Consider the following 132,650-nt stretch of genomic DNA (forward strand, 5'->3'; position numbering starts at 1 on the left):
CTGGATGCAGTTCTTCACACACCAAGATACTATCACCAGGAGCTGTGGGACTGACGGCTATACCATGTCATCAAAGCAAAAAAGTTTGCTTGTGGTTTAAGGGGAAACCATATAGGTTCATGGAAGAGAACAAACACTGTCATTAAAATCATTAACACCACCTTGGGCTGAGGATGTCCCTGAGCTGCAAATTCTTGGCATCTAGGAAATTTTTAGGGGAAGCATCTCTAACTGCACGTTCTGTTCTTGTACTTTTCCCAAGAAATCTGCTTTTGCACAATGTCCCTTCTGGACATGAGCCCAATTTGAAAATCTAAACAGAAAATTGGGAAAATTGGGTGTTATTTGTCCAAGATGAAATGGTATGTTGGGCCAGACAGGAAGATTGGTGAGACTGAAGTCCAAAATGAAGCATGCAGTGCCAAAAATGAGGGGTCAGCAGAGCTTTAGCTTCTGTATGATTCCTGAAACCAGAGAGGATAGCAGAGTCAAGGTAGTCCTTGTGAACAGAGGAGAGTAGAGGAGAGATCATTCAGTCCTACTTGAGGAGTTTTCACTCTTAGTAAGACCCACCAAACCCAACCTTCATTTCATAGAATTTCTACCATCTGCACAGGGGTACAGGGTTATGCATCAGAGCTTTGGCAAAGGCAGTCCATGGAAGGTCTGATCTTTCCAGGGACCTAGGGAAAGGCCAGCAGTTTAGAAGAGCCTTAAATAGGTGTCTGAGATTCATGGAAAAAAAGCTATTGATCATAATAAATATACAGGCAGCCCATGTAGAGTTGCTGGGCTCCAACAGCAGAATCTGAGGATGCCAATAAAGAAAAATCTGAGCCACCACCTGTTCAGACTGAGTCCTCCACTGTGAGCTCTGAGCTGATGTGAGCTGAACCTGACAAGAAACATCCCAAAATTAGTTCTGAAGTCTTCAGTTTGGTCCCTTTCTCAGTTCCGCCAGATATATACACAACTCCTAAGAGGTGCTTGGCTCCTATGGCACATATGGACAAGTCACTTAACATACAACTCATCAGACAGGTGCACTTTGATAGGCTGAGTCAGGCTTAGGAAAATAAATTCTGAGGAGTGCAGCCAAGCATGGAGCATCCTGCTCTTTCCCGATCTTCAACCATGTTCCAAGTGTGGGACAGAGTCCTAGCTCCTATTTGAACCCACACAGCTTAATAAACACTCTCAAAAGTTGTGTTTTGAATCTCTGGGTTGGCTTTAAACCACAGTTTCCTGGCCACATTGTGTGGGCTAGTAGCTAAATGCACCAAACTTTATTTGCAGTCCCTCAAAAAGAAAGCTTAACTATAATGCCTACGTTTACAGCCTAGATACTTAAAACTAAGCACAGTGAATACCAAATGTGAGTTTTACTCTAATTCTGGAGAACAAACTGCTAGGACTGTTCTGTGCCACCATCTCTCTTGCTATGCTACCATCCGTCTCCTTGCCAGCAGGTGGTACTGTGCCTCCAGGAATGACACAAGGAGCAATACCTCCTTTGGAAGGGCTCTTTCAGGAGGAATCTTTCCAGATTCTTGCTATTTTACTCTGCCTTCTCTATACACCTTATCATACTTGGAGTTCTCGATGCAGATTTTGATGAGTTTAGCATGTAGGCTCTTGTTCATCGCTGGCAAAAATGCATAGACAACTGTGGAGAGTATGTTGAAAACCAGTATTTTGTAGCTGAGTTTTTACTCTATCAAATAGTGCTGTTGTGCTCTTTGTAGCTGTTGTAGTTTCCATGGAAATAAATAGGAGGCATACGTTTGGAGTGAGCTATGCCAAATGAGACACATGAGCTTCTGCTTGCAGAGGGTTCTCCACTCACAAGAGAGTTAGCTCAGATTCTGCTATCTCTCTCTAGCCCCTGGAGCAGCTCAAACCCTAATCCGAACCCTAACCCTAATCCCTAACCTTAATCTCTAACCCGAACCCATAACACTAACCCTAACCCTAATCCTAATCCCTAACACCTAACCTTAACCCTAACCCTAACCCTAGCCCTAAACCTAAACCTAAACCCTAACCCTAACCCTAACCCTAACCCTAACCCTAGCCCTAAACCTAAACCTAAACCCTAACCCTAACCCTGACACTAACCCTAATTCTAGTCCCTAACCCCTAATCCTAATCCATAACACTAACCCTAAAACTAATCCTAGTCCCTAACCCTAACCCCAAATTAACCCCTAGCCTATCCCCCTAACTCTAATGCCTAACCCTTAACCTTAACCCTAATCCCTAACTCTAACCCTAACCCATAACACTAACCCTAACCATACCCTAACCCTAAACCTAAACCTAAACCTAAAACTAAACCTAAGCCTGACTAACCCTAACCCTAACCCAACCCTAACCCTAAACCTGAACCTAAATCTAAGCCTAAGTCTAAACCTAAACCTGAACCTAAACCTAAGCCTAAGCCTAAACCTAAGACTGACTCTAACCCTAACCCTAATCCCTAACCCTAACTCTAACCCTAACCCTAGCCACTAACCTTAATCCCTAACACTAATCCCTAACCCTAGCCACTAACCTTAACCCCTAACCCTAATCCCTAACCCTAACACCAAACCATAACACTAACCCTAACCCTAATCCTAGTCCCTAACCTCTAACCCTAACCCCCTAACCATAATGCCTAACCCTTAACCTTAACCCTAAACTTAATCATAACCTTAACCCTAACCCTAACCCTAACCCTATATGTGTTTTTCCAGAGTATTTGTCCCCTTGCATCCTCACAACTGGAGCATTTACATCCTGAGCACTGCTGGGTACCTAAGGCTTTGGGGAAGAAGTTTTCAGGGGTTTAATCTGGTACCTGTGCTGAAAAAGCAAGACCAGGGAAACATGACAAACTGCTCAATGCCTCAATTCACACCATGAAAGCACATTCCACTTTTTAATGCTACTGTGAGGTGTGGCAGGTCCACTGGATGGCACTGTGTCCTATGCTCCCACATTCTCCTGAGGGCCTGAGAAACCTTCTCTGCCTGGGACTGGGAATTCTGTAGGGTGGGGGGTATAGAGAGAACTATACCGGCTAGGTGCACAAAGTCTGGAAGTTATCATCTATTCTGCCCAGTAGGCTCATGGACAGCACTAAGAAACCAAGGAAGATTACAAAAGTTTTGCATGTCCAAGGAACAGAGGAGGGAACAAGAGTTGTAGCTACCCACAGCATGACAAAGGCAGGCTAAAACTTATCTTCGAACACTTGTCCAAATAATTCCCAATGGCTCCAGCTGCTCTTCACTTAATAACTTCCCTTCATTCAGGGTATGTTCCTCTTTGGTAGAGGTGTTCATCAGTGGGAATGAACAGATGACCAGACCTCACTCCATGAGTTATACTGTGATTCATAGAATCAGAGTCATAGAATGGTTTGGATTGGAAGGAACGCTAAAGTCTATTCAGTTCCAATCTGATTGCCATGGGCCGGTTGTCCTCGACCATATCACATTGCCCAGGGCCTCATCCAACATCTTAGATGCTGGTAGGGAGATTAGAGCCCAGATTTGCTCACTACTCTGTATCCCCAGTCATACCTATTTCATGGCTCACCATGATATTTCCAGCACTGAAGGTCCAAGGTGTGGATAGAAGAGCTGGATACCTCTGTCAACTCATGGAAAATCTGGGCTCTGCTGACCCAGCTGAGTCCAGTTGGAGAGGAGATGACAGTTGCGAGTAGAGATACACTCTGCTCCACTTCTGTACTACCACTGTCAGAGGCTCACTTCTCCTGCTGGCACCTTGGTCTTCCCTTTGCCTTTTTGTCCTTCGCATATGGTGTCCAATGATCACAAGTAGGAATTCTAGTAGCATATTAAACTATGAACTGGAATTCATAGAATCATGGAATCATTACATTTAGAGAAGACCTCCAAGATCAAGTCCAGCCTCAACCTATCCCCACCACACCCACTCATAGAATCATTACAGTTGGAGAAGACCTCTAAGATCATGAAGTTCAACTGTCCACCTACCACAAATATTGCCCACTAAACCATGTCCCCAAGTGCCCATCTCTAAACAAGTTGGAGTCAAGGGCACAACCTGAGTGCTGCAACACAACTCTAGGGTTTGCATTTATGACTACCACTGGAGAAATTGGAGAAGTCAGCACAGCACTCAGTCAAGAAAAAATCACTCAATCAAGATAGTTTCATCCCATTACTTTCCAGCATTTGGTCAGCCAGACCCACAGGTCAACCAGAAAAGGTCTCCCCTCAATAAACAAGCAAGAAAACAGCCTGCAGCTCCCCTGGAAAAGGCTCTCCTTGCTTGAGGAGGCAGATTGATGTGACGACAGCAGGCGTGAGCTGTTTATCAGCCCCGAGCACGTAACATTTTCATAACTACAGAGGAAACAGGGGCGGTGCATGGCAGCCGCGGAAGAATGGGCTGAAAGAGATAGCAGGCTGCCCTCCGGGGAGGGGTCCCCAGGGCAAAGGGTGCACAACTTGTCCTAGATTTTTTTTTTTGCCTGAGATCTGAATGTATAATTGCAGGAGGAGACAAGGGGGAAAATGAGCTGAAGACTCGTAACTGCAGAGGCCGGTCCCTGTGAGCAAAGGGCCACATGTCTCCTTTTATCGCCAGCCATAATTCCCTCTTTGGCTGAAAGGCGGCTGTGAAAAGAGCAGGACTGGTTCAAACTTCCTTGGGGTCTCCGTGGCAACGAGCCCTGCAGGAGCCTTTTCTTCCTTTCCCCCCTTTCCTCTTTTGTTGTTGTTGTTGTGTCATTAAAACTTCCCTTGCCAAAGGCCCGGATTGAATCCCTACGAGGCACTGCTCCAGGCTCCTGCCTGCCTCCAGCCAGCTGCCCTCGCCTCACTCATTCTCCAGTACAGCCCTGAAAATCCCAAAGCCATCCCAAAGCCATCCCAAAGCCAGCCCCAACCCAGCCCCAACCCAGCCCCAACCCAGCTCCAACCCAGCCCCAACCCAGCAAGGCCCAAGGGCAGCCCCAGCCCAGCAAATCTCAAAGGCAGCCCCAGCCCAACAAAGCCCAAAGCCAGACTGATCCTAGCAAAGCCTTAAGTCAGCCCTAGCCCAGGAAGACCCCAAGCCATCCCAAAGCCAGACTCAAACCACCCAGCAAGGACAAAGCCATCCCAAAGCCTGCATCAGCTCAACAAATCCCAAACTCAGCCCCAGCCCAGCAAAGCCCAAAACCATCCCAAAGCCACCCCAAAGCCTGCACCAGTCAAGCAACACCCAAAGCCATCTTAAAGCCATCCTAAAGCCATCCCCAGCCCAAGAAGGCACAAATACACCCTGAAGTCAGCTCTCAGCTCGGCTTCCCTTTAGGGCATTTGTTCTAGCCCTCCTCAAACTACCTGCTAATTCGTCTTCTGGAAGTATGGTCCAAACTACTTATAGGAACAAGCAAAAATGGTGGCTCTCTGGTCTTTCAGGCCTACCATTACCCTATAGCATGGCTGACCCATTGGCCCAGGAGAACACGTAACGTTCACACAAATGCACATGGCTCCTTTTACTTCAGTGGCACAAGAACTTGCTGCATCACCGGGCCTCATGATTTCCATGACTTTTAGAAAGTCAGCCTGCAGCAAAAATACCTGCTCTCATTTTTTGCTATGTATTCTCCAGCCTCCAGGATATTGCCAGGTTGCAATCCAGGGGAAGAAAGAAGGCAGAGGAATGAGTCCATTCCCTTTGCTCTCCATCCCTTCACCCATCCCTGTGATTCATTCCTCCAGATGTCAGGGTAGACAGAGCCATCTTCAAACAAGCCCAAGACCTGTGGTGTAGTTTCTTCATATGCTCAGCTAGCCCAATTAGTCAGATTTACTGCCATTGGGAAAGGCACCTCTGCCTCTCCTGCAGAGCACGGCTGGCCTTGTGTTTTACACTTTATGTGTTTATAAAGTGTAAAACTGCTCTACACAGTATAATTTCAGAGACACAACATGCACTGTCCATGCAGTGCTTTTTGTAGCAGACTTGCTACCCAGAAAGTTCTGGATTTAACCTTGAGGCTCCTTTCTCATCAGCAAAACCACACATACCTATGACCATTGATCTACAGCAAACCTATTCCCCAGAAAGCTCTGGGACTTACCTTGAGGTCACCAAGACAGCACATACCTATGGCCACTGATCTACATATGCTCTTTCAGCCTCTGCCATCTATCCTTGCTCACACAGCCCTCTGTGTAGACCACTTACACTCCACCATTCTATTCCAGCCTCCCCTGTATCCTGAGCTTCAAAATGATGAAAAATTACAATGCGCAAGAGGTCATCCTGAGATGCTTCTTTTCAGGTGAAGTCTGAACAGAACCCTACAAGTTATCTGGAAATACATGTTCCGATTACCAACCGATGGGACAAGTGTCCTCCCCTTCCAGGCAAAGATCTCCCCTTTAAGAATAGAGTTGACTTGAACAGAAGAATAGAAAGTTAATAGAGAAGAGTTTAAAGCTTTATCACACAAACTCCCTCCTTTTATGCCCATTGCTTAAGCTGTGTCCCCACATTATGGGCCAATGCTATTTCAGGAAAAAATTATGTTAAAGACAGCCTTTATGGCCTTGTATTTACCAAAGACTGAGATAGGTTTCAGTGCTGGCTCTCTCTGCTCTAAGTTATCATTGTCTCTAAAAGAATACATGGCTTAGGGCTTCATGACATGATGAGAAAGACTAAACCACAGGCAGAACCATCTGTCATTCTTTCTATCCCTCAGATACAAGGACTAAAATACCAGTTTTGCTCATATGTTTAGTAACAGCAGTACTATTAATAAGAAAAAATATTTTTATTATCAAGTCTGTGATTCATTGCTGTTCCTTAATGTTCTAGCTCAGGTCTGCACAAACAGAGGGTGAGATGCTTCCTTCCCGAAGGAACTAATAGGAAACGGCTGGAACTAATTGTTTCTCAAGTTTTACAAGCAATAAATACAGGCACAGATAAGGAACCTGAGCAGTCAAAATCATACAAGTTGTCACTGGCAAAGCCAAGAGAAAACTCAACTGTCTTGAGTCTGGGTATGACCACAGCTACTACAGGTACCAGTGTTTTGAAAATGCAATCTCTTGTCTTTTAAACAAACTAACTAAAGAAAACAAAGCAAAAGCCAATGCAGAAATCCCAGCCCTTTGGCCATGAGACCTTCTGAGATATCTCGGCAAAAGTTTGGTACAAAAATGCTCATAGCATTATCTGGAAGACAGAAAATGTCAATTGAGTGATGCAGGATTTCAATAACATGGGTTATGAAGAGTTTGTGAAAAGAAGGAAAGTAGGGGTAGGTGCATGCAATGTCAAAATAATGGAGCGTGTCTCCATATCACTGGTGATGGAGCATGTTGAGAACATACAGGGAAATATGAAAAGATGCCCCTGTCCAAAGAACAGAAGTGATCTAATATCTGCGGACATCCTTCTTTAGATCACTCTGCCCAGGTGTTAATACGAGTTGCTGTCTCTAGGTTAGGTAAGGACACACTGTCTTGGTGTGTCCAGCTGAAATTAACTGAGTTATGGAAAACCACAGGGAGAAGAGGAAGACAGTTTGTTAGAGGCAGGGAACATAAAGGAGCCCCACTCACCAAGCAAACTGAGAAAAGTTAATATTACCAGTCATAAGTTAGCAGCAAACACTGCCCTCAGAAATACAGAGGATTTGAGTAGTTTAAAACAGAAGGGACTTAGATGGCTTATTCATACTTTGGGGAAGGATTTCTTCATCTCTTTACATTCTTTACAATAATGATTTACTTTAGGACTGATGGCTAGAGCCATCAAAAAAACAGTTTCTTGTTTTACCTCCAGTTAAATACTAGGACCAAAATTTAGGTCTTCAAAACAATGAATTCAGATGTTTCTGAGACTTGAAACCTCTGACGACCCCATTGGTACTGAGGAACCCACCTTCTCACTTTCAGTTTCTGGCCATGCCCGGAGTTGCCTGAATGTGCAATTCAATATTTAGTGCCCAAGAGCTCATATGCAAGTCAAGCCCTCTGGTGCCATTGCTTAGTGCTGCACCATGGATGACAGGTCTTGCATGTCCTCTGACTTCCCCAACACAATGCCTGAATCCCCTCCATCAGCAGCAACCCCACATCGTCCATCTCTTGCTGTGTGCTTTTAGTCAGCCTCTTTGCCCCACGTTGGCTGTGCAATAAATCCACCCAGGGCAGCTGAGCTGCACCTGGAAAAGCTTTAGTTCCTAGGATCAGGGTGTTGAAACACATGGTGAGTACCAATCCAGGAGATTCCACAGTCCCGTCACCTTTGTTTCTTATTTTGTTCAGTATATTCTGGAAGAAAAAGGAAAAGAATCTAAAAGGACAAAAAGTGACAAAAGTTAGAGCACCATCCTAGGTTATGACTTCATGGATGCATGGTATGAATGAAGACATCATTGAAAACCATCACTGTTTTTCTCATTTTTTCTGCTCATTGGATGACCTCTGTCCAATGCACAACTTTCTGGAGTAAACAGCAAATAAAGTCTCGAGGTTTGCGGTCTTGAATCACTTTTCTACATTTGGTAATATGTAGGTATAACGATTTCATGACTTGATATTTTCTTGATTTATAAATTGTAGTGTCAAGAAATGGATAAAGAGCACTTCTTGTCATTCTTGATGAAAAGAAATATCCCACCAAGACCTTGATGATGGGGAGATCCTCCTTCTCTGTTGTCTGACTGTCCACACGCTCCAACCAATCATTCAATTCAGATGAAATTCAATTCAGATTGAATTTCTGCAGTATTTTGGATCCTCCCCCACTCCATCCTATGGGATGCCAATGACCTGTAGTATCACCTGAGATATCAAGCTTCCATCTCCCTTTTTTTGACATTTTAATGGCTGCAGTACATTCATGCATTACTTTCAATCATAATTTTGTCTATGGAGCTCCAAAACATTGGCCAGACCAGGCTCTTGCTTCAGATCCAAAAACTTAGACAGTAGATTATACCTGTGCCACCAAATTCCCATTTGAAAATCACTGCTTAATTAAACTGAAGTGTTTGAATTCAGTAAAACATGGCTGGAGTTGGGTAAGAAATTTGCTGGGACAGATTATAGCTAAAATCTATAACTTTCAAAACTAGGAGATGCATTGGGCTGCCCAAGATCTTGGACTTCTGCTACAACAATTACCCTGCACCAAATTGCCATCACCTCGTCCCTGCATGATTATAAACTGGGCAGATCCATTGCCTCCAATGGAGCTGTGGTAGCTGAGAATTCTATAATTTCAATTCAGGATATTCTAAGATTCCAAGGTTCTATTATTCCAACTCAGGATACTCTTTGATTTCATAATTCTATGACTCCAATTCAGGATATTCTATGATTCCATAATTCTATGATTCCATGATTCTCCGATACCAGTTCTATGACTCCACGATTCTACAATTCATCCTTCTGCATTCATAGACGCATTTCACAAGAAAAGGAATAGTGGGACATCTTCCCACTCTTGACATGATATGGAATTTTTCCTCTCAAAGAAATCCAGGCTGCCACTGCCTCCTTCCTCCACCCATCCCATCCCACAGTGGGCACTGCAAAATTCATTTAAAGTTTACAGTCAGTTTTGTCCATATGGCTCAGAACAATGCATGGATAAAAGAGGATTATTTTGCTTCCTTGGTGCTCCTGCAAGGGTTAATGCTCACATCCGTCTAAAGAATAAGTTGTCTATCTCACCCCCACCATGAAATTAAGTGCAATCACGGCCGCCCTCCATCCTTACCTTGCAACGTCTTGGCCAGAAGTCTGTGCATCCTGAGTTTCTTGGGGGGGAAAAGAAGAAAAAAAACAAGGAAAAAAAGAAAAAAAGAAAAAAAAAAGGAAAAACCCACCACCAATCCCACTGCTTCTTGCAAAGATGGTTTGTCGGTGGGAGCGAGGAACAAAGTTGTGGGGTGGAGGGGGAGGAGAAGATGATTGACAGCGCTGAGCGGAGACTCATCCCTCACCTTGGGCCATGCGGTCTGATTGGCTGCCGGCTGACATCCCCGAGCCCTGCACTTTTTAATAGACGCTTTGGGATGATCTACGGGGAAAAGGCTTGGAGAGGTGTGTTTCTGACAAGCCACAAAGTCATCCGCACTTCAAGGGACTTTGTTTCACTCTTTTTTTTTTTTAATTTTTTTTTTTTTTTCTGGAAGGGGGGTGTTCTTCATTCTGACACTTAATGTTTTGCTGAAAACTTCGCGGCGATTTTCCCCTTGCACCAGCGTGGACTGATGGATTACCACCTGCTTGGATTAATTTTGTCTTTTCTCTTCAATGGCACAAAGGTCTTAGCGGGTTACCCCATTTGGTGGTAAGATTCCTTCCCCCCTTCCCTCTTTCTGTGATCGATTAATGAATTAATTAATTATTAGCTATGAGATCTGTGTGCATGCATGTTTCTTTTCACCCTGAGCTGGCCATGATTGCATGTTCAATTCTAAGCTTAATTTCTCCAGATTCGCCTGATAATTAATGAAAAGTTTGGGGATGATTTTTAAAGGGTAATGCCTACATTTCCCCTTGCACAAATGGAGTCTTCCCCACCACTCTTAATTTCTCCATTTTCGTCACTGTAGCGATAGGCATTTGTTTGAGATGTTAAAGGATGTGTTTTTATTTTCTTGTGCAATAGGAATTTTGGCTGTTGCATGGCTGTTTCACAGCTATTTCCTTCCTTTCCAATAATCCTTCAAAAAAAAATTAATTCTATTTTCTTTTTGGCCACTGCAGTTTTTTGGACTTCTTTCTCTTCTTTTGTTGCATTCTGTTCTGTGAATTTAGTCCAGCAAATGATCTGAGAACGCAAATGGCACCTGAGAAAATGTTCGTTAGCAAAATTCCTCCAAGATGGGTTTTGTTCTTTCTAATTATGGAAATGTCACTTATTTTCATGTACTAACAATAATAATAATAAAAGAATAGGTTATGTCTTATAATAAATAACCTGAGTTACTTATTTTAAAAATAAATATAACAATATAAATAAATATATTTGCAAAAACAAGCAGTTAAAAACCGAAAAGAAACAGAGAATAAAACATTTGAGGTCATTTAAACAAGCAGTTGCATAACAGAATATTTCAGTTAATTTCCCTCTTTATCATGTAGGATTTCTCACTGGAATATATCTCATTAAGTTTCTGTGTGTGCCAGGTGGAGGCTTTAGACCTAATGATCCACACAGCAAAGAGGGAGAGGTTGGAATTGGTGCTACAGAGATCATTGGGTTATTTCTGTCTTTTTCCAGAAAAGTCCCTTTTTTTTAATTTCTGAAGGAGATCGTTTCAGTGCCAACATGGAGATGGCAAGAAGTAGGTGGGAGTGAACTTGGAAATGGACTGCCATGTCTGGGAGTATTTAGGGATGTGGACGGAAAGCCGATGTTTAAAATAATCTGCTTATTGAGAATGAAAATACGCAGTTCCCAAAGAGAAAGACCAAGAGTACAATGAGAATGCTCAGGAAGCATTTAACAGCTCTGCAGGTTCATGAAATGGCTAAATCACAGCATGTTTTCCCAAAGAATGAAACGCCCCGGAACTGCGCGGGGCAACGGGCTTCTCCGAGTGAGGAACCCAAATCTCCTGGACAAAAAGGTCTGATTTTTTCTGTGAAAATATCACCATTAGAAAAATGTCTCTCCCTGTTTTCATGAGAAGATGGTGCAGAAAGGTGCCTGCCCCATGTCCTTGCCTTGCTACAAATCCCTGAAGTTCAACCCAAATGAACAATGCAGAGGACACGTAAGATGGACAGAAATACTTGGGGCATGGCAAGCAGAGTCTATGGAAAAGGATCAGATCAAACAAGATATCTGCACTATTTTGTTCAACACATTTGCATCTTGCATTTTTCTCAGCAATTGCGGCTTTATCCAAAGTGCCAGAGCATCTCCACTGCTCTAAAATGAGAGACCCGCAGGGTCGAAGGGCAGGGGATGGGCTCTGTGATATGTCATCTTCCCAGTCCATTGGTCTTTAGGCAGCTTCTGGCAGTGAGCCTGATTCGAAGGGCTCAGCACAGCCCAAGACACGGGCAGGAAGCAAAGATGGAGCACAGCATCAGCTCCGTGCCCTGCACTGGGCTCCTACACCCATCCAGGTTGAGTGGGACAGGAGATGGATGGAGCTACCTGTGCTGTTTGGCCATAGGACCAACTCTTCTTCACCTAACCCTAATACTACTAAAGTGAAAGGAACAAATGGGGCAAATAGGGGAAAAATTGTCTATATGCTACCTGTGGGAGTGCTGGCATAGAATCATAGGATCGTTTGAGTTGGAAGGGACCCTTAAAGGTCATCTAGTCCAACTCCCCTGCAATAAACAGGGGATATGCTTCCTCAGACATGTGTGCAACGTTTATGCTGTCCACATTACTACTTCTGCAGGAGAGATGGAGGAGATGGAGAGATGTGGAGAGGCTGTGGAGACACAGCACTGCTGCTCTTCCTACACCATCAGGTGGAAGAAAAGTGTGCAGCAAGGCCATAGTTGGGATGCACAGCCTTGGGTCATGCCAACAGACCTCTTAGGTGACTCTTAGGAGCTCTTTGAGGCCTAAGAAGACAACTCCAGTAAAAAACACTGAATGCTCTCCTCTTCCATCAGCATTATACTCCTTTGAATGGGGAAAGCACACTTGAAAACCTCTGGCAGGGGTCTATCCAGGGGAAAGGGGCCACATTCAGAGCCACAGGTGGAAGCAGGAGGTAAAGAATTCAGCCCCAGTTCTCTCGTGGCTCCTGAGGACACAATGTCAATAGAGCACTGCCCATAACTGTGACTCACATAACGCATACATCTGCCCCGTATTTTTTCATCTCTAAGCAGGTGGAAGAATGGCCCATTGTATGTTATTAAATTTAATTCCATCCTTTTCAAGAGAATCTGGAGGCCTTGGCAGCTCTCTGAGGTTCCCAGTGGCATTGGCAGCTAGGAATTTAAAAACATGTCCTCACTCATCCCACTGTATCTTCCTCCTTAGGAAAAGCACTTATGTGAAAACCATTTGAATGCAGGTGCAGTTTGAGGTGACATGTAACTTGTCTTCTTTAGCTTTCAGTGTCTCATTTGTCTTTAACTGTAAGTTGACTGCTTTCCATTTGAATCATTCATTAAAAGCACTATTTGATGAAGTTAAGTACCTGCCTAAGGGAACCTGTGCAACAGAATGGGAAATTCAGGGGTGACTTCAGAGGTACCACTAGCACAGGGCTCATTTAGTCTGGCCACAAGGATACAGAGGGTCCAACAGCAGCCTGTGGCTCAGCTTGAGCCTGGTTTGGAATGCAGTGGGTTGGCATTTGTTCTGTGAGCACACTTTTACTCTCAGTTTTCTAAAGAAAATGGCTCTAAACAGAGCTGGAAATGGAAATTGCAACCACTGTAGCTCCGAAGAATTGTAAATCACTTCTGAAAATACTACAATGAATAAATTGCCATGGCATTTACCTCTCAGGAGGGTAGGATCCAGCTGGATGCAAATCACCAAAGAATTGCTGCTGATGGAAAGATGTTGCCTCTGTATAGAAGTAGAAGTAGACCACCAACTAATCTACCTTAAGTCTGATCTTGAGAAGGATGATACCAGACCTTCAAAGGTCCCTTCCAACTCAGTCAATTCTTTGACTCTATGATCTGACCTCTCTCTGTCTGTAGACACAGCCAAACAGTTCATACCATCTAAACACCTATTTTCCAATGGCTGTTTCAGGGATGAGGTAAATCTGATGTGAATCAGCCCCTGCGTGTGTGCGTAACCCCATTCATTACCTGTGATTTTCCTAAAGGGTCTGAAACAGGAAGGATTTGGCTGCATAATTGACATACCCCATATATAGATAGTTACAGTCTATGTTCCTTAAATCACTCGAAGTTTAATTTTAGACTTCTGCTGGTAGATGTGATTCTATTTTTTTTTTTTTTTTTTTCTGATTTGGTCTAAAGTTTATTTTGTGTCTACAAATACATGTGGCTTAATATTACTCAAATTTTGAGGTAACGTTGCAGTAATATGGATGCAATAAAAAGCATCTGATATGGGGTATTGGGGTGTATTACTTCAGGTTGTTTCCTGGAATTTTTCAGGTTAATGGATTGTTGGTGCAGTTGCTTTGCCACCTCTGAAACCATGAAAGAACTCCGATTTGCTCAGCAAATTTTCCATGATAAAAGAACCAAAGTCTTTCCTTTCTTTCCTGGGTTTCCTCATTTGCTAACTTGTCTTTTTTCAGTCCTCTGAACCTTTCTGGTTCTAATTAATCTTACAAATGTAACTGAGTCTCACTGGCACCTTTCCCACTACTTGGACCTTTTATTTTTGAGCAAGAGATGCTTTCTCTGAGCCACTGAGCATCGCTTTGGCTCAGGCACTGGCAATTTTCCCAACAAATAGATCTCTCACATTTAGAACAGAAGGGTTAATAATAGCTGATAAACTCAATTTTTTGTCCTGATCCCATTTCTGTGTCTCACAGCTATCCAGTTTTCCTGGATCTACTACAGATTTTCCATACCTCAGCTGTGCAGTTCCCTTATCTCTGTTTTCCACTTGAATTCCTTCCCTAGATTGTTGATGTTTTCAACAGTTTGGTTGTTCCTTTTATTGTCCTTGTTAGATTTCCAATCATATATTTAATTTCCAATAGATTGTTGCACTGTGTGCCCTCTGACCTCATTGTCTTTGGTAATAAACAGATTAATAGGTTTTACTCAAATACATGGGATTTATGTTTAACAAGTTGTTTATGCAGTACACTGAGTCTTTACATGGATGGCGGTCTCATACCATGATGCCAGCCATTACTCAACCTTTGAAATCTTGTACCAAGGTATAAGACTGAGGTAGACATGACATTGCCTTGGTGGTATCCCCCACCGTACCACTCATACTAACATACTTAACTGCACTGTAATAATTACTTTTATGTAGTCCAGTCCATGTCACCTGGCTCAAAGTTGTATAGCTACATCCTTAACAAGCATCCGCTGTGTTATGGTCTGGTGGTTTTGGTTTTATATCTTTGGTGTCCAGCTCTGCCTGTTTTTAGTTATGACTCCCATTTAGAATCATAGAACATTAAGGTTGGAAATACTACTACAATCACCAAGCCCAACCTCAACCCATCCCCACCATGCCCAGCCTTCTCTTTGAGTCACACCAGGCTCCAGGATTCTCATTAATAAGCCAACATCCTGGTTCTACCTGGCATTACATATTGTACCACCTAATAGGAAGTCCCTATCCCTCCACCCAGTTTCCCAGGGTGTTTTAAACTCAGTTAATCTCAATATACCCAATAGTAGCCAGAAAGAATGCCAGATCCACGGTGATTAAAGACATTTCAGGGTGAAATTTCTGAGCAACAATCAGTCTGTTAAAAATAGATACAATTTTTTCAGTTTAAGGACACCTAATCTGCACAGAATTGATATAGGTTAGGCATTTTATTACAACTGTCTTAGAAGTGGACATTTCTGGGACATGGTTTAGTGGGTAATATTGGTGGTAGGTGGAATCTTGGACTTGGTGATATTAAAGGTCTCTTCCAACCTTAATGGTTCTATGATTCTCTGATGCTATTATGAACGGTTCTTGCAGTTGGTAGCCTGGTGCTCAATGATTGACATGTAGATAGTTCAACATATACAAGCTCTGCACCTTTCTGCTTGGTCGCTTGACCAGATTTCTATGGACATGCTGGTTGATTAGCAATGGAAGAGGAGATCAGGAGATCTTTTCTCAAAATAGAAAACATTGAGAATGTCACTATTTCCACCCACTACTACATCCCAAGGTCTGTTTGCAGTCTGATCACTGTGTTCTCCAAAAATGGAATACAAAATGAGAAAATCCTAGAGACAAGCCAACAGGAACAAGCAACCAGAAGCGCTGAATTGCTTCAGATAAGGAGACAATATTTACCTTGGATTTTTAGCTTGTGGAAATTCAGTTATGAGTGAGTGCAATACAGATCTTGAATGATGATGGGGGTGTGCCTAAGAAAAGAAGCTCAGGATCGAAGAACCTAAGATTGCCAATGAGATTATCAGGATGAAGCTCGAATTTTCACCACCATAAAACATCAGCACTAATACTAGATCTGGTTTCCAGAAGATTCATCTATTTTTATTCCCTGTTGCATCTGGCATAAAACACTTTAATATCCAGTTCATCCAGATGCACCAGAGCTCAGTGTCTCATTCTCAGCAGCATCCATTCTAGATCACACCCCAAAGTGTGGCACAGATGGGTGGATGCAGTCATTCCAATAGATGCATTAAAATACATGTTCTTGTAGCATCCAAACATCGGGCAAACGATTTTTGATAGCTTCAGTGCCTCACAGTGGGTGATTTCCAGACATTAGGCACTAAATACTTAATGGTTCACCATTGCCAAGGGCACTTCAAAGCGTCACCCAACTGGAGGGCCCTACCAGCACCCGGCCATGGAGAGGGAGTGCATCTCAGAGGAATTTCAGTATCTCGCTCTGCAGTGCTGAAAATATCGCTGTGTTTATTGAGGTCACAGCCTGGAAGACCCGATTTGCATATGCAAATCATATGCATTTATGCAAATTCATGGGTGAATCATATTATCGCGGCCCCTGCAGAATACATTCTCTCCCATGGCGAATCACTTGATTGTGTTTTCTAAATGGAGGGTGACATGGCTTTGAGCAGGCATTGCTGAACATAACATTTACATCTGATACACGGGGCATAAAGGAGCCCAGTGCCTGGACACGCACCCTCGTCAGCAACTTTATTCAGGCTGCATCGTTAGGAAGAGTAGCAGAGCCCAACTCCCAGCCCTGCCCCCAGCTCCAACCCTTCTGGCTAGCAAATAACTCAGAAACGAACCTTGGGAGATGCCAAGACAAAGAGGTGGAGGCAGATGCCAAATCACTTTCAAGTCCATGACAGAGCCCTGAGTCACCCAAAGTAGAGCAGCTCTCCTGAAATGGGCTCATCTCACAAAAGTGCTGTTGCTGCAGCAACACTAATCCACAGGGCAGTCAGCAGAGATAATGCGAGGGATGCAACAGCGGATTCGTCTGCTTCACACCATGCTCAGACGGGAGGAAATTATAGGAATCTGGAGAGATCTTCTTGCTCTGTTTTGAAGCTCTTTGTTGTGGCAACTCCTCCAGCAAAGGCTTCTGACATTAGAAGGAAGGTTTGCACAGCAAAGGGCTCAGATCTGACCCTACTCCCTGCACCCTGGGCAATCTCATGGGCTGAGTTATATGACTATTTGCCCAAATTCCCTGCCCAGGACAGAGGAGGGATTGCTCACACAAGACCACTTGAGACCCTTTGTTCCAACTGGCCCATGCACCATGTCCATGCACTCAGGTCCTGCCCCTGATTCCTTGGTAGAAACACCAAGAATGACAGATGTGGAGGTCAGGATCAAGCAGAAAGAGACTGGCTTCAAGGGAGTAGACAATATGGAGACTGCAAAGAGGATTGACAGTAGCAAAGGACAGGGTTGTTCCTTCAAAAGAGGCAATTCCAGGGATAGGAGGACTGAGTGTGGCTGAGTGAAGTGTGTGCAAAGGGAAGACAACTGTGAAATGAGAGATTCCCTCACTAAACAGATTTTAGGGCTGGATTTTCAACAGGTAATGTCAGGCGATAAAAGCCAGGACAGGTGTTAAAAAAACATGTTTGCTGGATGTTAGGAAAAACTTCTCTGAAAGAGTTGTCGGGCACTGGCATAAGCTACCCAGAGTGGTATACAGTCACCATCCCTGAAGGTGTTCAAGAACTGCAGAGATGTGGCACTGAGGGACATGGTCAGTGGGCATGGTGGGGGTGGGTTGAGGTTGGACTTGGTGATCTTGGAGGTCTTCTCCAGCCTTCATGATTCTATGGTTCTATGATTCTGTGAGGATGATTTAGTTCAATTTGTAAATGTGAGATTTGGCCTCAACAATTTCCATCTCAGTATGGATAGTTCCAGACTGGGGAGAACATGGAGAGGAGAAAGGAGAAATGGGAGATGGTGATGAGCGCAACCCTCCTGCCCAAATCAGGGTCAGATAGAGTGCATTGTCTGGGACCCTGTCCAGTTGGGTTATTGCTATCACTTACCTGCCCACACAGAACTGCATAAAGGCAGAGCTGAACACTCAGCTGTTGGACTCATTCATCTCCATCTATGGTGTCACAGTCAAATTCTTCCTGAGCAATGAGAAATGAATAGTACAGACCACGACATTCAAGGATTCCAAAACAGCTTTTCTGAACAGCTTTGTAAATAGTGGGCAGGGTTCTGGCTGTATGGGTAAGGTGCATTTTCCTGTGCTAGCTTGCATGAGAAAAGCCTCTTTGGCTTCAAACCACTCTTCATGTTTTGTGGACAACATTTGCGGAAATCATGAGTGAGTAAAAGCCATGTGTAGGCACAACTTAAAGCCAGGTGTCTGACTACATGTCCAGACTGTGCTCCAGAGAATCTCATCCAGAAGCAAACAGGTAAAGTGGGTCAGTGGATCATGTTCTAAAAGTGAATAATTTTCTATTTGTTACAAAGGGAGCCTGAGTGACTAGCTGAGATGGAGATGTCTGTAATAGACTTCTTGCCCACCACTATACACCATGATGCAAAGCTGCTTACTGTTGAGTCAACACCCTATCCATCCTATTGTATGGACTATCTCAACCCAGAAATGGGACTTTCACTGGCTTTTTCTGAGCCTCACGTGGTTCCCATCAGCACAAAAAATCATAGAATCATTATGGTTGGAAGGACCACTAAGACCATCCAGTCCAACCATCAACCTATCACTCCCGTACCATTTCTCAGCCTGCTGAGAATATTCTTTTGAATTTGATGTTGGTAAATCCATGTTGGCAGTTCCCAGTTATATTCTTGTCTGTGATGTGTTTGGACATGGCTTGAAGAGGATTTTCTCCATAATCTTCTACATCCTGTGCTGTAGTTTTCCAAAAATAACTACGGAAGCTGGTGTACCAGTTCTGTTCCAAGTTTTCAAGATCTAGTGTTGATCACGTTCAAGAACACCCAACGGGTAGACCCTGGGATATCTACAACTCAGATTTCTACAGTATTCTGAGGGTGAGCAGAAAGCATTTCCAAACATAAACATTGGTTAACCTAGAGAAATCTTCAATAGTACCTATTCAAAATCCTTAGGAACATGGGCAGCATACATGGAATGACATGGTATTTTCAAGGATGTCCAATATGGAACATAAAAGGAGATTAAGAAAGGGATTATATTTACATTATTTAAATTATTCTGAGATTCAGGTTTATCATTAGCATGGTTGGAATAAATGATCTTAGTGGTCTTTTCCAACCTTAATATTCTGTTATTCCATGAGTGGTCATGGTGGGGATAGGTTGATGGTAGGAACTGATGATCTTGGAGGTCTTTTCTAACCTTAATGATTATGTGATTAGGAAACACATCTCCCTGAGAAGATCACTTTCATCCAACCTTGGTACTTCTTGCTTTTCCACTTGCCAATTTGCTCCACATTCTCCTCTCTCCTTATGGCATTCCAGTGTCCAGGAATACATATTTTCTGTCTCTAAGAAGAATTACTGGGCAAAAAAAATCCACAGGAAACAAATGAACTTTCCTCAGTTTAAATTTAAGGGAAACACTTCAGCCTCCCATACCATCAGCATGCATTGGGAGGATTTTCAGCATGGTCATTTCTCCATCCCCTGCATTATGGGTGCTGAGGTTCATACGTGGTCTGTAGTTATCATATTATTTCCAATCACTGAGCTGACTTTTAACCCAGAGGGCAGAAAAAAAATTCTCTTGGCAACCACTGAATTTGATCTTTTTACCCTAAGAGTGAGAAATTCATTCATACTGGCTCAAACAGAAAAGCATAGACTGGATTTGAAGACACCCAGTGTTAGAGAATCTGCAGCAAGCGTTGGACATCTGTCTTTTTCTTCGACACTCGTGCCTTTGCCTTTTGCAGCTCTGAATTCCCACTCACCGCCCATTGTCTCGCCCTCTTCTGCTGCACAGAAAGTCTTAATCTCACCACTCTCCTCATTTTAACTCAATAATCTCTCAGAAGTCTTTCCAATAGACCAATCAAACTGTCAACATAAGCCACTGCCTCAGCTCACTGCTATTGCTCTTTTGTCCCCTCTCCATGTTTAACATCCGATTTACAATAAGGAGGAGGCTTAAAACACTCTACTTTCTGCAGCTTCATGTGCTCTTGACTGGATAAGACAGCACACACTTGGCCAGAACTCAATGATGAGAACAGGAATACAAAACCATCCTTAGGATGGACAGCAGCAAAATCCTGTTGGAATTATTTTAGAGGTATTCATCACCCCATGCTCTCATACAGCTGTTGGGTTATGGGGATTTGCTGCCTCGACAATTCTCCCAACAACTGTGCCAATGGGAAAGGACCTTTTGGGTTCTACACCCCAATCTCCCATTGGGGCAGTGCCATCCCCAGCATCATCCCAGACATTGGGTACAACTGATCCCTACAAGCACCCCACAATGGAGACCTCCATCTTGATGGCAACCTGGCCCAGAGCCACACCTTCCATCAAGCAGAATTTTTCCTAATGTCAATTGAACTTCCAAGAGCTCAGCTCCATCAAATTTACAACTTCATCACATGGAGCTGTAGGTAGTTTTTAGACACCCCTCAGCCTCCTCTCCTCCAGCCCAATTCTGTCCTCCTCTCCTGCTGCACCACATGCTCTCAATCTCTGACCATCACAATCACATCTACTGGGCTCTGCCCACTTTCTGTACATCTCCAGTTCATCTAAAAGGACAGTTTCTGCTCTGGTGTCACCAACACCAAGAAGAGGGGACAGAAATTCCCCTTGATGTGCTGAGTCCAAATTGGGATAGCCCAGGAAGTGATGTGCCTTGTAGGTGTTGAGAGCAGCCATTCATTGGATACAAGCCAGGCACAGAATCATAGAACATTAAGATTGGAAAAGACCTCCAAGATCACCAAGTCCAAATCCAACTTATCCCATCACGTCCACTAACCCAAGACACTCAGTGCCTCTATGACGTCAGATGGCACCACTCTCACACTGGGCTACTTACCATCCCCACAGATTATTTAATGGCCAGCATGTGTGATGCAAGGGAGCAGTACATGTTAAGTGTCAGATGTGCAATAACTGTAGTTATTGTCTGGCATTGCTGCGACCAGCGTGGACTGCGTACTCAAGAACAACTGCAGAAGAAGATGGTCCTGCCCCAGAATTAGGGTCCTATCACCAGGATATTGCTCACAGACACCCAAGTTTGCATCTCCATGGACTCCATCCTGGCTGTTCCTTCTCTGGATTTCCCTTGACATTTTCTAAACCCATTGCAGTTCTTCCTACTCATGACTCCCTGGGATTAAATAATTCATGTAATTCAGACTCTGCAGACTGCTACAGGGCAAGTCTCTTCTTGCCTTCTCTGCTGTCCATCCACTTCTGGTGCTTTGTCTGTATTGCCTGAATTGACCCTTTTAAGTGCATAGATCTGCCTCAAATACAGAAATATTTTTTTTTTTTCTGCTACAATGTTTCCACCAACCCAGCATTTTCAGACCCACCACCCTACTAGCAGTGGGGTAGTATTGCAGCACAAGTCTTGCTGAGCCCTTAGGAAACTGGCTGGAGGACCTATCTCATGGACCTCATGTCTTCTCTCATGGGAGGTTGCCAGCCCCGGGGTTGATGTTGGAATTAAGGTCAAACATCCTACGTTGAGTGCTCTGGACCTGTTTGATGCAGAGCTTTGGAAGGACATTTCCTTCTCCCCTTTCAAACAGATGTGAAGAGGAGAGAATTTAGCAATGCAGCAGTTCAGGTTCAACCCATGTGCCAGCGATGCTCTGGGCTGTCCCTGCATCACTGGAGGACTTCCCAGAAGGCCACATCACTAGGGACCAAGAGGGAATGGAACACCCTGAGCTGTCCCTCTGGGAGAGCTCTCAGATGGTTCTTTCCCTACTTATACCCAACCACAGTGTTGGGAGTGAATCTGGGTGAACATTTGCATTTGTAAGGGTTTAAGAAAAGTTTCTGGACGCTCTACAGAAAAGATCAAAACTCAAGGCACGTCCAGTAGAGATTAAATAGTGGGTGATTTATGAGCAAAGGCATGAGATTCACTTATATTATCCAGGTCACTGGCAAACTGCATTATTCCTTATTCTAATTTTGTTGTCTTTCTGCCTACTCAGTCGAGACCTGGCATTTCACAAGCTAAAATGTGCATATATATTGCATGTTTTTACTTGCAAAAATATCCCTCATGCTGCTGTTGATCTTTAGACAAACCCAAAAATTTGTGTTCACAAAGGGCTGTTGTCAGCAAACTATGAGAATTAAAAAATATTCATATTCTACTTGACATAATATGTTTTAGCACAGCTCTAAACTGGCCAAATCCTGTTCCTTTTAAACACTTCTAGGTCAAATTTCTCACAGTATCATAGATTTTTCCAAACATTGGCCCACATAGAAGATGAGTTTGTTTGGAAAACAGGGGAAAACAGTGGAAAACAGGCGAAAAGAAGGGAAAACAAGGAGGGAAAGAGGGGGATGGAGGAGGAAGAAAGAGAAGAAAAGAGGAGAAGGGAGGGGAAAGAAGGGGAGAAGAGCAGTAAACAGGAAAAAAGAGGGGGAAAGAGGGGAAGGGAAGGGAAAAGAGGGGAAGGGAAGGGAATAAAGGGGAAGAATGTAGGAAGAATGATGCCATTTGGTCTGCACAAAACCATTTCCTCCCAGGGCTCCAAAAGCTCATCCCTGGCCAATGGGAGCCATGGAGGTCAGCTGGATCCTAACTCTGCTAACTCCAGTGCTATTGGAACAAAAGGAGTCACTGGCCTGACAGACAGTGTCGGGACTCCTGAGAGATTTAAGGGATTAAGCAGAGAAAGTAAAAAAGGGATTTCCCATGTGTTTGCCATAGGCACTCATGCTCCTTCTGTTGTGCACCATGCTTGCACACATGCACACAAAAGCCCACCAGGATGTGCCCCTGGCATCTCAGATGCAGATTTGGAACAAGTTTTGTTCCATCTTTGTGTCTCAGGCGCAACACAGGGAATCACCAGCCTGTAGGTCCCAGGAGGTCAGAGCAGAGCTGCAGCACCCCAAGTGCTGGGGGACTTGGGGTGGGTGGGGACAGCTGAGCCCTTTTTCATGGTACTTTCTCCCCCTGCTCTTTTGGGGACACTCATCTGTTTGTTTGACATCTGAAGAAATGACACTGGGAACTGGTTGAGACTTCTAGAGCACTGCTCTTGTGCTGTCTTAGCATTTGAGCTGGGTATCAGGATCACAGATTCATAGAATCATAGAATCATTAAGGTTGGAAAAGACCTCCAAGATCACCAAGTCCAACCACCAACCCATTCCCACCATGCCCACTGACCATGTCCCTCGATGCCAACATCTCCACAGTTCTTGACTAGATCCAGGGATGGTGACTCCACCAGTTTCATGTTCCAATGTCTTTTCTTCCTAAAACCCAACCAGAACCTCCCCTAGCACAACTGACAGCTGATTTCCCACCCCTCACACTGTCCTCTCTCCTTGGCAGGTCCCTTGCTCTTGGCCAGCAGTACAGCTCCCTGGGGTCCCAGCCCATCCTCTGCGGCTCCATCCCCGGCCTCGTCCCCAAGCAGCTCCGCTTCTGCCGCAACTACATTGAGATCATGCCCAGCGTGGCCGAGGGAGTGAAGCTGGGTATCCAGGAGTGCCAGCACCAGTTCCGAGGGCGCCGCTGGAACTGCACCACCATTGATGACAGCCTGGCCATCTTCGGGCCTGTCCTGGACAAAGGTAAACAGCAAAGTCAAGGGCTTGGGGAGCAGGCAGAGCCCTGGCATCTCATCTCCATTTGGCTTTCCAAACACATATTCTTGCTCCTCATCATCATTCCCTACTGAATGTCCATCTTCCTAGGTCCACCAATCAGGTACTCTGGAAACTTGCACAAAAAGGTTGGAAATCCCATCAGCCTTGGCTTTACACTGAGAAAAGTGAGATGTTGGATGCACCTGAAACACCAGACTTGTGTGGTCTGACCACTAGCCGAATGTGGTCTGAAATGAAATGGAGGACTTCGGTGTCAGATTCCACATCTCACATGATGTGCAGTTAGGAAACCAAGACATTAGCACTTCCATAAAACAGAATAATACAGTAGAAAAAACTTCCATCGTATCCCATCCCATCACACCCCATCCCATCCCAACATATTCCATCTCATCATCACCTATCCCATCCCACTTCATCTCATCTCATCCTATTCCATCCCATCACTTTCAATCCCACCCCCTCACATCCCATCTCTTCCCATTCCAGTCCATCCCATCCCATTACAGTGCTAATAGTGACCATAAGATTCGATTCCCTTGTGCTCTGTCAGGATGCAGTTGGGATAACTGCTGCCTTTACAATCAAATAATTTGCCACAAAGCCTTATTAACACTATAACTTGTTGCCTAATAAACACGTGTCCTAAACATCAACACTTACAAGATCAGAAGGTCTTAACTTTCCTTAAAACTATTGTAAAAACTATAAGCACATTATGAAAGAACTATTATAGCACTCAGGCACTGAAAAAATCTCTCACCACCACTTCTGTCATCATTAAAGCACTAAAAAATTTGGATGTGAACTATCCTCCCCTTAATGAGCAAACTGAACTTTGAATTTATGAAGAATATTTTAAGATTCTTTCAGCTGTGGGGACTGGAGCAAAGCCCCGCACACGGACATGTCTCAACATCTCCACGCACTCTGAGCTGACAAAGTAAAATATCACCCGTAGCTCTGAAATCATTCTGACAGATGGAGTAAAATTATTGAGCACATTTGGTGTAGAGTTTTCCTGATCAAACTAGGACATAACAATGGAAATGCTCCCATTGGTGGGCTGCTGAGCACTGACCCATTGAGAGCTCTGCCCAGATCAACCTGGTTTCCATCTATGTGCCACGGCCCTACCCAAAATTCCAGCTCATGGAGGTTTTGTTGTACCTGGTGAGCCTTTCATTTCCTAAGGCCACTGATTAGCTTTCTACAGGTTTTCTTTTTTGCATGTCTTTTTCTACCAAAAAAAAAAGAAAAAAAAAAACCCACAAAACCACACAACACAACCCCAGAATCTGGGGTAAGATCATGTTTTTACAAGCAAATCCTCCAATGTGATTTATACTGCAGGTGTGCAGTCTGGGGCAGCGTTAGGACAAGGAGGAAGGAAAAACTTGCTTTCCCCTCTCCTCCCTCCCTTTTCTTCTTAAAACAAGGTCAGTTTTTATGAAAAGATGATGTCTCTTCCAGCCAAGTCTTAAACCAAAGCCAAGGCTGAGCCAAGAGGAGGTTCAGAGGAGAGCTTATTGCTCCCTACAATACCTCAATGAGGTTGTAGTGAGACAGGGTGCATCTCTTCTTCCAAATAACAAGCAATAGGACAAGAGGAAATGGCCTCAAGTTGAGCAAGGGGAGGTTTAGGCTGGATATGGAGTCCCCATCCCTGGGGGTATTTAAGAGATGTGTAGGGATGTGGTTTACAGGTTAACGGTTGGACTCAATGACTTTGGAGGTCTTGTCCAAAGTTTACAGTTCTATGAATGGGCAAGGTGGTGTTGGGTTGGGATTCAACTTCGTGATCTTAGAGGTCTTTTCCAACCCTAATGATTCTGTGAGTGGACATGATGGGGCTGGGTTGTGTTTGGACTCAATGATCTTGGAGGTCTTGCCCAACCTTTATGATTCTACAATTTAGACCTGGCAGTGCTAAGTGAATGGTCGGACCTGATGACCTTGGAGGCCTTGTCCGGCCTTGATGACTCTATGATTCCATGCCATGAGCAGCAAGGATTGGTGCTTCTCCCTGTCCCCTTGCAGGGCAGTGCTCGCTGTTCCTCTCCAGGTGCCACCAAGGTGTTCCTCAGCCCTGGGGCAGCTCAAGTCCATTTTTGGTGGCACCAACCCCATTGCTCGCTGTGGTGGGGCCAGGTGCAGGAAAGGCAGCTGGGCCTGGGCTGCCTTTGGGGTCCTTGTGCTTGGCTAAGCCCCTGACACGAGCAGTGAAAAGGCAGACCGCACCAAGATAACCCATGGCTTTTCTCAGCCATGACACTCGCAGTCATTTGCATCTAAACAGGGGTGTGTGGGATCAGGGGCCGTCTTGATATAAACTCAACAGCTTAAAGGGAGGGGGAGGGAAAGGAGAGAGGGAGAGAGAAAAATAAGCTTATACCGATGAGAAAGAGCTAAGCTTCCTCCCCTACTGTGAGGCAGGGCGAGCGATACCATCCCAGCACTGCGGTCGTTTCAAATTGCTGCACCATTCACACGCCCTTTAGCCATTCTGATCCGGTGGCGGGGGGCTGGGGAGAGCCATCAATAGGGATTTCCCAGCCCGGCTGGCGGGATTGGAGGGTGACGGCAGGACAGGGGAACATTGCCCCGTTGCTACGAGGTGCTCCTGGGGAATGCCAGTGCTCTGTGCCGTGGGTACGCTGGCCGGCGGAAACATTCTGCATTATGCTGGTAATACAGTGTGACACCGCGGGAACAATGGCAAATTGAGTGTCCCAGCAGGTAACGGGCCCGGCTGGGAGACAGTCGCAGTGGTGCACTGTCAAGATCGCTCTAATCCTCCCTCGCCAGCCCCTCCCCTGGTTCTGGGAACTCTGCTCCCTCATTTCATCTCTGGGAAATTCTCCCGGCTCCTCGCCCAGACCCAAGGGGAGAATTTCCAGGCGATGCGGTTGTGTTGGCAGCTCATTCCCTGCCCCAACAAGGGGCTGCCATGGGCCGGGGTAGGGCACAAATCGGGGTGGGTGCTGAGGGGCCCATGTGTAGGAACCCCGCCACTACTGCGCTCCTCAGGGTGAGCCCTACAGAACGTGCCCTTCATCCCATGCCCACTGCTCTTCCACCCCATGATGGAACACGATGGCATGTCAGCAAGAAGAGGGGCTCGTGTCCTCCCCCTCTGCCCTGGTTTGGGGCCAGGAGGACTCACCAGCCCATCTAATTTGATCTGCTGTAGATCAGAGCCCACCCAAATAGCTTTTGTTGGGCTGAAAAACTGGAGCTGGAGCAGTGATTTTCAACCTGTGGCCCCACAGCCCCCAGTGGTTCCCCTATAAAAAGGTAACAAAGGAAAACAGTCTCTGCCTCAGTAGATGGAGGCTGGGTCTCTGCTGTGGAATTGGAGCCACTAAGGGCAAGGAGAAAAGAGTTTGAATTAAAGAAAGTGAAAAACACAGCACCGCTTCCAGCCATAGGGTTTGGGTTTGGGTGGAGCCAGAAGTTGGACTCTGGTCCTTGTGGGTCCCTTCCAGTTTGGGATATCCTATGATTCCATGGTTCTGTGATCCAAGGCAGTCCAACTTCACTCAGCTATTCCAGCACCCAGGGAGACAGGCCCTTCCACCCACCCACGTGGAGAGTGCTTTGAGACAACCCTGGCACCAGCATGAGGTGACATTAAACTCAATGCCTTCATGATAGGAAAAGCACCATTTAATCGCTAGCTCAAGAGTGGACAAGGCCATCTCCTTTTCCATCCTTTAAAGCTAGGTCAGGGCCTTGAATGACTGCTAATGGCCTGTCCCAGTTCTCCGCATTCATTCTCCATTCGGCCTACTGACCCTACACATGTTGCACAAGGGATGCAGGGAAATCAGTCCTGCATTTTGTTCTCCATGGCCAAGTCCTGATGGACTGAAGAGCTAGACGATTTTTTTCTTTTCCAAAAAATGTTCTGCAGTTTCAACCAAGAACAGCCAAAGAGAACTTCAACAGAGCTGGATTGCAATATAGCACCGGGTTTTGGTACTTCTAACACCTCCTAAGTTTTGTCTGGTAGGAGGAAGACAAGAAAATCTGTCTTAATGACTTCATGCCAGCTGCTGATTTGAGTGTGCTGAAGAGCCACCCATTATGGCACTTTGGCTGCTGCCACTCAAAGTGCCCATCATTTCTGGGACAAGGCCCCACAAAACTGACTAGAGAATGGGAGGTCCTGAAGGTCATGGCCATGGGTGGAAGAGGTGATGGACAGGGATGCTCCAGTTCAGCAAACCCATTGTACTTTCATCACACACGCTCTCGTCCCTAGCTCCAGTCCAACCAGTCTTACTGGGCAACTTATTTATCCCCATCTTCAGCATTCAATGCTGTCAGGATTTTCTCTGTTGAGCCTATCAAAAACCATTCACTGCAACTGTGCACCTGGAGCATGCCAGCAGCCACAGACTAGAGCTTTGTCTGCTTTATCACACTGAAGTTTCACCTACTTTGATTTCCTACAGGATTATCCACTAATTAAAGAGCAACTGCAAGGTTAATTTAATGGCTAACAGCACCCATTGCTGTGAAGTCACTTGGTTTAGTTTAGACACATCTAATTGCAATCACTAGCTTTTAGGCTTTGCTCTGCAGTGGTCTACCCTGTATCATCTGAAATCTTTCCCCCATTTCTTATGGATAGCAGTTAGTTACTTGTAGATGTAGTTACTTACTTGTAGGTGTCCCTATTCATTGGAGGGGAGTTGGACTAGGTGACTTTCAAGGGTCCCTTTCAACTCAAATGATTCTACAGTTCTACAGTTCTATGATCCTACTTGGGTTGATGGTTGGAGAGGATGATCTTAGTGGTCTTTCCAACCTTAATGATTCTACAATTCTATACTTCTTCTCTCCTTGGGCTGCGTCCCTGTATCCTCTTTGGGTTTCCAGACCAGAAATTATGAAATATAGCTACAGAATCCTCAATGGGTTTGAATTGGAAGAGAGCTTCAAGATTGTCTACTTCCAACACTGCCATGAGCAGGGACATCTCCCATTAGATCAAGTTATTTGTTAATTACTCTGGAAAATCTTTCCTTAAGCTAGAGTCACACTTTTACCCACGTATTTCAAAGGGCAGTGACAGCCTGTGGGACCTGGTTCAGAGAAAAAGAAGTAAAATAATGCCTCGTTTTACTGAGATTTTGGAAGAGGTTGGGAAGGAGCAAAGCACTACTTGGCACATAACCTCATGGGTTCTGTTCCTCGCCAGCCACGCGAGAGTCTGCGTTTGTCCACGCCATCGCGTCAGCAGGCGTCGCCTTCGCTGTGACCCGCTCCTGCGCCGAGGGCACGTCCACCATCTGCGGCTGCGACTCCCACCACAAAGGGCCTCCGGGAGACGGCTGGAAATGGGGCGGATGCAGCGAGGATGCCGACTTCGGGGTCCTGGTGTCCCGGGAATTTGCGGACGCTCGAGAGAACCGGCCGGACGCGCGCTCGGCCATGAACAGACACAACAACGAGGCCGGAAGGACGGTGAGTGCTCCGCAGGCACAGAGCTGCGTGGGCATCCCTGCTCTAGGTAGTTGGGCTGTGGGAGCTTCAGAGGTCCCTCCCTACCCCTAAAATTCTGTGGATAGATACATAGACAATTAGAGCAGCTCTACATCACGCATATCCACTGCAACATACCCCAACAGAGATGTTTATGCCTCCCACCAAAGCTCCCACCCACAACCGTATCAAGGTATATCAGGAAACATTTGTTCTCCAAAAGAGCGGTGATGCAGTGGCACAGGCTGCCCAGGGAGGTGGTGGAGTCGTCGTCCCCGGAGGTGCTCGTGGGGATGTGGCACTGAGGGACGTGGTCAGTGGGCATGGTGAGAGTGGGTGGGGTCAGGCTGGGGGATCTTGGAGGTCTTTTCCAACCTCAATGATTCTATGCACTAGCCTACGCTTTCCAGACAAAGCTCAGCTCAGATGTTTGAATTCAGTTGAAAAAGGGTTGGGATGTAAATCATAGAATCATTAAGATTGTCTAGTCTAACCATCCACCTCCCACCAACACTGCCCACAAAGCCATATCCATTAAGTACCACATCTCCAAGGTTCTTTATCACTTCCAGGGACAGTGACTCCATCATCTCTCTGGGAAGCCTGTGCCAATGCAACCACTCTTTCAGAGAGCTTTCTCCTAATATTTAGCCTGAAAATCCCCGGGCCCATTTTGAGGCCATTCCCTCTCATCCTTTCGCTGTTACCAGGAGTAGAGCCCAACCTCACCCCACCACAACCTCCTTCCAGGCAGTGGTAGAGAGCGATGAGCCTCCTCCATGTAATTATGAATGAAAACATCAACTAACAAAAAGATCCAATTATTCATAAAGCAATACTACTTAACATGTGCAAAGACTGAGCAATCTAGTCCTATCTAATGACTATTAAAGCACTGAAAACCATTAAAAACACATTATTTCTTAACCCATTTTGTGTCAGTGTACAGTGTAGGATGGGACATGAATAGCTGCTTTCCTAGATAAATTAATGATATCTTTCAGTATGCAAAGGGAGGGGAGGTGGGGAAAAAATAAGGTAATGGCTGTAATTTAAGCTTGAACAACTATTTGCTCTCAAATATTGTGCCATTTGTAGCAATAAAGAGGGGGAGAAATGCTATCTGCCCTTAAGGTTCACTTGGCATGCCCTATTGTGAAGTGCCCGCTTTAGGATTCAAGTTAAGCTTTTAAAATAAAGAGAACCCAAGGAGCGCGATCCCCCTCTGACTGTGTTTTCTCTCCTGGACAGACCATTCTGGACCACATGCACCTGAAGTGCAAGTGCCACGGGCTCTCGGGAAGCTGCGAAGTCAAGACTTGCTGGTGGGCGCAGCCCGACTTCCGAGCGATCGGTGATTACCTGAAGGATAAATATGACAGCGCTTCCGAGATGGTGGTGGAGAAGCACCGAGAATCTCGGGGTTGGGTAGAAACTCTTCGGGCTAAGTATGCGCTTTTCAAGCCACCAACAGAGCGGGATTTGGTTTACTATGAGAACTCCCCGAATTTTTGCGAGCCCAACCCAGAGACGGGCTCCTTCGGGACAAGGGACAGAACATGCAATGTCACCTCCCACGGGATCGACGGCTGCGACCTGCTGTGCTGCGGTCGGGGCCACAACACCAGGACTGAAAAAAGGAAGGAGAAGTGCCACTGCATCTTCCACTGGTGCTGCTACGTGAGCTGCCAGGAGTGCATACGTGTCTACGACGTCCATACCTGCAAGTAAACGTCATAAGTCTCCAGCTGCTGGGAGGCCGAGAGCAGGGCCGGGGGCTCCCAGCCCCAACGCGGTGGCCTCACACTTCAGAGGATGGCATAAAGAAATCCTAGTGCTCTTGGCCCTACCAGTGCTCCCTGGCCACATCCCTCCGAGTTCGGGGCTCGTGTTAGCGTGGCGTGCTGACTCTTCCTGGCAAGCTCCTCCACAACATGGACCAACGTAACAGAGCTCCAGTGCCAGTTCTCATGCGCCAGTGGTTTGACATAAAAGTTGCAAAAAATGTCTAAAACATTAAAAGCTGCGTTTTCTACTCCATTCATTTCTTTGCCCGTGGGAAGAGTAGCACGTTCTCCTGAAAGAGCAATAAAATGGGTGAAAGACCCCTCGTACGGAGAGCACAATACTCAAACCTGTGTCTGGAGCGAACCAGACCAAAACTCACAGTCCCTCTTCTGCAGAGCACAACAAAGAGCTACCGGATTTGAACCATTCGTTTTTTAAAACAAAGACCACGGGAGAGCTCTACAAAACCTCCACATTTCAGCAATCAGCCATCTGATCTGCATTCTATTTAACGTATATATTAAACTCAGTGTCTGGAAAGAGTCCAAGTACCTGACTTTCAACAAAATTCCTTTTGTTCTTTTTTGTTGTTTCACCGTTCTTTTTGTTTTTAATCAAGAAAAGGTATTTAATATTAAATAGAACATTTATTGCCTTGTAATTATTTTACTGTAGTCAGGTATTCTAGCACTGAATGGAAGATCTTTTTCCATCAATCTGCTGTATCCAAAGTTTTGTATAAAGTTGTAGAAGTTGATTGTTTTTTTATTTTATATTCAGAAAATTTCTCTTTTTATAAGCATTATTTATTATACAATGTATATACTTGAGTTAACTAAGATTATATATTATATAAATATATATATTTGGAGAAAAATATATTTCAACTTGCATTTTTTGTGGTACGTCATTAAAAAGAAGGTAAAAAACCAAGGACATGCACTTCCCAGCGTGTGTCGTTTGCCTCAAAATCCTTTAAGTTCTGCTGAATGGTATCTATGGGAATGGTGGCTCTTCTCCATTATGCACAGCGAGTCACATGAAAGCAAGACAATGATGGTAAAACACAGCCAATGCATGAGATTATAAATAAAAACCTTAGCAGTCAGCCATAGAGTGCCACCTCACAATGTGCATACACCACTAGATTAATCTAGATTCCCCACGCCATTTGATTCCCAGAAAAGCTACCCCAACGCTTTCCAACAGGATAAGGGAGGGGATGAAGAATTTGGCCATTACAGCTCAAGGCAATCCAGTTTTCAAAAACCTTTTACAAAACCACCCTTGCCCAGGCACAGCAAGTCATTCTCTTTCGCCACCTGCAGGAAACTCCTTGAACGGAGACCCACAGAAGAGGTTGTGCCCATCATTTTGCTCAGGTTTTCCAACTTGGACTTCTTGATGAGTGATGCAGCGTGGGTGGGCGCAGTCACACACAAGCATCTTTGAGGCTTCCTGGTCAGTGCGAGGTCCATTAAGCTAGAATGGACTACAGTGGTCTCCTTGGCCAGCTCTAGCACTACCGGTGGTCTACCCGTGATCAAGCTACCCAGATTTTGGGATCTATTTGTTCTGTCCATGTTCAGTACAAACTATTTAACATCCCTCTGCCTACCAGCAACCTGGGAATCACTTCCCTGTCTTAGAATCATAGAACATTAAGGTTGGAAAAGACCACTAAGATCAAGTCCAACTGTTGACCCAACCCCACCATGCCCACTCATAAAATCATAGAACATCAAGGCTGGAAAAGACCACTAAGATCACCCAGTCCAACCGCTGAACTGTCACCACCATGCCCACTAAACCATGTCCCTAAAAAGAGACTGACCCCCACCTTGCTACAAACAGCCTCCTTCCTTGACACAAGGGGATAAACATGTCATCTTCATCTACTCTAGATACACATCCCCATTTGACTAACACCAAAGACACAGATGTCTCCCAGTTGTGCTTTTTTATTGAATCCATTCATGTGCAATTGAACAAGATATTTATTCATCAATATAGCTCTGGACATAGACACAATAAGGTTTACATCATTTACTCTGAAATAAGTTAACGTGTGCTGCTGTCACAAGGACTAGCAGAGGAAAGAAAGGAACAAAAAAAGTCACAAGATCATACACAAAATGAGAAGGAATAATAACCACTGGGACTCGCAATGTCATCACAATACAACAGCACTACCAAAGGAAAAGAAACCAGAGTGGAGTGACTGAAACACTCTGATTGCCGTAGTACGCAATAAGGACTGCAGTACCTTCACCTTTGGGCCTGAAAAAATGCAAAGCACCCTCCTTCCCTGGGAACACCTCGTTGGATACAAGCTGCTAGCCCTTAACAGCATGTCCCATCAAGTCAAGGAAGCTACACTGACTAACAGCTCATAAATGGCTTTGATTCCGTGCCCCACCAAATTGAGGTATGTTCCATGAACCTTATTAAACATGTGGAGCCAAAGAACCAGAGGGGAGTATCCTCGTGCAGTCATCATAACAGCACCTCACTGATGCAAGATGACTATTGGGGAAAAGACCATGTAGCAAAGTTCAATACATTCCTTAGTTTAAGTGCAAAAACATGGCAATGCACATCTCGTGCATCCACAGAGCTTGGCTTCCTCTCCATCTCTAAGGACAATTTCATCCTTTGGTAACATGGCAGAAAAATGGGATGTAGTGAGGCCAACTAATGTCAAAACTGTCATCTACGGCGCACTAATACAGAGCTTTCAGGTTGGAATCAGCACCTCTAAACTTGTTTTTGAATTAACAACAAGTTTCAATGGTCTAAATGGATTCTGAAGTTTTTTCCTCTATTCTGACCAACATAATTCCCTGACTTCTTCCAGTCCCTATTATCATTAGCCAGTCTCTCTCATCGGGCCACAAAACACCTGGGCGTAAAAGGAAACAGGTATTAGCATTTTGGAAATTCTGGAGTTTAATTACTGTGGTCACTGACTCTTGGTTAGCAGCCCTACTCAATGTTCAGTGAGGCACAGGATGACATAACCGAACAAGAAAGCATTCATCAAATCAGAACACAGAGGAGTACTTCAATAAGCCTTCGCCACAGGTTTTACTAGAAGTCACATTTTCTTTCCTATTGTAGTAACTGGATGCTGGACATAAGTGAGTGTTAGCTTCAAAACTTGCAGAACATTTCCCCCATGCTAAAATCAAATGAGAACGCAGCCTCGCCTGCACAGAGACAGAAGCACAGTGTTCTAGAAGACACTTCCACATGACATCTGTATATTAAAGACAAAGAATAAAGATACTGTATTGCACTAAACATGCAAATTCCACGTTGGGTTCTTGGAAAAAGGGGAGCATTTCACTTTGTCCAGTGTGCTGAACACAGAAGAGTAAAGATCCCAGTGTATTTTCTTCAGGTTGGTCACTTTTCCAGCTGCTGATCTTGCACTTGGTCCATCTTCAGCCTAGGGAACTCTTGGAAAAGAAGCCAAATCCATCAAAAAGCATGCACAGGTACGAAAGCATCAAGCACACACTGGGACCCACGCACAGGCAGGCAGGACAAGCACTGCTGTGAGCTTCCCCAGCTGCCCTACATGCATTAGAAAGTCATTTTCTAGCAGATGCCGCTGTGCTCAACTATTCCCTGTGACACCTACAGGGGAAAGGGCAGGACATCCTTCTCTCTGACAGGAAAAAAAAAATAAGAAATCAAAGTTCCACTTTTTAGATAAATAGATGGATTTCAACTCTGGCAGACTCTTTTGATTTAAATTTTTTTTGTTTTTGATTTTAAGTTGTGGTCCAATATCTCACTTGCATTTTAGAAGTCACAGTTAAATTAAGAGAAGCTGAAAACTCAGGCATGCAGCTTCTCAAAGTCTTCAGAACCTCCCCCTCCCATAACCTGTATGGAAAACTGATCTGAAAACCCCTCTGTACGGGAGGGGTCAACAGCTATACCAAGTACACTCTCGTGCAGCTTCCCCTTATGGGAAGCAGCAGCCTTATTTCTGATCGGAGAACAGAATTTTAGCCAATGCTTTAAAACAAGAGTACTTACGTTCCTTCTTCTCTCAGAAGAGCCAAGAATTTTTTCACCCGATACTCAGGATCCATCTACATACAAACAAAACAGATCTTCTTTAGTACATGATGCAGCCTCCCACGTAGCACAATATGAAAATAATGCCACAAAGACAACTGGAAGCTTGGTTCTCAGAGTATCTCTGTTGTGCTGCAACAAGTCCTTTGGTCCAGGAGCTCCTTGTTCTGTTTGTATGTGTATATTCTGTTTGTACCTTCAGCAACCTGTGCATCTTTAATACATTACCAACAATACAGTGGTTTCATCCTGAAAACAGTCAATGGTACTATAAAGTTGACTAGTAGCAAGCATTCCAAACCTTCTATCCGCTTGGTGATAAACAAGCAAGTGGCTCTGCTAGAAAGAAGAACTGGGACTTGTCCCAGGGTAAATAAATCCTAAAACAGCAGCAGTATTAACAGTGATGCAGGCAGGAAAGAAACAGCTAGCGAGAATTTGTGCTAAGGTAAGCTAAAAATGTGTCACTTCCTATCATGTTAAAATATCCCAGCAAGGTCAATACCTCAATATCAACTGCTGAATTATTATTATAGATCACTGAAAAAAAAGACGATTTGAAGGAACTCAGCAAGGATCAATGAACTGTGATGACGGGCTTTTAACAAGCAATGTTAATATTGGTACCATTCAGGGTTCTGTAAGAAATGAAAGGCAACGTTGCTACCTAGAGCAGTGTCTGAAATGTGTAATACAGTCTTAAGAGAGGGACACATTGGAGAGAGTTAAAGGGCCACGAGGATGACCTAGCATCTGTCATACAAGGAGAAGCCATGAGAGCTAGGAGAACGAAAGACTAAGCATTGGGACCCTGAAGACGAACTCTTTCAATGTGTACAAAAACAAGAAGTGAGGGAGTAAAGAAGAAAAGAGGCTCTTCTTAGTGGTGCCTGTTGACAGGACAAGAGGTCAGAGGGACAAACTGAAATACAGGAAATTACATATAAATGTAAGAGAAAGCTTTTTTCTTTTAGGGTGATCCAGCACTGTTAGGGACAGCCCATAGAGGCTATGGAGCATCCATCCTTGTAGATATTTGAAACCCAAACGGATTTGTGAAAATGAACAAAATACATCTGATCTTTGACCATGAATGAAGTGCAATTGAGAGGGATCCCTGACCTTGTCAGGTAAGACCTATAGCATTTTTGTAGATATTGGCTGTGAAGATGTCTACTTCTGAAAGGACTTCTGAGGAGTAACTCAAGTGCAGCCCACCAAGACCTCAGACTTGACTTCTCATGTATGATCCAAACTCACAGATGGATTATCCATGAGAAAACTAAAGCAGATGGACAAATGAACTGCTAAGAAGCAGATCGTGCTAGGAATACTCAAAAAAAAAATTTTCTGCATTCATATTGGAGCCAGAAGGGCCTGGTTCCCATAAAACATTGATATCATAGAGGATTATGAGACGTCTGTTATCATCAACACATACAATCTCTGAAGGTCTAAATTCAGCGTTGACCCTGCTTTGATATAGATGGCTGTTTTAGGCGGTATCTTGAAGTCCTTTCCAACCAGAATGATTCTGAGACTGTACGATTTTCAGTATTCCGCAAATAAGGCCAACCAGAGAACTGCAGCCTTGACAACTGGAGGAACAGCAATTCTCTACTTAGATACCTGCACCCAAAGAGAAGCACTGCTGAGGGCCAAAGACAATATCTGTACAACCATCGCCAACGTTTACACTGCCAGGTACGCCAATGCCCAACAGTCAAGTGCACAAAACAGCAGGTGTAGAGCCAAGAAGCCAAAAAAAATTAACTGTTTACCGAGTGAAGTGATAATCTTTCACCATCTCCAATTAACCCAAGGAACCATGAACACTGAGATGGTGCAAGACATGACTTCCGACCATCAACAAAAAGTGCAAAGCTGAAAGAAAAAATCTCAAGCAGAACAATCAAAGGGCCTGGCTCTTTCCAGGACTACTTATCTCAATGACTTCCAGAGGGTATTATCTACCTGCCAAGAGTATTATGTACCTGCAAAACAGATGGTCCTGCTGCCAGGACCTTGGTGCAACCTCAGGGTACCACAGAAAAGTCAGATGAACAGTCAAAACTCATCACAATCTCAAAATGACAACAAAGGAGCAGTGATTCTCTTCTTCACCAGGAAATGTGTACCAAGGCAATCAGCTGAAATTCACACTTGCCAATGCCAGTGTTCCATTTTCTGAATCAAAGATGTTGGTCCTCCCCAACTCTTTTTGCTTAGACACAAGAAAGTGGCAATGGTAAAACTGTCCATCATCTGTACTGATACAGCTTCTACAGAGCTTTCTGGGACGAACAGCATCTATCTGCAATTTCTTAGCCAAAACATTAAAGCAAACAGCTTATTCACAAAACGTAGATGAAAAATGAGAAGGTTGATCTATTCTGAAAGATGAAGACTGTGAATAGAGTGCAAAGGAGATGTAGATTCAGGACTCTTGAGTAAAACTTCAGGCAACCTGTGAAAGGAGAATTGCTCCTATCAAACTGGGTGAGAGATTTTTCTATGAGAACAGACCTGAGACCAACTCCGCAACACAGTTCCCACCAGTGGAAGAAAACTGGCAGCTTCTCTCTACATAAGGCAGTACCAGCCTCAGGACATGTCTGGGAGTCCTTAGGAGAAAAAGAAACTGGAGAGACTTTATTAATCTTCCATCCAGAGAAGAGAATCCAGCAAGACGTGCGTGTCCTTGGATACTCCTGTAAACCTACCATAAAACCTAAACTCTAGGTGTATTACTTAGTACAAGATAATATACACAGTATTTTAAGATGACTCTTAAAATAAATTCACAAGTATGTTAAAATAATCAAAACTGTTTGTCTGCAATGTAAGTTCTATTTACGCTAAACAGAAGTTACCAAATCAGGAAATAGTGGAGGTTCAAAAAAGGGCTTTCTGGAAAGCTGCCTGGCTCCGTCAGGTTCCTACTGAGAGAAGGAGCAAAAGCTGACAATTAAATCCAAGAGCAACAAGATGGGCAGGGAAAATAAGCAGCAGGAACCAGTCCCCTGCAAGAGGAAAAGAAGGCTCACGTATCCAGGATGGGGTTGCAGTGCTGGGCCAAGGTGAATCATAGAATCGTTCGAGTTGGAAGGGACCCTTAAAGGTCATCTGGTCCAACTCCCCTGCAATGAACAGAGACATCTACAGCTCGAGCAGGTGCTCGAGCTCCACCCAGACTGGTCCTGGATGTGAAAGTAGTACCCGACAGCACTATGAGGTGGCCCATGTACTGCAGCCAAGGACACTGCAAAACTAAACCGGATTCACGTAGCACACCATGAGTGTTTCCATTCATCAAATGCTTCTTTTGAACAAGAACTCAACATCATTCCAGGACTCACAGTATAAACAAGATGACCAAAGTATATGACACTAAATGCGAACAGTTCAACATTAAAGGGCAGGAATAGCAATAAACACAGTTTGAGGGAAATCAGACTGCCAGAAAGTGTGGGGTTACAAGGTTTGTACACATGGTAACAAAGCAAGCCAAGGCATCAAAGCAATGTGGTGGTTCATGATACTCCATGAAAGGATTCTGATATTGAAAGAAGTTGAGCAAGACTTAAATTGAAAACAAACTAAAATCATTAAAACAGAGTAAGAATAGCTACAAAAAGAACATGTTGGGTTTACTCATCCAGTAAAACAAAACACAGACTGAAGGACTGCAGAGAAGGAAGTTGGGTGCATGGTTTTTTGTGCAAAGAATCCATTCACCATGGGATCTGATCACTTGCATTTTGACAAACATCGTTCATCACTTGGGATTTTTAAGGATTTCAGATTTCTGATTGAAACTTTTTCTAAAAAGCTGTGTTCTAGCTCGGTGGAAAATAAAAAAGAACCAGAATATCTCATTTGATAAAATTCTGCTCTCCTGTAAAGCAAGACAAATTAGATATCATGGCAATATTCTCCTCTTTAGTGACAGCCTGCATTGCTTTCCTGTATTTATAGCAGTTGGGTAGATGGAAACATGCAAACAGTTCAGATATTTTGTAATAGAACATCTTTGCATTTAGCTTCCATACATTATTACATTCAATTTGGGTGAAGATCGTAAATCTCATGGCTACCAGCCATCTGTGTGCAGTAACACAGGTGGGTTATCAGACATCTATGCTGATGGTAACAGTCACTTGTTAGGAATAGCACAAACAGGGTCACAGTTCTGCCCACCTTCTCCCAGCCTGATTGGTCGTGGGCTTGTCTACAATGATGGTTATCTGGTTAAAAAATGCACAATACCATTTTGCAGAGTGCACAGCAGCATGAAGACTCCCTATCACAGTATCATAGCTGTGCACCCACAGTGTCATGCCATGGATAAGTCTGGGTGAGCACGTTCACCCATAATTTACATAACCGTAACCTTCAGTTTTGACAAGAACCAACACTTCAGAGCAGCAACAGAAAACATCCTGCGTCAGAAGAAGGAACCCATTGTCGAGGCGAAGTGAAATGGGCTGCAGCAGAGTCCCCGAAGGCCTGCACCCCTTAAATACATTTAATACATGTGAGCAATGACTTACCGACTTGCCTGTAGGTATGGAATTAAAAGCCAAGGAAGAAGAAGAAGAAGTAATCTAGATAAATGACTTTATTCCCTGAGGTGACATCCAGTCAGAGCATATCCTCAGTGCTGTGCAAGTTTTAACAGAATTGTGAATAGTGAACAGAGGGATACATGACTTATATGCTGCTGAACTACATGCCTCTTAGCTTATGCTCAGCCTCTCCTAGGAAGATCTAAGGACAGTTCACTCAGCTGCACTAAATCCATTTGATGTGAAAGGAGAGCGTGTTGGGAGGGGGGAGGACTCAGAAGGGCGCTGAAATGTCAGCGCAGAGGATTAGGGCTGCACGCTACACCCTCTCATTTTCAGCATGCACATACTGTCGAGCAGCAGCTTGATGGCTGCTTGCAGGCATGGGTGATGGGTGCGGGGGAGGGTTAAGAGCTGCATATTTCTGCCCTCTGCAATTATTTTCTTTAAAGTGCTGAAAGTGGAAAATAAAGAGGAGAGCAGCTGAACAGCCTGACAGATTTATCTTCTTCAGGGAAGGAGCACATACACCTGCACAGGCACCTTTTTCTTTAAAAAAGTAATAAAAATCCTAAGCGATTGCTATCTGCAATCTTAACATGCTGACTGTAGAGAAGAAATTCCATGAAAACTGAGTTAATCCAATCCCTCCCATTGCCAGACGCTCGTCTCTGAAGTGCAGCTCTAAACAGCCCATGGGCACTGTGGTTTTAAAGATCTCTCCCCAGACCAAGACCTGGCGATTCCTTTGTTCAGAGAATTTCTTCTCACTGAAGTTCTTTTCTCAATTAAACCTATTTAAAGACTCCCCAAGTAGGAGTCTGCAGACAACAGGGAACCTCTGAGACTGCTACATTTACCCCAGTCCTGCTTGGATCAGAGAAATTCTTACTTGTAGTGACATTTCTATCAGCATCAGCAGCTTCTTGATACCAATCCAAACAGATTTCCCTTTGACATTCTGTGCAATGGTGCTGCGTTCCTTATCTTTAAAGTTACCCAGGAGCTGGAAAAGAAATAATGAAATCAGGACACTGGCAGTAGGAACAATGTTACCTACCATAGGGCAAAGTGAATGAGAAGCTAGAATGCATTTTCTAGCTTAGAAGCACAATTTGTTGCAATATATCCAGACAAGGCAAAACACCCTTCAATACTGATGAGGATTTCCACTATGGCATAGAACAAGAAGCCATTTAGAGCATGAATTTGTGAAGAATCTATAATTTCTTCACCACCAAAACCCCTTCATTTGACATTACTTCAATTAATGAAAGTTTGGCATCCTCCACTTCAAGCACCCCAACTATATTCACTGTCCAAGGGTATGAAAGTGGGATCTTTCAATCCACTACACAAACTTCTTCCCTAAATCTTCTGTTCTCTCATTTTTCATTAATTTATCATATGAACAAGTAGTTCAGAGAAGTCATAGTTAAGTTGGACAATGTTCCAAAATACAGACCTACTGCAAAATCATTCATTTCCAGCAAATTTTAAGGTTGTCATCTTTTAATTTTTTCTCACCTCCAAAGCCTCCATCAGCTGCTCCCCAGTTGCAATGTTGGGCACATGGATCGTGGTGCTGAAAGCATTCAACATTTCCATTTCCTGCAGGACGTCTTTGCGACTGGTGGTTCCGATGATCAGGAGCTTGCGACCCTGTCCACACAACAGAGCAAGTGTCAAGAAAGGAGAAACAAAAGAACAGAGGAAGCATCCTGGGAATGCTTCAGCTAACTACACATGAGAAAAAGAAAATGGACATGTAAAAATACTAAAAACTAGCAAGATTACACCTTCCAGCAAGTGAAGTTGTCAACATCAATCATACGAATCTAGGATCACGTTCCAGAAGTCCAGCAGCAGGGTGTATAGAGTTAAGGACAAAAGAATGGAAAACATCAACTGCCAGTGAAAATCAACCTCTGCTGGCCCATCTTGCATATGCCATTGGAATGCTGTTTGAATTTTACTCTGCAGATTCAGACTCTGATTGATGCTGGCTGATGGAAGGATCTGTTGGATTCATCAGCTGTGATCTGTCCCTTTTCCAGTTCAGCACACACAAAGCCTACGGGCTAGGAAGATACCTGGCAGGCCAAGTACCCTTCTCACGTGCTGTCCAGAAGTTCAGCTGATGCTTAGAGACAAAGAATGTGAAGTGAGTTCTCCAGGGACACCAAAACTCTGATCTGATCGTGAGCCACTGAAGCACAATAACAAATATGGAGTGCTCCAACATTTGCTCTGGAGTTACCACCCAAGGACATGTAATGTTTATGGTAGTAGATAAGACATCAATCAAGGGAATAAAAACCTGCAAACTAACTGCTTGAATGATGCGACCTGAGCAACTTCTACATGGACAAAGAGCAGGCCCGGTTATAATAAAAATGGAATTTATTTTGAGAGTTCATTAGAGACCGAAAGATCTCACTGGAAAAAGATATAAACACTACAGAAACATAATTAGGTAAGTTTCACCAACTCCAACTTCAGGTGTCCACATGTGATCTCATTATCGATACTTCCTTCTTTGCTAACAAAGCCCAGATGACATTTACCTCCTCCCAAAGCTACCTCCACTCTGAACTCCCACAGCAACCCATTTTCTAGCTCAGTTGTAGAAAACCGAACTGCTGACAGCCACATTTATTCAGATGAATCCCAAACTTGCTGAAAACCAGGCCAGCAGACAATTACTACACACCCAAGAATGACTCTGAGTGACTTATGACCACTTAGGAAAGCCACTGGAATCACTCATTGTGGCCAGTTCTGTGAAAACGTCAGCCCAGTGCTACGCATTACTCAAAATACAAACACTGGGAATGGGAAAAGAGGAAAACAGAAAAAACTATTCTACTGCATGAAATCAGAGTGCTTTTATGCTCCTAAAAACACTTGTCATCTCAAATACTGTGTCAAATACAGCACTGAACTGGAGGAATTAGAGGAAGGCAATGAAGATGTGCAGAAATATGGGATAACTTCCCTAAAAACTCTTGATAAATTGATGGGGGGAAGAAGGGTATTAGAGAGGTCTATAAATTCATAGGTGGTGTGGAGGAGGAGACGAGGGCATAAACTGCTGTTTCTCACTACAAAAATTACAGAGCACTTTGTGACATCGAAGGTCAGGCTGGTCGGGGCTCTGAGCACTTGATCAAGTTGTAGGTGTCCCTGTTCAATGCAGGATGGCCTTTAAAGGTCCCTTCCAACTTAAACAATTCCATGCTGACTCGACGTTGACTTCATGTTGGCTACATTATCCACACTCAAGACCCTGAACCACGGATGACTGAATGGTAGAAAACTCATCAGAACAGATGGCTTTTCTGCAAAATAGTGCTTAAAGTTTTTAACTGCTCCACCCAAAGCATTCTTTCCCTGCTTTCTTCAACAGAAGATATGCACTTCAACTTGCTACCTCTGAACTTCAACCACTAGGAAAGGTTACTATAAAACAAGCGTAATCTTTGCTGTACCAATTACTAACACAAAAATTGTCAGGAGTGCCCTGTACTTTTCAAGGTTTCAGGCAACTTGCTCAGCAAACAACTGCAAAACCTACAAGTCAGAAATGTTTTGCCCCAGGCACTACCACAAAAGCACAAAAAGCCATAAAGTCAAACTGAAAAAGCTGACTTCATCCCATTGCCCTGCAGTGACTATACACCATAAGGTATCAGCAGTCTTATTCTTGATGTTAAGATGTACTGTTAAAGTGTCCCTGTTTCCAGATATCTTAAGTTTCTTTATCCTTAATTTCTACAATAGCCATTGCAAAGACTACAGAAGATCAGGACGGAAGTGAACTTTCAAACATCAGGCTTACCAGAGTAACCCCAAGTAAGGAGGAACTTGGCTTTCCAACAGCTTGAAATCATTTGATTTCAGACATTATCGGGGCAGTTTAGTTCCTCCATCAACACAGATGAGATACAGGCACGTCACCTAAGTCTGGCTTCCTCCTGCCCATTTTCAGGTAATTCAAGTGCCCAGTTAGGATCCCAAGGTCTGTCAGTATCGATCAGGAGGTCCCCACTGCCTTTTAGAAGTGGGATAACCCCAGACTTCACCTCTCCCTACTACACAGAATTTAAATGAATAAAGAACATAATTAGACAACTATGGGATTCCAAGTTCATAAACTGAAGTCGTTTTAAGTGATGGCATTTTCAAGCAATATGAGATTGATTCTTCTCGCCTCATTTTTTCTTCCTAGCGGGCACCAGATGATTGCACTGATGACCAAACTAGATCATACAAGAATGTAATAGACTGCTACAAGCAAATGAAGTCTGAACATGTCAGCAGAGTCTCAAATTTCCTAATTTCAGTGCATCTCACCAGCCCCAGGCAAGAGGAGCTCAAAACGCAAGTGTCAGTGGGTACTGAAGTGCCTCTGCTAGATACCCGTTAGTTGATCACTTCACTGTGGCCCCTTCTTTATTTTTAAGTTTTGAGGTATCAACAATTCTTCCCACGTAATGGGAGAAAACGCAGTTCCCCAAGTTTACAGGTGTAAATGTCACATCACCATTGACTCACACTGCTTCCAATTCGCACCGAGCGATGTGGGATCAGGAATGCATATGGGATTATATCAAACAAGGAGATTACTCTCCCCTTTTCTCCGTCAACTTTCATAAATGTGCAAAAATGCAGAGGAGAGGAAAGGGGCCGGGGGCCTCTGGGAGCAGTGGAAGGGCATCCATAGGAGTGTTCAAGAGCATCTCACTAAGCCCGACATCTCATAACACTGCACAAATTGTATGTCCAGCTTAGCGCGGGGATGCTGCAATGGTCTTTCACCCTTTGAGCCGATTGTTAGCTTTTCACAGGAACCAGCAGGGAAGCACATGTGAAACCTCTGTGGGGCTGGTGAGCGTCTCCATGCCTTGTGTGACTCTGCATGTCGATGAAGCAGCTTCGGCTTTCGGAGCTGCTGCTGCTTAGTTCTCAGAGAAGTCCTTTTCTCCCGCTCGACTCCCCGCTGCGACAGTCCTTTTCAGGCTTTCTATCCCTCCCAGCCTCTTCTCCTGCACTCAATTGAAAGAAAGACCCAAGAGAACATGGTTTATTTTCTTCTCTTAGTCCATTTTAGAAAAGCTTTTTAATTGGTTTAAAAAAAAAAGATGCTAAACAAAATGCAGTGTTTTTGGGCTGGTAACAGATACCACTATTTAAGCATTGCTCAGAGGAACTCACAGTCATGAATTTAAAGCACACCCAGAAACGTTTCTCGTTTCTTTAAAGCCTGATTGTGTTTACTCCCAAAACTTCTGCGAAAGTACAAGAAGGTTCCAGCGTTTGCCCTTCGCACACCACGTTAATGCACTCGCAATAGGAAGAGGGGCGGCTAGGAAGCAGCCTTCACCAACCAACTTAACATACACCTCGATGCATAATTAATAAGATATCATCCCAGAAATGCTCCTTACACACACAGCCTACAGTGATTGCAGGAAGCTGACTGCACATTAAGTACACTCTCTGCATGAGATGTGACAACGCTGTGTGAATACATAATCTGGGCCACAACGATGGAGCGGCAGCGCTGCGCTGCCAGAACACTGCTGCCCACCATCCCCGGCACTTTCTTGTTCCCATTTCCAAGCTTTTCACACCACCTGTTCTCATACTTGGACCTCTCTGCCTGTTCATAGAAGAGGATAGGAACTGAGTCCCTAGCATCTTGACAAGAATTTCTTGCAGCACTGGGACAGCTCCAGTGTGAGGTCCATTTTTATAGGGTACGAACCTAAACCGTGACCCAGGTTGGGGGGTTGGGTCGCTGGCTGGGACCAGGATGGGTCTCAATGCCAAGAGACTGGCGTTAGTTAGACCTCATGGAGCACGTTAACTCCACTAATGCTACTCACGTGCATTTACAGCACGTATCTGCATCTCAAATTACAACCAAACCCCTTGGAACCAGCCGTTACCTCCAAATAAATTGCTCCCCGAGGGAACTGGTGATCCCAGGGGAAACACGGAAGGGCAGTGATTAACCAGTGGTGTTATCTCCCTCTTGGATTTCTCACTTGAGCTTTAGAGCCTGGAGAGTCTCCATGTCCAGATTCAATCCTTTTCACAGTAGGAAGAAAACTCTTGGCCTTTTCCTGCATGAATCCACATCTTACGCACAGGGTTATTTATGGAAAGAAAGAAATAAAAATCCCCACGAGTCATGATAATCGCAGGGAGCTCTCAAGAAATAAAATACTTTAGGAAGAACCCTGTGATCAGAACTACCCAACGAGGTCAGCCCTAACAGCCCATCTGATCCAATGTCCTAATTTCTACAGTAGCCAACAGTGGACACTTAAAAGAAAAAAAAAAAGAAGAAGAAAAAAGCATCAATCAAAGAGTGACATTTCCTCAGAAAACTCTCTACCCTCCAACAATTTATGGCTTAAGTCACCATAATATTGGCTGTCAACCCAAAGTCTTCAGCCTCAAGGGCATTTCAAACATTGCAGAGCACAAATCTCCAGCAACATGCATAAACTTGGCAAATATCTGAAAGCTCCAAGCCCTGCATCCTGCTTTCGGGAGACTCGGGTGCCAACAAAAGTGCAGCTAGACAGCAAAATACACTCAGAGGACACAATAATAAAATGGAAAACGTGGTATTTTAAGTACTTCGGACTACTGAGCCAAATCAAGTTCTATTTTTCTCTACTGATCTATGGGAACAATGGCAATATGGAAATATCTAGCAATAGGTTAGTGATTGCATGAGATTGAAACAGTCAGAAATGGTTGTGCAGCTGCACACAGCCAGCCCTTCTGTTCCAACTGCAGGATAACAGAATCCAAGCCTGATATTAGAGGCTTCACACAGCATAGGCAGGTCTGGGAGAAATCTTCGTTCTCCCAGGTTCACAGTCAGAAGGGGAACCTCAGGGCCTGTGGCATTACAATTTAGTTCACCTGGATTTGAAAGGTCTTTTCACCAAACTATCTAATAAAAATAATACTCATGCATATGTGATTGCTTCTAGGATATTAAAAATGACACAAAAAGCAAAAAGGCTTCATCCAGGCTATGTTTCTCTAATTTTCCATAACACCAACTTCCAAAGTTTTCCTGTTAGAACGTTGCTTATTCATGCAGACACTTTCACACACAGCAGAACTCTAGTGAATGACCAGAAAAATGGCAAACAAAAAGGGAGAGTCCCTCCTGTTTGTCTCATTCAGTGCAAGTTTCAAAACCATCATCGTTTGTCGTGTTCTTGAACGTCATCAAGTCAGAAAGTACAAACTGACAGGGCCTGAAAACGATGTAACACCTTAAGCTATACTCACCTGATGATATCAAGAACAAATAACCCCAACATTCATAATCATACATGACTCAGAAAACAGTTTCTAAATAAGGAGGGAGCACATGCTTGAGACAGGAATTGATATGGGCTGAGCTGCTCCTTATTTAAATCACGGCAGACTGCTTGCATGTTTAGAGTTTACGTGGTGAAGGTTAAACCTGTTTCCCCCTTTAGTATTTCACAAGATTCAGCCTTAAATAATGAGATAATTAAAGTTGAATCCTTTGCGGTTATCCTAGAAATGTCTAACTGAATGAACAGCAGGGCTGGGATTAACTTGACTGAATCAGAGACAATGGCACTAATACCACTGGCAGCACAGCAGCTATCAGCAAGACACAAAGCCTTCCACTGTCAGAATTATGGCAGGAATAGGGCATCACACTACTCAATTACCTCCTTACCTGAGGGGGGGCCTTCTTCAGCAGCACAAGAAGGGCTTGCAACACCAGATTAGAAAACCGTGGTCCAATTGGAACATAATCTGAAATGAAAAATCTATTTTAACGCCCATTAAGCAGTTGCGTATGTATCAAAAAAAGCAGTTTGAGGCTCCTACAGTAAATGGTTCCAGATCATTTTTGGTTTGCAGTATTTCAGTATTTCTGCATGGCAGATAACAGTCCCTGTCCTAACCCACCTAGAAGTCTCTCAATGTCATCCACAACGACGCAGCTGAGCTGGGACTTGTACGCATCATCAAAGATCTGGAAAACAGCAAAAGGAGTCTGCTAAATCTCAGCAGCAAAAGCACAACAGTTGTGATAGAAACTGTTGATCTGTTTCTGACTAAGCACAGTAGTATTTAGAGGAATAAACAGAGAATTAAAAAGTTAGAAAGTATGCAAATCTTGCTATGAACTACTCCTCTGTTCTTAGAGTAGCATCCCTCATTTACATGACTAATCCAGTATAATTCAGCTAGAAGAAAAATAAGTGCTGGCTTGCTCCTGTAAATTAAATCTCCTTCCTTCCACCTGGCTACTCGAAATGATTTAAGGAGTTCAACTTGTCTGCATTTGCCCTGTGCCCCAAGTTGTTAAAATCCTTGTTTAACCAAACCCTACCACTCAAAACTGTTCATTCAGGCAGGATCTGTTCTTTCCGAGTGCAGCCCTGAGCCCTTCCTGCTTTCATCCTGGAAGACAGAGCTCCAGACATGCTCATCAATGATCGGGAGTTTTGTCTCATTGTTAGTGATGATTATATACCAGATCCAGCTGGGTCAGAACCGTGACATCTTCCCTTCCAGACGAGTCCCAAACTTTGTTCAAAGAGACCGCATGGAATTTCCTCAACTGGGGCAAAGCAAAACAGCTTTTTTTGAACACAAATGAGTACAGTGTCTGTGAGCTACAAGCTTAGACATGCTACCTTCTGCAAGATCCTTGCCTTCTTTCAGGTCTACCCTATCAAGCACCCTGAAAATATAACTACAACTGACCAAAATAAATAAACACATACAAATTTAGATTTCCAGTAGCTAGAAGAGTTTGTGTTATTAGTGCTTCTGCCACGGAGTTTCACCTTACTGGTGAAAATACATAGTTAAAGATGGTGACTATGTTGAAAAATAGTGTTTTCCAGCTGAGAATTTGCTCGGTCAAATAGTGTTACTGTGCTCTTCGTATATGCTGGAGTCTCCATGCAAATAAGTAGGAGGCATTACTTTTGGAGCAGCCCTTGTATAAGTGCTAAAGCACTCAAGCATCACAGGACAAGCCACTGAGTGTCAGTACCACAAAACCCTCATTCAACTTCATAACCAACTACCTGTAGAGGAATTTAGGACCTACAGAGAGCACAATCACAGGACAGTCCCTTTTTCATCCTCTACAGGACAAAGAGTTGGACTGTCATCAAACGAAAGGGAGCAGAAGTACCTTCTTCATAGCCTGGCACTTGGCTGTTTCCGAAAATCCAATCATCTTATCAGGAGAACAGATCTTGATGAAAGGGAAGTTGGATTCCTCAGCTATTTTTGCTGCTAAAGCAGTCTTCCCACTGTGTGGGGGACCTGAAACAAAGAAATACAATTAGAAAAAAATCAAGGGAGAAAATGGGTCTGGTAAGGCTCAGCATGAACGATATTTTAAAAATGCTTGTAACTTCTTTAACAGAATATCTGAGAAATTATTATTCTCCTTGCAAAAAGAACAGTGCAATCCAATCCTCCAGATGAAGGAAACTAATGCAACTATTGGAGCACACACAGCCTGATTTGCCATGAGATCAGCACAAAGGAAAGTGACACATTTTGTAGGATGGGCCATTGTAGACAGTATGCCTTCATATTCTGCAGAATCTTTCTGAATCATCTTTATGCCTCTTAAAGATATGATGCCTGCAGGTACCATGGTAAACAAGCCAACAGCCTGAATGCCCAGGAAATATCGACAAAGATAATTTATAATTTGCCTGAATTCTCGCCAGAATAATTTACAGACCAAGGACACATTTTAATCAACACACCAATCCAAACCAATCTGGAGCGCAATAACGGATCACCACTTGGGCAACTGACAGGAACAGTTTACAGAAGGGTGTTTTTGTTTGTTTGCTTTTGCATATATTTTTTTCTTAAATTTACCTTCTAGAAGAACGCTAACCAGCGGAGTACGGTCACTGTTCTTGGTTTGTTGGACAAGCAGCTCCCCATCATCCAACACCCTTGTTACTGGATCACCCCACTTAATAATGCCATTCATGATATAACTCGCGTAGTCTTCCTGGTTGGTTCCAAACGCCTGTTTTAACAGAGGAAGCATTCACTTTACACACATCCTCAGCACAAATTCTCATCAGTGAAAGTTGCTAATGGGTTTTGAATCTATGTCATTTAAAGACAACGCTGAGAAATGGGGCTTAAACTTCCTAATTACAAAAGGAATTTGCTTCCTTGCATCATTAACTGTTCTGGGTGACTCTATCACCCAATTACACAGTGCCTACTCACTGGTTTGATATCATTCTCCAAGGATGCGAAGAAGTCTCCTCTTGTCACACGTAAGCTTTCTGCCTTCTCCATATCTACTTCCACTTTGTTGCTGGCCTAAAGAAGGTAACAAAACAGAGTGAAGTACAGCACAATGGCATATGATCCCTTAACAACTTCAGCCCGAGGATCCAATGCTGTAGTTGGGCTGCAACCCAAAAGGATCACGGAGCCCTGATCTAAACTTCGGTGAGATTAGGAGTTATTAGGTTTAGAGTAAGGAACAGCTCTCTCCCTTCAGAGGCTGCAGAAATACTTCATTGCAGATTCTGGGTGCTGTACAGAAAGGGGATGAAGCCTTCATTTTGTGCCATTTTGCAGAAAGACAAATTAAAGTTTGGTTTAACCCAAAACCATATTTCTCCACTCCATCTTTGGCAACTTTTTTCCTCTCCACACAAGGAAATCCTTAAGGGGATTGGTAAACATCAGATTTCTTTCTACTTTATTTGCCTTAGTCCAACCAAAGCTGTGAGTATTCCCAAGGCAGTATTACTTAGAATAAATATGCTACAATTAGCTCAGCTCACATTGCTCTCCTTTCTAAATTGAAGACAGCACCTTTTTCCTTCAGTGTTCCCAAATTCAGCTGTATTATTGACTGTGGCTGCACACTACACTATGGAGCAGCTCCATTTTCTGTGATTATTTCTAGATCTGCAAGTATATGGATTGCCTTAGGCAGCAATCAGGAATTACATGGATATGAAGCAACTTTCCCACTAAGTGTCGTACAAACACTGACTATTACAGACTAATCCCATCTGTGTGCAGTCTGCTGAGAATCCCGCATGGAGTTACAGATATCAGAAAGAGGATTAGTCACAAGAGGGGCAGAAGTTGATCTGTGCATAGCAATCCATCTAACTGCAAGGTGATATGGCAAAAATCTACTTTAAGTAACTTGGTGATGAGGTGAAAGATTCTCACTCTTCTGCACCTTGGCTTTTGTTAATTTCTTTACTTACCAATAATACCATAAGAACTTTCTCTGGATTCCAAAACAAGCCAAATTTTCATTGAAACTTCCCTTCATCTTACATCAGCACATGGTTTTACCTGAAGAGTATGAGGGCCCTGCATCATCTGATTGTTCAGAAGGTTAAAAAATGGGATTTCGAGGTATTTCTTGGAAGGCACAGCAACACCTAACATCTTTCCCTACATGGACAAATCAAATAACACTCCCTCTCAAACATATAACTCAGAGACATCACCTTCTAAGCAGGATGATCTACAAGAAGAGCTTAAATGATTCAGAAGAATAATTCCATTTGATTTCCAAATGCAATTTGTAGCTTCACGTACACTTCTGAAATCTAGGTCAGGCATATGATGTATATTTTAAGTTTCGCACTACTCACAGGAGAGAATAAAACATCACTTGGCTGAAGATATCTTCAGAATAAACATTATCCAGAAATACTGAGTGTAAGTGCTTGAGAAGAAAAACAGGGTGTGATTGCTTGACATTTGGAAAACACAGACATCAATAACTGCGATGTCAAGGAGGGGACAGCTCTTTTATATTTATACATCACCATTGTCTCCTCTGCCACTGCAAAATGTTGGCACAACAGGGAATGTATCAAGAACACTAACAGCCTCCAAATTCAAGCAAAATTCAAGCGATGAAAAAGCATCAATTATAAGTGGAATTAAATATTTAAAGGAAAATGCTTTGTTTGTGAAAGGATGAAAATACCTTTCTTTTTTTTTTGAGACAGAATACAAGAAAATGAGAAAGTGTTCATCTTTGAGCTTTTTATTATGGGAAACAATAACTTTTCCTGGCTATACAAGAAATCTAAGTAGAAAGAACCAATGCTTCCAAGAGATACAAATATCAAAGAAATCAAATTATTTTTCCTACTTGAAAGAAAGAAAAATTGTTTTCTTCGTATTTCAGGCTGAACAGATTTTTTTACTTAAAAAAATGAATCAATGCTGTGCAATTAATGTTAAAGGCTCTGCTTTATAACCTTATGTGGGTTAAAGAGTCTGATTCCGTGCGTCAATTCTGCAGTAATTCACACCAATTCTTGGCCACGAGAGAGGCTGCATCTTTCAGCCCCTTTCTTCATGAACTAATCATCTCGTATTTCAACACTATCGAATACTGTGTTTTGTATCTGGATTAATATAACCTGACATTTCATGGTCCTTATAACTCCTTTCTAGTTAAAGACGCACAGCAAACATTGGGAAAGCAAGGTGATGTTCCTCTAGAATGGAGGGAGCTGAAAAGATTACAAGTCAATATGACCACTGAAAAGCTATAAGCCTGCAATCCTGCTGTTCTCTATTTCTGTATCATTTATGAAGATATTGAGCTGCACAAGCTCCAGCAGAGACCCCTCCAATATCACTGACTGTTCTCACTTCCACCTCGTTTCCTGCATCCAATCCATTAAATCAAGTCTTTCAGTTTTCACCACAATACACTGAGAGACATTCGTCTTCTATTCTTACTGAGCTATGAAAGAGCCACACAGACGTTAGGGGATGAAAGAGGTAATTTAGAATGATGTGCAAAGATGCTGTCCATATTGAAATCATCTAAGGTATGTTAAGATGCCATTATGCATTTGGAAAATACAAAAAAAGACTCCATAAAGAACTATTTTCTCTTTTTTTTGCCCCATTGAGAGATGACAGGACTGACCTTGATATGTCTGTTCATCGCAGTAGACTGAGCAGCTCGAACTAAGCCTTCTAATTCAGCACCACTGAAGTTTTTTGTCTCAACTGCCAGTTCTGCAATGTCCACATCTTCAGCCAGCAGCTGGTGCTCCCGCATCCGCACTGTGTGGATATGGAGAATCTGGAATCGACCCTTCTCATCTGGCAAACCTGGGATGTTGAACAGAGTGCATGTCAACCAGTGTTTCAGCACAGCTGCAGCGAATTCTTCCTCTCTCCTCAGTGGTCCTACATCCAAAGGCTCTTTCTCACTATAAGCAATTCTCCTCATGTAAGTAGAATACTCAAAAATGCTTATATTTAATATTTTAATATTTAAAAATTTGCCCTTGGCAAACTGCTTGTCGTCATCCCCAAACTACACAGAGAAACAGCGCAGGCTTCGATCTCCTCCTTCACTGCTCTCAGGCTTCCATACCAGGAATTCACCTTAACACAAGAGCAACATGGTCAGCCCTGGCACCCTAGGCACAGCTTCCACCTTGTCATTTTCATACTATCTTCATTTTCTCAGATGTAGGTGATTATTTCCCAGTTTTCACCTTAGGAATTCCCGCCTGAAATGCCCATTATGGAAGATACAGAAAATGCTTTGTCTTGAAAGAAAGATAAGTCAATCTGGTGCCACATTCTCTTGGTACAAACAAACTCTACTCAAGTTTTCATCTAACTTTCTGTCACTGAAAAGAAACACGTCTCAGTAATACTGATGGCCTTGCCTCTCCTTTCAATAAATCTCATTACAGTTTGAGATATTTTTTTCACCTTTACAATACTCAGTGCCTAGCTCAGAGCACACGAAGTATTTTGTGACATTTGAGTGCCTGTGGAAGTAAATAAGAAAATATTTTATGGGTTCTTATAAAAACTACAGATCTGAAACTGTGCTTCCAGCTTTTAAGCATGGATCTCCACTGCCTTGGATTTCTCACTGCAAGACAGAAGAACTACACCTTCAATCAGTCCCAGCCTATTCTCTGCATTCAGACTTCCTTCTGAGAACTGTTAACAAAACTGAGCACCAAAATCCAGCCATCCTTTAGATTCCATCATCATCATCATTGATGAAACGTTCTGATTTCAAATGGAAAGATAACACTGGCTTTAAGCTGATTTGGGCTTAATTTCCTGAAAAATCCTAGATCATCAGATAACTATTATTTAATCTGGAGCTTGTATCAGGTAGGCGTGTACGACTACAGAAGACCCTTTTACATTACTGGCAGGTATTAACATTTTCCAGCTCACACCTACCCAATTCTGCTGGATAGACCCTGATATCAGGTCAATGGCTTATCAGTTGTTAAGTCTAAAACAGTGTTTTAATTAGCTGAATAAATTTATATGCAATATTACGTGGTGAGCTGCATCAAGTTTAGCATCCTCACCATCCTGGTTAGCTGTTCACATTAAGATACATCTTTGCTTTGCTATTCTAAGTACTTGTGAGCTGACGTGCTGAGCTGTACAGCTTGCTTACCAATCTCCATTTTCACCTCCAGTCTTCCTGGTCTCAGCAGAGCTTCATCAATCAGGTCAGGTCTGTTGGTCATTCCTAAGTGCAAAATTAAAACCAGAAGAAGCATTACCCGAGCTTACTAAGTAGGATTCCAATTCCTGAATATAGTCTGTAGAGGTAAGAAGAGACCTCAAAGAGCCTCAAGAAAAGAGACAACAGAGACTCATTTTCAGAAATACTGGGAGAATTCATGCCTTAAATTAGAATCAGGGCAACAGATCAAACCTGCATTGCTCCTGCAATGAACAGAACAGCAAATTTCAACCTGACCCCATAACAAGAAGACCACCATACCAATCACCAGGATGTTGTTGAGTTGCTCTACTCCATCAATTTTAGACAGCAGCTGGTTGACAACAGTATCGTGAACTCCAGTGCTCCCTGCCATGCTACCTCGCTGCTTGCAGATTGCATCAATCTCATCAAAAATGATGATATGAACGCCGCTGTTTGCTCCAAGCTATTGGAGAGAAAAGCACGTCAGGAATGCCACATGTCATCACTGAAAGCAATCTAACAAAACATAACTTCAAAAGATCAGCCAGCGAAATACAAAACATTGATTTCTTCAAGTGTCTTGGATATCACATGCTGTCCATCAGATCCCTCTCCAGTAACATCTTGCTGTCCTCCAAAATGGGTCGGCTGGTACAACCAACCAACCTAATCGGGAGGACTGCACCCAATGTTGGCAATACTAGATGGACGTACCCAATGTGGGAAACATCCTGGGTCACAATGAAGTTAGGAAATACACAGCTTGCCATGTAACTTTGTTCTCAGTGTTTTCACAGAGCCCATTTGTTCAGTGCCAATCAGAACAGAACTGCTTATTTCTAGGTTCACTCCAAGGTGAAGCAGTCGCAGCTGGTATCAGAATAGGATACTTTTTGTGACCGTATTATGAAGCTTTTTCCCTTCAAAATCCACCTCTAAAACATCTATTGTGGTCAGTGGGGACCACATCAATACCAGCTGAATGTGCTGTCCCTGGCAATCTGCCCCAGACACAAGTCATTACAATACCAACCTTTTGGAGACCTTTTTAATCTCACAACTTGTCAGCAGGACCATCCCCTCCAGCCAATATGATGACTATTTTAACAGGTGTGTTATTGCAAAGGAAAGAAACTCGCAGCTTCCAGTTACATTGCAACAACTGGAGAGAAGGAGGCTGTTTACATCTGCATGGGTTCCCATGTAAAGCTGGCTTATTGATTAATACATGTTGTGAAGAATAAAATAAAATAATTTCAAGCCACTATCAAAATCTGCAGTGCTGTCATAAATAACATTAGTGGTTACAACACCCTTTGCTCATGTCTTCTGAAAAGACGTCCCTATATTTAACTCCGACTTACCTGATATTATATTTTCTTTATAAGAAACTCTTACCAAGATTAAGATATGAAAAGTTACCATAGCACAAGGAAAAAAAGGTTTTTACTACTTCAAAATAAAGATTGGGCTTTTTGTAACCAGTTGAAGTAACGGACAAAAACAACAAATTAGGGAAAAACAATCTTCGTCTCCAATTACGCTTTTGGAGATCCACACTCTCCAGCTTTGAGGTAGAGAGTTCTTATCCATTAGTTCCATAAGTAATGATCCATAACTGTTCCTATCCATTAGTTTTCTGCTGAGAAAAATTAATGATGTAGTGATTATTACACTCACCATAACACTATTATAATGTATACTTATGTACTCATACTATAATTCTGTAACTCAAAAAACTTGAAGCCATGAAAACTTACTTGAAATCCATCCTATTTTATGTGCCACCTGATCCTAGCAGCAAAACTCCACTGGGATTATCCCCAAAATAAAACAAGAAAAAAAACAAACAAAAAAAAAGGAGCAAAATGCTTACGAACCTATTTTCAAGCCCTTTCTGAGCAGCTGACGCACTGTGTAATACAAAACGTAGCAGGATGGGCACTAATGAATTACCTTAAAATGAAAGTTAAACAAACTTTCCATTTGCAGCACAGCTACATGGAAGACCAGCTACCTTCTCCAGTTCTAGGATATTCTTTTTTCTTTGAGCCAACGTTGTGTGAATCTGTAGAACACTAATATTCAGTGACTTGCAAGGAGTAACTATAATCACAAGCAAAGCTGTGACTCAGTCTTTTAATGCAAGCAGCAATTTTCTGATTACAAACTTCCTTTCCAGGCATTCTTTAGGCACATTCATCCTGACCATGCTATTTATCCATGTTTGCATTACCCTTCTTTGTTCCTCTTCTGCATCAGCAAACAGCTTGCGGATGTTGGCCTCAGACTCGCCCACGTATTTATTGAGGATTTCTGGCCCGTTGACCACTTTTGGTTCTCTGGCATTCAGCATCTTGCCAATCTGTCTGGCCATCAGTGTTTTACCACAGCCTGGAGGTCCATATAGCAGAATGCCTTTCACATGCTTGCAGCCTAGAACAAGAGAGAACACGATTAAAAACGGGGTTACATAGGAAAGAGCCAGGGATGTGGTGGAGTCACCGCCCCGGGGGGTGTTCAAGAACCATGGAGGTGTGGCACTGAGGGACACAGCTAGTGGGCATGGTGAGGATGGGTTGGGGCTGGACGTGGTGATCTTGGAGGTCTTCTCCAAAATACTGATTCTTTGACTTCTCACTTCCCCTACAGGGGCACATAACACATTTAAGGGCAATCTTCCCTTGCAGGAAGGTTTCAGTTGAGTTTAATTTTCACATATGAAAGGGAAATGAAGCATCCTTCATAACACTGGTGACTGTCAACACTGCCCAACTGAGGCTCAGTTCCCAGTGTAGGTGCAGATAATGGAGATTAATCACTTCTTGAATCAGAAATCATGGGATATTAGGTAATAATGTTTAACGTTTTACCCCTGCATTGAGCTTTAATGAGTCTAGTTCTGATTCCACGTTCCTAGGACAAATATGGAGGAAAGCATTCAAGGTCAGGTTGCATGGAGCCCCGGGCAGCCTGAACTGGTAGCTGGCAACCAGCCCATGGCAGGGGGTTGGAGCTCAATGATCTTCAAGGTCCCTTACTACCCAAGCCATTCACAGAATCATTCCATGAAACTGAGAAAGGCTTCTAAGAGCTGTTAGAACCAACAGAGGCCAAAAAAGCTTGACCCATAACTAAAAAGATCCAAAAAACTCTAATTTAATCAAATAACAGGAGTTTTGATCACTGTGCATGAGCACTGGCATTTCAATTCTCTCCTTTGAGAAAAGGAAAGATCCAATGGACCTAAAGCTGGACACATCCAAAGTCAGCAACATGCACAAGAGTGCACACAACTTCTGAGAGAGATTTCCAAGTGAAAACAAGAAAGTTTTCCCTTGGATTCACAGAATTTTAGACAAACAGCATGTAAGCCCCACATGTGTTTTATCAATCATTTGAATACCCTTATGCTTGAATATTTTATGCTCTGCCTTAATAAGAAAAATCACAGTACCAGCACATGTATACTATGAACTTAGTAAGGAAGTAGAAGAGAGGAAACGTACAACTTATTTTGCCTCGATCCTTGTGTTTCCAGCAGATCTGTTTTTTATTTTCCATTCTGTTTCAAAAACAAAGAGCAGCAACTCACGCCACAGTCACTCCCACTCACCAGCCCTACAGGGCATCCCAAGGAAAGAGACCAGGAGGAAGCTGCATCCACTGCAGCCTATGAGAAAACAGCACATTTGGACTGTGCCCAGAGCACCTTTCATCAGCACAAGCCTCCAGTGTGAACACAAGTGGTGAATTACAGGGTAAGGAGTCCAGTACCACCTTCTCCTTTTCTCTGGTTCCATCCAATATTGGTACAATTGAAGATGAAAAACTGTTTTGTTTCAGGAATATTAGATTTATCTAAAACCTTAGAAATCTTGAAGTACTCTAATGCATTTAGGGAACAAGTACTTTTCTCACCAATGCTCAACTGTGATTTAATTTCATTCACTCCTTAATATTACAGTGATGAACTCATTTCAACCTGAATAATTGCTCAATACAAAATATTTTCTAATGTCAGCAACCTCTCTTTCAGGTTTTTAGTACATTAAAGCTTCAAGAGAACATCACTATGAGGAGCTTCTCATCCCTACCACAATCCTAAACAGAGGTAGTGATGCCTTGGCTAAGAACAGAAAGAAACCTGGAGGATTTCTCCATGGGAAAGGAAGGGTCAAGAAGGAAAAGGAAGGGAAAAGAAAATACTGCAAAAAAAGCAAAAGGTCTGGTTAAGAAGAATCCATCAGTCAACTTTCAGGGATCTACGAGTCAAAAAGCACAAACACAAACTGTCAGAGAAAAACCAATTTTTCACAGGAATGAATAAGGCTCAGATAAATTAAAAGCTATTCCTGTCAAATCAATGTCACAAGAGGTATTGTGAACACGTTTTGCAAAGGAACATGATCACCTATGTAGCCAAGCAGCACAAAGCAGGGTTTTGATGATGAGTGATGTTTTTAAGGGAAATAGCAAGGAAAGAAGGTCTGTGGTGCTCAGAAAGCTCCAAAGTGCTCAAGCAGGAGAGGCCATCAGAAGGCTACCAACAAGTCAGGGCACATGCACACAGCCCTGCATGGGTAGGAAAGCTGCATGGTACTGTCTTATCTCTTTGTAGCACACCTTCAAAAAAGAACAAGCAAAAATACCAAGTCTGGGTATTTTAAAATAGACAAGCGATGACAAACTACAAATGTTAAGTCTCAAATCACAGTGAGATTGTAAGGAATTTTGATTAAGGTTATCTCCACTATGCTGATTTCACCAATGTAGCCAAATGTCAATACTATTATGAGAATTTTAGAAACACAGATTATTAGCAGTGCAGACAACTAACTCGTTAAGCTTACAATTAGGAGCCCAAATCAAAGGTCATTCCTGTAATGGGATACTCTAATTATGAATTAAATGACATATGGTTACAGGCTGAATAGAGATGTTAACAGAAACTAAAATATACCAATATGGGAGCTCTTCCACACAAAATATTAGGGAAAAGTCACAAAAAATGGGAAGAATGGGAGTTCTGAACCAGAATGTCACTTACACAGAGACAGGATGAAGTTCATTTGTTCAACTGTCACTATTCACTTTTTTTGAAAGATCAGAAAAAATATTTTAGCATCATAGGGATTTTCTGCTTGGGAGTGTAATTCCCCTTTTAATTAAAATCAAAGCATTCTGTTGTAATCGTTATCATTCAGATGCACCTATCAGGAATCCGCATCGAAAGCAAAGCACTGATCTTGAATGCAGGGAGAGATGCTTATCTCTGCACATTCGTCTCCAAGCAGGTTACAATAAGATCAGGGTTCCCAGACTTCACCTGCTACATAGAGAAGATTTTCCCAAAACATATCTGAGTGGAATTTCCCCCTCCTCTCAATGTGCAAGTCCAGCATTATTTCAGACTACATCACTGCCTCGGGTTAATCCTCCTGAAGGATTTATGTGCTGCTGACAAGCCAAAGGACTGAAGGAAATTGTCAATGTTTTGAATTCAGAGATGGGACATGAAAACCCATATCAAAAAGAAGCCATCTCTGCAACAACAGCAACAAAGAGTGAATGCTGCTGTCTCTCAAATAGAGTTACAAAAATGTCGTTAATTTAAGACAAAGATTATGAAGAGTCCTTGGATGGAATGCTGAACACAACAGCTGATGCTTACAGCCACATCCCTCCCCAGTGTTAAGAGCTATAAATCTCATCAGCATTCTCTACTGTTTGGAGTAAAGCTGGATCACTTTGGAGTAAAACTGTCTACTTAAAGTCAACATGATGTAATTAGTAAATACATTATGGAATACTTACCCACAGAGCTATTCAGGTTAAACAAATGTCAAACTAACAGGGTTACCAGCTGTCCAAAGGCTGGTTTCCAGCCAGAGCAACGCTGTGCTTATCAAGCAGTGGTAATGTCTGCAGAGGAACACAACTGCAGCCACAAGAAGTGAGAGCAAAAGTCCTTATAATTCAGTATCTGGTGCTGACCATAGCCATCAACACAGTAAAAACCCTTGGGGCACTTTTGTTGATAAACACCTCTTCCCTTTGTAACACGCCTGCCATTTGTGAGCTGCACTTCACATTTCCTGTGCTGAAAGAGCAAACACCCACTGATCTCCTTCCAAGGCTGAAGATCTTCAAGCCAACTCAGTCCACGAACAGAAGACCATCAGAGCCCATCATCTCAATGCCCTGCTCCAGAGCTCTCCAGTTCTACTGCATCCTTTCTGCCTGGAACTAGATGGGCATAAAGGACCCTTCCAACCCAAGCCATTCCACGATTCTGTAAGTTAAACAGTAACGTTCCCAGTATGAACACACGAGATACAGCATGAGTGACAGGATTCCAGCATGACCTTGCACTGCTCTGAGCTCAACGGTTCAGCCAGATTTTAATCCACTGGGCTTCTCACTTATCTGGCCTGTCTTACAGCAGTATGTCTGTAAGGATGTTACAGGGCACAATGCTGAAAGCCTTACTAAATTTGAGATAAACAATATCCACACCCCTCCCCTAATTCTCTGAACTGGTCTCCTAACTGGAGTTACAGGAGTAACATTTGCCTTCCTCCAGTCCTCACATGCTTTGATGTGAGGAGAGCAATTCATTGTATAATTGCATGAGGAGGTGAAGACACAGTAAAGTGTTGGTCCAACTCTCAATAGAGAAGAAAGATCAACCACAGGCAATGCTAAGCTCAAACTGCAAAATACTTTTTACTTGAATGATGATTTAAATTACGTGGCAGTCAATATTCATGTCAGTGACGAAGAAGGAAGATCTCAGCACAGAATAGGAAAAGAACAAGAGAGAGCTCACAGGAGTATTGAGTACTTTGAGATTACACCTGCACTTGGACTTCACCCAAGAGTGCTCAGAGCATGTGAAGTCATCTCCAAGTCATGTGTACAGCACAGGTTAGTCACTGAGGGGAAGAACATGATTGCCATTCTTCATGTTACAAAGGAAAAGAAGAGCTCAGGGAAAGAAAAGGAGCCATAGGGTTAGACTAAATCTTGAGAGATCCCTTCCATCTTCAACTACTTTCTGATTCTGTTGTATAGGTCTAACACTAACTTAATTCCTAGGGAACTCTGGCATGGTCTCCATCTGAGAAAGTAGAATAAGGATATCAGCAATAACCAAAAGAAATTTAGTATATACATCTAAAGACAATTTCCCTCTAGGAAAGGGCATGAGGTTACGCATAGAGGGAGAAGAGGAAAATAAAAAGAGCAATGAAGGGAGATTTAGACCTTTGTAAAGCCCATTAAGTTAAAAAAGGTCCTGCATTTCTTTACAAACATGTACAAAAAACAGTGCCTGAATGAAGTTAAAGGTAAGCGAACAGTGGATGGAAAGAAAACACCAAACCAATAACTCCGAAGCATGACTATATATTGCTTTTATTGATAGCCTGAAAGATGGAACAGAATCACAGAACTGAGTTGGAAGGGACCTTTAAAGGCTATCTAGTCCAACTCCCCTGCAATGAGCCAGGACATCTACAGCTCAATCAGGGTACTCAGAGTCCAACCCAGCCTGACCTTGAATGCCTTCAGGGGACAGGGCAGGCAACAGATCTCTGGGCAACCTGTGTAGTGCTTCACCACCATCATCATAACACACATTTTCTTGTACCCAGTCTAAATCTCCCCTCTTTCAGTTTGAAACCTTTTCCCCCTGTCCTGTCACAACAGACCCTGCTGAAGTGTCTGTCCCCCTCCCCACTACAGCCCCCTTCCAGATACTGACAGGCCACCACCAGGCCCTTCTGGGGCCCCCTCCACTCCAGGCCAAACAGCCCCAGCTCTCAGTCTGTCCACGCAGGGGAGATGTTCCATCTCCTGGATCATTTTTGTGGCCCTCCTCTGGATGCGCTCCAGCAGGTCCGTGCCTCTCGGTACTGAGAACACCATATCCAGGTGCAGCGCTCAGCTGAGCTCCCACAGCGCAGAGCAGAGGAGCAGGATCGCCTACTAAATCTGCACCTTACACGAACAAACAGGTATGTAAAAGTTCCCTTCAAAAAGACAAAAAAAAAATTAAAAATCTATTTTTAAGAAGGGTAGAAAGGACAACTGAGGGAGCTACTGACCTGTCAGTCTCACCTCAATGTCAGGGAAGATCATGGAGCAGATCCTCCTGGAAGTTGTGCTAGGGCACTTGGAAGAGAGGGAGGTGACACAGGATAACCAGCAAGGCTTCACCAAGGTCAGGTCCTGTCTCACCAACCTCGTGGCTTTTTATGATGGTCTAACAGTGTCAGTGGACAAGGGAAGAGTCACCAGTGTCATCTATCTGGACCTGAGTGAGGCTTTTGACATGGTGCCCATAACATCCTTCTCTCCAAATTGGAAAGATACAGATGGGCTTTTTTACAGTAAGGGTGGTGAAGTTCTTGCCCAGAGAGGCAGTGGGTGCCTTGTTCTTGGAGACATTCAAGGTCAGGCTGGACAGGGCTCCGAGCACCTGATCTAGCTGTAGGTGTCCCTGTTCATTGCAGCAGAGTTGAACCAGATGGACTTGAAGGACCCTAACTCCAACAATTCTTTATGATAAATGGCTGCAAGGCTTTGAATAAGCAATTGGAAAGTTTTGACAGTAAAGGTACTCTAAGCAGTGGCACAGGCTGCATTAGGAAGTTCTGGTGTTATTATCTCAATTACAGGTTAGACGTCTCTGACAGTCATGTTTCATTAAAAAAATCCTATTTTAAAAATAGACTAGATGAGATCCCTCCTAATACTCTTATAGTATATGAGCACTTCAAGAACAAGCACTGAATTTGAAAAAAGTTATCCACATGGTTAAGTATCCGTTTAAGTTAGAAAAAAAGAACAAAAAAGAATGTTATTATATGTACTCCATAATATAACATTTATGAAATAAAAAGAGTTTGAACAAGAGGATGCCTTACGCAGCAACAAAGAGTAACCAAAACCAGCCCTCAGCAACTAATGGAGATGAATTAACAGAAAGGATGCGTGCGGTTCACCATGTAGGTGCATGGGTTTGAGCTGAATGTCACAGAGAACCAGAAAGGGCTAGAGAAGGAGCAGGAACTCCCTAGAAATACTGTTGTTTTGACCAGAATAACTTTGCAACAGAAAGTCACTCGAGACACGTGAATGCAAAAGTAATCCATGCCTTAAGAGTGTCATTTGTTACATAGAGTGGTATGTTACCTCCATCAGCATCTAGCAGATACTACCTTCTTTCCTCAGAAGCATCATTTCCTACAGCAGAGGAGCCTCATGGATGGCACCGAAAAGGAGCATCTCTTTTGTTTCAACATATTTTCCCAGTTCTCATCCAGGGAAGAATGTATTCCCATTTGGCAGTCACAAGCTCACTAAGAGTCAAACACTAGGTAAAAAGTAAGTATGTCATGGTCCCAAATTCCTGACCCTAATAACCACAAAGCACAGCAGCAGTGTTTTGCTCACTTTAGAGAACACACAGCTATTTCTGGGCAAGAGATGGTGGACTTTGCCAAGCAACTACCTGGCTTCTGGGAGCTCACCAGGGAAGATCAGATCACTTTACTGAAGACATTGCCACAGAGGTGATGCTGCTGGAGATATCTTGATGCTACAATCCACAGATTGAGAGCATCACTTTTCTGAAGAACCTGAGCTATGACCAGGATGACTTCGCCAAAGCAGGTCTGAAGTTTGAGTTCATTAACCCAACCTTCGAGTTCTCAACGGGAAGGAAAGAGCTGCAACTCTATAATGCTGAATATACACTTTTAATCACCATCAACATTTTCTCTGCAGACTGACTGAATGTGCAGCACCGGTCCATGGCGGACAGGCTGCAGCACACCTGTGTGGAAACCCTTCTTTCTTACATTTGCATCAACAGACCAAATGACCACTTGATGTTTCCAAGGCTGTTAACAAAGCTGGTCAGTCTTCGGACACTAAGCAGCGTTCACTCCGTACAAGTGTTTGCCCTTCAGCTGCAGGACAGGAAACTCCCTCCCCCTGAAATGAAGACCCTCCCCACACACAACCTCTTCTTCAGCGTCTCTTGTCTCTTTTCTAAGCATGTCCTCGGGATTTGCTCATTGATCCCTTCCTCTCTAGCTGATTATGACAATGAATTTGCAGGAACTTGTCACCCCCCTCAACTGAGAGCAACCCAACTCAAAAGGCTTCTGCAGGGTGCCCCGTGTGCCTGGATCTGAGGAGATTAGGAAGGTCAATGTGGATGTTCTAGGGGCCTCATTGGGTTTCCTATAAATAAAATATCTTGTACATACTGCCCTTTACAAAGATTGCAAGACAAGCAGCTGTTATTTCTTTACAGTGAGACTTCACCTCTCAAGTTGCCCTTTTATTCTGGCCCTCCTTTGGTAAAGGGATTCCTCTAATGTTGGAACTAGATGACCTTAAAGGTCCCTTCCAACCTAAGCCATTCTATGATTCTATGATCAACTATGTTCATAATACTAAAGAATCTCTATAAATGATCGTAAACCTGTAGCCTTAAAAGCAATCAGCTTAAACTGACTGAAGTCTCCTAAAAGCCTGCTGCCTTCCTCCTGCTGCTACAATCCATGTAGATGTGCCACATCAAGCCAACCAGGGAACTGTCTTTTGGGTTAGGTTTTTTTGTTTTTTGTTTTTTTGCTTTCAATTGTATTAGCTCCTTTCAGAGGCATACAATCCCAAAGCCAACAAGAGGTGGTAAATATGAACATGAGAAAGGCGTGGGTAGGGAAAAGAAATTGTCCCGTTCCAGGGCAGCTATGGAAATGTTTGATGACCAGCTGAAATGCATCTTAGATTTCTTTTCTTGGATAAACCAGCGACTGCAGCATCTGAATAGTATTTACATCCTTGGATGATATGGTTAACTAACATTGATTTATATGCTCCAAACCCAGAACATTCCTTGGAAGTTAGATAAACCACACACAAATTGCAAGCAATTTCTGAAGGGTCTATACTGTCTCTACGTAGTTACGGGACAGAAATATTTATTGCATTTGGCATGGAAGTTGCAGTCTGTAAGCAAAAAACAGAAGTGGGTGAGCGCTAGAGCACCAGATAGCAAGCAAATTCTTTCTTTTCCTTTCCCAATAAATTATATACAAAGGTGAACAGCTGTCACATTGACATTTCAGATCTGAAATATAGTTAAGAGCAAGTTATAACTAAGGCAAAGAAAATGAATGTCAGAAAGTTTTGTTATTTCAAATTTCAGATAAGCCCTTTAGCCCTAGGGTTAATCAGAGCTCTGTTTGGAGTCGAACTTCTTACCAGAAAAATGTTTCTTTGTGTAGTATGTGTGTAAACACGCACAAGTAAGGGTATATATATTTATATAAATAATATGGCACACCTTTAAGGCCCCTAGGAGGCCTTCCCTAACAGATCGATACAAAATAAATTAGGCAGCAGAGAGAGAATCGTGCACTAATTGGATTTAGCCTACAGGGGTTCTTCAGCATTTCTCCTTAAGTGTTTAAATCACTAAGAACAGACCTAACACACCTCACAGAGAAGTTTACTTTAACATTAATTCTACAAACACTGGAAATGGACACGCTCCACACAGGCACACACAAACAGGACGTATCTTCTGATGAAAATCTGTTTTGTAATCAGAATCATGATTGCTTCATTTGTGGGAAGAGGGAAGGTGGATCCAGAAATATAAACATATTTAGAAATTATGTAGCTCTAAATTCCAAGTTTGAATACGATCCCACAGAGATTATATTCAGAGAATGAAGACGAGCTAGAACATCCTCAGCCACGTTATGGGAAAAAGTAAGATTTCTGCAGCTGCACATTGCTTAATAAAATTAAATCAGTCCCATTTATCTGCCTGCCAGCACATGTTTACAAAGTAATGGCACTGCCTTTGCTTCCCCAGACCCCAAAAGGCTAGATTTAAGAAAATGTGCTTTTATTTCACCAACTCCAAGACACGCCACAGTCTCTGCATACTCTCCAGCACTTCCAATCCGATCAGTCCAGGATGACCAATGATCCCCTTTCTGGGGCTAACGCTTTGAAAAGGACATAAGTCCTTGTGCAGTGGCCAGAACAACAGATAGTATACATAATACAGGGATCATTAAGGACAGAATTTCCTTTGATTTGTACAGAAAGCCCGCTGCCAGCAAGTCAGAAACGGGAGCATTCAGTCTCACTGCTACGAACAAACGAAGCATTCAGGAGAATGGGCAGCATTTGGGTTCCAGCAGAAAAGTATTCAGTTAAACCACGTATCTTATTTGCTCAGACATTTCATGTACAGCGTCAAACATCCAAGTTGCTTCTCTGTCCCTCGTAATAGGAGTATGAAAGACACATTTGGGAGCACCAGTAGAAGAAAAGGCTTTGTCAGTCTATTAGCTCTCCAAGCAACTTCCATGTTATAGCACAAGGCTCTTACTTGATATCCAGCCTTCTCAAGTCAGTATTGTACTTACCCATTTGCTCCACAATTTCAGGTGGAAAAACTCGAGAAGCAAAAGCTCGTCGGAAAATATCTGAAAACTCTTTGTCGAGGCCCCCAATGCCCATTTTCTCAAAATTCCAGTCTGGGTTGATGATGGACTGACGGTTCTCTTTGGTCTTTGATTTACCTGGAAAGAAAGAAACCACTTCAAACCTGTGGACAGCAGAGTTACAGTAAATACAGTACAACACCAGAGTGGCTCTACGCAGGGAACCCAGCATTTCACAGAATCACACAGAATTGCAGGGATTGGAAGGACCTCAGGAGACCATTGAGCCCAAATCCCCTGCTAAAGCAGGTTCCCCCACAATAGGTCGCACAGGCAGGCGTCCAGACGGGTTCTGAGTATCTCCACAGAAGGAGAGTCCACAACCTCTCCTTGCATCTTTATACCTGGCATCTCAGGACTAAGCAGCAATCATATCTGACTGAATTTAGGAGCCCTGTTCCTCCCACACATCACTTTATGTTTATTTGGATTCAATTTCCTCTGCCATTTTCTTTCTTAGTTGCTCAGCCCCGTCGGAGCATGCTTTGTCACCTCGTTACTCAGCCTTTATTCCACCTTATTCAATAATTATAATGAAAAGCAAAGGCCTCAGCAGAGATTCAGGCTGAACTCAAGTGGCACTGGTTATTTACTTCTACCTTTCACTGTTCACCCATTTCTGATTAGTTTCTTTTTAAAGAAGCGTTGATAAGAACTGCTGGAAGAGATTTAAAAAATAAGCTTAAGAGTACTCACTGCATTTAGGAGGCTGACAATAAGCACAAATACTACAGTAAGAATACAGATGCTAACAGCCAGAAACATGTCTTCCCTTAAATTTGAGGGGAATTTATAGACAAGCACTCATATGAGCTGGATCTACATTTCCAAATGGCCTCTCCTTAGAAACTAACACTAAAAGCCCAGGGGGGAAACAAAGATTCTCAAAATACTCATTAATTCTTGAAGAAATGGAATGTCTTGTATCCTCTTGGACTTACACAGTGGCCCTGGGAACAATTAACTCCTACATTCAAGCATCTAGAAGTCCAGTAAGGTCACCAAAAAAAAAGTTTGGTGCTATCTGAATTAGACTGCTATGAATCTTTGTCTGAAGACACCTGGAATCAACACCTTAACTCACAGCGCGATGTATTAGAGCTCTATATGTTAGCTAGAGGTGTGTTTGTTTTGTTATGCTAACACATGGCCATGCAAGACAGCAGCGAACATCTGGCTCATTGATTGCTTTGTATTCATTACTGCATTGCCTCACTGCAGTTTCAGATCAGTCCACTCAGCCACGCATGATCCCATGTTACCTATCCTGAACTTAGCCTATATCCCCCCCTTCTGGCTGCATCTGATCAGAATAACGTTCTCACACATTCCACAAAACCGCCATCCACTGGTTTTGTAACATTTTATGCGAAGTAGAAGAAACAGAATTGGCATTATTTTTTAATGATCACAATTCTTATCTGCTGAAGACAATAAAGGCCCTTTATTGAGGCAGCCCTCAATAACATTTTATTTTTATCTTCTCACTCTGAATCTAATTATTCGCAACTTCGCAATTCTCCAGAGACTAACAAAGCACATTAAGGAGCTCTGCCTCAGATCAGTCAGGAGATTAAATAAAGGAGCAATCTGACACAAGTAAATTGAGGCATAAGCAATGCTTTTGTCTTGTCTGCAGGCAATGAAACAGGATCACAGCAAAGGAATCCTATTTCCAATCAATTAACCCTCCCTCAGGACCACTTTTCACACCTACCAGGAGAAAAGTCACAGGTCATTTCATTGCAGGGGAGTTGGACTAGATGATCTTTTAGGGTCCCTTCCAATTCAAACTGTTCTATGATTCTATAATTCTATGGCTTTGAATACTGAGCAGATAAAATATCACTGCCTGCTCAGATGCAATAAACTGGGTGATGTTAACACCCACCTCAAGCTGTCCAAACAAAACACAGCAGAGAACTACAGAGCACGAAGTCGCAGCCTCACACTGAGGAAAGATAATACTTCAGAACAGCATCAAAAGTGCCTCCGCTGCAGCTCCTGTAGTGCTGACTGAGTTAAATTCTATTGTTCTGAGTGCTATTAGCCTCTTGTTTTACTTCTGAGCCAAATACTCTGAGTGCTCAGAGCCAAGGAGACCTGTCCTTTGAGCACAAACCTACTACAAAAATTGGAAGTCACTGAGCTGAGCTGGACACGTCCACTGAGCCCTCAACTCACAGCAGCTCTCCTCTGCCACTTCTAATCTGTGGAAGAGGAACAGCAAAAACAAAAGGTTTATTTCCTTTTCCTGGAGTCTCTGAGCTCAGAAGAAAGTAAAAAAAGAAAATAAGACAGAAGAAAAAGAAGAATGTCTGCTCAGTTGAGACATTTAATTATACCCAGTAAAGAATGCCTATGCCCACCCAACCACCGTTTGCAACACCACACTTGCTAAGTGTTCTCCACTTCATAACACAGATAGGAAAGGGAACAGACAGATTAATAGTATGTCCCTGTTTGGCAGGAAAGCCACCATGGCCCCAGGGCACATACGAAGCCAACTGTCAGAACATGCCCTCACTGCCCACTTTGTGGACCAGGTCCCCATCATTAAAGCTGGTGGCTCTATGGGAGAACTCCACATGAGTTTCTTCCTAGGTGAACATGAGGAGGACACATCAATTATTACCTGATTTGTGTGCCAATAAAGTCTGAAATTACACATAAAGATTTGTTTTATTGAGGCTTTAGAAAGTGCTTCCCAAAACAAAAACTTCACAGCTTTGTTAATACATTTGCTGTATTAACGAGTGCAGAGCAGTTAGGAAAACTTCTATTCTTCTAACTCAATTTGCTATTGTCAGTCTCTTGGTCACCTTTTCTCTCCCCATCTCTATCTGTATATTTTAAATATGCTATGGTGATAAGCCCACAGAACTAATCCAGCACATCAGTGAGCTGTGGAGCCGCACACTGGGGTGACAGTTGACTTCTTTACAGTCCCTGTAAGGAGCAGCAAAGTCTGTAGGATGGACGGTGTCACCTCATTGCAGTGGTTTCCCACAGACACCCAGATACGTACTAACTGCTTTTTGAAGGATGCGAAAGGTTTCTAAGGGGTCAAGTACAGTCTCAACATTTTACAATATTTTAAAAGGCAGTATTCAGGTCAACTAATACAAACAAGGAAAACAATCTTAAAGTAGACAAGTCCTTGAGGCCTGAAAAGCAGCAAACTTTGAGCAGTACTTCTCTCTTCACATAAAGTGGCACTTACCAATCAGATTGAGAGAGGAGTTCTCAGCTTTTTCAAAGGCCACTTGGCTGTTTCCAAAAACCAAACCCACCTCAATCTGAAAAAGAGAAGGAACCCAATAGTTACATTAAGCTGTTAGAATCAACTTCAGATTCTTCTTTGGTATCTCCAAGCAGATCTCAGCAAGAAAGAGCTCCGCTACAAAAGTTATTGGAAGGAACGTGAAATAGCAACACCTCCTCCAAAATCAATTTTGGTACAATTTGAATGCGGGACTTCTGTGGGCACAATAAGTTGGCTTTCTACAGCTTTTTGTTTAGTTCAAAACTAACTGCTCTATTTCAGCAAGGTCTAGCAGGAGAAGAAAGAAAATATTTGTACTGCCTATCAAAGAAAAATCAAAATTAAGCATACCTGCTAGACTAAAAGGCTCAAGAGATAAGGTTTTCATGAATTAATATATGGAGTCCAAAAGATACTCCTTGTATTTCATCCAGCTCTGCACTTCAGTAGGTACAACTCTAAGCTGCCAACTACACCAGCACAGGAGACTGCATGAAACTGAGAACACACATCTCCTCCAAGGCAAAAGCAGTGGCCACATGAAACAAAGCAACTTCTTCAAATGAGAGTAACCTAAATTCCTCATTGCAGCAGCACCTGATCTGCACTTGAGCCTTTGCAGCACCCAGGGAATAAACTCCTGTGTCCCCACCTTCTGCTTTTTGCTTGTTCCAGACTCTCCTTTGAGGATGCTGGGATCCATTCCTTCCATGTCTTTTACCAACAGGCCGAAAAGTTTGTCATTAAAACTGAACACAAGCTGTGGAAAGAAGAAACAGAAGTAGATTTAAGTCATTAAACATTAAAAAGGATTTTGACAGAGTTAGTAAGATTGGAAGACAAAGAGGCTTGAAGACTAAGCCTCCCTATCAACAAATTTCTCATACTTTTATACTGTAAAGGTTGAGCATACTGAATATGTCCTTTTCATATTGCATACTGTTCCACTGAGCATTAATTAAAGCCAGCATTCATTTTAATCTTCTACACAAGGAAGACAAATGCTACTTCTCAAAAGATTCCAGGAGCTCCCATGTTTATGTACTACCAGGTCAAAATGTGGAGAGAACACAGACTCTCAAACCTCAATTTTCCTCACAAAGATTCATTTCTTTAGCTAAGGAAAAGGAACATTTCAAAACAGTGCTCCTGCTCTCAGTGGAAGTCATGAGTGTTCAACGTGTCATGAAGACCACATTCACACAATAAACAACTTCTACTTCTCAGTTGTTCTCTGCAGCTAATACCTAATTACTTAGATAATATTCAGTGTCATATCATTGCATATATAAACATTCATTTTACTCATGGTCTTTTTAGCTTTTAGGATACAACGTACAAAACCAAAGCCAAAGCACACCTGCTGCCCTATGGAGAAGGCCTGGCTGTTGAACTGCTGGATGAACTCAGCAGCCATCTTGTCTGTGTCGTATGGGTTGGAGTCAATGTTCTTCTTCTGCAGAAAGTCTATCTCAATTGTCATCGTGCCAATACACTGCTTAGACTTGTCAAAAGTGTACAGGGAAACTGGAAAAAAAAGAAGACACTCATTTCAGAATACATAAATTAAACATGCTGTAAGTTTGACAATGCATGTTCTTCCATTCTGAATATTTTATAAAATTGAATACCCTACTTCTAATAGAAAACTCTATTTCCCTTAGCTCCTTCTTTCACTACAACATCAAAAACACAGTAAGTGTACCTCTGCTGAAAATCCCTGCATTTCTTCCATAATAGCCTTTAAATAACATCCTTTAAAACAGCTCAAACACCACACAGGCCAAGTGGAAGAGAACAGTGGAGAACAGTAGTACCACAATAGCTTCATCAATGTCTGTAGCTTTGGAGGGTATCTTAAGAAAGCATGTTACTCCTGAAAAAACATCTATCAGAGACCATAATTGTTTTTTCAAGAGATTGACTAGCTCTTCTCCAGACAGGGTAGTAGAAAAGTTAAACTGTACTACTGCACTTGAATCTATAGATGATTTATCAGGCTTCTACAGACCAGAATGAAGCATTAACTACAACAGGTTGCAACCACCCCATGTCAAAACTCAGGGCTGTTGCTGCTGGAAGGAAGACAGAAAGTAAAGAGCATGGATCACAACTTCAGGGCTACTGCTTCAACACAACTGATTGGGAAGACAGGATCTCACAGAGCAAACAGCCCAAGTAACTCACTATCCAGACTACAGCAAAGGACAGAAGCAGAAGAATGAAGTACATCATGAAGCAACAGCCAGCACAGCTTCACCAAGGGCAAAGCATGCCTGACCCATCTGGAGGCCTTCTATGGTGGACTGATGGCATCAGTGGACAAAGGAAGGGCAACTGATGTCACCTACCTGGACTTGTGCAAGGCCTTTGGCAAGGTTGCGCACCATGTCCTTATCTCTGAGTTGAAGAGATATGGGTTTGAAGGCTGGACTACTTGGTGGATAAAGGGTTGGTTGGACAGCTGCAGCCACAGGGCTGTTGTCAGTGGTTTTGTTCAGGTTGAGGGGAGGCTGACTGGTGCCCCCAGAGTTCTGTCTGGAACTGGTGCTCTTCAACATCTTTATCAATGACATGGACAATGGGATCGAGTGCACCCTCAGCAGTTTGCAGACATCACCAAGCTGAGTGGTGCAGGTGGCATCACAGAAGGAAGGGACACCATCCAGAGGGACCTGGACAGGCTCAAAAACTGGGCATGCGAGAAACTCGTGAGGTACAAGGCCAAGTTCTGGGTGTTGGGTTGGGGGCAATCCCAGATAGGAGAACAGACTGGAAGAAGAGCTTGGGAGCAGCCCTGCAGAGAAGGACTTGGAGATTCTGGTTGATGAAAAGCTGCACGTGAGCCAGCACCATGTGCTTGCAGCCCTGAAAGCCAATTGTATTCTGGGCTGCATCAGCAGAGGGGTGGCAGCAGGGAGAGGGAGGTGTCTGTCCCCCTCCACTCTTGTGAGGCCCCAGCTGGAGCACTGAGTCCAAGCCTGGAGCCCCCAGTACAGGAAGGATGAGGAGCTGTTAGAGCAGGTCCAGAGGATGGCCATGAAGATGATCAAAGGGCTGAAGCACCTCTGCTATGAAGAAAGGTTGAGGGAGTTGGGCTTGGAGAAGAGAAGACTCCAGGGAGATCTCACTGTGGTCTTTCAGTATTGAAGGAAGCTTACAAACAGGAGGTACAGCAACTTTTGACATCAGCAGATAGTGACAGGACAAGGAGGAATGGCTTTAAACTAAAATAATGTAGATTTTGGTAAGATGTTAGGAAGAAATTTTTTATTCAGAGAGTGGTGAGGCTCTGGAACAGGCTACCCAGAGAAGTTGTGGATACCCCATCTCTGGAGGCATTCACAGGGCCTCATCCACTGCCAGGGTGGATGAGGCCCTGGGCAGCCTGATCTGGTGGCAGGCAGCCCTGCTTATGGCAGGAGGTTGGAAATGGATTATCTTTGAGGTCCCCTCCAACCTAAGCCATTCTATGATACTAGGTTTGCTTTGCATCTAGAGAAGAAGTCTTGTCTGATACAGAAGTCACAGCTAATGTAAAACAGTAGGAGTTGAATAAGGGAAATGCATTTCCGACATAATTCCCTATTTCCTACCAAGCCTGTTGGCAATGGTATGGTTCAGGCAAATCCTGAGACTCCTGCTAGGTGCCAGTGAGGTGCTCAGCACCAAGCGCACTCTGCCCAAGGGCAAAGTTACAAGATTCACTCAGACAGAAACCTCTACCACAGCTCAAGAAGCCTGACAGGGCTCAGCATCCCTGTACCACTAAGTGCAGGACTCCATTTTAAACTGGCATTTAAAGCAGAGCTTTCACATTATCAGGGGAACAAGACAAAAAGGGAGCCCTGGTGAGTCACTCATTTTATGAATATATCTCCTGATCTGTAGAATAGCTTTACAAATCCTTTATTCTCAGCAGGCAGTCATATGACATTTAGTCACTCTGCATGAAATTACTTCAATTGTTGTTTTTTTTTTTTTAATGCACATTCTCATAGTGCTGGTTAAGTTTTCAGCAGGGTCTAGAACAAGTACAATCACAAATCTCCTCTAACAACTGATGGTGCTAAATATTAGCATGTAATTCTCCAAACAACTTTAGTATTAAAAAGCATTTGTTGTGGATAGAGGCAAACACACCCTCTCTAGCATGTCACTACAGAGGAAGATGCACAAAGACTTCAGACTTCTCCTGCAAGTAACGATCCATTCCCATGGACTGCTGAGACCAAAGCAGCTGGGAAGGTGACCAGCCAAGGAGTGGGCTTCATCACAATAATCTTGCCAAAGAAAAGTATGAGATGGCAGCCTTTGTGAGCACACAGGTAATTCCTGATGGTCAAAAGAATGGGTATGATCTATTACCTTCATCAGTGCTGCAAAGAAAGTGGAGATCTTCCCATACCAACCACTGCTGCCAGGAGCTTGGGCAATACTCTAGAAGCTACAGATTGACCAAACAGCAGCACCTATAGCCAACAGTAATGCATCACAGGTAGAGGTGACAGGCAGTAGGAACAAATGAAAGAGCATACAAGCTGAGAGATGCATATCAGTCTCTGAACACTGGCAATGGCTCCATAGGCTCCATTTATTTGAACAACGGAGTACAAGCATTCAGTCTGCAAGAACTCAAGATGCATCTCTTTCTCCTCATCAAAATGCAGAATCCTTCATCTCTTGTAAAAATAGGCCTTACAGCCCTGAGTAGAAACACACTTACTGTTTAACAGGGCAAGATCTTGTTCAAAAGAGGAAGGACAGCAAGAAGCTATAGATTTCAGCTTTCCTTCACATGGTGTGTCCATGAGCTGAGCACTGAACACAGTGAGACACCCAGACAATGACAATCATGTTCTCCAAAGCCACAAGGACAGACTACATGTTCAATGTTCACACCTACACGTGAACAAATTATTCCAGTGGTTTTGAAATGGTTAAGAGACAGGAAGCCAACAAACGCGAGAGCAGTTCATCTCAGAAACAAGGGCTCCATACTACTTGAAGAAGTACTGAAGGTGCAGGATTTTCCAGTTCAGTTTCACTTCAGTGCAGAAACATGGAACTCACTTCTTATATGTCAGCACTGTGCTGCTGTCTGACTTACCGTCTATCTCTTGTCCTATGGAAAGTCCAGCCCATTTTCTCTGTAAAAATAAGATAGAAACTTGAGAAAGCCTGTCCTTCAATAGAACATGTCTGCTCAAGTTACCTAGAAAAACAGCCCCCAACTCCCCGTCATAACAACCTTAAGAAAAAGAGGGCAGAACTGGATGAATACTCCAAAATTAACAGCAAACGAGTCAATCAGTTCTATTAACAACCCTAATTTCTGACCTTGGGAAGTGATTCTGTCCAACTTCCTACATACTATTAATCATCCCACTGTCTTAGACGTCAAAGTTATCATACTGCATATGTTTGATGATCTTTGGGTTTTTTTCCCCCATTCTGCTCCTTTTCTACTAAAGGTCAAGCACTATTCACAATAGGAGATAGCTCAACAGGCAAGTATGGCTTTTCCTGATTATTTTAAAAACTTACATCAGGACAGTAGTTCCAGGAAATTGTTACAATGTGCTTGAAGTTATATTAAAACCTGAAGCAATTAAAACTTGTTCAGGTAATTACTAAGAAGGGAATTCTCCAAACCCATCAACTTCCTTCAAATTCCTTTTAAAAGTTTTGTGCAGCACAGAGCTGCATGAGAAATAGGAAATGGTTCAATAATATGAGATGTGAAAATCTATGACCTTTACAGTGCCAAAAGTTATTGCTTAATAATTGCAAAAACAGTGTTTTTCCAGTGAATGGTTTTTCTGACACAGACTGGCTACTGCGTATTTACAGCCCACTTTTCAGGCTAGGCAATATTCACCATCCCTTAAATATCTCAACCTGAGAGAGGAGTGAATCACAGAAGTATATAAGTATCATTACACAGGGCTCTGGTAAAATTGCATTTGAAATGCTTTGCTCTGTGGTCAGTTATGTTTGGCTTTTTCTCCTGAAAGGAACAATGACCTTTTTCAAAAATGAAAATTTCCCCCTGAAACCCCTCCTCAATATCTTCATGGATCCAAACTGAAATTCAATATAAGGAAAGAATTCCCTCGGCATAACAGGGATCAAGCTTTAGAAATCAAAGCCCAGAACAGGAAGTTCATGTATATGTTGGTATTTCCAAGAAAGTGAAAGCAAACAATGTTTCCTCATTTAATCTCATTCTTTACAGTTTCCACTGTTCATCCACGCGGCCAGGAAGAATCCCCCCTGAGACATCCTAAACTCATCTTCATCTGAAGTACGACACTACCTCATTCCTTATCAGAAGAGCTCCCCCAGATCTACAACAGCTACTGGAATCTACAAAAACGCCCCCTAGACAGTGAATGCATCTGTTTCAGCCCGGTGACACAAGTATATTCCGCTGATAACTGGTTTTCAGCCTTGGCATCTTAAATCTCAACTGCGCAGACTGTAACTCAACGCTCCCCTCACCCACTCATCCGGACAAATATGAACAACATGTCAAAAAGCAAAAAGCAGTTTTGGGGCTTATGCCAAGTCATCTGTTGAGGAAAAAAGTCTTGTGTGTGCAGCACAGACTCTGCTTCTTGACTGGTTACCAGTAGGCAAACATGAAAGCAATAAATGAGTGATCTCAGCTGCTGCAGCTCTATGCATTACTATGCATAACTCACTAAGTCAAAGACTCATTTTTCTACTTAGAAGTTAATTGTATCCATTATTTACTCTAAGCATCATTTAACATGCAGTAGCTTGACTTAATTAAGAAAGAGTGAATAGTTACATCTATTTTATGCATTTAATTGCACATCTCCTCTAGAAAAATTAACGATGAGCATAATAATCAAGGAACCTTCCTGCAACACAACAAAGAAAATGCTTTGTTTTAGAAACAAAGGAAAACCAGAAAACATTAAAAAATTAACAGACAAGAGCAGACGTGGCTTATGGTTTCTTTATCGAAAGGGTTTGTACCTGGGGCAAGCTGAAGGCGATGCTGCCAGGAACAACAGAGGGATGGGTTCTCAGTGTGAAGATGTACTTGTGGTTGGGAGAAGTCTTCACAACGACATGTCTAGAAGAGAGAATAAGATTTTACTCCAACATATACGATATGCACTGCTCCCAGGGCTGTGAGAATTAAAAAGAAACAAGCCAGCCTATACCTGTAACAGAAAAAAATGAGGACTTCAGGCCTATGTTGAACTAGACGGTTTAAGGCCCCTTCCAACCCAAGTCATTCTATGAAGAGGGCTTTGAAAGGAATTCTGCACTTCAAACCTATGCTACAATGCTGGCACACAGGTGTCCAACACCTTCACTGAATACAACACGACCTCAAGGCCAAAGTGCAAGACATAACTGCTATTTAAATTCCCCCAGCAGTAGCTCTGTGCTTCAGGAATTGCATGATGCAGACATAACAGAACCAAACCATAACCACAAAGACATAAAATCAACACTACTTTCACATCTCAAGTATTTAATATCAAAATGGTAATCTGTAACTCCGCTACAGAGTATTCCCTGGACTAGACAGATGCAAAGCCTATAAATGAATCTCAGTATATTGTTCAAAAGTTTGATTGCAGTAAAACAGAAAGAGTTCCAGTACAAGAAATTAAATCAGAGGGGCACTGCGGCTGTCCCTCCTGTTTGCTCATGACCTACACATTCTCTTGGAACTCACTTAGGACCTGAAGACCAGAAATAGGACTACTGAATTGGAACAGCAGACCTGCTGCACATAGAATCATTTGAGTTGGAAGGAACCCTTAAAGGTCATCTAGTTCAATTCCTCTGCAATGAACAGGGACATCTATTTTGGCTACATTGGGTATGCATAACAGCTTCAGCTACATGATAAGAAAGAACATACAGCACTCTGAAAGTAGAGGAAATGCATGGCCTGTGTAGCCAAGATAACCAGACATTGCTAGTCACAGCCTACACACCCAGGGCAGCCTCCAAAACCCTTTCAGGAGCTTTAGCTCTCGGTAACACAGAAGGAATAACATAGAAGATAACACAGAAGCATTTTAACGCATATCTTCTCTGTCAGGTGGACAAGTGATTTGATTCTTTACCAATTCTGGCCCCAAATTATCCATGAGCTGCCAAAAACCCCACTGCACGGATGTGCACCCTTCCCTTCCATTTATTCCTGCCCCAAGCAGAAAATCGGAACCTTGTTTCCTGTAAGCAAGTAGCTGTTAATCCTATCTTCAAGGAGGATCCAAGGAACCACAGGGCTGCTCAGCCTCACCTTAGGCCCAGGAAGGTGATGGAGCAAGTAATCCTGAAAGTCAAATCTATTAAAGGACAAGAAAACAACTGGGAGTAGTCAATATGGATGGACAAAGGGAGATCCTGCCCCGCCATCCCAGCTTCAGCCACCAGTCATGGTCCCCATCCTGGGGCCAATACTTTTTAAATGCTTTGTTAGTGACAGGCTGGTTTGTCTGATGACTGTGACGCCATTCAGCGGCATTTCTGCAGGCTGGAGACATGGGCTGGTACAAATCCCATCAAGTCCAACACAGAGAAACACCACATCCTGCATCTGGGGAGGAACAGCCCTTGCAGCAGCATGACTGCCTGGGAAGTACCCACAAAGAAACAAATTACAGTTATTACATTTGAGTGTTCCATTCGTGGAAAACTCCTCCAGAATGATCGCACCGCAGCCAAATGGATGTCAGAAGGGAGGATAAAAAGAGAAAAAGAGAAAGCAATCAGCTTTCTGAAAAAATTAAAGCCAAGCAGGAAGATTAGAAAAGGTCAAATCTTGACATTCTACAAGGACAGCTGTCACAGGCAGGGGCTGATGGTTGGACTGGAGGATCTTATTGGTCTTTCCATCCTTAACAATCCCATGATTCTTCTCAAGGATAGCAGAAGCAGAAAGTATTCCACAGGCTTCAAGCAACTGAAGTATTAAGAAGAATATCCAAAATACGGCAACAGCAGGAAAAATAAAATGCCCTTTCTGACATTGATATTCACCAGGAGGAAGCTTGGAGAGCTCACGGAGACACAAGGGGAAAAATCTCAATCTCTTTAACTGCTTCTGCTTAGAAACTAACAAAAAGAGCTGTGAGTCACCAGATATTTCCCAAGAGCTCTAACGGATGAGACTGCTGCTCTAATTCCCATGCAAAGCCTTGCTTCAAACTATCAGCACTGAAGTACAGCTGTAATGCCAGTTATTAGGAAGGGCTCAAACCTGACTCAGGAAACCATCAGCTAGTAAGTCTTCTGGCCAGGTTGTGCACAACAGAAACTATAACAGATAAAAACTAATGGATACACAGGTTAGCATTATGTTGGTGAAGAAAAAGCATAGCTCTTGTGTGGGAGACAATACCTTACACATCTATGCAAAGAACAGCATAAGCACCTTAAGGATCCAGGAAGCATTTGTTCATGTTGTTATGGACATCCTCCTCCAGTGGATGACTGGAAACCCAAGCAAATTATTCAGCAACATTCGTCATGGGCTACCCACATAACTAAACTGGCATGACATGAGTTACTCCCCATTACAAAGGCAGCAAAAAAGGTAAGAATAATTAGTTCCCAATGGAAAAAAAAAAAAACATTACGTGTAAATTTTCAAATGCAACGTGTAGCGTTGCAATGAGATATTCAACTCAAAAATTTGATCGTGTCTCTTTACTAGACTTTTATAAGACCTCTTTTACCAGAGAAAGATATCTCTCGCTTCACAATCTCGCCTTAGGAACACAGAATCATTTAGATTGGAAAAAATCTTTAAGATCATCAAGTCCAACCGTCAATCTGACCTACAGAAGATGGCTTTGAGCAACAAAAAAACAGCTTTGGGCCTTATTAGTATGCTTCAGAGTGGAAAAAGAGGGCTTATGCTCTACAGAGGGTGGTTTGGACCTTGATATGCGGCTTTGACACTTCCAAAACGGGGCTTTGGATTCTCCAGCTCAAGGGATGCATCCTGAAGCGGTGCTCTGATCTCTCAAAATGGGCATTTGATCCCAGAAAGAGTCCCCGGGGCCTAAATATGAGGCTTTGGCCCCTGGCGTGTGGCTCTGGGCACTAGAAAGGAGGCTTTGAGCATTGAAATGAAGCTTCAAGCCTTCAAAAAGGTGGTGGTTGATGAGTGGGAGAGGGATTGGCTGTTAGAGGAGTCTTTGGGCTCTAAATTCAGGCCTCTAGAAAGAAGTTCGTCCTGTCAGAGAATGCCATGGACACCCAAGAGGAGGTTTTGATCACTAAAAATAACACTTCAGTCCCTAAAATAAAACTCCAGCTCTGAAAAAATTAGGCTGCGGGTGACAAAACTATCTGCGGATCCCAAGTATTGGCTCTAGGTTCTGAAAATAAGGGTTTGGTGCCTAATGACAAGGCTGTTGCCTGTAAAATGGAGCCTCTGGTTCCTACTAGTACACTTTCTAGACAGCAAGAGAGAGTTTAAAGCTTTAAGAGATTGTTTGTGCCATAAAAAGGAAGGCATGCTCCTTAAAATGGGCCCTACAATGAGGATTTGGACCCTGAGAATGACTCTCTGAACCCCAAACTGAGGCACTGGGCCCTTGAAAAAGGAGGCTGGAACCCAAAATTGAGAGAATGGCCACACACCTTATTCATGTCATCGCTTGATGAATCACAGGAAGAGTAAAATTTCATCAAAAAAACTGATGAGCTGAGAACTCACTAAGAACTGCAGTCACTTCTTCAGAACCAGCCTGATGCATTCATTTCACAAAAACAAGGTCAAATATCCCACTAGTTTTATGTTTTTGTTGCTCTCTTTTTTTTCACGTTTTAATAAAAAAAACTTTTGTTACTTATGTACATTAACTGTGTTATATATTTTACACACAGCCCAAGACAGTTTTTATTCACTCAGTGTGGCCCAGGTAAGCCTAAAGGTTGGATGCCCATGGGATAGAAACATGTCACAGTGTCACTTACCAAACCAACAATGTAACCACAACAATGTACTGCATCTCATGAGTCATAAAATCATGATTCATACTTCTCCAACACACAGGGTGCGGAAAACAAAGCATGAAAAGATCTATGGTGGCAGCCTGGGGTTAAATGACCTCACTGATCTATGGTCCAGGTCCCAGCTCTAGACCATAAGCACCAAATATAAGCGTTAAAGCTAAGACCTGTAAAAGTTATCCAAAAAAAATCCCTGCAGCCAATCATGATTAGGACAATACAAACCAGAACTGCTGACAGCACACACATTGCTGCAGCAGATCATTGGGATGGTCTTGCTCAGTGCATCTGCAATGCAGCAGAATGACTACATCTTTCAGTGGTAGCTGAATATTGAGACGTTTATACTGTAGCCTTATACTTTTCAAAACAATTTATAGCATTTGTTCACAGTCTAACATATGCTGCCTGCTTTGTAAGCCCCAATTTCTAGAAATAGGCAGCTCTCAAGCAAGTCCCAGAAAACTGTTGCCTGTATACTTCAATAAATGCAATGAAAGCGTCCTGAGTCTGAAAGGAAAACGGCTGGCTGCTGCAGGTCTGAGTCCTTCCAGGACTTTCACATTTCAGGAAATTAACACCTTTGTTACTTATGAGGCACAATGCTCAGTTCAAATCTTTTTCCGTTACGCTGAAAAAAATCTACTTGGAGAAAAACATCATTTGAAGAGATCATGTCCAAGCAGACAACTTCGCCTGCCTCCAACCCTAAAAGTTTTACTGGTTTGGGGGTGGAGGGAGAGGTGGTTTGGGTTCTGATGTTTGTTTGGCACTAAAGGTGCAGTGCAGGAGCTCTCCAGGGTGACAGCACAACACAAAAAGAGCCAAGTCCTGAAACACCGCTCCCTTCCCCCCCGCAGTTCAGAGCTATTCGTTCCCCATCCTCAGCAGAATTTATCTGAGCCCTAAGGATATCACTCACTATCATTTCTTAACACTGCCTCCCATTTTAAAAATTATTTTTTAAAAGTTTTGTCTTTCTCAGACAAGTCAAGTTCAGATTCAGCTTCTATCAGCCACACAGACTTGTAATTAAAGTACCCAAATTGTTGTGCCTGCACTCTGGTTGTCTTGCCCTTATTGTTCTTGTGCATGAAAATCTCTAGAAGCAGAGGTGGTTTCTACTGACATTGCTCAGCACTCCAACATGATGTGAAAGTGGGAAGGTGCCCCCAGTAACACAATTAAATGATAACAATCTAGCTGAAAATTATCCCAACTATGTAACAGGAACAACAGCAAAAAAAAAAAGGAAAGATGAAAAAAGGTCTGAATTCCTTCATTTAGAAGTGTTTATAATTACTTCAGCAGTTCCCAAGCTGGAAATACTTCTGAGAAAAAATTACCATTTTTGAGTATCTCCAGTTCTGAGAAAGCACATCTAAAGTTTTGGTCTCTAAAGACGCAGAATTTTTAATTAACCTACTGCACCTGAAATTCCATTCCACCTCTACTCAAGTTGTGAAAACAACTCCTTTGTGGTTAGAAGTTGAAAGACACACTTACTGTCCAGATGGGAAGTCCTTCTCATTCACCACAGCACAGTTTGTTAATGACAGCTCATCAGTTGGACATCGTGCTGCTTGCATAGGCTGTGAGAGATGGGAAAACATATCAAATAAAAACATATTTTTCCTTTACATCTCATGTCTCAAAACTTCTGTAAACCCCTAAGAAATTAAGTCCCATGAGAGCACAGTCCATGTCACTGACGTGCTCTTCTCTCCATTGGTTTCTCCAACCTCTTCTAATCAAGAAAGATGACTGTATCCAAAACCTCTGTCTGGAATGCCTCTAGAAGTGGAGAAAATGATGGAAAAGGCACGATCTCTATGGCCAGCTGCAGACTGAAAATTTTAATTCAGAGCAAAGCTAAATATCATCCTGCAGGAAGCTATTTTCAGAGTCCAAACCCAACCACTTTCTTCGTCAGACACGATTTTGCAGCCAGAGCAACCACTTGTCAGCGTCAGCTTATTGCTAATGGCAATTCCAAGTGGATTTTCTCTTATGACACACTTAAAACCATGCATGCTTATCTGGACAACTTCCCATGAGTTAGCATCACACTCAACGCTCAACTCATCACGCCCCATAACTGAGCCATCTGAGAGAAGAACCACAGAAAATTCATCTCCACGTGGATCGGAGCAGCTTTTGGCTAACAGCGCAATTCCTCTAGTCATGGCTATTTCAAAATTGATTCACTCATTATATTATAACACTTAGTTGCCCTTGACATATGTGACAACAGAACCACATTCTGGTTTTAGCCTTGAAAACAGCTTTATCTGTCCAAATCTGAAGAGTGCTGAAAGATTTAATTAAATATTCCCATAATAATGGATTTCAGTGGACTTCCAAAGTACGCAGCATGTCTGGTAAAGCTCATCAGATTTCAAACAAAAAAGCATTCACCATTTTATCATTTCTCTTTCAGTTTTCTGAGAGCAATGCAGCAGGTAGGATATTTCTGGACAAAACCATACACAGAGCTCCTGGATTAAGTCTTTTTACAGCACGAGTCCTCAAATGCATTTTTAATCCTTCCTGACGTGCTGCTTCCTACACGAACAGCGAGCACCGCTCCTCTGGGTTATTTCTGTCCACTTTTGGGAATGTGCAAGCTCTGCTGTAAGAAAAGGCAGAATATAAAGGGATGCACTGCAAACCCAGCACAAAGTGTTCCTTAGGCAAGCAGTACAACACGATAGAGGTGTGGGGAAACAGTCCCCCCCGCAGCAGCACTGTGCCAGCCATCCCACTGCCCACATTTGGGGTTCCAAATGCTCCTTCAACTCAAAGGAATAAAAGAAGCCCTCCCTGCCTCCAGATGTTGTCCTGATTTATCCAAGGACAAGACTCCAAGGACGGAGGACCTCTGGGGAGGTGACTCCACATTCCAGATTGTGCCTCCTTCCTAGAGCAAAAGAAATCCATCACAGAGCTCCAGCACTGCAATACTGCTCCTAAATCTGCATCACTCCAACAGCCTCTGTCTGCCAAGACGGAAGGAGACTGTGTGATGCACTGATAAATGTCACGATGAGAGACAAACGTGTAGGACCTCACCCTCAGATTTATGAGACATCAGCAATGTTGTCTCCATTTCTCCGCTACTGAACTGATGCAAAATGGGAAAATCCAGCACCAGGACATGAACATCCAGCACCATGCTCAATGATCCTGGCATATTTTGTGAAGTAAAAGAACAAACAGCTCCATAACAAACACCATCATGCCTGAAATATCAAAGAGTTTTTTTTTCCAAAGTCGCACAGATTCCCGTTTTCCTGCAATAAAATACAGCACTGAATCATCCCTGCACTTTGGAGAGCTCAGCCCAAGAAGCAATGCTATTTGGATATTTTCATCCATACTCAAAACCACCCTTCCTCATCCTGAATTTCAAGACCAGCATCTTAACAAAAGGCAAAAGCAGAGCATTGCACTCAGTTAGAAAGAGGACCAAGACTAAAATCTCTGCAGTGTGGGTGAGCACCAAGTACAACACGATGGCTAATATTTGTGACTGTAAGGCTGATGACAGAGGAAGCTGAAGAAAAACACGTCTCCCATTACTCAGCCCCCATAGGAGACAGGTTGGCGGTACATAATAGAAGCGCACTACTACCTGTCAGTTGAATGAAAGAGCTAAAACATTACACGGTGTGGCAAAGATGCTCTTCATTTGGAACAGCTTAACTCATTTAATTTCCTAATCCTACCCAGGAGATTATCAAACAGCTGAGGCAGGTTTTGCTCTCTGCACTGCTTCTGCAAAGCAGACGTGCATGAAGCGTTGCACCTGGTACAGTTTGCACCAATGGATCGAGCGGCAACTGAACCTGAGGAAAGAAATGAGAATAAACGAGCACGGGAAGTGCAAGCAGCAGGAGACTACTGCACACAGATGGCAAACACCAGCACAGCATGCAGGAAGGTGAGCTGAGCAGAGCTGGGTCAGCAATAGCCTGGGAGAAGGAGACAAATTCAGCTCTTCCAGCATAGGAAAGCCTGCAGAGAAAGTACTTCCCCTCTGTGACCAGAACCGCACGTCGGTGCACCAGGACAATACAGGCCACCAGGGTTACTGCACACCTCCTCATGAACCATGTCAGAACACAGAATGTTTGAAAACACAGGGGTCAACCAAGTCTCTCCATGGGGTATCTTTCTGCTCCTTTCTTGCTGAGATAACTATGAGTTGCCCCCAGGACAGTTCCTGCAGCTGCCTGTGACTCACAGACCTTACGGGTGAAGCCAGACCCAGTCTGGCAGCACACACTCCGGGCACATTCACCATCTCAACAAAAACAGAATTTTTAAACATTTACTCTATCGCTTTAGATTTGAACAGCAGTCTAACCTTCCTGACCTGAGCTATTCTGAAATCACTGCAGCAGCCACATCTCCACCACAGTCTACAGAGGAACAGACATCTCTCAATGTCAGAACTGTTTGTTTTTTTCTTTTTACCTTTGTAAGAACACCCTGTGTTGGTATCGTTAGTGACCCATCACATCTCTCAGAGCAAAACGTGTTTCAGTTGAAAATATACTCTCAGTACCTCTAAAGGCAAATGACTGCAGCTCCCTTAGTGGGAACAGTGGAAGACACAGCCTAAGGAGTCACTGCAAATCTCTGCAGACAGCAATTTTAAATTAAAAAAAACCGAACGAACTAAAGCTTTGTTAAAGAAAAAAAAAAAAAGACACAGCGCTCAAATTTTACAAAGTTTAATGCAAACTTTTAGTCTGCAGAGATGTCAATTAGCAGCATCTCCCAGCAGCCACAGCAATGCACGCGCATGAGTTATTTTCTGCTCCTCTGAGGCACACATTTACCAGGAAATACACCCAGCAACAGATGTCCTAAATGCTGTGTTTCTACGATTAAAAAAGAAGAAAAATCACTAAAGTGGTTAACAGTTTGCTGAAGGCTTTCATGGACATGTGAAATAATAAAGCTTCCCGAGCTGCAGCTCAGGATTGGCCGTTCCACCTGCGCTGCGCGGCCTCAGTCTGCTGGGAGCTTTGATTCCGGCCTGGGAGGAGCTGCAAGAACCCCATAAATAGCCATTTTCTTCTCCTGTTCAAAGAGGAAATTCAAGATCTCGGGGTTAGTATTCCCATTTTTGCCCAGGCATGGACACGCCTCCACATGGAGCCGAGAAAATCTAGAGATTACTCCCACCTCCCCACACAGAAGCCATTTTATTGCCACGGAAGTGCCAAACTGAGCAACCAGAGGTTGTATTTTGTTAGCAGGGTGGGGACTGCTGCTCACTTTGTGTGCAAAGCTTACAGCCAAACGCATTCGGTTCTGCAGGAGTTTGCTAACTCCAGTGCTGTTCCATTGGGTGCAGCTAAGAACGCGCGCGTAGCTTTGGGAATTTGGGCGCACTCTATCCATTACTTTGCAATGTTATTAGAAACACAAATCACAGTTTTGAGACTGAGAAGCTCGCCAGATTAAAAGGAACAGGAGGACATCACCTGGATGCACATTTCTTATTGTTTGTTTAGAAAAAACTCTCAAGGCACTAGGAACAAGGTTAAAAACACCCTCTTTACTTGGAATTTGCTCGAGGTGCTGCTATCCCTTGCTTACCCACAACTCACCCCACCTGACGGGCTGTATCAGCACTAATCATTCCAGGACACCGACTGCTGCACCCAATTATAAGCAGCCCACGTTCCAGACCCAACACCTCACCAGCAAAAGCAAATAACTCGACACAACTCCAGGGCATGACTTACTCCAGATTTTGTGGCGGAAGGTCACTGCTTTATTGCATCCCAGGAGAGCAGAGCAATGCGCTCTGTCTTTCCGTGCTGCTAACGCTTGGCCCTTCTGAACTATCTGTCCTACATACACATGAAAGAGTGCTCCAGCACTGCAGCAGGGTCAGAGCGCCTGAAGTTCTGCCCTGATTTAATGAGACGCAGTACCAGATGGCTCCAGCTCACGACGACAGGATTTGTGAAGAAGGCTTTTCTATTAGCCATAGCGACATCAATAATTTCATTTGACTGAAAATCCTGTCCTGCCCGACGGGCATTCTAGCAAAATGTATATTTAGCTGTTTCCTAAGGATTGGATTGCAGTGGGCTCAGGCAGAGCTGATTTTATGACAGTATGAACTCACCCCAAGCTACATCTTAGGGCATCTTCTAAACCAAATCTCCCAAATAGGATCCTCTCCTAAACGACCTCCCAGAACCAAGGTTAGGATGAAATATCTTGCTGCATCCCCTGAGCCGAGGAGGGAAATTCTTTAATTAAAGTAGTCATCCTGGCTGCCCACGGTGAGAAAAGAAGTGAGATAAGAAGTGACATACCTCCAGTTCTGAGGTTGTTGGGAGTGGTCAGAATCATAGAATCATTAAGGTTGGAAAAGACCACTAAGATCATCCAGTCCAACCATGCACCTACCACCAGTGCTGCCCACTGAACCGTGTCCCTCAGTACCACACCTCTACAATTCCTCAACACGTCCAGGGACGGTGACTCCACCACCTCCCTGGGCAGCCTGTGCCAGGGCCCGATCACTCTTTCAGAGAGGAGATTTTTCCTGATGTCCAACCTGCACCTCCCCGGCGCAACTTGAGGCCATCATCTCTCATCCTATCACTAGTTACAGGGGAGCAGAGGTCGACCCCCCTCCCCACCAGCTCCTTTCAGGGCACTGTAGCGAGCAATAATGTCTAATTTCAGTGTCCTCTTCTCCACACTGACCCATCCCCGTTCCCGCAGCCGCTCCCCACTGTGCTCGCACCCTCACAGCTCCGTGCCCTTCTCTGGACACGCTCCAGGGCCTCGACGTCTTTCTCGCAGCGAGGGGCCCAGAGCTGAACGCAGCACTGAGGTGAGCGCAGGGGACGGGCAGCTCCTGCTCCCGCTGGCTGCGCTGCTGCTGACACAGCCAGGATGGCGTCAGCCTTCTTGGCCAGCCGGGCACGCTGCTGGCTCACGTGCAGCCCAGCATTAACCAACATCCCCAGGTCCTTTTCCTCTACACAGTCTTCCAAACACTCTGCCCCTCACCTATCACGTTGCTTGGAGTTGTTATGACCTTCTTGTAGATGGGAGTCACACCAGCGAGCCTCCAGTCCTCTGGGACCTCTCTGGTTGACCAGGAACGCTGACAGATTGTGGAAGGCAGCTTGGCTATCACCTCCACCAGCTCTCTCAGTGCCCACGGGTGGATCCCATCCTGCCCCACGGACTTGTGACAGTCCAGGTGGTCTCTGTTTCTGCATGAATCGTGGGGGGTTTATTCTGCTCCCCACCCCTGACTTCCAGGTCAGGGGGTAGAGCACCTGAGGACAAATGGTCTGACTATTAAGGACAGACATAAAGTAGGCATTGAGAACCTCAGCCTTTTCCTTATCCTCAATGGCCACGTTCCCCTCCGCACCCAGTAAAGGGCAGAGATTCTCCTTAGTATTGCACTGACATTATCCTGTTTTGTTTTTTTTTAACTATTAAGGTTTGGGGACACTGTTCCTGCAACACTAAGCCAAGCAACAAATCAATCACAGATGACAAGGTCAGACATCCCACGCCCACAAACACAGTCTGATGGCCAACAATTTTATTCCAAATAATCCATCATGGATTTCCGTAAAGCAGAAGTCCTGTAAGAAGCAGCAAAATGTATTTGCAATGATTTTGCAAAACGGGTATGGAGCTGCAGAAGTGACATCGGACAAAGACATTTCAATTTAGTTTTCTCGTGTTCCCCTAAAGCATTCTGAAAGACAAAGCACTAAAAAAATGTGATAGAATAACAAATGCCACACTGCAAGAAAGAACTAAGTTGACAAATGGTTCTGCAGTTGCCTGATGGCACCTGCACCTATGAAGAATGATTCCATATGATAGCTGAAAGGAGGAGAAATTCAAATGTACAGATTTAGACCAAAAACATAAAACCCAGACTCAGCCTCACAAAGCGTCCAACCTAAAACTGCCCCTTGATGCACTGCAAGGAGCACAGCAGAGCATGCATCAGCACAGAGTTCTGTAACATGAGGGACCACAGTCTGTCCTTCACTGCAATTCCTACAACTCTGCATTCAATCTATTCAACAGTTCATTTCAACAGGTATCTGCAATGCGTCTCCTGCTCAGGTCACAGGCACTTCTGGAGGGGTTACGGTACAGTTCTGAAAGGCAGACCAACATCTGCTATTAACAGAGTGAAACCAAAATTGTTTCCAACCACAGACATGAGAAGCAAACAGGCCAGTGCCTCCCAGCCCTGTGCTGATGGCAACAGTACTTCAAGCCTAACTGATGTTCCTGAATCCCAAACTGCACATAGAAAAATGACGGTGGGGTTATACAAGTTGCAGCTATTGCATAACTGCAGCCACGCAGCTCTGCTTTGCTTCCTGCACTTCTCCATGCAGCTCTCCAATCTGGTGCAGTACAAGCAAAATCACAGTGCTGGACCAACAGCTTGATGCTGGCTGGAACAGGGCAGAGAAATCTCTGCATGGGCCAGGCGCAGCCACTGCAGCTCTCTCTATGTATTCACCAGGTTTACGCATCTTTAAACAACATTAACCAGGGGGAGCATCAGTGTTCCAGCATCAGGCTCACCTGTTGTAAGGGGGATATCACACACCTCCATCCTCCCACCCACTGCTCCTTATTTATACAGACCAGCATCCAACGTGACACCAAACCGTGTGCTGTTGGTTGCTCACCTGACCTCTGCATCATCCCCCTGCTGCCATCCCACGTTCCTTTACACGTTAAGGCCTTTTCGCTGATTTTAGCTAAGCAGTCACCAACAGGATGTTTTTAAGGCTTATTTCTTTAGGAAGTACGCGTTAAAACCACTGCACGGTCCTTAAAGTGTGTTTTAATATGACATAACTTGGACCCACATCCAGCGCTCTCAGCGCCCACAGGGCTGAGGAGTCAGCGGGAACCCCACAGATCAGCCCCATATCCCAGCAGAGCCTCAGGAAACCCCACAGACCTGCCCCACATCCCACCTCAGGGAACTGTACAAACCTGCCCCAATCTCAAGGAATCCCACAGACCTGCCCCACACCCCACCTCAGGGAACCCCACAGTCCTGCCCTCCATCCCACCAGGGCCGCAGGGAACCCCAAATCCTGCCCCACAACTCCAGAGAAGAAGGGCTCCCACAGCACCCTTAGCGGACCCTAAAATCCCCTATAACCCAAAAGGAACCTCGCAGCACCCTACACCTCACTCCACACCCCGCAAGGGAAGGGCTCACAGCACTCCTCGAGGACAGAGGTCCCTACAGAACCCTCATAGGACCCCAAATCTCCATCCCCCATAACCAAAGGGGGATCACCACAGCACCCTTCGGGAACCCCACAACCCCTCACGCTGCGAGAACCCACCCCAACGCCTAGCGAGGGGCAGCAGAGACGGCATAGAGCCGGAGGTAACGGGGTGAAGCTTCCCACAGCTGGACAGGAGAGAGGAAAGAAACCATCCCCCTCTCCCCCCCTCACTTACCCGCCCCGCCATCTTGTCGCTTCACACCGCAGCGCAGAGCCATGGGGCGGTGCTGCGCATGCGCGGAGAGGGGCGGAACGGACGGGAGCAGAGAGGCTCCGGGTTCGAGGCTGAGCTCGGCTGTGTGCGGCGTAGGGTCGTGTGTGGGGGCAGGTGCCTCCATTTCACAGACCGCAGCCTCGTTATTAAGCACCAAACTCTTATTTTCAGGGTCCAGAGCCTATACTTGGGAACCAAAGGCACTGTTTTCTCACCTGCTGCCTATTTTTTCGGGCCTAGAGTCTTATTTTAGGGCCCAAAGCACTATTCTTATGGAACAAAGCCTCCTCTTGGGCGTCCATGGCATTCTCTGACAGGACAAACTTCATTCTGCAGGCCAAGGCCTGAATTTTAGAGCCCACAGTCTCCCTTAACAGACAGGGAACCAACAAACCCACCCCCACATCCCACCTCAGGGAACCCCACAACCTGCCCCAACGCAACTCTGTGTCATCCTACAGGACCCATCCCACAGGACCTGCTCTTTAGGAGCTTTTTATGATGGCGTAACTGTGTCAGTTGTCAAGGGAAGAGCCCTGATGACAACTGTCTGCACTTCAGTAACATCTCCAATAACATCACAGAATCATTGAATCACAGAAAGGCTTAGGTTGGAGGGGACCTTAAAGACCACCCAGTTCCAACCCCAGAGGCATGTGCAGGGCTGCCACCAGATCAGGCTGCCCAGAGCCCCATCCAACCTGGCCATGAACGTCACCAAAGCATCCACAACCAGGTCCTTCTCCGCAGGGCTGCTCTCCATGAGTTCTTCTCCCAGTCTGTACTCTCACCAGGGATTGCCCCAACCCAACACCCTGCGCTTGGCCTTGTTAAACCTCATGAGGTTCTTGTGTGCCCACTTTTTGAGCCCGTCCATGTCCCTGTGGATGGCAGCTTGGTGCCGTGTTGGGGCAGGTCCTGAAGGATGGGCCCTGTGGTGTGGAGCTGTGCTGGAGCACTGGCTGGTGAAGGGGCTGCATGGGGTCAGCCAGGGCTTGGAGACCTCCCGCGTCTCTGTGCATCTGGACAAAGCATTTTTAACACCCTTCAGTGGAATAAAAGGGTCTTTAATCTGTTAGACTGCTTGGGCCCCTCACAACAGGAAAGACACTGAGGGCCAGAGCAGGGCAATGGAGCTGTGAAGGGTCTGGAGCACAGTGGGGAGCGGCTGAGGGATCACAGGCTGCCCAGGGAGGTGGTGGAGTCACTGTCCCCGCAGCTGCTCAAGCACTGTGGAGATGCGGCACTTGAGAACAGTGGGCGCGGTGGGGATGTGTTGAGGTTGGACTTGGGGATCTTAGTGGTCTTTTCGAACCTTAATGATTCTATCAATTCTATGAGGCTGTGCATCACATAGCAGCAGATAGGACTTTAAATTTAGAGGCGCTGTGTCATTCTCCAGTCGCACACCCAATGATTTGAAGTAGCTTTCTATTCAAATGCACCACACTAATGGCATCTTATCGTGCTTTGCCCACAAATTAGAAGTGTATGCAGATCTGAAATCCCAGAGCTGCTATCCCAGTCTCCTAACACACACCAAACCCTGGAGTTAAGCTCATCCTTCGGTAGGGAGAACTTGGGGCATGTAAGAGTAATTGCTCAGCCTTTGCTAGGAACATGGCCATATTCTGCCCATGCAGGTTCTGCTTCCCCGTGGTCTGCTCCCACTGACTCTTTGCAGCCAGACTTCTGGACGTGGATTTTTATGGGGTCCACCTCCTGGGATTTGTCTGAAGCAATGCTTTGCTCTTCAGAATAGATTGTATTGAATAGACTGTCTCACACTGAGAGATGAAGAGAGCTGCATCCCCCAGTGTAATGTTCTGCGGGAGAATGAAACTCCAATTGTGGTCTTCTGTCTTGAATTTGCTTTGAAGGAGGAAGGCAGCAAGTGATTGGACTTCAAAGCAAGGTTCAATACTGTCTCCAAAGCTGGCCTCAATGGCCTGGAAATCAATTCCGGGCATGAGCTGCGGTGCATTAGCAACCTGTTACATCAACTTCCTGAGCGGGGCTTCAAAAACATCATAAAATATTAATATTGTTTTAACTGCCTTGAACAGGTAGCAAATCAGTTGTAACATGGCAGGGCATGCGGAGCTCCAGCAAAATGGAGGTCCCCTTCGGAGGATTCTTTTTGCACAAGTTCAGTACCACGTTCTGGACCCCAATGGTGAACTCTGCCCAAACAGCACAATTAGGAGAAATTTTCTTACCACTCTGAGCTTCCCAAAGCTCTCTGCCCTATGGCCTTAAAAAGTCTCTTCCAGAAACAAGTACAAGAAGTATGACCTCTGCATCTGTAGGGAAGCAGTCCTGCTACGGACCATTCAACAACTTGCACCCAACCCATAGTACAGTTCTGTAACACTGAAGACCCCAACTGAAGTCGAGGCTGCCAGACAGGCTTTAATTTTCAGCAGCTCTTCCTACCTAAACTGAATGTGTTTGTGGCTCCTGATAGATGGTTCCTCAGTGTGTGCAGCTCATTTTTATGCACTTGATAGGGAATTTGAAGTCTCAAAGACACCAAATGCTAGTTAAATCATGTAAAATCCAGCTGCTAGCAGATAAACCCCACTGAGTCAGACTCAGCCCACCCTCAGCAAGTTTGCTGACAATATGAAGCTGAGAAGAGTGGTTGAGACACCAGAAGGCTGCGCTGCCATTCAGCAAGACCTGGAGGGTTAGGCAGAGAGGAACCTGACAGCGTTCAGCAAGAGGAAGTGCAGATCCCTGCACCTGGGGAGGAACAACTGCAGCATCAGTACAGGCAGGGGCTGAGCTGCTGGAGAGGAGCTCTGCAGAGAAGGACCTGGGAGTTCTGGTGGCCTGCAGTAGACCATGAGCCATCAGTATGCCCTTGTGCCTAAGAAGGCAAAGGGAACCCTGGGGTGCATTTTGTAGAGCGTGTACGGCAGGATGGGAGGTGATCCTCCCCTCTGCTCTGTGCTTTGGCTGCCCTGTCTGGAGTACTGCATCCTAGGCTGCTCAGTTCAAAACAGACAGGGAACTTCTAGAAAGAGTCCAGCAGAGGCCACAAAGATGACTGGGGTCTGGAGTATATCCCCAGTGAGGAAAGGCTGAGAGGCCTGGGACTGTTCACTCTAGAGAAGGCTGAGAGAGGATCTCATCACTGTTTATAAAAATCTAAACTGTGGGAGTCAAGTCAATGAGGGCAGACTCTTCTCAGTGGCATGCAGCATTAGAACAAGGGGCAACAGGCAGAAGCTGGGACACAGGACTTTCCACACTCACACAATGAAGAAATTCTTTACTCAGAAAGGGTGACAGCACTGGAACAGGCTGCCCAAAGAGGCACCCTGTGAAGTCTCCTTCTCTGGAGATATTCAAGACACGTCTAGATGCCCTCCTGTGTGACCTACTGTAGGCAACTTGCTTCAGCAGAGTGGGTGGACTCAATGATCTCTATAGATCCCTTCCAACCCCTACAATTCTGCAATTCTCTTCAGATTCAGGACCAAAGAGAAGCACACTCCGCCTGGTCCTGTGCCCCAGCAACACACTGTCTCCCTGGTTAACAGGGCATTTTGGAGCTCTAGACAGGATACCAAAAACTTAAAACTATTTAGTTAGCATTCACAGAATAGACCTTTTGATGCTACAGACAGGTAAGAATAGGTCCCTTTGTGTAGACATTGTAGGGAAGCACCAAAGAGCATCTAAGAGGCAGAGAGACACCCAAGAACAATGCACAAACAGGCGTCAGAGCAATCTGTGTACCTCAACATCAGTACCATCTATGGGCAAACTGAAAGACCCAGTGCAAGAATCCCTTGACTGACAGATGCAATGTTAGACTTAATACGCACAAACGGGTGGGAACTTTGTGGTCATTGTATGAATGCTCATACGTTAACCATATATAACAAGGGTCATTTAGCTCTGCGGTGCACGTGCTTTGTGGAGAGATCCACACACACCCAGCGCTCTGCAGTAAACCGGCGTTGTCTTTCTAACCTATCATTTCCCCACAGCCAGCAGAGCTCAGCGCTGCCCCCTGTGAGGAGCCGCGGCCGCCATGAGGCCTTCCCTCAGCTTCCTCTGCTCCGGGCCCAACACACTGCAGGGCCTCAGCGCCCCTCACAGCTGGGCCCTAGGGCCCTTCCCCATCTTTGTAGCCCGGTCACGCGCAGAATTAACAAATAAAAACGGCCCAGCTCAGCTCAGAACTCCCGAACACTCCGGGGCGCGGAAAGACACTGAGGCGTCCGACGGCGCGCCGCTATCTCCAGGCGAACAACGGCAGCACGCTCGCTGATTGGCTGTCCGCCAGCCGATGAGGGCGGGCCGAGTGCCAGCATGATTCCTCATTGGCCATACCTTGGCGGGCCAAGGCCAATAGAAATAAAGCGCTGTTACCATGTGACTAGCAACGGTATCCGTTGAGCCGCGTGGAAAAGAAAGGCAGTCACGTGGCGTGGGGAGGTGTGAGGTGCACGGCGGCTTCTCATTGGTCAACTCGCTGAGGAGCTGGCCAATCCCGTTGCGAGCGCGGGGCGGGGCGGGCGGTTGCCTCTCGCTGAGGTAACGGTGCCTCAGAACCGTTGGGGCAGTGCGGGAGGAGGGCGGGCGTTGTTGGTGAGCGCTGTGACAGCCGCGGGCAGCATGGAGGTGAGGGGCTGGGGGCTGTGAGGCGGGCTGGAGAGGTTGCGCTGTGGAAATGTTCCTGTCAGAACGTCATCAAGAGGTTGAGGCTGTCGGTCACCGGGTGGAGCTGGGGCCCTGTGCCTCAGGCCACCGTCAGGCCCTGTGCTCTGCCCCTCACAGGATGCCTCCCCTCAGCTGCAGGGGGCTGGCTGCGTGAGCTGCGGATCTGCTCTGGGCCCGAACCCTTCTTTTGTCATAGGGCTGTGTGAGGCTGAGCTTAAAAATGTCAGGAGAGCATCCCCTGAACTTCCATTTGGGAAGAAGGGGTCTATATGTGGATGAAATATGTCACCAGTCAGTTGAGGCTTGTTGTACCAATGTGTTTCTAATTTTTTTTGAGATCAGAAGCCATGCAACTGCGCAAAAAGTGGTAGGTGTCTTTACTAAACAATGGAGAAAACGTGGCATAATTTGCATAAGAAACCGAGCTATTTTTCACCCTAATTTTCTGTGTGTTCATGCAGTTGTAGTGTGTGCCTGAAGAAACCAGTGTAACTACTGTGTAACCTAGAGGGAAGACTGTGCTGTAGGCCACGTTTTCATCCTGTGGAGCTACAGATGAACAACTTTTAGAGAGGAGTGCTTGTTCAGAATGATTTCAGAAAGTTAATGCTGTGAAAGTTGATCTCTTTCTGAATTTAGTAAGGATTTCAAATGTGGAAAAGGTGATGAAGGCAGCCAAGGGATTAGTGAATGAGGACTATGAGGAGCTGAGGGAAATGAGGCTGTTTGGTCTGGAGAAAAGGAGGCTGTGAGAAGAGCTCTCTACTGCTGCTTGAAAGGCTGCAGCTTGGTGGGTGTCGGCCTCTTGAGGGAACAGGAGGTGTTGGGTCATACAATAGAATCATAGAATCATCTGAGTTGGAAAAGACGCTTAAAGGCCACCTGGTCCAGCTCCCCTGCAGTGAGCAGGGGCATCCACAGCTCCATCAGTGCTCAGAGCCCCTCCACCCTGACCCTGAGTGTCTCCAGGGACAGAGCATCCACCACCTCTCTGGGCAACCTGTGCCAGAGCCTCACCACCCTTATCATAAAAACCTTTTTCCTTACATCCAATCGAAATTTCCCCTCTTTTAGTTTGAAACCATTTCCTCTTGTCCTGTCACAGCAGACACTGCTGAAGAGTCTGTCCCCTTCTTTCCCATAGCTCACCTTTAGATACTGAGAGGCTGCTCTCAGCTCTCCCCGGAGCCTTCTGTTCTCCAGGCTGCACAGCCCCAGCTCTCCACCTGTTGTCGTAGGGATGTGTTCCGTCCCTTGGTCTGGATGGGATGGGATACAAGAAGATGGTGTCAGGCTATGCCTGGGAATGTTTAAGCTGGGTGTTAGGTTAGGTTGAGCATTAAGAAGGATATCTTCATGGAGTGGGTTGTCCTGCACTGAAGGGGCTGCCCAAAGAGGTGGTGGAGTCCCCAGCCCCGGCACTGTTTGGGATGAGTGGATGTGGCACTAAGGAATGTGGTGTAGCGATGGGGTTCGTGGGTCAGGCAAGTGGTTGGACTTAGTGAAGTTGAAAGTTTTTTCCAACTTAAGTGATTGTAGGTGCTACAGTTATGTTTTAAATATTACACAAATGACTTCACAGCTTTACGTCTCAGCTATGTTTTTTTTAGCTAGTTGATTTTATTTTAACTCTAATTCTGTTGTGTGCCTCAGCATTCTGAAAAGGAGAAGAAAAACCTAAGTTCTTGCTTTGTTTTCACTGCCTTTTCTCACTGGGCAACTCTTTCTGAGCACGTCCAGGTTGATGATGGGGAGAAGGGTGTTTCTTAGGGGGAAGAATCTGCAAGTAAGATAGTGTTAAATAAGTTCATGTTGGTATAAGATCTACAGTTCTCAGGTCCATGTGTAATTATGTCCTTCTACCACTTTTTACACCTCGTCTTTTGTAGCCTAAAGTTGTGTGCAGAGGTGGCAGCTGCTGCTGGAGCAATGCAGAAGCTGGGGGCAGGCTGGCAGACGTGTTCAGCAGCATGATGGCAGAGTCCAGCTCACGTGGCTGCTACAAACCACAGGTTCAGTTGCTTACAAATGAAATTTGAATATCTTTGCAAGTGTTTGGGGTGTTTGTAAGCAAAATGGTCAAAAATATTTCTAATGCTGTTGCTTATAATGGATAATATAAGTGGCATTATTTGATTTATAAGTGTAATCATTCATATATAGTGTTCAGTTCGTCAGAAAAGACAGAAACTTCAGTATAGTTGTAATAAAGGCTGATCACCTGTTGTGCACCTCACCTTTCATTGTCTCACTTCTGTTGTAATTTTTTGCCCAATACCATCTGCTGTGTTGTGATTGATTTTGAAATTTTCCCTGTTATCACTGCTGTACTCAAAATTTCAAGAGAACTCCCCCATGAGAGATTTTAATCTGAAGGGTGCTGCAGAGTGATGCAGAACCTTCTCCCCCATCTTTTCCTCTCTGGTAACTTCCACAGTGCAGGAATTTCAGATAAGCCTTCTGCCTTCTTCACTTTGTGCTTTCTCTCAGTTCAGTGACTGTGAATGTCACAGCACAAAGGTGGCTGACAGTAATGGAAAGTAGGAAAGAGTAGATGAGTTCAGTTTGAGCTTCTTATATTTATATGAGGAAGAGTGACAGAAGACAGGTGTTTATGTAGAAAGCTGACAAATAGGTGGAGAGAGCATGAGCAGACATGGGGGGAGGAGAAATTAGGACTTCAGCTGCAGATGTGCTAGGTTTAGCTGAATAAATCATGAAAGAGTTAACTACTGGCATACTGAAATGTGGAAGTAGTTAGGGCCAGCAGAGGGAAATGGGTTTGTAGTAAAGGGAGGTGTGTAGTTAAAGTGTAGTCATTGAAGTTATTGTACTGAGATGACGTGGGAAAGGAGTAATGTGAAGAATGTAACAGTTGGGGATGCCTATGGGAAGAGTAAGAATAGTGAAAAATTGGGGAAAACAAAGAGACTTGGCAGCAAAATCAAGAGGCTGCAACTGAGAGTTGAGTTTAAATAAAATAAAAAAAAAACACCCCCAAAAAAGTGAGGAGAAAGGGAGGGGATTAGCATCTGGTAAAGAAGTATTTAAAGAAAGACTCAGTGTGGAGTGCTACGTATTTGAGAGATGAAGGAATATGTGGTGATTAGGAAGATAGTGTTTCACTATGTTTTGTTCTTCTGTTAGTATAAACATTTGTAACAAAGTGAGAAAGAAATTACTGCTTTTAGGAAAACTGTGTATGAGGAGCTTTGGTCTCCCAACAAGTGTTTTTGGGGCACGGCACAGAGGTAGAGTCCAAACGTTTGTGTAAACCAACCTGGTGAGCAGGAGCTTCTTAGTCTGACAGTAGTAAACGCTGTGATAGTGAAGTGCATTAAGTCTTTTCATTTTGTGTTTCATAGTCATAGCTTTTGGCAGAAGTAAAAGTCTCAAATGAAAACCCTTTCCCAGTGCCTTCAGGAATAGACCCTGAAGACAGCAGTCAGCAGCAGAAGGTCCCTGTGGCACTATGCCAAACAGTACCTGGTTTGCTTGTTTCCCCTGGGCTGGTTACTCCACGGGTGAAGTCATTTATAGCCTCACAGAATGATGAAATGACAATTTAATTTAGTATTGCAATTTATATTATTTCATATTAATATCAATGTTTTTATTGTGTGTAAAATGCAGAATGAAGAAAATGTAGACCCACCTCAGACCTACAGTTCTTCCATTTCAACACCAGAATACTCTGCACCTGTGGACTCTTCTATCTTGTATTCACCGTGGTCTCTGTGTGATGATAGTAAGCAGCCCGCTGCTTCTCAGATTAATATGAAATCCAGGTAGTCAGTTTTGATTGAGTGATCATTTGTGTTGAAGGATTAGGTGCTTTTTTTGGTTTGTTTAACTTAATGAACTGCTTTAAATGAACTAACTAGTATGCAATTTGTTTTCAGAATTCAAACTGAAAGGAATGATTATGGCAGTGAGGCGGATCTATATGAGCTTGTGTCTAACATTTTGGAAGAGCAAGATAAATCGCAGCCATATTGTGCTGAGGGGTGAGTATGCTGTCGTGCAAGCACTACTGGGATCCTTATTACAGACAAAAACTGCCCTCACTTATCTCAGTCAGTGTTCTCTTATTCCTCTTCACATCTCCTGTTAGCAAGCCCTCCTCCTCTGCAGTTTCTTTTCCTCCCCCTTAATCTGATAATGTTTTACTGGTGCAAGTACCTTGGTAGCTTTTGGCTTTCTGGTATTTACAGAACTTTTTTATTACGAATTTTTAAATAAATCCATGAGCAGCCTGGGAGGGCTGTATTCAGGTTGATCTCCTTCAGTATAGGCCTTGGCCTAATTTTTTTAGGTCATGATTAAGTTCAGACTTCAGGTTTCTTTCTTAATTTCAATTCACAGAAAGAATACATAAAAGTGGAAATAGAACTCTTCCCTCATTCTAAGAATACTACGAAGAATGAGTATTCCTTGATGTTTGTGCTACCTAAGCAGTACTTGCAGATCAAAATGTCAGATTTATTACACCTATAATCTAGTGCTGAAGTAAACCATTAGATAGTTGTAATAACTGGACACAGAGCAATTCAGATCCATTATCCCCAAGGCACCTCACTGCCTTTTGCCTGAATCTGAATATTATAGTTCTCAAGGATAAGAAAGGGAGCCCAGTTGTTGTGGTTCACGAGCCAGGCACCACTCACCCTTTGACAGTTCAGATTTTTGTACATGTGCTGGCTAACGTGGCCGAAGTGAAGCAAGGTTCTAGAGTCAGTCTTGATCAAAAGATGTACTTACCAATTCCTTTGCTTCAGATAGTTTAGATTTGACAGGGCTGAAAACAGAAATCCGATTTGGACTGCAATGCATTCCGGCTACAGTTCCACTTTTTCACTTGGTCTGTTTACATAGAACAACAGAACAATCACTATTGTTATTCCATGGTTATTAGTGGACATGCCTGTGAGTTGATTTAAATGCAGGAAGCCAGTGTAAAAAGTGGGTGATTCTGAAGCAATAAGCAATGTGATACACAGAAGCATTTTGTGTAGAGAACTTGGACGTGGCTTTGAAGGGTTATGGGTAGTTTAAGACACATGATAGTCTTAACCTGTTGCTCTATCACAAATATGGAGATGATGGTAAATCCTTTGATAGAACAGATTGAGCATCATTTGGTATGTATGCATCACTTGAAGCATAAAGGCATTGTATGTATATCAGTTGGTTTAGGCAAACCAGAATCGCCTTTCTAGCCAAGTTATAGGAAGATGAACTGGTGACAATAGTAGATAATGTTTAGAGTAAGAGATCCTTTACTCAGTGAAGAGAAATGGTTTGGGGTGAGCTGGGTTTTAAAACTTCTTTCCTGATTTGGGAATGGAAGAAGAGCACCGCAGACAGAATCTAACTGTATTTATTGTTGGTGGTGTTTTTTTGTTTTTTTTTTCCAAGGAGTTGCTCTTCCAACTTAAAGTCAGCATGGCCCATGAATGCTACGAGAATCACAGACCACCACAACCTGTTGTCAGAAACTAAAAGACCAGTTGCTGCAGCTGTCTCCCAGCAGAGTTTTTATAGCAGCGAATCGACATCTCCTGCTGAAAAACAGTACTTGCAAAGTGGTAATCTTGCACCGCAGCAAAAAGTAGAGGAATGTTATCATGGATTTCCTGGTATAGACCTCGAGGAGCAATGTTTGTGCACTTCTATGAATGATCATGCCAACTGTTGCAACATGCAGGCTAATGAAAATATTAAGACAACACCCATGTATCAGAACTATCCATGCATGAAAAACACCTTTACACCTCAAGCTGGTTACTTAGAAGTAATCAAAGACTCAGGAGCCGATCCTTACTCCTACAGAAGAGAGAATGTGTGTCCCATAGGAGCAGATGCACAGCTGCACCAAAAGCAGGCAGAAACACTTGCACAATTTCACAGATGCAATGAAAATGCTGATTATGGTAGATACGCTGAATATTCTCATTTTACCAAAGCAAAACCTACCAAGAGCATCAATTGCAGCTTCCAAGAAAGTAAAAAATTAGTAAGTGAAATGACTGAGGTGTCATCTCTGGATGTAGAACCCTATGCTAAATTATTTCAATTCAAATCAGGTACTCAGAGAAAAACAGATGCAATTCCAGATCAGCAAAACTTTACATTTATCAAGGCTGCAGGACTGCTATCAGAAAAGCAATTTGCAAATGAGCCTCCATTCTGCAGTGATCTGGGGCAAAAATTTGAATATGGACTAAATTCTCGTACAGCTTGTCCAGGGAGTAGTGACTGTGCCAGTGGTGTGGATAAGCTGCAGTTTTCCAAGTCTGATCTTCAGAGTCCTGAGTACTGTAAACCGCTTCCATTGTTACCAAACTCAGCAAACTCATCAGCAGGTGCTAATGTAAGGCAGGCTTGGATGAACTTTCAAAGTAAACCCACCGTCCCACCTCAGAGTCCAAGTGTGGTGAAACTGAATAATCATTTATCTGCTTTACCAAAAAATTCCAGCCATCCTAATGATTTTTTACCGTTATCATCTTCAAATGTCCCTTTAAATAGTAATTTATCTCACAAGAACTGTCAAGATAATTCTTTGGTTTTTTCAAGTCTTGATTTTGGTTATAACGCTTCAGAACGAGCTCAGTCAGCTGCTCTTGTGGAAGCACTAGCTAAGTCTGGAGAAGAAAATCTCACTGAGTATTTAAGTGACAAGAAATTAAAGCAACCAGATAGAGGCTGCTCAGCTCAGCAGTTTGGGATCATTGAAAATCTGAACAAACTCTGTTTCCAGTTGAAGCCACAGAGTGGGCATTATGATCTAGAAGGACAAAAACACGCAGATGGGTTGTTGCAGAACATGTACCAAGATTTGGCAGAGTCTCAGGGTCAGCTCAATCTCAGACAGGGAAGTGGAGGCAGTAATGCTGTCAATCGCACAGCTCACGTACAGGCATCAAGCTTTGCCAACAATTGCGTGATGAGTGACTGGAAGCAAAACCATCAGCTTGCTTCAGGTGCAATCCCCTCGAGATCAGCTCGTCCGTTTGGCCGTCTGCTTGTCCCTCTGATGGAGTCCTACAACGTGTTCTCCAGTGATAATTTAAATTGCTTCTATCCTTACATTAATGATATGATGTGTGATCTACCAGTGCTGGGATATCAAAAGCAAGTCAAAACGCATAGTGGGTCTGCCAGGGAACTCCGTGTTAGACTAGAAGAGTGTTATGAACTGTGCAGAGCTTTGGAGAAAGAAAGAAAGGAGGTAAAATATATATATTAATATGCCATGTCACAGATCTGATCACACTCAAAGGTGAGACCAGTTAGAGAACGTGAGTAATTCTCACTAGCATGAATTGAAATAGTGAGACTTGAGGGAGAAGAGTGTGCTTCCTGATGTATTTGAGACTGAAAACAGAAGTTTTGTAGGTTGATAGCCTGATTTGGAGCATACCAAATGTTGCGCTTACACCAAAATTCGGTGATGTTTTCAGCCTCTGTACTGGGGCCCAGGAAGGGCTAAAAAATAGTATGTAGTATGGCTAAAAAGTAATAATTGCGTTGCAGCACAAGAACCATTGCATCTGGAAAATTGCGAAGCAAATCCATTAATTGTATTTTGAATGAGGACTAAATTTCAATCCTTAAATACTTAAAATGCCTTCTACTCTTAGTTCTCTCAAAGGGTTCTTCTTCTCAACTCCTGATTGCCTGAAGTTTAAAGCCTAACGTGTATTGGAAGAGGCTCTTTTTCTCCCCCAGAAAGAAGCTGAACAAACAGTAATATTAGAAGACATGAACTAAAAAACTTCAGACAACTCTGTATGAAGCAGTTTCCATGTTTAAAGCAATTGCCCTTTTTGTTAATTAGCATAAGTGCCTCAGGTTCCCATTGTTAAGTGTAAAACTGTCTTGATTTCACCAGTTTAGGTGGTATGGAGATTCAGACATGATCTGGAACCATCATTTTGTGTGAAGGAATCTTGACCAAATGTTACCAGGGAATCGTGGCGGCTGGCCCTTTGCTTGTTGTCTTCCCTGTGGAAGCTGTTGTGTCAATCCAATGAAAGAAATTGAATAGAGATGTAACATAAATTTTTGCCAAAGCATTTCCCGACAAAAGCCAGGCATTGCTTTGAATAGAGTGGTTAGAGGGAGACAGGGCTCAACTTGAGAAGGGGAGATTGATGTCTGTACTTAGATGTGAAAGGCAAATGAGGAGGCGTTGAGATGTCCATGGGATCTAAAGAAAATCACGTTATCTTGTAATAATTACTCTATTTGAAGTGCTTTGAGTAAACCGGTTGTTCATGTGAAACAGGTGATTTTCATACGAAATGGTTAAATCCCAAGTGGATTAATCCACATTATCTACTTAAAAATTCCAAAACCCTAGGGGGGAAAAACAGTGTATCTTATTCTTCTTGCTCCTATAATAAAGCACGCCTCACAACTTACGTTCTGAAGTTGTTCTTTTGTTTTCCTGCAGGCTGAATCAGCTCTTGCTAAGAGTTACCCAGGGAAAAACATTTCCAGTAATAACAACGCTCCAGTTCCAAGGCTGACATCAAACTCATCAAAAGTTGATCGCTTAATTGTGGATCAGCTACGTGAACAAGCCAGAGTGAGTTGTAAAAAGACTGTAAAAAATCTGTTGAATTTTTTACATAGAGTGCAGTAGAAGGTATATAGGTTTGTCAGAGCAGCTTTTCTCCAGATAGCTTTGTTCCTAAAGGCAATGCAGGAAATATTTCAGCAGTCCCTCATAGAATTTTTACAGCTCCAGGTTCACCCCAGCTCTTAGCAGGGAACTCTGAGTATCTGAACCTCATATCTGCATATGTACATGCCAGGACAATGTGTTTTTTAGTACAAAAGTGTGTATGTATTGCCAGAAACCAGCCGTCTAGCCAAACTGCTTTGCACAGCTCTAAGATATCCCTGCATTCTGAGCTCTTCTGTGTTGAGCATCTCTTGTGCCCCTTGTGCTCGGCACAAGCTTTGCACATACTGTATTAGAGGAAGCACTTGTGGGAGGAAAAAAGAAACAAAAATGTATTTATTGGTGTTTTTCATAGAATCAGAATCACCAAGGTTGGAAAAGACCTACAAGACCATCCAGTCCAACTTTCCACCTGTCACCAACAGTTCTCACTAAACCATGTCCCTCAACACTATATCTAAACATTCCTTGATCACCTCCAGGCTCGGTGACTCCACCACCTCCCTGGGCAGCCCATTCCAGCACCTGACCACTCTTTTGGAGAAGTAGTGTTTCCTAACATCCAGCCTGAATCTCCCCTGGGCAACTTGAGGCCACTCCCCCTCATCCTGTCACTAGTTACAAGAGAGAAGAGGCTGACGCCCAGCTCACTACAACCTCCCTTCAGGTAGTTATAGAGAGCGATGAGGTCTCCCCTGAGCTTCCTCTTCTCCAGACTGAACAATCCCAGCTCCCTCAGCCGCTCCTCATAAGCCCTGTGCTCCAGACCCCTCACCAGCTTCGTCGCCCTCCTCTGAACACGCTCCAGGGCCTCAATGTCTTTCTTGCAGTGAGGGGCCCAAAACTGGACACAGTACTCGAGGTGGGGCCTCACCAGCGCTGAGTACAGAGGGACAATGTCTTCCCTACTCCTACTGGCAACACTATTTCTGATCCAAGCCAGGATGCCGTTGGCCTTCTTGGCCACCTGGGCACACTGCTGGCTCATGCTCAGCCGAGCATCAACCAATACCCCCAGCTCCATTTCCTCTCCACAGTCTTCCAGCCACTCTGCCCCAAGCCTGTAGCATTGCCTGGGGTTTTTAAGACATTATGATATATATTTGCAGAACAGAGTTGTATTTGTTAGTGCAGAATTTGTATTTTGTGCAACTTCAGCCTGAATGTCTGCATTGTTAATTTGTTTTTTAAGCCAAACAGCCACAGCCTGTAAGACTTGTGCCTTTTGAGCTGCGTGTGGCTCTGTGGCCAAACGATGGTGCCAGTGTGCAGTATCGCGCTGCTTTGTGAGGCAGCAGCCTGTGCAGAATCCTGCAAGGGGGACCAGAGGGAGGAGGTGAACGCAAGCAGAGCTGATCTGCACTGCCACTGTTCAGGGGCTGGGAGGCCAGAGCCAGGCTGCCTGTGCTGCAGAAGGAAGAGAGATGTGGGCTGAACAGCAGAGATGCTGGAGCCTGTCTCTGCTGGAGGATGAAAGGCAGCAGCCGCTGTTCTGAAAGATGCTGGTTCTTGGAGGAACCAATGCTGCAGACAGAGCTCAGCTGCTCCCACGGCAGCAGTGCTAAGGCACAGTCATTCTTACCAGTCTCATACAGGTGAAATAAGCCATGGAGCCACACTGGCTTACTGCCTGCTGAAATCAGTCTTCTGCATCTTCCTGCTTTTGTTCCTACAGCTGAGTAGAGAGAATAGTGAAAATCTGTCTGTAGGCTGAAGTCTTAGTGTATGCTTTTCAAATGACTGTTTCACGAACTTCAAAAGAGCAGTGTAAGGGAGTTACCTCTTTAATTTGAGATGGCATGCCTGTCCTCATCTTTAAGACTGTGCTTAAATGCGGACTTAATCCTGTCTAGCTATTTGAAGAACCAAACTGCAGAATAAAGAACCTCAAATGCCTATTAGATGGCACCTGAAAAGTAGTTTCAAGGATGCTCAAAAGCACAGTAGGCAGTTGAACCTGGATTGTAGCATCAAAAAGCTCAGTGACAGTCAAGGAGAAAAAGTAGTACAAAGGCTTAAGTGAAAGCTGAACTGGCTGGATGTGGGATTAACTCTTGGTAGTGCAGAGCATCTAGTTAAAACCCTCTTGGTGCTCGCAGACATTTTTTCATTTCTGATTTGAGACTCCCATTTGCAGTTGCTCTTATTTCCAGAATAAAATGTAGCTGAAGAAGAGACAATAGCTTCCTTCACTGTGCCAGTCAGTAGCTATTAAAAATACTTTAAACTAAGATCTACCCTGTGTAGACTCTCAGCTCCTTTGTGTCTGGTAAATCGCCAGCTCCTTTGTAACTGGAGAATGCCACTGCGGAATACACTGAGGCTGGATGTTCAATCTCACCTTGTTAAAGTTTTTGGGAGTAAAACAGAATAATCCCTGATGGACATTTTGTGATAAACAATCATCAAAGCTGGACCTGAAACTTCAGTCCTTATTTGCTGGTATGTTCTCCCCATGGACTCCAGGGGAAGCTGCTGGCTTCCTGCTGTTCCCACTGAGGGGTCTGAGTGACTGAGCAAGCCCTGTGGCAGTCAGAAGGGATTGGATGTGCTTTGCAAGGGAGGAGGTGGGAAAGTGAGCATTTGAGCCTTTAGTGGTTCTCCTTGGGTTCCAGGGCAGCCCAGCTTTGATGACTCTTGCAGATTTTGATTTTTCATACCCGATGGTTCTCCCAGGCTTACTATAAAGAATGCAGGCATTTGACTTGCTGCTGTGGGTCCCATTAGATCTGCTTGTGGTACCTGAAAACCAGACCTTGGAGAACCTAACTCCTTCTGTGGGTCTGGATGTCACAGCAGCACCTAATTTAATACAGAAAAGGCCTTCAAGGATTATCAAGCCCAACCATCAACAACTCTAAGATGAGAAATGTCTGTCAGGTTCATCTTACTTCGGTTTATTTGCTTACATAGTCCTGCTATGTACTCCTTAAAATTTGTTCTTTTCTTCAGAAACCACACTAGTGATTTCCAAACAGTGTTAGCAACTTTTGTTTCCTCTCCTGGTAACTGATTCCTCAGTTATTTCTGTGAAGTTCACCCTGCTCTCTTCAATTTTTTTTCTTTTTAATTTTTTACTTTATAAATGTGGATTGTCACTTTTTGAGTTTACTGGTTGCTGCTGCTGCCACAGAAACTTGCATAATTTATTAATGCCTACAGTATTTTTCCAGGCTCTCACAATGTGTAAGGGAGGGCAGGACTATCCTGGCAGCAGGAGCTTGCTCTTCCTGAATGCTCTCTGCAAAGCCCAGTGTCAAGGAGCAGGCTGCCCTGTTCTGCTGTAATGGGTGCTGCTGCCAAAATAACTATCTTGGCCAACAGCCTACCCTGAGGATATTTGCGGCGGGTTGGACAAATTGTCCTGGTTCACATGCTTCTGTTTCCCAGTCTGTTGTTTTATAAACTGAGCTCTTCTCCTTTTCTTGGGAAAGCCTCCAGTCCTTCTGTTGTAAGGAAACATCAAGAACTTGGCTTTGCACTGTGCTTGCAGCCCAAATTTTTTTTGTTTGTTTTTTAACTTATTAATTACAGGGTTTCTTAATAGGTCATCAAGCATAGCCATTGCCCAGTAAACATTATAGTTTTGGAATTCTGTGTTCTGTATCTGCAGACCAGGAACCAGGTTCCCCACAGGCCTGTCGCCGGAGGCCTATGAGCTGAGGAATCACTCACCAAAGGGAAATTCTTAGTAACGTAACTGTTGTAAGATAAACAAGACAGCAAAAATGCAGATTTTCATTTGTCTGAAGAAAACAGTGATTTTTTGAGTGCTTGTGCTTAGTATCCATCTTGAAAGTCAGCCTGTGGTTACAGCAGCTTTTTGCCAATCTAAGCTGCTCTCCCACGTTGATGTTGGTTTTGCACTGGCACAAGGAAATCATTTGGGTGACAACTGGGCAGTGTCTGTGGGGTTCGTTTTCACCCAGGTAGTTGCAGCAGTGCTGATGGAAGGTAAGCCACAGTGATCTCAATTTAGAATGTTGTCAAGGAAACCACCTCCTGTTACGGAGTTGTCCCGAAGTTGTAATATATTGTAACAGGTAAGCTGGGTGTCCTACTGTTGTTATCAAGCATTTTGCTGTTCTATACACACCCAGTATTTTACAGCTTTGTTTTTGGAGAAGAAAGAATTCCAGGTAAGAATTTTAACTACTTCACCTATAACTTTATGAACAGTTCTCAAAAAAAAGTAATGGTTACAGTTAATCTTTTCTTCCTAGTCTGCTTGTTTTTCATGTAAGTCTAGATGAGTACAGCTTGAACTCTTGTAACGTGTAAAATGTTCATTAGGTTGTGACTTTACTGGGAAAAATGGAGCGCCTTCGCAGTTCTCCCCTTCACGTCAACATTTCTACTGCTCTTGATAAACAGCTGGAGGTAATTCGTGTCGTGCAGACGCACAGAAAATACGAAATTGTAAATGCTTCCAATCGACAGAAGCAAGGAGCTCCCAGATGCCAAGATGACAGAGGTACTACTGTGCTGACATACTTCGATGAAGTAGCTGAAATTCTACACGTATTGCAAGTCTGTATTAAAATGTCTGAGGGTTTTGATGCTACAGTTTTGTTTTAAAACAAATCATAATCTTAAATTATTTTTCAGCTCTGAGAGAAGCAGACCATCTTTTTTAGATGATGGTTTTGAAAGGACGCTGTAAAACACTGGATTTTAGAGATGAGTTAAATCAGTTTTGATTGTATTTATTCAATTAATTATGTAATGCAGTTTGTTGTAGGAGATGATTTGAAGCTATTCCCTCATTCTCTCTGTCCCTCGTAACACTGGAACCATCACCCCTGTAGCCCTGTCTGTATTTGTACATTTAACTTCCATAGTATCTTAATGTTGAACCTGTGAAGAGAGACCAATGTGTCCTTGAGTTATGAATGCATTTCCTCTTCAAGCATTTCCATTGAAGACTGACAAAAAACAAGTAATGTTTTGGATCAATATGGAAGATGTATTGTTCAGAATGATTTTATTCTTTATGGTATCCAAAATATGCAGAATGTTCAGCTTAATCTCTCACTATTGCACAGGCAGAATGGCAGGTTCTTGCCTCTCTTTGTTCCCCAGATGTGAGTCAGAATAAAGCCCTGCCACCTGTGATGCTCTGCTCCATGGCTTTGTGTTGGAAGCTTTGTTACAATTCTGACACTGCTCTGTTCATTTCCTGCCTCTCTTCCCAAAACTGAATGAGATGGATTATTTTATGCCTTTTGTGTTTCCCATCATGCAGTTCTATGGTTCTCAAGATAGAACTTCAAAAGATACACTCTAGCATTTTCCTTTTCACTTCTTGAGTCATTTTTGTTTCTCTTTATCTTGAAGGTCATGTGACATTTTTGGTCTTTAAGCCCATGAAGATAATTGGCATTGGCTTTAGTGCCACACCTTAACCAGGTCAGTGAGCTCTTTGGAACTGAGTAGACAAGAAAACAACTAGCTGTCTTGGAGACCTGTTCCCTCGCCCAGCCCCTTTAGGTGGAGAAGAGAAGGAAGTGGCCTTGCACAGCAGGATCTGATAATTGAACCAGAAGGGTTGTGCTTTCTACGTCTGCCTCTCCACCATGCTGGCTGGCTGTGAGATGTGTCAGCCTATTGCAGCAGCTGGTGAGATATTCAAACGTTACAATACTCAACCTAGTAACTACCTTTGGGAGAGCTTTGAGGAAAATGCCTCAAGCTGTGTATCTTCTCTCTTTGCCAAAGCTTTCTTGTTCTGTTTGAGGAGGGGTCACCCTCAGCTCTACCTTGTTCCCACAGCACCTTTATGTTCCATCTGATACTATATTGAGTATCTTGCAAAGCAGAATCTGACTGTTGTGTCCAGTGTTCTAGGAAGTCTGATTTAAACAAAACTCACACGTGAGCCATGGTCTCCTCTTGTCCCAGCTGCCCCTCTTTAGTCTGGACACAGATTTGTTTTGTTGGGTAGCAGGTGGATCTGGGCTGCCCCATGTCTGCTGTATTGATGCGCCACGTGAGTCTGAAAAATTCTGCTATTACACACTAGAGGTGCAGAACTGAACACGATATCTGGCATTCATTTGTAAATGGTTTTGACAGCCATGAATGAAGTTCTGGAAGAAATCATGATGATGAGAAAAGGGCTTCTTCCCAGGTGCCATCTGTCACCTGGAACAACCATCAAACCTTTCAATGCATCATTCAGAGCCATCTGTGACCATACCTCTGTTGTGAGATTGCCTTAGATTCAATGCTCAAGAAGAATCAGAGAAGAATCTAGATGTTACAGGTGGTCTTTTGTGGAGAGAAAAGACCTTTTTTATGTCTGTACCTCTTGGGTACTGCATCCAGCCAAAGACTTTAAAACAACTCCTTATTCTGGTGGGATTTTCCCTTCTTACTTGGTAGTGACCCAAATACCAACCGTATCTTTCTGCTTTGAGATGTGCATTTCTGAGTGTCACTAGTTTCTTAGCTTCTTCTAGACAGACGAGGTGATACCGTTTCTGTGGCCTGTTCTTTCACACAGCTTGATGTGAAAAGCGCGGTCTTGAACGCTCAAAAGATGGTAACTGTATCCTCCCATTCCGTACTCCCATTCCTGGATTTCTCCAGAATTATCCTTACAAATACTACCTTGAAGAATTCTTTGGGTGGTTGATGCTTGTGTTGGACAAACAGACTTGCTCCCTAAGTCTTTCTGTTTTCCTAAATCAGCTTTCTCTATTGCTCCTTCCAGCTGCTTAGCAGTAGTAACTGTAAGAGGAATCAGTGCTCACTATTTCTTCAGAAGGAAGGAATGAGGTCTCAGAAAGGGTTTCACAGAAATCAGCCATTGAGTGAGAGCTAGGTGAGCTGGTGAAGAGGGAAATTATGAGGGGATGAAGTTAGGCCTTTAAATTCTGTCCTCTGAGGTACCCCTCAGATCTCTGGGAGTAGTATGCCTTCACCTAGAACAGTGAACCCAAGACTGCTGGTTGAAGGTAAGTGCCGGCTTTTAGCAGTAAAAGGAAACCGCAGTCGTGCTTACCGAGCCTGAGCGCTTGGGGAAGCAGGTCTTACGTCAGCCTCTTCCACTTCTTGCAGACCCCATGGAAGTGTTTGGCAGGGGAAGCAAGTACACACGCGCTTTCTGTGCAGTCCAATACACAATGTGATGTGGTGTTAGCCCAGAATAAAAAAAAGTTCTGACTGAAAATTCTGGTGCCTACAAGAGAGTATTAAATGTTTCCTGACAGAGGCTGGAATTGAAATCCAGTAATTATCTACACATTAAGTGATTGTTGTAAGCACTGAGCTGTTGGATCAGTGTTCCACTGCACCACCTTTGCTTCTCTTTACTTTGAAATCTTGGGTTTTGTCACGTTTTTGCAGAATGTGGTCTGTATGCTCTAATAAAATGCTGTAAGTGGGCTACTCCTTCACCTGTTTTGCCAGAATAATTTCGTAGGCAACACGGGCAGAGGATCCAGTTTGTAGATCTGAAGGACTCGCTGTGAACATCCAGCAGTGAGTTCAGGGAGGGAGGACCAAGATGCCTGCAGAATGTGCATGTACATGGAATATTTTCCAACACTGAGGTGACTGTAAGGCTCTAGTTGCTCCTGACATGAGAGCTCAGTAGGAGTTTTAACAAAACAAGTACCTACATTCCACATACCCACCTTCTTGTATTAGGGCCTATAAACACTGCTTTCTCAGATTGCACTTTTACAACCTTCTAATGGAAGAAACGAAATCAGACTAAAAAGGCTCTAAAAGATACTGCTTTTTTATCAGCAGCACAGTGCTGTAGTCCCACACAGTGCTCGCCAATTAACTGCGTATTAATGATTAAAGCACCTTTCTCCCTTGCAGATGTTTTAGCTCTGGCTTTGGCGATTAATGAGATGAGCGTAGCGACACGTCAGGTACGTACGAGTCTGTGGTGCGCGCTGCAGATGACCCTGCCAAAACCTGCAGCTGGACAGCTGGTCACAGCAAAAACCCTTCGGGAGAGGGTACAGCCTGATGAGAAGCGTACGAGAATCTGAACAGCCGTGGCATCCGGGATCAGACGGCAGAAACAGCATGCAAAAGTCAGCGTTGCAGTGTGCGTATAGGAAGAGGTGATGGCATTAATTCTTTGTAATTACTTGCGAAGTTCGAACTACTGATACTCGTATTTAAAGCTGTATCTTGATGAGAAGTTGAATTTTCTTAAAAGGCTCTCAGTTTCTACTTAAACTGCTGAAATTACAGGCAGGGTCAGAATATTTTAAAGCCTAACTGATGAATGTTAACTTAAGTAATCGCATTAATTAAACAGCTAACAACCAGGACATTATTTAGCGTCTGCAGGTGAGCCTTGGTTTAAAATTCTTCCGTTAAGTTTGTTTAGTTTTGCTTTAGTAAATGGGTTTTAAAATAACGAGTCTTAAAGACTGTAGTCTACTGTGGCGTCCAGCCAGTATCAGACAAGATTGTGATGTAAAAGCGTTTTCTTTATCAAACCAGTACCTGTAAACAGGAGGAAGAAAGCTAAAAATAAACCATATTCATGTAAAATTAAATATTTAAAATATTAGTATTTATGAATTTGAGATTTTAGAATCCACGTTTGTGAAAGGAAATGCACCAGATTCTACTAAATTAAATGATGATAAAATTGCTCTTGCAATTTAGTAAATGTATTCAAATCATTTGGGCGTACCCTCAGGAAAAGAAAGAACCTGTTTTAAAGTACTTAATCAAAATGTGACATGCACACAGTATTAACCTCTAAAAAAAGCTGTACAGCAGCTGAAATAATGAGTATTGTTTTTAATGCCTTCACTTTAAAACTTTGAACAGAGGGTAGGCATCACAATGTTCTGAAATTTGTGTTTTTTAAAAGTTACTCTTTCACTCGTTTGGTTTGTGATTTGATTGTCCCATTTTAGATATATTAGTTTACATCTGTATTTTTGACAGCTCTTAACACTTGGTGCTTATCTGCACATTTAATCTCTTTGTACTGAGTATAAATAACTTATTCAGTGATTGAAAGTGTTGGTATTATGTGACTTGGGTGATAAGGGGTTTCAACACTCCCAGCATCACGTTTATAACGTGTGGATTAAGTTTATTCAGTTTTCCTTGCCTAGACGCGCTGATATTGGAAATATAGTCTGTGTTCTTCCTACTTGTGGAAATCCTGCTATGTACGAGGTGTAATCACACTGCATAAATTGTCATTAGGGATTATGAGAGAAATGCTGAATGAGAATGCAGGAGAAAGTAACCACTTTGATCACTGGTATGGCCAAAAGTACTGCCAGAGTGAATTTATGGGGGCAGGAGGACAAAGCATATTTCATACCACAAGTCACCACTTTAAGATTTGTTAACCAGGACGTGTTGGTGTTGAAAACAAACAGAATTTAGTCTGTCTGGTAAGAAATAAATTAGCTTTTGTTGAAGAAAATTTGTTCTGCATTTTCCTTCGCTGTCTCCGTTCCTTCAGCATTCTCCAGTAATGAGAATTGTCATTTTCAGTTAGTTGCTGAAATAAGAGGTACAAAGCAGTGGTAATACTGATATTACTCTCTTGATATTAATACAGAAAATGACTGTAACTGTAGAATATGGCAAAATTGAATGAGTGCAGTGAATCCAAAGCATATCTTCTTAGTTAAAAGCTCTGTACTGTCATACAAAGCTCATGCAATGATTTCAGTACCTGCAGCAGAAACCTTAGGAGTGTGCCTGAAGTCTCTCTTGGTCTCAGTGCCAGGACATGGAGAGTGAAGTAACATTTGCTATTGGGCACTTCCTACCAGAGCCCTATGGGTCTGCACTCCTGAAACTTCATCTGGCATCAGTGATCAGCTCACTGCATCAACAGCAAAATTTATTAGCACTCACTAACAGCTCTGCGGCTTCAAGAAAGACCTGTGACATCATGAGCCAGGAAGCATTAACTGTGCTGAAACGGGCCGAGGGCCAAGGGAGAGCTTGCATTCTTCAACACTGTTGATTCACTGTTGGTTGCGTGCATATGCAAGGCTTCACCACGCTTCGTTTTTCTGGCCCCAAAAGCCTGGGGCAGCACCACTGCCCTACAGGGCCATGGGAAGAGGTGTGAATGAGAGGAGAGCACCAGGTCAGCCCTCCGAAATACTGCTGCTGGGTAAGAGAAACTGAGAGTGTGGGACATGGCACGGAGCCCGAAGACAGGCCCCACGGCTGTCGCTGCCGTCACAGACACAGAGAGGAGCCCAGCTTCTTGGCCAGCCAGCTTTATTGTTCAAGTCCAAAGATAAAGCAGATACTCACACTTGCAAAAATAGTTAAATAGGATGCATTACCCCTAAATCAGACTGGTGCTGAAAGTGGGCAATAGGGGCAGTTACCACTGCCAGGCCAGGAGCTGCCTGTTGCCAAAAGCCAGCCTTGCACGTGAACACAGTGGCCAGAACACGAAGCAGCACAGGGATGAGGCGCAGCGGTTCCCCCGCACCCCTGGAAGCACCACAGGTCCTTCCTCCACGCACAGAGGCGAGTTCAGGTGACACTGCCACAAAGAAGTCTGGAAATGGCAGCTAATGAGCCCTTGTGGGGTGAGAGAAGCCTTCAGCCCCTCCACACAGCTCCTGAGTGGGGCTGGGCCAGATGGGAGCAACCTGCTCAAAAAGCCAGAGCATCCAAACCGGTCACAGCCTGCATTAAAGCATTTACCCTGGCAGCTACTGTAGAAATAACAGTGGATGTTCACCCACACGAAACATCACGGAGCACCATTTTCCAGCTACCAGCATTAAGTTTCAGAACAGCATAAGGGCCTGACCGATTTGCTCCTGCTCTAGCTGACACTCAAATCACTGTGCATTTCCCTTACCAAGAGTCTGTGGGCGAAGTGATCTCATAGCTGGAGCTCATATATATTTCATATGATTTCCTTTCTCTTGCTGCAGAACAGCACTTGCCCTTGCTGAGGGCAGAGCCAAACCCTGCTCTTTCAGCCAGAATGAAGACATAGCGTTGTTCTTGGCAGCACAAATAAATGTATTTGCAAATACATTTTTCAAGGCTAGTGTAAATTCACATTCACCCTGTAGCAGCATGTCCTTAACTGCATGTCAGAAAGGGGCTTTGCTCTGTTCTCAAATCGTAACATGCTGTTGCTGCAATCCCTGGATGTAGCCCATTCAGAAGCCCTTTCCTGCACCTTGCTTTGCTTTAAGTAGTTAGAAGTAAAACTGATCAATTTGAAACACAAACATCACTTCACTGTTCTTTGGTACAACATTGGCCACAAGAATGACTGGGACATTTGACACCACAAGCACATGGCAAAATTTGAGTTTAAGAGGTGCTTGAAATTTTTTTTTGCTACGTAAAATAAAGGAAATGCTTCCAAAGAACCAGTCACCAGCCACGTGCCCAGAATTTCTGCTGCTTTTTAAACACACACCATATTCATAACTGATTGTATCCCCTTAAAAGTCCAACTAGCAAACCCCAGCTATCGCTTCCGCTCTCCTTTTTGTGTCCTTTTCTTCTCCTTCTCCTTCCGCTCCTGCTTGGCTAACTTGTCCTTCTCTCGCTGGAGTTTGTCTTGCTCCTTCTTCTTCTGGAACTCATCTCGCAGCAGCTCCCGCTCCAGCTTTCTGGCATTCAGGACATCCTCCACGTTGGTGTTTCGGAACAGCGCTGGCAACGAGCTAAGGGCAGACAACGTGCTCTGAACACTCAGCTTCCTCTTTTTAGTGGTGTTTTGGGGCTGTACACTCTGACTACAGATCAGCCACGATCCACCTACAAAAGATCTCAGCTGCTCATTTCTCACCCGAGAGCTCTGCAGGAAGAGAAATCCCGCAGCCACCAGCTCTACGAAAGGTGTTGTGCAAAGAAAAGAACATTTCTGACTCCCCTTTCTGCTTTCTCAACAGGCAGGTAAGGAATCTGGAAGTAAAGTGAGGGAGAAAGGAAAAAGAATCTCTGCTTGTGCTGTGATAAAACTGCTTCCACCTGAAACCTGCCAGCCAGAGAGTTGCAGGAACGTCTCAAATAGCACTGACAGAAACATGAGATTTTTGGTTCAGCAACCACGCCCTTAGGTGTACCACAGTAGTCTTGTTTCTATTTCACTTTTAACGATTCCTGACACGATTTGCCTCTCTGGATACCACTTAGAATTAAACTGATGTTTGGGAGAATTATCTGTATCAGTAACATTATGTCAAGCTTCAGAAAGGACAGGAGAGGAAAGGAAGGAACGAAGGAGAGAAAAGGAAATGACGGGATCAGTCTTAGAAAGAATGGGAAATTCACAGCGGATGCTGCCACCCTCCCAAAAACCCCAAGTCACTCAGAATTTAAAGGATACATTTTTCTGATCCAATATTTACTGCTGTTGCAGTGGAGCTGTCCTGTTCATCGTCACCAGTGAGAGAATTAAGGAACCGTGGACACTGGAGTGGATTTGTGCTTCTGCAGTCACACTCGGATCAAAGTGTGTCAGATAACAATTCTACCAGGCCAGGAGGAAGAAGCTAAATACTAACACTGATGACTGAGAACAAAATAAGCATAAAACCCAGTGTTTAACTCCCTTCTGCACGTGGTGCTCCCTAAACTTGGACCTTCCATGCTTTTTTCCATGGAAGCTGCTTCACTGGGAAAAAGGTGAACAAGTTTCTCCAATTCCTCCCCCAGACACTGCAAAGCTAGGAAGGCAATTTTAAACAAACAGGAGAAGGATATTCCTCCTCATCCGTCACGTTGGCATACTGGGCCAGGAGGGCTGCCTTCCTCTGCTTCTCCTCCTGCGAGATCTCCTTTGGCTTCACGATGATCCTGGCCTGCTTCTCCATCATGCTGGCAATTGCCTGGACCTCATCTGCCAAAAAAAAAAAAGACTGAGTATCAGTCAGTGCTGCCCCAGCAGCGAGGGCCCTGCTGGCAGCTGCCATGCCAGGTTTCCACGTGGGCTTGCTTTTGTGCTCCATTTAAAAGCTGGAAGATACCCTTCAGGTTTCGTGTTTCAAACACTTCAGTTTTCTACCAAGAGCAAACACCCAAATGCGTTTTCTAGAAATTACAAGTGGGTATTGACTTAGGATCACAGAATGCCTTAGGTCAGAAAGGAACCTTAAAGATCAAGCTCCAACACCGCTGCTGTGGGACTTCACTTAGGATGTATCCTTCTGTGGAGTCACATTTCTAACAACCTAGCTAGAAGGACACACTGCTCCTGTCTTACTGTGACAAATAAGAAAAATCCCTCATTTACTGTGAGAAGCCAATGGTAGGAGCCAGAGGGATCCAGCAGCATCTTCAGCAATTGCCATCACTTGGCTGCAAAAAGGGCTTTATTTTTTAATGCACCGAGTAGCACATTTTCCTGTCCTCAGCCTAAAGTAAAGTCAGGCCCAGGACAGACTGCTTCCGTGAATTTTCAGGCAAAGACACTCAACAGCTGTGTGCTGAAGCTCTGAGAACTGGTCAAGAGAAGCACTACATAAATGCAGGGCTCACAATGAGGGCCCAGTGGGGACAACTATTTTCCATCACAACATTGGTCAGTGACAGCGTTCTGTTTGCACCAGAACCAACAAAAAAATGCAAAGCAAACAAAAAAGGTCTTTAGCCAAAAGGGACGTTACATCGTGACAACGCAGCCCTGCAGCTGGAAAATCACTGAGCCACGTGCTACACTTAAACCTGCACATCTGAGTGTGGGATTTTGTTGTGTTCCAGAGAAAAAAGAAAAAAAAAAAAAAAACCTTTTTCCTCTGCAGGATTATGAGCCCAAAGAGCAGCAGAATGCTAGTGGCAGCCCCAAGTGAAACTACTCGGCCTCGGTTCGTATTTCAAGACAAAACAGTACACAAGCCACGGCAACAAGAAGCAGGTCAGCTCTGCAAACAATTAGCAGCACCGAGTTTAACTTCTAACAGAGCAAACGCGTAGCTCTCATCTCAGCAGAGCTCACACCGCATGGAAAGGCACAGGGAGCAGCGACACTACCTTCTTTTTTTTCTTTGGCGTCAACAATCTGAGATTCAGACCACTTCTCGACTACTTCCCTGCAAACATCGTTTAAGAGATCTTCTTCCTAGTGGGGGAAAAGAGACTTCTCAGTCTTGGAACAGAGTTGGCCTGCTATAAACAAGCACAAATCAGATATAAGTACCAGCTGCAAAGGATCAGAATGCCCACCAAGCAGGCTCAGGTGATACAGCTTTCACATGGAATCTACCATGTGGGACTTTTTTTTTTAACCTCGGGCAGCAGCACAATGCGTGCCACGAGATACACCTACTGCTGGTTCAGCTCAGGACTCGAAGCAGCCCTGACTGCTACACCAACAGCACAGCCTTCCTGCTCTCCTACAGCAGCAGCACTGTATTAGGGGTCAAATCAGGCAGCAAATCAATGGTGACCCAACTAGACCTGTTCTGCCACCCATGACCTCTGCCCGCCCTGTCTATGCCAGAGGTGAGCTCTGAAGGCTGCAGGTAGCTCCACACCCTCTGCCAAGAGAATTTCCTATGAAGGCGTGCCATAGCCAGGCCTCAGCTGTCTGTCTTTCTCTGCCTTACCCAGCCCCTGGCATGCAGTGGGCATCTCAAAGACAGCACACCAAACCCCTGCACAGACTTCCCACCAAGCCTCCCACAGCTAAGCAGATAATAACAGCGAGGTGGCAGGAGAACCAACACAGTAATACCATCACACTAAGTGCCAAGCACAGAGACCACGAGCACAGCACAGGGAAGGGGATCCCTTGGTGAGGGGGGAAACACAATTAGGAGGGACTAGGATGCTCAAAGATGTGAGAGAGGAGGTGATGAGCAAAACAGCAGAAGGATGAAGGGTTTGAGACTCACATCAGTGCCACACACCATGTTAAAATGGCAAATTGCCTTTAAGCAGAGTAAACCCTGAGGGCAGGATGATGCCCAATCTGCTAAGATCAACCATGCAAGCACGGACACAATGGTCTCTGGAAGTCCCTCCCAACCCCTATGATTCCATGGTTCATTTGGTGGATGGGCTGCCCTGAGCACTGGGAGCACGAGCCCACTGGAATCAGGGCTAGCAAAATGGTCAGCAGCTTTACGTTCAGCCAGGAAAAGAAGGCTGGGAAAGATACACTCCCTGCACGCCTGGTTTCAGCAGCCAGGAGGCAGAAAATTGGGTAAGGGATGACAAAGGAATAACAGTAAGCAGGAAGGAAAATGAACTGCAAGAAGACTGAAAATGATGGCAGATACCTGTATCTGCTAATGAGGATTTGAGCAATAAGAAACAAATCAAGTATTTGTGTACCAGTGTGGCATACCAGGAACACAAAAATGAGACATTCCAGTTGTTCCTGAAATATGATGAAGGAACAATAACTCAGCCCCAGTGCTAGACAGACTTCATATTCTGAAAGGAAGAAATTAAGATCAAGATGACAGCATGCAAATGGACGTGAATGAAGCAACAGAAAATAAATATGATGAACAGCTGACATGGAAGGAAGCAGAGAGGTACTACCACAGCGTGCAGGGCACCCACTAAATAACCCTCCTATCTCAGCCCAGTCCGGATAAGGACCTCTAACAGCATATGGGAGACTCACTTTCCACGTACAGAGCCAAAGAATAAATGCTCCTAACACTACTGTAGATCAGGTAGCTGTGGATACAACAATTTTCATCTAATATTCTCTAAAAGAACAAGGAATTTTGTCATTTTAGAGGTTAGTAAACACACAAAAAACTAACTGGAAAATACACAAGAACAAAGTGACCCACAGTCCGGGATGAAGAGAAGAACAGAACAGAAACAGAACTGGATTTGAAATGGGTATGTTTGAATAGAGTCAGGGAACTAATACCTGACAGGGTCAGCACTGAGGAGCCTGGACATGAGCGCAAAGGCTGCATGAAATTTATTTCAGTGAAGATGGCAAAGGCAAACAAAATGTATACACAGAACAAAGAGAAAAGAGCCAGAAAGAAGCACTCCAAATTAACCAATTGAAAACTGTTTCAAAATCAGTATAGAAATAAGCACAGAGTCTACAAACAAAGTAAAAGCGCACCGAGTAAAAGAATGTCAGAGGTTTCAAGAGGCAAAAAAACATTTTAGAAAGATTGTAGATAATCAGAGTTAGAACTTGTTAATGAACCATAACTCAGCTGCAAAGAGTCAGCCCTGTCAGAAGAAAAGAAAACAGACAGGAGACATGGGACTGCCATGAATACACAATGCATTAAAGGCAGACGCGTATGAAACCTGCACTGGTGACAGCACAGATGGCACCTCAGCGCTAAAGGGAAAAGAGGAGAGATCAGAATGTAACACAGCCAACGGCAGCACCAGGATTTAGTGTTTGCTCCTCCTATTAGTCCAGGCACAGGGCTACACTGACACAGCTATACTTCTTTTAGAAATGAACACAGTGCTGGTGCTGCAGGGTGGGGAAGTGATGGAAGGTAGTGAAGAAGTGCCTGTGCCAATGCACCACTGCTCTTTCTGAGAAGAATTTTTTCCAAATATCCAATCTGAACCTCCTCTGGCACAATTTGAGGCCATCACCTCTCATCCTATTGCTGTTCCATACAGTAGTTGCACAGGAGGGAGTCCAGACACGTCTTGAATACCTTCGGAGAAAGACTCCACAACCTCACTGTTCCAATGCTCCCTTACTCTCTGAGTAAAGTATTCCTTCCTTCTGTTAGTGTGGAAATTCCTATGTTCCATTTTTCCGGTTGCCCCTTGTTATATTGCTGCATGCCACCAAAAAGAGTCCGCCCCCATCAACTTGGCTCCCGTACTTTAGATACTTATAAACAGTGACGAGATCCCCTCCCAGCCTTCTCTTCTCCAGACTGCACAGTCCCAGGCCTCTCAGCCTTTCCCCATATGCTCCAGACCCCTAATCACCTTTGTGGCCCTTCATGGAACTTTTCTAGAAGATCCTTGTGGATCTTAAACTGAGGAACCTCATCATGTTCCTCTCTTCCAACTCCCAGCCTGTCCAGGTCTTGCTGAATGGCAGCATGGCCTTCTGGTGTGTCAGCCACTCCTCCCAGCTCTGTACCATCACCAAACTTGCTGAAGGAGGACTCCATCCCTTCATCCAGGGCACTAATGAAGACGCTGAACAAGACCAGGCCCGGCACTGACCCCTGGGGAGCACCGCTCAGTACAAGCCTCCCAGCAGACTGTGCCACTGATCACAGCACCCTGAGCTCTGCCGGTCAGTCGTTCTCAATCCACCTCCCTGCCCACTCATCTATCCCGCATTTCCTATGCTTCATTACAAGGACGCTGTAGCAGACTGTGTCTCACACCTTGCTGCACTCGAGGTACACAACATCTGCTGCTCTCCCCCCATCCACCCCACCATCGTGACACCTTAGGAGTCTACCAGTTTGGTCGAGCACGATTTCCCCATGCCAAACCTCCGTACCCCTTCTTCGGACACTCCGTAATTACTTTACACCCTGCTACTGTGGTCCCGTCCCTCACCACAGGGGGAACGCGGCCCAGACCCGGCCCTCACCAGGCAGGCCGCCAGCACCCCGCGCAGCGCCTCCAGTCGCTCCTCCTCGCTCTCCTCCTCCCGCAGCAGCCCCGCAATGTACGCCCCGTACACCGCGCGGTCCAACCCCAGCGCCTCGAGCCGCGCCGCCAGCCAGGCCCCGAAACCGCCCGGCCCCGCCGCCTCCACGCTGGGCGCCGCCATCTTGCAGCGCTTCCACCCCTTCCGGTGGCGCACGAGCACAGAGCAACTTCCGGTGATGTGCACGGAATCCACTTCCGGTAGCACGTGCACAAAAAGCCAGGCTACGGCGGCCGGAGAGGGTGAAACTTGTGGCGGGGTGAGCGGCCCTCACGGCCACCGTAGTGACCGCCGTTAGGAGCAGGGCGGGGGGAAATTTAAACGGCGGCGGAGCGCTGCGGGGCAGCTTTCCTCCGATATGGCGGTTCCTGCGGGGCCTCTCCGTGGGAGGACCTTCTTCCTGGACGTGCCCAGCGGGTGGGCGGCGAAGGAGCTGGCGGAGGTCATCCGGCACCTGGGGGGGGTGAGTGTGCCTTGGGCCTAGGCCGCACGGTGCTGAGGGCCTGGGGGGGCCCTGAAGGGCGGTAGGGGCTGAGGGGGCGGCCCACGGTCCCAGATCCCTCTAGGGAGGTGTGAGGGGGCAGGCCTGGGGCACTGGTCACCACCAAGGAGGTCGGGTTGGGTACTGAGAGAAATTTCTGCTCAGAGGTAGTGGTGATGCACAGGCTGCACGGGGAGGTGGTGGGGTCTCTGTCCCTGGAGGTGTTCAAGGAATGTGGAGATGCAGCACCTGGGAACTGTTTCTTGGAAAGGGAGAAAGTTCTTGTGGAACTGCAGACCGGTGGGTGTCACCTTTGTGCCTGGGAAGGTCATGGAACAGATCCTGCTGGAAGGAGTGTTAAGGCACATGTGAGATGAGGAGATGATCTGAGACAGCCAGCACATCATCACCAAGGGCAGAGTGTGCCTGACCCATCTGTGGCCTTCTCTGATCGAGTGCCAGCATCAGTGGACAAAGGAAGGGCAACTGATGTCACCTACCTGGACTTGTGCAAGGCCTTTGGCACAGTCGTGCACCATGTCCTTATCTCTGAGTTGGAGAGATATGGGTTTGAAGGCTGGACTACTCAGTGGATAAAGGGTTGGTTGGACGGCTGCAGCCACAGGGTTGTTGTCAGTGACCCTCCAAGTGGAGGCTGTGATGAGTGAAGTCCCCCAGAGCTCCGTCTGGGACTGGTGCTCTTCAACATCTTTATCAACGACATGGACAATGGGATCGAGTGCACCCTCAGCAGTTTGCAGACATCACCAAGCTGAGTGGTGCAGGTGGCATCACAGAAGGAAGGGACACCACCCAGAGGAACCTGGACAGGCTTGAAAACTGGGCACATGAGAACCTCGTGAGGTACAACAAGGCCAAGTTCACGGTGTTGGGTTGGGGGCAATCCCAGATAGAAGTACAGACTGGGAGAAGAGCTTGGGAGCAGCCCTGCAGAGAAGGACTTGGAGGTTCTGGTGGATGAAAAGCTGCACGTGAGCCAGCACCATGTGCTTGCAGCCCTGAAAGCCAATTGTATTCTGGGCTGCATCAGCAGAGGGGTGGCAGCAGGGAGAGGGAGGTGACTGTCCCCCTCTGCTCTTGTGAGTCCCCAGCTGGAGGATTGAGTCCAAGCCTGGGGCCTCCAGTAGAGGAAGGATGAGGAGCTGTTAGAGCAGGTCCAGAGGATGGCCATGAGGATGATCAAAGGGCTGAAGCACCTCTGCTGTGAAGAAAGGTTGAGGGAGTTGGGCTTGTTTCTCTTTGAGAAGACAAGACTCCAGGGACACCTCATTGCAGCCTTTCAGTACTTGAAGGGAACCAACTTTTTACACAGTCTGATAGAGATAGGACAAGGGGGAATGGCTTTAAGCTAGAAGAGGAGATCTAGGTTGGATGTTAGGAAGAAGTTGTTTTATTCAGAGGGTGGTGAGGTGCTGCTGTAAGCTGCCCAGAGAAGCCATGAGTGTATCATCTCTGGAGGCATTCATGGCCAGGCTGGGTGGGCCCTGGGCAGCCTGAGCTTGTGGGCAGCAGCCCTGCTCTTGGCAGGGGGTTAAAACTAGATGATCTTTGAGGTCACTTCCAACCTAAGCTGTTCTGTGGGGACATGGGTTAGGGTACATGGTGGGGATGGGTAGGGGTTGGACTTGGTGATCTTAGTGCTCTTTTCCAACCGTAAAGAATCTATGATTTACAGTGCTGGTGACTGGTCCCTTCCATGGGGACCAGGGAGGTGTGGGGGCTCCTCCATGGAGGTCTCCAGACTCACCTGGACTTGGTCCTGCTGGTACCAGAGGGACACTGAGGCGCCCTCTGGTTGAGGGTTGAGTGTTGTCTGTTTTCTGCTGGCAGAGGTCTTATGTACGCCAGAGCATCCTAAGCCCATCACTGCTTCATAGAATTGTTTGAGTTGGAAAGGATCCTTGAAGGCCATCTGTCCCACTGCCTGCAGTGAGCAGGGACAGCCACAGCTCCGTCAGTGCTCAGAGCCCCTTCAGCCTGACCCTGAGCGTCTCCAGAGCATCCATCACCTCTCTGGGCAACCTGTGCCAGAGCCTAATCACCTTCATTGTAAAAAAAACTTCTTCCTTATATTCAATCTAAATCTCCCATCTTTTAACTGGAAACCATTTCTCCTTGTTCTACACATACAGATGTAAGATCTTTGCTTCACTCTTACGTTTCCATTCTGTAGTTCTTGCCCTAGGATTGTGCTTTGGCTGCCTAGGTGCTTAGCAAGGCTGACTTGCACTTCTTTCCTTTTCTTCAACCATGCGTTCATGCTTAACTTGATGGTTTCCTTCACCTGGATGTGCTGCCTGCCCTCTGAGGAATGCTCTCCACATCTCTTTTCAGTTTGTGTCTTCCAGTCTGAGAAACATTTACTCCCAGTGGTTGGTTATTTCTCTGTGCAGCTGCCACGGTAGTTGGAAATAACTTTATCCTTTCAACTGTCCCTCTGGCTCCTTATCAGACATCTCCTCGTGTTGCTTCCCCCTGAAGTGCAGTCCTCATAGCGGAGTTCTCGTTCCTCCCACCTTCGTAGAGATGCTGTGTTTGAGTGCACCATCCATCGGTAGTCATAGCCCAAACCTGTGCACTGGGAGATTTTGAGGTTCTCTTTGCTTGCAGCCTCCTTTGTCTCCTGCAGCATAAGTCACTTCAGGGCAGCCACTGTGGCACTGTGTTCTGTGGGGCAGCAGGATGGCCTTGTTCAGCAGCTGTGACTTCAGACTGCACAGATTTGTATCCTCCCATGTACTTCATACCCTGTATCTCTGCTTCCATTGAGCTTCTGCTAAACCAGTTGTTAATGCCCTAAATGAGGCTTTTTGGTTTCTAGCCTCTTTCTTCATCTTCTGCCTTCTGTGCAAAAGTCTGTATGTGTTGCTGAAGTATTTTAGAGCTGCTCTGTTCTGTCTTTTGCTGCAGGTGACTGAAAGCTTCCTAAGCAAAGAAGTCAGCTATGTTGTGTCCAGCAACAAAGAAGCCAAACGAAGCAGAGCCAGGACTCGGACTGAGAAGAGGAGCAATGTGACCTCAGAGGATACAAAAAAAGCCCAGAGCCCAGTGCTTTCCTCCTCCAGAGAGAACCATGCCAGACCTCAGCAGAAGCCACCAGACACGGTAAGAGCTATTTAGATTAAGGCCACCCCACAGGTTATCCCAAGGGATTTACAGAGTACAGCCAGTGTTGGAACATGTCTGTTGCTGCTCTGAGCAACTGTGTTGTTCTTTTTTCTCCATTCTCATTTGTACCAATGTTCCTGGTGTCTGTGCTTCGTTGCTCCCTGTAATGTGCATGTCACAACTTTGAGCTAGCAAGCAAAGGGTATCTACTCAAATGGCAGAGGAAACAGTGGGCTTTGTTGGCTTTCCAGCAGAACAGGCAGTCCATCCTAATGCAGAAGGATATCTAGGGAGGGAAAAAAAAAATCAACAACAAAACAACGGGAATGTAAGCAAAATAAATCTGCATCAGAACCATTGCAGGCTGTGGTTGTGCCCTGACAGCCACAGGTGCAGGGCACAGCAACTGGCTCCCCAGGAAGGACTAGCAAGGACGTTTCTGGCCCCCACCAGCCTCTTGGCACGTGGGGTTTCGGAGCAAGTTGCTGCTTCCTCTTGGCTCGCTCTGAAGCTGTTCAATAAAAGCCAAGCCTTGGCTGACTGACTGCCTACTGTGGATGTGAAGGGTGTCTGCGGTTTGTGTTCCCTGGAAATGCAAGTCCTGCTGTCTTTGAGATGAGGTCTTGGCCAGATTCCTCAGCAGAGCAGGCATCTCTAGAAATCATTGTTGCTGGGCAGCCTTGTTGTCCTCAGCTTGCTGCTGCCTGGGAGCTGTTTGCTGGAACATAATGCTCGGCTGCTTTCTCTGCAGGCCGTGATCAGCAGGGGAAGGGAGCTGCTGCAGAAGGCCATGAAGAATCAGGTGAGCAGCACGTGGCCTGGCTTTCCTTGAGCTGAGTGTTCAAAGGACTGCTGATCAATGCAGAACCAATGCCAGGTACTTTCGGAGCCCCTCCCTGCTGAGGGGAGCAGACTGGTTCTGTCCTATGATTCTATGAAGCTGGTGGCTCTGCAGAGTGCTGTGCGCTGCTTCTTCACAGAGCCAAGCCATCCTTCCCTGTTAGCTGCTCCTAAGGTCTGTCCCAGTGATCTGGTTGCTCCACACGAGAGAATTATTAACACAAGACCCTAATTAGACAAAATTTTAGCCTAGAAAGAACTAAAGGCACATTGCTGGGGCAGTGGAGTCAGTCAGTGACCACTTAAGAAGCTGACACAATAGCAAGAACTAAAAAATCTGAGCTACATTCTACTGTTGATTTGTGGTAGGTAGAGATGAGTTTGAACCTTTCCTTCTTTGCCCTGAAGCTCACATGTTAATAACCCTTACACAATGGCCTGTCAGTTGGGCAAGAAGAAAGCCCCACTGAACTGGATTTATTGCTGCTTGGAGCTGTTCCTTGCCAAACCTCTCTGTTTGCACAGGACACCTGTGGTGGCAGCAGCATCCTCGCCAACGCTCGCTTGTGGGGAGTCCAGATTGTGCACGTGGATGGTATCCTTCTCTCTTATGCTGGAATTCAGTTTCTGGGAATCGGGGATTTTATTTTAATTTTTTGGAGAGAGGCTGTGCAGAAATGGTACAGTGAGAGTGGGCTGGGAGATGGGGGGAACTATGAGGAATACATGGTATTTAGCGATGCTTTGCATGCTTAGAACATGCTACCATCACGTTCACCACAGCAAATGCAGAGTATGTTGTAAAATACTGACTATTGGAAATGTTAATAACACAGTCAGTGCCTGAATTTATTCCAAAGAGGGGCCATTTTTACTAATTGACCTGGAAGTACAGATGGTAATAATGGCAGGACTTGGTTAATGAGGGGGTGCTGCTGGCTGAGGAAGGTGCTTCCTGCCTCAGTGATGGATGGGGAAGGGGTGATGGGACAGACAGATGATGAAACTGTGGTTCTAATAATAGGTCTGGAGTAAAAGGTTCCTGAGTGCCCCATGACAGTGACATACTGCCATGGCTGCGCTTGTCTGGATGTGCGAGCGCCCATTCCTGCGCAGCCAGCTCTGAGCCGCAGCACTGCTGCAAATCTGTCAGGGCTTTCCAGTGTCCACGTGCTGAACAATTCCCAGTAGTGTCTCACTGCTGCAGAGGGGGGTGCCTTCCTCAAAGCACTGACTCTTCCTTGGCTTGCTCTTGGGTGAATTAACTGTGTAGTGGTGATGCTGTGCCTTGCTGAGCTCCTTGACGGCCCACCCCCACAGAAATGCTGTCGTATACTCAGCAGCTGCTGCGTGCCGTCTCAGGAGCACGGAAGGAGAGGTCAGAGGTGAGTGACCTAAATTCAGCCCCATTGGAGGTGCTCAGGACCCCTCAATAGCTCTGAAGAATCCTTCTCACTCCTCTAATGGAGGGGTCAGTGTGAAGGTAGGGCAGAAGATGAGAGCAGCAGCCTGAATATTGTATTTAAGTGCTTCTAGGTAGCCTGACAGCCAAAATATTGGAGGGCGGGGGGGTGCAGTCTGCAGTGCAGAAGCCCTGAAGTGGTGGGTGAGTGCTGTAATCTCACTGTGCTGCTCTGGGATCAGTAATCTCTGCTCTGCCTGCACTGGCTCCCGCGCTGAATGTGTCACTCTCCCCTCCAGGCAAAATGCCCCATGTCCGGATCAAGAGCTCACAAAGGTAGGCCTGGAATTGTTTCCCTGCGTGTTCACACAGAGCTGCTTGAAGAAGCCTCAGAATTTGAATATCCACCTGAAACTTTCAACAAACAAAACTATGGTGACAGATCAAGGCAGCTTCTCTTGAACAGTTTTTGCAGCTCCTTGTCTGCCTGCAGCCTGGTGCAGCGGGAGGACGTTCTGCCTTCCATTTCAGGTGGTGTTCCTAAAACCCCATGAGTGGTTTGCAGCTGAACTCCCAGCATCCCAAGGCACTTAGCAACTGTGCTGCTGGCGCTGCTCAGCCTGCTGGCTCCGGCGCAGTTCTGAAGTATAATGCATCCTCCAGCAGAGAGCACGTTCCTCGCAACCCACTCGCTTCTGTTAGGCTGAAATACGCAGCTGAGGCACCAACCTGAAGCTCCAGCTTCCAGGGAGGGGGCTGGGGAGCCCAGGTTCTCATCTGCAATCAGGCAGGAGCTGAGTGCGGCACTGAGAATGGCACCCGTGGCACAAGCCAGTTTGTGACATGTTTGGTTTTACTCACTGGAGAGCTTCATAGAGCAGAATCCAATCTGGATTCTTCCAGTATGATTTTCCAGTCCTGGGGGGGAAGATGGGAGGGGGGCAGGGGAAGGTACAGAAAGTTGTCAGATAAGGCAGATTGCCTGCTGCAAGCTCAGAGCTCGTGGTCGTGGCACACTCTGTGCTCTTCCTGGGGACTTGTGGTGACAGCTTGTCACCGCTCAGCCCTCTGCCACAAGCACTTATGCAGAAGCATTGATCCTGCACGTAAATAGCTGCGTCAGTGACGTAAGGACGCGTCTGATGCAAGCTCGGGGTGAGACTGGAACGCGCTGCTGAGGACAGGTGGGCTCAGCCTCCTGAGAGAATGGGGCTGAAACTTCCTTGCAGAAAATATCACTGAGCTGCAGGATGGCAAGGAAACAAAACCTCCCCCTCTAGAGGCAATGAGGGAGGCACGAGAGAGTTGTTTTGAGGATCAGGCACATGCCCAGCAGGAATGCCTTGGTGTTTGTTGCTTAACCAGCTCTGGGCTCAGGTTTTCAGGTGTGGCATTCACAGGTGTCAGGAGCACTGACAAGTCTGGCTCTACAGCCCAGCTCTGTTGGGGGGGAGGCAAGGTCAGGCTGGAGGGGCTCTGAGCACCTGGTGGGGGTCTGGGTCCTTCCAACTCAAACCATTCAGCAATTCTATGAATTTGGCAAAGGGTAACTCCTAACCAGCTGTCTTTCCAGCAGGAAAACTGAAGCCCCCTTTTCTGAAGGTTGAAGACCAGAGCAGGTAAGTGAGACCTCTGCAAATATCACAGCCAAACTACATTAAGCTCCTAGGGGAGGAACCCTTTACTGCTTCTCCTCCTGTGTGGGACAGTGGTGTTATGTCCCCAGGTAGAGTGTGGCTTCTTTGAAGGAAGATGATGCTCTCCATGACATTATCCTAGAGGAAGCAAATAGGTTTTAGAGAAGTAATCTTCATGGTTTATGTGTCCGGGGGGGAAGGTGCTCAGTGAGACCTGGCAGCAGTTACGTCCTTGCTCAAATTCCACATGTGATCCTCACAGGTCACTTCATCTGCTCGAGCCCTCTGAAATAGGGAAAGAGATTGAAGCACGGGAGGTCAAAGCTTGTAACTCGATTACAGCACCCAGCCCAGGGGGATCAGATCTCTGCGGTGTTTCTAACAGTGCTCAGAGCACTAATTAATTGCTCTGAAGACAACATTTAAGGTGACTGCAGGGTCAAACACTGTGTCGAACACCCCTCTGAGGGAGGGACAGCTCTGACCATGCCACTGTTGCTTCTTAATCTGCTTCTTCCAGGCAATTCCGGCCCTTCCACCACCAGTTCAAGAGCTTTCCAGGCCTCAACCTCCTGGCCCCCAAGGGCTCCAGCCCCTTCGAGCCTCCGAAAAGCCTCTCCAATTCCTGCAGGGCCAGGTAGGTTGTAGCCACTTCGGTGCGAGCTTTTCATCCTGATGGCTAATGGAGCTTACAGGAGCACTCGTGGGGTGAGAGGAGCCCTGCTCTGGGCTCAACAGCTGTAGCTCAAAGGCAGTGCTGTGTCGCTGGCCCCAGATCCGGCAGCTGGGTGCTTGCTGGGGGGCAGGGAAGAGCTTTGCTGTCACCTTGTAGGGCCATGGAGGGCTGCCTGGTGCACAGCAATGGGGAGAAGAGCCCCCAGTCCACACCAGTGCCAAAGAAGAAGAGGGGATTTTGTGAGTGCTGCCAGGAGACGTTTGAAGAGCTGCAGAAGGTAAAGGCTCATCCCAGCAGTTATGGGGACTGCACAGTGCCTTAGGTGATCACCATGCGCCCATTGCTGGTACAGTCCCTTCGGAAGGAGGGTGGGTTCATACAGCCTTGATGTGGTTGGATCTGCCCTGCAGGCAAAAGCCATAGAGCTGCTCAGATTTCCTGGTCTGGGCCAGCAGTGGTTTTGAAGATCATGAGATGCTCATCCGGGGTCTTGGAGAGCCTCCAAGATGTAACCCACTACCTGGTGTGTAAGGTGAGGAGCTGTTCCACTGCAGCTGGGGGACATAGGCTGATCAAAGAGATAAGAAGAGCAGGGTTTTATCTCCTGTAGAACACCAGAGTGGCTGTCAGAGCCCAGCCTTCCATGATAGACAGCGTGTATTTGAGATCTGCATTTTACTAGCTGCTGGGAAAGCTGTGGGCTGCTATTAGATACAGACACAGCCCCTCATCATCAGGTGTCTATGGGAACAGAACACTCTCTGTAAGCAGCCAGGGGTTGCCTACATTTCCTGAACCTGCTTCCAAGCCGTGGGTCTGTCTGGTGAGAGGGCTGTGTGCCCCGCGGGGCCCCGTAGGCTGTGGGTAGTGGTTGGTCCTGCAGATGTCCTCCTTGTGGAAGGGTGAGCGTTGCTAAAGGGCCTGTTTTTCCTTCCAGCACCTGCAGAGCCCCCAGCACAGAGACTTTGCCCTGGATGACTCCCATTATGCCTCGGTGGATCTTGTCATCGCACAGCTCACCAACAGCTTCGCAGGGCAGCTGCCCAGGTACGTGGTGTGTCTGCATCACCACGCACTGAGCCCCACCGGTCTGAAACTGCCCAAGGAAGGGTTCCCAGCATCCTGCACCGCAGGAGAAAGCTTCATCTTGCTGTGGGGAGGGTGTTGCTGGGCCTTGAGATGGAGCATTAACGGATGGTTTTTTTCAGGTTGCCACCATCCTGCCTGACAGATGAGCACTTAATGCCTGGAGCACAACGTGCTGCAGGAGCTGAGGTGCTGGCAGCAGCGCTGGGGGAGGAGAGGCAGCAGCGTGAGCAGGGGGCTGTGGAGCTGCTGAGAGCTGGTCCTGGCCCTGACACCAAGGAGTGCTCCTGCCTGCCCAGGGACGGGGTCAGTAATCCCCTGGAAGCAGAGGGACTGACTGGGAGCTGCCCTTTGGGGCTGTCTGCTGGAGCCAGAGCAGCAACTGCTGCTCCATCTGAACCCCACAGACTTCGGGCCAACCCTCCTGCCTGCAGGAAGCGCCCGCTGCCCCCGGCTCAGCCCGCCCCGTGGGGGAAGAAGCCCCGAGTGGAGCTGGGGGCTGTCCCTGCTCCGTGCACTGTGTTCCTGCAGACCCCTCCGTGCAGCACAACAGCTCCCCGTGACTTTGGGATGAGTTCTGAGTCAGACTGGGACGTCCCACTGCTCTCCACGCTGCCCCAAGACAACAGGATCCACTCTGTGGACAGGGATCTGCTCCAAAGGACACACACCAGCGTGCGGGACAGCGGGTACGAGTCACAGCTCTGCTTGGTGCTGCAGCGGAACTCAGAGTTGGACAGGAGCTGCTGTGCAGGGAGCAGAGATGCCTTTCCCCCAGCACCAGCCCTTTTCTGGCAGCTGGACTAATTCTAACCACCTCCCGGCTGTTCCCTGGGCCGTGCCCCACGCCTCTCTGGGACAACACATCTTCATCCAGCGCCTGCTGCCCTGGGCCCTGGCAGGGGGGAGCAATACAGGAAGCAACCTTCTGCCCCAGGCCCTGGCAGGAGGATGCACAGCGGGGCACTGAGCTCGCTCCCATCACCCCACAGCAGCAGGAGGGCGGCAGCGCTTCCTCCTCGCAGCCGTGGGCTCTGCGGTGCCCCTGCTGCTGGGAGCCGGGGGCGGGGGGGAGGCTGATGACCTCGCTGTCCTCAGCATTTCCCCTTTTTGCTATCACTGTGCTTGGGGTGGGTGCACTCACAGCTGTTTTTAGCTGCCACTGAGCTGTTTTTTTGTTTTTTTTTTTTCCTTGTTTTTAGCGAACTTTTAATAAAATGAAAGAACAGAGAGCGCTGTGCTGGGTGAAATGTGTCAGGCTCCGAATAGTGTGAATTATGGTGGGCTGGAGGGGGGAAGGAGCTGCAGGGGTTTGCAGTGCCCTGCTCCTCGGGGCTGGGCGGCTGCCTCCCGTCCTGGGCTCGGGGGGGGGGCAGTGGGGTCACTCAGGTATATGGGGCTGGGGGGGTGGGACGGCCCAGTGTAGAGGGATGGGAAGCCCAGAGGGGACACAGCCTGCACCAAACACGTTTCGATGGGGGTTTACGTTTTGATTTCATTGCACGGGCTCAGGACCCCGTCTCCGTCCCCTCTTCATCCCGTGGGCCCCCGCACCGCTGCGGGACCAGCGGAAATTCATCGTTTACCCCCAAACTACCCCAAAATGGTGCGTTTCCCCGCCGCATCCCCTAAAAGTGGGGCACCCCATTACCGCCGGGGGCGGCTCCGCTGC

At 44.9% G+C, this 132,650-nt stretch overlaps 5 protein-coding genes, 1 long non-coding RNA gene and 1 pseudogene across 12 annotated transcripts; 4 read left to right on the top strand and 3 right to left on the bottom strand.

Moving 5' to 3' along the window:
• WNT3 (Wnt family member 3) lies at positions 10,271–31,599 on the top strand. The gene is made up of 4 exons (XM_021378001.1): positions 10,271–10,350; positions 23,633–23,874; positions 29,120–29,385; positions 30,655–31,599. The coding sequence occupies exons 1-4, from the start codon at positions 10,271–10,273 to the stop codon at positions 31,132–31,134; spliced, it is 1,068 nt and encodes a 355-aa protein (XP_021233676.1). The 3' UTR covers positions 31,135–31,599.
• Positions 33,135–90,864, bottom strand: NSF (N-ethylmaleimide sensitive factor, vesicle fusing ATPase). Of its 2 annotated transcripts, none has more exons than XM_021377659.1 (21): positions 90,754–90,864; positions 82,747–82,832; positions 77,227–77,326; positions 75,329–75,368; positions 71,579–71,745; positions 70,871–70,978; positions 70,177–70,252; positions 66,876–67,031; positions 56,645–56,844; positions 54,706–54,871; positions 54,373–54,447; positions 52,855–53,042; positions 50,151–50,246; positions 49,785–49,941; positions 49,078–49,211; positions 47,835–47,901; positions 47,599–47,678; positions 41,379–41,513; positions 40,744–40,857; positions 35,242–35,297; positions 33,135–34,652 (listed from the first exon to the last, which is right to left on the bottom strand). In XM_021377659.1, exons 1-21 carry the CDS (start codon positions 90,763–90,765, stop codon positions 34,643–34,645), a joined length of 2,223 nt encoding a protein of 740 aa, XP_021233334.1. In that variant the 5' UTR covers positions 90,766–90,864; the 3' UTR covers positions 33,135–34,642. The 2 variants fall into 2 exon arrangements, with proteins under 2 accessions (XP_021233334.1, XP_021233335.1); XM_021377660.1 differs by lacking the exon at positions 90,754–90,864 and adding an exon at positions 90,636–90,730 and having other exon boundaries at positions 33,135–34,650.
• On the top strand, positions 58,218–66,868 carry LOC110388429 (annotated as a pseudogene).
• LOC110388431 lies at positions 85,964–90,629 on the bottom strand. The gene is made up of 2 exons (XR_002432879.1): positions 86,245–90,629; positions 85,964–86,129 (listed from the first exon to the last, which is right to left on the bottom strand). It is a non-coding gene; the product is annotated as an uncharacterized LOC110388431 (long non-coding RNA).
• MEIOC (meiosis specific with coiled-coil domain) lies at positions 95,350–114,246 on the top strand. Of its 3 annotated transcripts, XM_021377661.1 has the most exons (8): positions 95,350–95,430; positions 97,359–97,481; positions 99,103–99,257; positions 99,372–99,476; positions 100,888–102,703; positions 103,931–104,065; positions 108,458–108,638; positions 111,998–114,246. In XM_021377661.1, the coding sequence occupies exons 1-8, from the start codon at positions 95,425–95,427 to the stop codon at positions 112,171–112,173; spliced, it is 2,697 nt and encodes an 898-aa protein (XP_021233336.1). In that variant the 5' UTR covers positions 95,350–95,424; the 3' UTR covers positions 112,174–114,246. The 3 variants fall into 3 exon arrangements, with proteins under 3 accessions (XP_021233336.1, XP_021233338.1, XP_021233337.1); XM_021377663.1 differs by lacking the exons at positions 108,458–108,638; positions 111,998–114,246 and having other exon boundaries at positions 100,888–102,754; positions 103,931–104,007; XM_021377662.1 differs by lacking the exons at positions 95,350–95,430; positions 97,359–97,481 and having other exon boundaries at positions 99,150–99,217.
• On the bottom strand, positions 114,384–121,898 carry CCDC43 (coiled-coil domain containing 43). Its single transcript, XM_021377667.1, has 5 exons — positions 121,668–121,898; positions 118,133–118,220; positions 116,867–117,002; positions 116,490–116,548; positions 114,384–115,813 (listed from the first exon to the last, which is right to left on the bottom strand). Exons 1-5 carry the CDS (start codon positions 121,848–121,850, stop codon positions 115,626–115,628), a joined length of 654 nt encoding a protein of 217 aa, XP_021233342.1. The 5' UTR covers positions 121,851–121,898; the 3' UTR covers positions 114,384–115,625.
• DBF4B (DBF4 zinc finger B) lies at positions 121,956–132,134 on the top strand. 4 transcript variants are annotated; one of them, XR_002432881.1, is made up of 12 exons: positions 121,956–122,190; positions 125,140–125,334; positions 126,089–126,139; positions 126,703–126,772; positions 127,498–127,562; positions 127,879–127,915; positions 129,153–129,198; positions 129,737–129,853; positions 130,049–130,169; positions 130,303–130,424; positions 130,830–130,939; positions 131,101–131,123. XR_002432881.1 is itself a non-coding variant. In XM_021377664.1 (11 exons), the coding sequence occupies exons 1-11, from the start codon at positions 122,086–122,088 to the stop codon at positions 131,783–131,785; spliced, it is 1,602 nt and encodes a 533-aa protein (XP_021233339.1). In that variant the 5' UTR covers positions 121,956–122,085; the 3' UTR covers positions 131,786–132,134. The 4 variants fall into 4 exon arrangements, 3 of the variants coding, with proteins under 3 accessions (XP_021233339.1, XP_021233340.1, XP_021233341.1); XM_021377664.1 differs by lacking the exon at positions 130,303–130,424 and having other exon boundaries at positions 131,101–132,134; XM_021377665.1 differs by lacking the exon at positions 130,303–130,424 and having other exon boundaries at positions 129,156–129,198; positions 131,101–132,134.

This window comes from Numida meleagris, chromosome 26 (assembly GCF_002078875.1).
Source record: "Numida meleagris isolate 19003 breed g44 Domestic line chromosome 26, NumMel1.0, whole genome shotgun sequence".
Taxonomy (NCBI): Eukaryota; Metazoa; Chordata; class Aves; order Galliformes; family Numididae; genus Numida; species Numida meleagris.

What these genes read in the sequence shown, in the direction of transcription:
- MEIOC (XM_021377661.1), top strand. An exon ending in CAGATTAATATGAAATCCAG is followed by an intron (nt 99,258 to 99,371) that starts GTAGTCAGTTTT and finishes ATTTGTTTTCAG; the next exon opens with AATTCAAACTGAAAGGAATG. An exon ending in CAGATGCCAAGATGACAGAG is followed by an intron (nt 108,639 to 111,997) that starts GTACTACTGTGC and finishes TCTCCCTTGCAG; the next exon opens with ATGTTTTAGCTCTGGCTTTG.
- CCDC43 (XM_021377667.1), bottom strand. Translation starts at nt 121,850, where the DNA reads ATGGCGGCGCCCAGCGTGGAGGCGGCGGGGCCGGGCGGTTTCGGGGCC. An exon ending in GGGTGCTGGCGGCCTGCCTG is followed by an intron (nt 118,221 to 121,667) that starts GTGAGGGCCGGG and finishes TTCCCCCACTAG; the next exon opens with GAAGAAGATCTCTTAAACGA. An exon ending in AACGTGACGGATGAGGAGGA is followed by an intron (nt 116,549 to 116,866) that starts ATATCCTTCTCC and finishes TAATTCTCTCAC; the next exon opens with TGGTGACGATGAACAGGACA.
- NSF (XM_021377659.1), bottom strand. An exon ending in TGGAGAATGATATCAAACCA is followed by an intron (nt 49,942 to 50,150) that starts GTGAGTAGGCAC and finishes CTGTTAAAACAG; the next exon opens with GCGTTTGGAACCAACCAGGA. An exon ending in TGAAGAAGGCCCCCCCTCAG is followed by an intron (nt 41,514 to 47,598) that starts GTAAGGAGGTAA and finishes TTGTGTGGACAG; the next exon opens with GGTCGCAAGCTCCTGATCAT.
- WNT3 (XM_021378001.1), top strand. Translation starts at nt 10,271, where the DNA reads ATGGATTACCACCTGCTTGGATTAATTTTGTCTTTTCTCTTCAATGGC. An exon ending in GCGGGTTACCCCATTTGGTG is followed by an intron (nt 10,351 to 23,632) that starts GTAAGATTCCTT and finishes TCTCCTTGGCAG; the next exon opens with GTCCCTTGCTCTTGGCCAGC. An exon ending in CGGGCCTGTCCTGGACAAAG is followed by an intron (nt 23,875 to 29,119) that starts GTAAACAGCAAA and finishes GTTCCTCGCCAG; the next exon opens with CCACGCGAGAGTCTGCGTTT.
- DBF4B (XM_021377664.1), top strand. Translation starts at nt 122,086, where the DNA reads ATGGCGGTTCCTGCGGGGCCTCTCCGTGGGAGGACCTTCTTCCTGGAC. An exon ending in AGAAGGCCATGAAGAATCAG is followed by an intron (nt 126,140 to 126,702) that starts GTGAGCAGCACG and finishes CTGTTTGCACAG; the next exon opens with GACACCTGTGGTGGCAGCAG. An exon ending in CGTTTGAAGAGCTGCAGAAG is followed by an intron (nt 130,170 to 130,829) that starts GTAAAGGCTCAT and finishes TTTTCCTTCCAG; the next exon opens with CACCTGCAGAGCCCCCAGCA.